A 144,179-nucleotide genomic window follows, 5' to 3' on the forward strand; every position below is an offset into this window, starting at 1 on the left:
TATGTATTTTAAATTTGAAGTTCCAAGGTACATGTGCAGGATGTGCAGGTTTATTACATAGGTAAATGTGTGTCATGGTGATTTGCTGCACCTGTCAACCCATCACATAGGTATTAAGCCCAGCATGCGTTAGCTATTTGTCCTGATGCTCTCCCGTCCACCCCTGCCACACTACTGACAGGCCCCGGTGTGTGTTGCTTCCCTTCCTGTGTCCCTGTGTTCTAACTGTTCAGCTCCCATTTATAAGTGAGAACATGTGATGCTTGGTTTTCTGTTCCTGCATTAGTTTGCTGAGGATAATGGCTTCCAGCTCCATCCATGTCCCTGCAAAGGATATGATCTCATTCCTTTTTATGGCTGCATAGTATTCCATGGTATATATGTACCACATTTTAAAAAAATCCAGTTAGTTATTGATGGGCTTTTAAGTTGATTCCATGTCTTTGCTATCATGAATAGTGCTGCAATGAACATACAAGTGCATGTATCTTTATAATAGAATGATTTATATTCCTTTGGGTATATACCCAGTAATGGGATTGCTGGGTCAAATGATATTTCTGGTTCTGAATCTCTGAGGAATCGCCACACTGTCTACCACAGTTGAACTAATTGACATTCCCACCAATGCTGTAAAAGCGTTCCTATTTCTCTGCAACCTTGCCAGCATCTGTTGTTTCTTGAGTTTTTAATAATCGCCATTCTGGCTGGCATAAGATGGTATCTCATTGTGGTTTTGATTTGCATTTCTCTAATGATCAGTGATATTGAGCTTTTTTTCATATGTTTCTTGGCCACATAAATGTCTTCTTTTGAGAAGTGTCTATTCATGTCGTTTGCCCACTTTTTAATGGTGTTTCCTTTTTTTTTGTAAATTTGTTTAAGTTCCTTGTAGATTCTGGGTATTAGACCTTTGTCAGATGAATAGATTACAAAAATTTCCTCCCATTCTGTAGGTTTACTCTGATGATAATTTCTTCTGCTGTGCAGAAGCTCTTTAATTTAATTAGATCCCATTTGTCAATTTTTGCTTTCATTGCAATTGCTTCTGACATTTTTGTTGTTAAATCTTTGCCTATGCCTATTTCCTGAATGGCACTGACTAGATTTTCTTCTAGGGTTTTTATAGTTTTGGGTTTTATATTTAAGTCTTTAATCCATCTTGAGTTATTTTTTGTATAATGTATAAGGAAGGGGTCCACGTTCAGTTTTCTGCATACAGTTAGCCAGTTCTCCCAGAACCATTTATTGAATAGAAAATCCTTTCCCCATTGCTTGTTTTTGTCAGGTTTGTCAAAGATCAGATGATTGTAGATGTGTGGCCTTATTTCTGAGTTTTGTATTCTGTTCCATTGGTCTATGTGTCTGTTTTTGTACCAGTACCATGCTTTTTTGGTTACTATAGCCTGGTAGTACAGTGAAGTGAGGTGAAATGATGTCTCCAGCTTTGTTCTTTTTGCTTAGGATTGTCTTGGCTATATGAGCTCTTTTTTCATTCCATATTAATTTAAATTTTTTTTTTCTAATTCTGTGAAGAATGTCAATGGTACTTTAATGGAAGTAGCATTGAATCTATAAATTTGGGCAGTATGGTCGTTTTCATGATATTGATTCTTCTTATCCATGAGCATGGAATGTTTTTCCATTTGTTTGTGTCCTCTCTTATTTCCTTGAGCAATGGTTTGTAGTTCTCCTTGAAGAGGTCCTTCACTTCCCTTGTTAGATGTATTCCTAGGTATTTTATTCTCTTTGCAGCAATTGTGAATAAAAATTCATCAATAATTTGGCCCTTTACTTATCTGTTGTTGGTGTATAGGAATGCTTGTGATTTTTGAACATTGATTTTATATCTTGAGACCTTGCTGAAGTTGTTTATCAGCTTAAGAAGCTTTTGGGCTGAGATGATGGGGTTTTCTAGATATAGGTCATGTCATCTGCAAACAGAGACAAATAGTCAAATAGACTTTCTCCCTTCCTATTTGAAGACCCTTTATTTTTTTCTCTTGCCTGATTGCCCTGGCCAGAACTTCCAATATTATGTTGAATAGGAGTGGTGAGACAGAACATTCGTATCTTGTGCTGGTTTTCAAGGGGAACGCTTCCAGCTTTTGCTCATTCAGTATTACATTGGCTCTGGTTTTGTCAAAAATAGCTTTTATTATTTTGAGGTATGTTCCTTCAACACCTAATTTATTGAGAGTTTTTAAAATGAAGCGATGTTGAATTTTATCGAAGGACCTTTCCGCATCTATTGAAATAATCATGTGGATTTTGTGTTTAGTTATGTTTATGTGATAAATTACATTTGTTTGTTTGCATTTGTTGAACCAGCCTCGCATCCCAGGAACGAAGCCAACTTGATCATGGTGGAGAAGCTTTTTTTATGTGCTAATGGATTTGATTTGCCAGTATTTTACTGAAGATTTTTGCACTGATGTTCATCAGTGATACTGGCCTGAAGTTTTCTTTTTTTGTTGTACCTCTGCCAGGTTTCGATATCAGGATGATGCTGGCCTCATAAAATGAGTTACGGTGGAATCTCTCCTTTTCAATTGTTTGGAATAGTTTCAGAGGAAATGGTACCAGCTCCTCTTTATACTTCTGATAGAATTCAGTTGTAAATCCTTCTGGTCCTATGCTTTTTCTTTTTGGTAGGCTATTTATTATTGCCTCAATTTCAGAACTCATTGGTTTTTTCAGGGATTCAATTTCTTTCTATTTCAGTCTTGGGAGGGTGTTTGTGTCCAGGAATTTATCCACTTCTTCTGTATTTTCTAGTTTATGTGCATAGAGGTGTTTATAGTATTCTCTGATGGTTGTTTGTATTTCTGTGGGGTCAATGGTGATATCCTTTTTTATCTTTTTTTATTGTGTCAATTTGATTCTTCTCTGTTTTCTTCTTTATTAGTCTAGCTAGCAGTCTATTTTATTAATTTTTTCATAAAACAGATTCCTGGATTTGTTTATTCTTTTTTGAAGGGTTTTTCGTGTCTCTATCTCCTTTGGTTCTTCTCTGAGCTTAGTTATTTCTTGTCTTCCTCTAGCTTTGGGGTTTGTTAGCTCTTGATTCTCTAGTTGTGATGTTAGGATGTTGATCTGAGATCTTTCTGGCTTTTTGACCTGAGCATTTGGTGCTATAAATTTTCATCTTAACACTGCTTTAGCTATGTCCCAGAGATTCTGGTACATTGTCTCTTTGTTCTCATTAGTTTCAAAGGACTTATTGATTTCTGCCTTAATTTCATTATTTACCCAGGAGTCATTCAGGAGCAGATTGTTCAATTTCCATGTAGTTGTGTGGTTTAGGTGAGTTTCTTAATCTTGAGTTCTAATTTTATTGTGCTATGGTCAGAGAGACTGTTATGATTTTAGTTCTGTTTTTTGAAATTTTACCCTTAAGTTCTAGGGTACATGTGCATAACGTGCAGGTTATACCATTACTGGGTATATACCCAAAGGATGATTTTAGTTCTTTTGCATTTGCTGAGGAATGTTTTACTTCCAATTATGTGATCAATTTTAGAGTAAGTGCCATGTGGTGCTGAGAAAAATATATATTCCGTCACTTTTGGGTAGAGAGTTCTGTAGATATATATCAGGTCTACTTGATCCAGAGCTGAGCTCAAGTCCTAAATATATTTGTTAATTTTTTGTCTTAATGATCTGTCTAATATTGACAGTGGGGTGTTAAAGTCTCCCACCATTATTGTGTGTGAGTCTGAGTCTCACTGTGTGTCTTTAAGAACTTGTTTTATGAATCTGAGTGTGCCTGTATTGGTGTATATATATTTAGGATAGTAAGCTCTTCTTGTTGAATTGAACCCTTTACCATTATGTAATGCCCTCCTTTGTCTTTTTTGATCTTTGTTGATTTAAAGTCTGTTTTGTCAGAAACTAAGACCATGACTCCTGCTTTTTTCTGCTTCCCATTTGCTTGGCAAATTTCCCTCTATCTCTTTATTTTGAGCCTATGTGGATGGGTCTCTTGAATACAGCACACTGATGAGTCTTGACTCTTTATCCAGCTCGCCGTTCTTTGTCTTTTAATTGGGGGATTTAGCCCACTTATATTTAAGGTTAATATTTTTATGTGTAAATTTGATCCTGTCATCATAATGCTAGCTGGTTATTTTGCAGACTTGTTAATGTAGTTGCTTCATAGTGTCATTGGTCTGTATACTTCAGTGTGTTTTGTCGTGGTTGGTAATGGTTTTTCCTTTCCGTATTTAGTGCTTCCTTTAGGAGCTCTTGCAAGGCAGCCCTGGTTATGACGAATTCCCTCAGCATTTATTTGTCTGAAAAGGATTTTATTTCTCCTTCCCTTATGAAGCTTAGTTTGGCCAGATATGAAATTCTGGATTGGAAATTCTTTTCTTCAAGAATGTTGAATATTGGCCCTGAATCTCTTCCGGCTTGTAGGGTTTCTGCTGAGAGGTCTGCTGTTAGTCTGATAGGCTTCCTTTTGTAGGTGTCCTGCCTTTCTCTCTGGCTGCCCTTAACACTTTTTCCTTCATTTCAACCTTGGAGAATCTGATAATGTGTCTTGGGGTTGATCTTCTCATGGAGTATTTTACTGGGGTTCTCTGGAATTCCTGAATTTGAATGTTAGCCTGTCTTGCTAGGTTGGGGAAGTTCTGGATAATATCCTGAAGTATGTTTTTAAATTTAGTTCCATTCTCCCTGTCATTTTCAGATACCCTGATCAGTCATAGGTTTGGTCTTTTTACATAATCTCACAGTTCTTGGAGGTTTTGTTTGTTCCTTTTCATTTTCTTCTAGTCTTGTCTGCCTGTTTTATTTCAGCAAGATAGTCAAGCTCTGAGATTCTTTCCTCTGTTTGGTCTATTTGGCTAATCAATACTTGTGGTTGCATTGTGAGTTCTTGTGTTGTGTTTTTCAGCTCCATCAGGTCATTTATGTTCCTCTCTAAACTGGTTATTCTGGTTAACAGCTCCTGTAATATTTTATCATGGTTCTTAGCTTCTTTGCATTGGGTTAAAACATACTCCTTTAGCTCAGTGAAGTTCATTATTACCCACCTTCTGAAGCCTACTTCTGTCAGTTCATGCATCTCAGCCTCAGCCCAGTTCTGTGCCTTTGTTGGAGAGGAGTTGTGATCAATTGGAGAAGAAGAGGCACTCTGGCTTTTTGAGTTTTTAGCATTTTTGTGTTGATTTTTTCTCATCTTCATGAGCTTATCTACTTTCGATCTTTGAGGCTGCTGACCTTTGGATGGGGTTTTTGTGGGGTCTTTTTTGTTTATGTTGTTGTTGCTTTCTGCTTATTTGTTTTTATTTTAACAGGTAGGCCCCTCTCCCATAGGGTTTCTGTGGTTTGCTGAGGGTCTACTCCAGACCCTATTCATCTGGGTCCCTCTTGCACCGGGAGGTGTCACCAGTGGAGGCTGCAGAATAGCAAAGATGACTGCTTGTTCCTTCCTCTGGGAGCTCTGTCTCAGAGGGGCACTGACCTGATGCTGGTGGAAATGCTCCTGTATAAAGTGTCTGGCAGCGCATGTTAGGTGGTCCCACCCAGTCATAAGGCACTGGATCCAGGATCTGGCTGCCCCATGGTGGATTGGCTGCCCACTCTGGCTGCCCCATGGTGGATCAGGTGTGCTGCACTGCACTGGGGAGAAATCCCCCTCATCTGGACAAATCCCCCTCATCTGGACTGCCTGGCTGCTTCAGAGCCAGCAGGCAGGAAAGACTAAGTCCACTGAGCCACAGAGACCACCACCGCCACGTGGGCAAATTTTAACATGTCTTTTCGGGTTGGGAGTAAAATTGCTGGTTTGTATTTTAACTTTATTGTTAAAAATGGATTTATTATCTTACAGTTCTGGAAGTAAAAAGTTCAAAAATCAATCTCACTGGGCTAACGTTAAGGTGGTGGCAGAACTGGTTTCTAAACACGGATTTATTATCTTACAGTTCTGGAAGTAAAAAGTTCAAAAATCAGTCTCACTGGGCTAACATTAAGGTGGTGGCAGAACTGGTTTCTAAACATGGATTTATTATCTTACAGTTCTGGAAGTAAAAAGTTCAAAAATCAATCTCACTGGGCTAACGTTAAGGTGGTGGCAGAACAGGTTTCTTCTGGAGGCTCTCAGGAGAGAATCTATTTCTCTGTCTAGAAGATGAAACTGAAAATCTTCTAGAGTCTACTTATATTCCTTGGTTTGTGTCCACTTCTTTGCATAATTCCCATCTTTGGCTTCTATCATTATTACATCTCCTATTACTCACTTTGACCCTCCTATCTTTCTCTTCTAAGGACCCTGTGGTTACAGTGGGCCTAGCTAGGTAATCTAGGAAAATCTTCCCATCCCCAAATCCTCAACTACATCTACAAAGTTATTCTGCAGATTAGATATGAACATCTTTTGAGGGTCATTATTCAGTCTATCACAACAATATTAAGTCTTCCAATTCATAAACTTAGGTTGCTTTTGTATGTATTTGAATCTTTAATTTCTCTCAGCAATATTTTTTAGTTTACAGATACAAATTACGCACATATTTGTTAAGTTTATTCATAATTATTTTACTCTTTTTGAAGCTAATATAAATGGAAATTATTTATTAATTTAATTTTCAGATTGTTGCTAGGGTATGGAAATGCAATTGGGTTTTAAATATTGATTCTATATCCTGAAACCTTGCTAAACTAACATTACTTCTAGCAGGTTTTTTTTTTGTGTGTGTGTGTGCAGATTTATTAGAATTTAGGATTTTCTAATTACAGACGGACTCACATCATTTGTAGATAAAAACAGTACTATTTTGTCCTTTGCAGTCTGGGTACTGTTGTTATATTTTCCCTCATTTCACTAGCTAGAACCTCCAGTATAACATTAAGCAGTTTACATATTCAATGCTATTCCTATCAAACTACTAATGACATTCTTCTGAGAATTAGAAAAAAACCTATTTTAAAATTCATGCAGAACCAAAAAAGAGCCTGAATAGCCAAGGCAATCCTAAGCCAAAGGAACAAATCTTGAGACATCATGTTACCTCACTTCAAACTATACTACAAGGCTATAGCAATCAAAACAGCATGGTACTGGTACAAAAACAGATACATAGACCAATGGAACAGAATGGAGAGCCCAGAAATAATGCCACACACCCACAGCCATCTGATCTTTGACAAAGTAGACAAAAGTAAGCAGTGGGGAAAGGACTACATATTCAGTAAATGGTGCTGGAATAATTGGATAGCCATATGAAGGATATTGGAACTGGACCACTTTCTTACACCATACACAAAAATTAATTCAAGAAAGATTAAAGACCTAAATATAAAACTTAAAGCTCTAAAACCTCTGGAAGAAACCTAGGAAATACCATTCTAGACATAGGAATGGGCAAGATTTCATGACAAAGATGCCAAAAGCAATTGCAACAAAAACAAAATTAGCAAATGGGACCTAATTAAAGAAATTCTTCACAGCAAAATAAACTATCAACTGGATAACAGACAACCTACAGAATGGGGGAAAATATCTGCAAAGTATGTATCTGACAAAGAAGATTCATTTAAGGAAATTAAATGAATTTATAAGCAAAAATCAAACAGCTCCATTAAAGAGTAGGCAAAAGACATTAACAGATATTTTTCAAAGAAGACATACATGTGGCCAGGAAACCTATGAAAAATGGTCAACAGGAATAATGTTTAGCAAAGTGCAAATCAAAAGCACAATGACAGACCATCTCACTAGTAAAAATTGGTATTATTAAAAAGTCAAAAAATAACAGATGCTGGCAAGGTTGTGGAGAAAAAGGAATGCTTATGCACTGCTGGTGAGAATTAAAATTAGCTCAACAATTGTGGACATCAGTGTGGCAATTCCTTAAAGAAATTAAAACAGAATTTCCGTTTGACCCAGAAATTTCATTATTGGATATATACACAAAGGAATATAAATCATTCTATCATAAAGACACATATATACATGTTCATTGAATCACTAGTCATAATAGTAAAGACATGAAATCAACCTAGATGCCCACCAATGGTAGACTGAATAAAGAAAATGTGGTACATATATGCCATGGAATACTATGCAGCCATATAAAAGAATGAGATCATATTCTTTGCAGAAACATGGATGGAACTGGAGGCCATTATCCTAAGCAAAATAACACAGGAACAGAAAAACAAATACTGAATGTTCTCACTTATAAGTAGGACCTAACAATGAGAACACATGGACACAAAGAGGGGAACAATAGACATTGGGGATTACTTGAGGGTGGATGACGGGAAAAGGGAGAAGATTAAAAAAACTACCTATTGAGCACTATGCTTATTACCTGGGGGACAAAATAATCTGTACATCAAACCCCCAAGACATGCAGTTTACCTATGCAACAAACGTGCACATGTACCCCTGAACCTAAAATTAATGTTAAAATAAAAGATGAGGGGTAGAGCAAGATGATAAAATAGAAGGCTCTGCCAATTTCCCTTGCCCCCTGCAAGGACACCAAATAAACGATTATCTACACGCAAAACAAATCACCTTATAAGAACCAAAAATCAGGTGAGCACTCACAATACCTGGTTTTAACTTCATATTACTGAAAGAGACACCAAAAAGGTACAAAAAACAGTCTGGAATCAAGGACATCACCCATTTCTCATCCCCTCGCAGTGGCAGCATGGTGAGGAGGGCGTTTCTGTGCTCTGGGGAGTGTGAGAGTCAGCAACTGTGAGACATTAAACTTAGTACTGCCCTTGTTACAGCAGGAAGCAAAACCAGACCAAACTCAGCTGATGCCCACACGTGGACGGTGCATTTAAACCAGCCCTACCCAGAAAGGAATTGCCCATCCCAGCGTCAGAACTTAAGTTCCTACAAGCTTTGACACCATGGGCTACTAAAGTGCTCTGGGTTATCAAATAAACTTAAAACATAGTCTAGGCCACAAGGACTGCAACTCCTAGGCAGTCCTATCTGAACTGAGCCCAGAGACAATGGACTGGGGCAGCATGTGACCTACTGAGACACCAGCCAGGGTGGCTACGGGAGTACTGACATCATCCCTCCCCTAACCCTATGTTGCACAGCTCATGGCTCAAAAAGAGACCCTTTCCTTCTGCTTGAGGAGAGGAGATGAAAGAGTGGGGAGATAAGGCACCAGTCACAGTCATGAGACCTCCTTTCCAGGCCCTATCTCCCAGACATTTCTAGACACACCGTAGGCCACAAGGGAACCTGCTGCCTTGAAGGCAAGAACCCAGTCCTGGCAGGATTAATCACCTACTAACTGAAGAGCTCTTGGCCTCTGACTAACCAGCAGTGATACTCAAGTACTTTGTTGAGGGCCTTGGTAAGACACTGAGACTTGTTGGGTTCAGGTGAGACTCAGCACATTACCAGCTGTGGTGGCTATGGGTCAAGACTCTTTCTGCTTGAGAAAAGTGGAGGGGAAAGTAAATAAAACTTTATCTTGTACCTTAGGTACCAGCTCAGCGACAGGGCGATAGAGCACCAAGTAGCCATTAGAGTCCTTGATTCTAGGACTTGGCTCTTGCATGGAATTTTTGGACCTGTCCTGGGCCAGAGGGGAGCACACTCCCATGATGGGTGAGTCCCAAGCTAGGCAGCATTCATGACAAGCTAACTGAAGAGCCCCTGGGCCTTAAGAGAACATTGGCAGTTGTCTGGCAATATTCACCATGGGCCTGAGGTGGCAGTGACCTGAAGGTGAGACTTCTCTGCCTTTGGAAAGGGGAGAGAAGAGTGGGAAGAACTGTGTCTTATGGTTTGAGTGCCATCTCAGATGCAGTATGATAGAATACCAGGTGGAGTTCTAAGGTTTTTGACTCTAGCCCAGATGGCACCTCTGGACCCACCCAGGGCCTAGAGGATCTTGATGCCCTGAAGGGAAGGAGATAGGCCTGGCTGGCTTTGCCACCTCCTGATTATAGAGCCCCGGGGCTTTTGGCATACATAAGTGGTAGCCAGGGAGTGATTACAGCAGGGCTTGGGTAAGACCCAGTGCTGTGTTGGCTTTATGTGTGATCCAGTACACTCCTAAGGATGGTGGCCACAGGGGGTGCTTGTGTCACTCTACCCTCAGCTCCAGGTGGCTCAGAGCAGAAAAGGAGATTCCATTTGTTTGGGAATAAGTAAGAGAAGAAAACAAAAGTCTCTGCCTGGTAATCCAAAGAATATTTCCAGATGTTGTCTAAGACCATCAAGACAGTACCTCTACAAGGCTGCAAGAACCACAGCACTACTGGGCTTGGGGTCCACCCTAAATCAGATGCAGCTTACATCACAATGTCCAAGTCCTTTCAAATATCTAGAAAGCCTTCCCATGAAGGATAGGCACAAACAAACCTAGACTGTAAAGACTACAGTAAATGCCTAACACTTCAATCCCTAGACACAGATGAACATCTACAAAGTATCAAGATGATCCAGGAAAACATGACCTCATTAGATGAACTAAATAATGCACCATAGATCAATCCTGGAGAAACAGAGATATGTCACCTTTCAGACAGATAACTAAAAATAGCTGTCTTGAGGAAAGTCAGAGAAATTCAAGAAAATACAGAGAAGGGATTCAGAATTCTATCAGATACACTTAACAAAGAAATAGAAATAATTAAAAGGAATCAAACAGAAATTCTGGAGTTGAAAAATGCAATTGGCATACTGAAGAATGCATCAAAGTCTTTTAATAGCAGACTTAAGCAGAAGAAAGAACTAGTGAACTTGTTGAAGACAGGCTATTTCAAAATACAGAGTCAGAGGGAGCAAAAGAAAAAAAAGAACAAAAGCCAATGAAGCATGCCTACAGGATCTAGAGAATAGCTTCAAAAGGGTAAATTGAAGAGTTAAGGGTAAATTGAAGAGACAAGGATAGAAAATTTGTTGAAAGGGATAATAACAGAACTTCTCAAACCCAGAGAAAGATGTGAGTATCCAAGTACAGGAAGGCAATAGAACACCAACCAGATTTATCCCAAAGAAGACCATCTCAAGGCATTTAATAATCAAACTCCCAAAGGTCAAGGGTAAAGGATTCTAAAAACAACAAATGAAAATAAACAAATAACAAACAATGGAGTTCTAATATGTCTGGCAGCAGAGTATTCAGTGGAAACCTTACAGACTAGGAGACAGTGGTATGACATATTTAAAATACTCAAAGAAAAGAACTTTTACCCTAGAATAGTGTATCTGGTGAAACTACCCTTCAAAAATGGAGAAATAAAGACTTTCCCAGGCAAACAAAAGCTGAGGGATTTCATCATCACCAGACGTGTCCTACAAGAATGCTAAAGACAGTACTTCAATAAGAAAGAAAAGGATGTTAATGAGCAATAAGAAATCATCAGAAGGTACAAATCTCAACGGTAATAGTTAAGTACATAGAAAAACACAAAATGTTATAACACTGTAACTGTGGTGTATAAACTACTTTTAAGTAGAAAGATGAAATGATGAACCAATAATAATAATAAAAAAAAAAACCTGTCAAGACATAGTACAATCAGAAGGTATAAATAGTAACAATAAAAAATTAAAACATGGAAGTGATGAAGCTATGGGGTACAGTATTCCTTAGTTTTCTTTTTCTTGTTTGTTTGTGCAGTGTTAAGTTGTTATCAGCTTAAAATAATAGGCTATCAGATAGTATTTGCAAGCCTCATGGTAACCTCAAACCAAAAAATATGCAATGGGTACCCAACACGGTGAAACCCCGTCTCTACTAAAAATACAAAAAAAAAACTAGCCGGGCGAGGTGGCGGGCGCCTGTAGTCCCAGCTACTCCGGAGGCTGAGGCAGGAGAATGGCGTAAACCCGGGAGGCGGAGCTTGCAGTGAGCTGAGATCCGGCCACTGCACTCCAGCCCGGGCTACAGAGCAAGACTCCGTCTCAAAAAAAAAAAAAAAAAAAAAAAAAAAAATAAAAAGCAAGAAATTAAATCATATCTTCAGAGAAAATTACCTTCATTAAAAGGAATATAAGAAGGAAATAAAGAAAGAAGGAAGAGAAGGCCACAAAAGCAACCAGAAAATAAATAACAAAATGACAGAAGTAAGTCTTTCCTACAAGAAACACACTTCACCTATAAAGACACATACTGACTGAAAATAAGGGGATGGAAAATGATATTCCATGTCATATGGAAGCCAAAAAAGAGCAGGAGTTGCTGTCCTTATACAAAATAGATTTCAAGACAAAAACTATAAGAGAGACAAGGTCACTATAGAACGATAAAGGAGTCAATTCAGCAAGAATATTTAACAATTTAAAATATATATGCACCCAACACTGGAGCACTCAGATACATAAAGCAAATATTATCACAGCTAAAGAAAGAGATAGACCCCAATATGATAATAACTGAAGACCTCAACACCCCACTTTCAGCATTGACAGATCTTCAGACAGAAAATCAGCAAAGAAACATTAGACTTAACTGTACTGTAGACCAAATGGCTCTAATAGATATTTACAGAACATTTCATCCAAGAACTGCAGGATACACATTCTTTTCCTCAGCACATGGATCGTTCTCAGAGAGAGACCATATGTTAGGTCACAAATCAAGTCTCAAAACACTCATAAAATTGAAATAATATCAAGCATCCTCTGACCATAATGGAATAAAACTAGAAATCAATAACAAGAGGAATTTTGGAAGCTATACAAATACATGGAAATTAAATATTCTTCTGAATGACCAGTGGGTAAATTAAAAAATTAAGAAGGAAATTGAATTTTTAAAAACAAATGCTAACAGAAAAACAACTTACCAAAATCTATGCAATATAGCAAAAGTGGAACTATAAGGGAAGTTTATAGCTATAAGTGCCTACATCAAAAAAGAAAAACTTCAAATAAACAATCTGATGGTGTATCTTAAAGAACTAGAAAAAGAAATCCCAAATTAGTAGGATAAAAGAAATAATAAAGCTCAGAGCAGAAATAAGTAGAAATGAAGAAAATATAAAAGATCACTGAAACAAAAGTTGTTTTTTTTTGAAAAGTTAAACAAAATTGACAGACCTTTAGCCAGACTAACAAAAAAAGAAGAAAAAAAAAAAAGAGAGAAGATTCAAACAAATAAAACCAGAGATGAAAAAGACATTAAAACTGATACTACAGAAATTCAAAGGATCATTAGTGGCTACTATGAGCAACTATATGCCAATAAATTGGAAAATCTAGAAAAAATGGACAAATCCCTGGACACGGGACAACTTACCAAGATCGAACCATGAAGAAATCCAAAACAATAACAAGCAATGAGATTGAAGCCATGATAAAAAGTCTTCCAATAAAGAAAAGCCTGACTCAATGGCTTTACTGCTGAATTCTACCAATATTTAAAGAACTAATACCAACCCTATTCAAACTATTCCAAAAAATAGAGGAGGCAGAGGGAATATTTCAAACTCATTCTACAAGACCAGTATGATACCCAAAAAAGACAAAGAACTAGCAAAAAACAAAACAAAACAAAACAAGACAAAAAAAAACAAAAAAGCAAAAAAAAAAAACAAACAAACAAACAAAAAAAAAAACTACAGGTCAATATGCCTGATGAATATTGATGCAAACACCCTCAACAGAATATTAGAAAAACAAATTCAACAATACATTAGCAAGGTCATTTATCATGACCAAATAGAATTTATCCCTTCAAAGCAAGGATAGTTCAATGTATGCAAATCAATTAATGTGATAGGTGATATCAACAGAATGAAGGAGAAAAACCATATGTTAATTTCATTTGATAAAAAGGCATTTGGTTAAATTCAACATCCCTTCATGATAAAATCCCTCAAAAAAAATGGGTATAGAAGGAATATACTTCAGCATAATAAAAGCTACATATGACAGACCAACAGCTAGTATCATACTGAGTGGGGATAAACTGAAAGCCTTTCCTCTAAGATCTAGAACATGACAAGGATGCCCACTTTCATCATTGTTATTCATCATAGTACTGGAAATCCTAGCTGGAGTGATCAGATAAGAGAAAGATATAAAGGATATCCAAATTGGAAAGAAAAATGTCAAATTATCCTTGTTTGCAGATGTGATCTTATATTCGGAATAACCTAAAGACTCCACCACAAAATATCTAGAATTGATAAACAAATTTAATAAAGTTGCAGGATACAAAATCAACATATAAAGGTCAGTAGCCTGTCTATATGCCAACTGAACAAAGTGAAAAAGAAAATTTAAAAAGTAGTCCCATTTACAATAGCCACAAATAAAATTAAATACCTAGGAATCAACTTAACCAAATAAATGAAAAATCTCTATGATGAAAAACTATAAGTCACTGAGGAAAAAAATTGAAGAGGACACCAAAAAATGGAAAGGTATTCTATGTTGATGCATTGAAACAATCACTATTGTTAAAATGTCCATACTATCCAAAGTAATCTACAGATACAATGCAATTCCTGTAAAAATACCAACAACATTCTTCACAGAAATAGAAAAAGCAACCCTAAAAATCAATTCCAAATTTATATGGAACCACAAAAGACCCAGAATTGCCAAAGCTGTCCTAAGCAAAAAGGAAAACACTGTAGGAATCCCAGTACTTGACTTCAAATTATACTACAGTGATGTAGTAATCAAAACAGCATGGTACTAGCATAAAAACAGACACATAATGGAACAGAATAGAGAACCCAGAAACAAATCCACACACCTACAGTGAACTCCTTTTCCACAAAGGTGCCAAGAACATACCCTGGGGAAAAGATAGTCTCTTCAATAAATGGTGCTGAGAAAACTTGATATCCATATACAGAAGAATAAAACAAGTCCCCTATATCTTGCCATATACAAAAATCAAATAAAAATGGTTTAGACTTAAATCTGAGACCACAAATTGTGAAACTAGTACAGGGAAACATTGGGGAAATTCTCCAGGACTTCAGTCTGGGCAAATATTTTTTGAGCAATACCCCACAAGCACAGGCAACCAAAGGAAAAATGAACACATGAGATCATAGCAAGTTAAAAAGCTCTGCAAAGAAAAGGAAACAATAAACGAATTGAAGAGACAACCCACAGAATGGAGAAAATATTTGCAAACTATCCATCTGACAAGGGAATAACAACCAGAATATGTCAGGAGTGCAAACAACTCTACTGGGGAGAAAAATCTAATAATCCAATTTAAAAATGGGCAAAAGATTTGAATGAACCTTTCTCAAAAGAATACATACACATGGCAAACAGACATATGAAAAGGTGCTCAACATCATTAAACATCAGAGAAATGAAAATCAAAACTACAATGAGATGTCATGTCACTCAAGTTAAAATGGCTTGTATCCAAAAGACAGGAAATAACAAATCCTGGCAAGGATGTGGAGAAAAGAGAACCCTCATACACTGTTGGTGTGAATGTAAATTAGTACAGCCACTATGGAGAACAGTTTGAAAATTCCTCAAAAAACTAAAAATAGAATTAGCACAAAATCCAGCAACACCACTGCTGAGTATATACCCCAAAGAAAGGAAATCAATACATTGAAGCTATATTTGCACTCCCATGTTTGTTGTAGCACTGTTAACAATAGGAAAGATCTGGAAAAAACCTAAGTGTCCATCAACAGATGACTGGATAAAGAGAATGTGGCATTTGTACACAATGGAGTATTATTCAGCCATAAAATATAACGAGATTCAGTCATTTGCAACAACATGGATGGAACTGGAGACCATTATGTTAGGTGAAATAAGCCAGGCACAAAAAGACAAACATCACCTGTTTTCACTTATTATTTGTAGTATCTAAAAATCAAAACAATTGAACCCATGGATATAGAGAGTAGAAGGCTGATTATTAGAGGTTGGGAAGGGTACTGGGGGGTCGGATGGGAGGTGGGAATGGTTAGTGGGTAAAAAAATGAATAAATGAATAAGTCCTAGTATTTGATAACACAACAGGGTGACTGTGGTCAATAATAATTTAATTGTACATTTAAAAAATAACTAAGAGTATAATTGGATTGTTTGTAACACAAAGGAAAAATTATTGAGGGGATCTATAATACCCCATCTTTCATTATGTGACTATTATGCATTGCATGCCTGTATCAAAAAAACTCATGTACCCCATAAATATATACACCTGCTGTATACCCATAAAAATTAAAAATTAGAAAAAAAGAAGTGGCAAGAGCTGATATTCCATCATTTTTTCTTTAAGTAGCTTATAGAATTCATCAGTGAAACAATCTGAGCCTGGGATTTACTTTGTGGGAACATTTCAAAATTTGAATTCAATTTACTTAGTTGTTAGAGGATTATTCAGAATTCTCATTGCTTTTTGAATCAATTTCAGTAATTTGTGTCTTTCTAGGAATTTGTTCCTCTTATTTAAGTTGTCTAATTTGTTAGCATACAATTGTCATAATATTCCTTTTTAATTTTGTTTCTCTTTCTAAGATTGCTAGTGCTGTCTCCTCTTTCATTCACGATTTTGGTAATTTGGTCCTTCCTCTTATCTTGGTTAGTCTACCCTAGTGTTTGTCAATGTTATTAATCATCAAAACAACTTTTAGGCCGGGCACAGTGGCTCACTCCTGTAATCCCAGCACTTTGGGAGGACAAGGCAGGCAGATCACTAGGTCAAGAGATCCAGACCATCCTGGCCAACATGGTGAAACCCCATGTCTACTAAAAATACACAAATTAGCTGGGCGTGGTGGTGCACACCTGTAGTCCCAGCTACTCGGGAGGCTGAGGCAGGAGAATCACTTGAACCTGGGAGGCGGAGGTTGCGGTGAGCCAAGATTGCCCCACTGCACTCCCGCCTGGGCAACAGAGCGAGATTGTCTCAAAAAAACAAAAAACAAAACAAAAACAAAAAAACTTCTGGTTTTGTTTTAAAATTGTGTTTTGTGTTTTGATTTTTCTACTTCATTTATTTTTATTCTATTATTTATCCTTTACTTTTGCTTGTTTTGGGTTTATTGTGCGCCTTATTTTACATTTTTAGGTTGAAACTTAAGTTATTGATTTGAGTACTTTCTTCTTTCAGATATAGGAGCTTAAAACAGTAACTTCTCTCTAATAGTTGCATTCACTAATTATATATTATAATAAGCATTATGCAACCCATAAATTTTGAAAAAAATTGTTTTCATTAAGTTCAATGTATTTTTAATTTTTTTTTCTTGTGATTTATTCTTTGATCTGTTAGAGGCTTATTGTTTGTTTTTCAAAGATTCTATTGTGAATCTAATTTAATTTCATCAAGATTTGTGAACATACTTTTTATGATTTTGATATTTGTAAATGTATTGAGACTTGTTTTGCGGCCCAGCATATGGTTTTATATGGTTCATGCTGGAAAATTATCTATGTATGCTTGGAAAGAATTTGCCTTCTGCAGTCACAGGATGGAATATTCTATAAATGTTAGTTAGGTCAATTTGATTAATGTTGTTGTGCAAGTCTTTTATGTCCTTGTTAATTTTCTGTCTAGCTGTTCTTTCCGTTTTTTAGAGTGGGATATTATTTTTGTCTATTTCTCTTTTCAGTTCTGCTCATTTTTTTAGTTAATATATTTTGAGCCTTTGTTTTTAGTTGTGTATATATTTATAATTGCTACATCTTCCTAGTCATATTCACCCTGGTTTCATTATGAAATGACCCTGTTTGTCTCTAGTAATTTTTCTCGTTCTGAAGTCTATATTTTCTTATACTAATTTAGCAACTCTAGCTCTCTTTTGGTTACTCATTGTATGGTATATCATTTTCCATTATTTTACTTTTAACCTATTTGCTTTTTTGAATGAAATATGTGTCACTTTCATTCAAAACTGAGTCTTTAAAAAAAATCTAGGCTGATAACTCTCTGCTTTTTGAGTGGGTATTTAGTTCATGCACAATTAATGTAGTTATTTATGTGGGATTTTTTGTTGTTGTTGAGGCATGGTCTCACTCTGTCACCCACACTGGGGTGCAGTGGCAGGAGCACAGCTTCCTGCAGCCTTGACCACCTGGGCTCAAGTGATCCTCTGGCCTCAGCCTCCTGAGTAGCTGGGACCAAAGGCATGTGCCACTATTCCTGGCTAATTTGTTATTATTAGCGGAGACGAGGTCTCCCTATGGTACCTAGGCTGATCTCAAACTCCTAGGCTCAAGCGATTCTCCTGCCTTGGACTCCCAAGGTGCTGGGATTACAGGCTGGAGCTACTGCACCCAGTCTATTTATGGGATTTATGCCTGCTATTTGGCCTTCTCTTGTTTCATATATTTTAGCCTCCACTATTTTTGACAATAATTCACCTCTTACTCATATTTTTGTTCTCTTGTACTTGAGTATTCATTTTTCTGTTGCTCCTTTCAAGATTTTTTCTTTGTCCTTCAGTAGTCTGACTATGACTACAATAGTTTTTTGTCCTTCTGTTCTCCTTTCACTAACTTTTACAGATTCCATAAATGTTTTTGGTGTAACATTTTAATTCTTTTGTTGATTTTTAAAAATTATAATTTCAAAGTTAATTTTTTAGTGGTTTCTGTACATATTACAATGTGTATCTTAATTTATCATAATCTATTTCAGAATGATACTGAGTCCTGATAATTAAAAAAGCTGTGTCCTTTTCCTCCCTCTTCCTTTGTGCTATCTTTGTCATATGTGTGACAACTCTATATGTCATAAATCCAACAATAGTATAATTATTATAAAGTTATATCTTCTTAAAAAGTTAAAAGAAAAATATCTTTATGGAGCTTTTGTATTTTCCCACAAATTTATCATATTTAGTGTCTTTCATTTCTTTGTGTACATTCAAGCTACTGTCTCGTGTCACTTCCTTTCAATCTGAAGGACTTCCTTTAGTATTTATGGAAAGTAAGTCTCCTAGCAAGGAATTTGCTTAGTCTTTCTTCATCTAGGGATTTCTACACTTCATCCATACTTTTGAAGGAGAGAATTTTAAAAAATGAAATATTATCACATAATATAACACTCTCTCTGGTAAAATTTACAGTTCAGTCTTTTTTTAGTTTACTCACATTGTTCTGCAGCCATCACTCTATCTAGTTTTAGAACATTTCACCATCTCACAAAAGAAACCCTGTACGCATTAGTAGTTATTCCTCAATTTTCCCTCCCCTTAGTTTCTGGAAGCTACCAGTCCACTTTCTTTATGGATTTTCCTGTTCTAGACATTTCGTACAAATGGAATCATAGCCTTCTGTGACTAGTTTCTTTTATTTAGCATAATGTTTTCAACGCTCATCCATGTTATAGCATGTAACCACAGTGTTCCATTCTTTTTATGGCTGAATAATATTCCATTGTACACATATAACACATCTTGTTTATTGATTCATCAGTTGATGAACATTTGGGTTATTTCTACTTTTTAGCTATTATGAATAATGCTGCTATGAACATTTATGTACAAGTTTTTGTAGGGATATATGTTTTCATTTCTCTTAGGTATATACTTAGGAGTAGTATTACTGAGTCATATGGTAATCCTGTGTTTAATCTTTTAGGGAACTAGCACACTGTTTTCCACAGTGGCTGTACCATTTTACTATCCCACCAGCAGTGTATGTGGATTCCAGTTTCTAAACATTCTCACTAGTACTTGTTATTTTCCATTTTGTGACTATAGCCATCCTATTAGGTGTGAAGTTGTGTCTTCTAGTTTTCATTTATATTTACATCATGGATGATAATGCTGAGCATATTTTCCTGCATTTGTTGGCCATTTGTATATCTACTTTGGAGAAATGTCTATTCAGATCCTTTGCCTGTTTTTAAATTGGGTTATTTTTCTTTTTATTGTTGAGTTGCAAGAGTTATTTATGTATTTTGGTTACAAGTCCCTTATCAGCTTATATGATTTCCAAATATTTTTTCCCATTCTCTGGGATGTCTTTTGACTTTCTTGATAATGTTCTTTGATGTACAAAACTTTTAATTTTAGTTTCAATTTTTTTCTGTTGTTTGTGCTTTTGCTCTCATATCTAAGAAACTATTGCCTAATCCAAGGTCAGAAAGACACCTGTGTTTTTTCAAAGAGTTTTATAGTTTGGCTTTTGAATGATAGTTTTGCTGAATATAAAATTTTTGGTTGGGAGTTCTTTCCTTTCCATTCTTTGAATATGTAATTCCACTGCCTTCTGACCTCCATTATTTCTGACAATAAGTTATCCATTATTCATATTATTGTTAACTGAACATAATTCATTTTTTCTTGCTGCTTGCAAGATTTTTTTGTCTTTCAGCAATTTGACTATAAATTGTTTAGACATGAATTCCTTTTATGTTGATGCTACTTTGGGTTTGTTTAGATTTATCCAGTTTGAAGGACAGAAAGATTGGTGTTGTTCCACTAGTAGTTTTTTCTTTCTGTTCTTCAAATGGGATACATTCTATTGGTATACCTTTAAATTCACTGTATCTTTCTGCTGCTATCACAAATCTGCACTTGAACCCCTCTGGTGAATTTGCCATTTCAGTTAATGATGTGTTTTTCAATTTCATAATATCCATTTTATTCATATTTGTATATGTGTGTGTATGTGTGTAGATACTATATATTGCATGAAACAATATATAAGATTAGTTGTTAATTGAAAAAAGTTAGGTTAAAACTATGTATAGAAGATACTTTGTGTAAAAATGAGGTATTTTTATTATTATTTATCTATTTATCTATACTTGTGTTTTCATAGAATGTTTTTGGAATAACAATAGTTTTTCTGGAAGGGGCAAGAGAATTTGGGATATTATCTGGAGAAAAGATACATTTTATTGTAAGCTCATTTTTACTGATTATTTTTTTAAATACGCAAAATTTTCTTATTTGGTGGCAAAAACTGCTTACAGTTAAAGAACATATTTAACAAACTTACAATTTGTAAGTTTTTTTTTTTTTTTATGGTCTTCTTTGGTTTGCTCCTAGTACATAGTCCTGTGGTTGTTATATATCAGGATTCTCTTGGTGTATGGACCAATTAATTTTATTGACTAGATGGGGCCCAAAGCTGGCATTTGACCAGGTGCACTGGGAGTCAGGTCCAATTGTGGAACCTGGTGGCAAGGATGGTATGGTCTAAAAGGATGCTAGAGAGCTCCAATATGTAGTAACAGGAAGGCAGGCAGTAACTACGGGAAATATAGGAACATGCATTGTTTAGAGATTCAGGCAGTTACTCAGCTTTGGAAACTTTTGAGATCTCATTCCATAGACTGCAATCCAGGGAGGAGACTCAAGGCCTTGGAAGGAGATGGAGTTCTCAGTATTCTGGTGATTATGCCTAATTCCTCACTTCAAATCATTCAGAAGGATAAAGGAGGAGTTCTCACTCTCACTGGTCAGGTGCCAGCACACAGACAGACATTTCTAGTGACTGAGGTTGTTGTACCAGAAGATCATATGTATGCATGTGGTACCTTCTTTTCTATTTCCTGCTGTCTGTCTCAGGTCATTTTCCTCAGCTCTCCTCTCATTTTCTATTCTTCACTGTACTCACCTTCTCTATAGGGCTCTGAGAGGAGGTTGCTGATGTGTTTTCATTTGTGATAACTCCCTGCCAAGGCCTTGATCCTGAACTCTGTGCTGTAATTCAGTTTTATACAGATGTAGACATTTGAGCAGTAGGGCCTCGTACAAATAGTATAATATTTACCTGTTTCTTATAGCTAATAATCCTTGTTGTATATGGCAGCTCTATTGGAAACTTCAAGTGGAAGGGATAATTGACAGAGCAGGATTTTGGCAGTCCTGGGTCTTCTTGTAAAAATATTCCCTTATACCGTAGCAATTTCATAGCAAGTGCTAACAGGGATCAGAGAAGAATCAAGTTTTCAGAGCCCCGGTAATAAAGTCAGTCCTGTAGTGCTGGAGATTAGCTCCTTAAATCCCTCATGTCTAAATTCAAGATTGTTAAGAGATCTGAACTGGTCAGAGATGGTGGTTAATGGTTAGGTGGGAAGAAGAAGAATAATTAAAGGCATTATAGAAATAAGCATAATCATTAAAAATCAAGTTGTTTGTCCCTCTGTGTTTGAACTCAGAAAGTCTGAAGAAGCAGTATGGCTTTAGTGGGAAAGGATTGGATTATGAAATCAGGTTTGAATTTTCTGCCATGCATTAAATAGTTGAATCTAAGTACTTTGTCCTTCCTTCCTTCCTTCCTTCCTTCCTTCCTTCCTTCCTTCCTTCCTTCCTTCCTTCCTTCCTTCCTTCCTCCCTCCCTCCCTTCTCCCTCTTTCTTTCTCCTTTCTCTTTCTCCTTCTCTCTTTCTTTCCCTTCTTTCTCTCTCTCTCTTTCTTTTTCTTTCTTTCTTTTGCTCTCTCTCCCTTCCCTTCCCTTTCCTTTCCTTTCCTTTTCCTTTTCCTTTTCCTTTCCCTTTCCCTTTCCCTTTTCTTTTCCTTTCCTTTCCTTTTTCTTTCCTTCTTTCTCTAGAGACAGGGTCTCATATTCAGAAGAGAAGCTTCACCTCCTAAAAGGAGGGATTAGATTCTACTATGTATGAATTTTAGAGACAAAATTCAGTTTTATTATGAGAATTTTGAGCCTACCCATAGTAATGGTGGGGAAGGGGGATAAAGTATATTACACAGCACTGAAGCTGCAAAACGGTCTGACTGAACTCCATGTACTTGCCGAATGCCCCAAATCACCAAATCACCACCTCTCAATATCCATAAAATCCCAGTTTCTAAAAACAACACTTATTGGCTGCTTTAACGATAATTTGTGCAACTTGTTTCTCTAGATCAGCAATTTTTAAAATTTCTGAAGCCATAAATCCCTTTAAACAATGGCTGAAAGCTACAGATTCCAATTTAAGGTAAAAATTCTGTAAACTCGTACATATGATATTTTTCTTTTTCTTTTTTTCTTTTTTTTTTGAGACGGAGTCTGGCTCTGTCACCCAGGCTGGAGTGCAGTGGCATGATTTTGGCTCACTGCAATCTCTGCCTCCCGTGTTTAAGCAATTCTCCTGCCTCAGCCTTCCGAGTAACTGGGATTACAGGTATCAGCCACTACACCCAGCCAATTTTTGTATTTTTAGTAGAGCCGGGGTTTCACCATGTTGGCCAGGCATATTTTTCAATCAATACAATTCATTGCTCTGGAAATTTATTTCCTCCACAAATATGGAATAGAGAAGTGTTGCCCAGAAAAGCTAATATTTCCCATTCTTATTTTTCATCTAAATGTAATTGAATACTTGCGAGAAAAGTCCAAAAATTCAAACAAAATTAAAAGTAGAATTTGATTCTGAAGGTTTATGGCAAGATAAGGAGGTTGTTGTTGTCCTGTACAGGAAGTTGGAATTTGTGTAATGATCTTGAATATGGAAATATGCATGACTTTGGCCTAAATACTTTTCAAATTTTCATGTCAATGTCTGAAAATGTTTAGAAAGGTCTGTGGCATCCACATCTCTCTTTGACAGACAAGGACAGGCTTATTTCTAGACACTTGAGTTCCCTCAATATTTTTCAGGTTGAATTTACACTGCATCATTTCATTTGTCCTGATCTCCAAGGTCAGCTTTGTCTGTGTATGAGTTATTGATGATATCTTAGCAATGGAAAGAGGTCTTCTTTATCTGTGTTTCCAAATTTTAAGCAAATAATTTGAGCAGAGGTATTCTTCTTCAGTGTTTCTCTTTAAATTTCTGCCTATAATGAAACCTCTAAGGCTTTATTTATTCTCCTCAATTTACAGCACTTCTAGCTTCAGAGAGTTAGTGTAGTTAATTTTGTTTTCTATGTCTAACTTTATCTTCCAGAATTGCAAAAAAAAAAAAAAAAAAAAAAAAAAAGCTCAGGCAAAAGTTTTTGCCTTATTTGTTTTTAACTAGCATTCATATGGTGACTTGATGCCTTCAATGGAAAGTTTACTCTTGCCTATGGGCAAAAGTATTACTGAGAAAACCAAATCATAAATGGATACCTCTGTGTCAGATTATACTGAACAAGCTTTCCTTTTCTCTCTCAAAGAACTGAAATTTCCTCCTGATGCTTCAATCAACTCTTTCAAGACTTGTCTTCAAAAAACACCAGTGTACTTCTGCTTAGTAGATAACATTTTAATTTTGCTCTCATTTCTTCATAAAATCATTTGAAAATGAGGTGGATGAAGCCCTGACTCTGATGAAATTGAGGTCTTCCTTCTAAGCAGATAATGACAAAACTTCTTGCAAGTTGGTTGGCAGAGTCTCTAACTGAAAAGCATACCGATGAGGACAGCAATGAGTCATTATGACTTACGGAGCCTCTTTGTTCATCAAAGCATCAAACCAGATGTGTTACCAAGTCCTGCAAGGGCTCCATCTGTGAACAGACTATCAAGATTATCCTCATGGGGAGGTTTTCTTGGCAAAGAAACTTGTCACCATCTTGAAGACAGTGAGGGCCTTTGAAATTTCAAAATAGGGCTCAAGAAAGAGGAATTCTTTTATGAAGTGCAGGCCTGCACCCAGCAGCTGAAAATCAGTTGTGAACTACAGTGAGAAATGTAGTGGTTGCATCCAGTTGCATATTGAAAGGAATGATGAATAGCTGCCAATTCCTCTATGAATGTGCTTAAAATATGAGAAGAATCTGGAGCTAGATCATGTCACTTGAATAACACACTGCTTCAGATTCCTTTCTCTGTTTCAAGTCACACATTCACTTAATCATTTCCAAGGCACATGGATTAACCAAGGCTTCTCCAGTTGTGCATGGTAATGTGATAAGCAACCTTATCCAATACTTCAAAACAAAGTTTAATGTTTGGGAAAAATGCAAGATTTAGTAGAATACCAAAACTTTCTCCAAAAAATCCTCTATCTAATATATTTGTAGCATGTCAAGTCTTCCTTCAGTATTGTTAAGGCCAAGAAATTTGATTATTAAAGCCAAATCAAAGAGCATATTAATATTATGCTTCTTGAATATTTTCCAATTTAAACCAGACAGCACAGAAACATAAAAAGATTTCCATAATTGTGAATGTGGTTCAGTGGCCGCAAGGGCATGCTCAATAGGAAATAATAAGACATCATTATATTAATTAAAATCCTGAGGATATACAACAGTATCCTATGCCATCTCACATTTACTTAGAATGAGATAATATCTCAACATATGGATTGACATTAAAATGTATGTTTGTTGAAGGGGTGTGTATGTGTGTGTGTGTGTGTGTGTGTATGCATGTGTGCCAATTGTGGTAATTCATAGAATTCTTGGAAGCCATACATAAGGGGCTACGTGAAGACCCTCTGGCTGAATTCTTTACAATCTTCTTCTGGATTAAGTCAGATCAGCAGCAAATTGTGTTCTTCACCCATTTTAAATTGGCTTTCCATAGAACTGCTTTTACTGAATGGTGATGGCTCCAATTTATAGTGAGGATCATGATAAGAAATAGTTTTATAAAGCTTGTTGCTATGTTAACTAATAGATATTATGAAAGATGTTTTTATTACATTACACAGCTTTCTCTGTGTCTCTCTCTCATAGCCATGGGAAAAGTTTATTTTTGTCTTATGGGACACCTTGAAACACAAAGTGAGTCATGTTTCCTTCCACAAGGTTTGCTAGAAGATTTAGAACCATATTTGTGGTTCACCAAAAATATTGAGTCAATATTTTTGAAATCTTGATCTAAGTAAGTTCAAGCGGCTATTTTAAAGCTGCCAGCTGTTTTCTGTTTCATTTTTGAGGAGGATTATTTTCTTCATTAGGAGAAATATTTTCATTTATCTTTTGCAAAGGTAAAGCCAAAAATTTTATTTCAAAATGGAAAACTTTGGACAATATGGAAGCTGGATTTCTCTGTATATTAATATGAAACTTTGCCTTTCTTTAGGGGACTCATGTCTGCGCAGATTATTATACTATTGTCTGGAAGACGGGCCTGAGACTGAGGGTGAGGGAAAAGTGATGTTCTTCCCTTTTTGTTGGGCCACGGTGAGGACCGGGTTTCTTGACTTTCAAAAGGGAGTGAAATCAGAGGAAGAAAAATTCTTCTGTGGGAAGCAAGCTGGAGCCTGCCATTAGACTGAGTTTGAGGAAAAGGAGAGACAGCTGGGAAGAGAGACTATGGAGATCCACAGTTTGTATATGAAAATGGTCAGTGCCTTTAGAATCTGTAGGCTAAATAGCCTAAAATAACCTAAATAGCCTACAGATTCTAGAGGCACTGACCATTTTCATATACAATTTAAAATTTTCCTTTTCTATGTGGCAACTTCTTCATGATAGTTCCCTTAATTTTAGTAAAGTCGTATACATTCCAGAAACCGACCTCAAATGTGGAATTCCCTAATGTTTGGAGTGAAGGAGTATGGGAATGTAGCAGCAGTCAGGACAAAGCTGGATCTGAGATGGCTAGAAGTGACTTGCCCAAAGTGAGATAGCAAGCTGAGGAGGGAAGTAGCCCCCAAGATAGAACTGTGGCAGATGGAAGCTTTCTGCAGAGCTCCAGAAACACTCAGAGACAGGAACCTGGAGGAAGACTGGATTGCTTATGGTCACCTGGAATGGATACCTGGACTCTTGCTTTGGATATTAAAGAGAACAGTGAAACACAAGGGCTGAAGTAACTGGGACTTCTAGGTTACAAGAGTGTACAATTTTGTGGTGTACACTTAATTTACATCTTCAATCCTGGTTCCATCTTATTTTCTCCTCCTTATTTTTTCATTACTCATTCGTATAAATGTATGTATGTGCTTATTTAATTTTTTAAAGTTGTGAACCTATGAGGCTTGGGGGTAACACCAGAAAGGGAAGATATTTTTGGCTAGAACTCATGGCCACAAAGGCAACAGACCTGTTACCACCCTGTGCAGAGGCATTTTGGGTTCGACAGATCCAGAGTGCTCCAGTTGAGGGACAACAACACCTATTACTCTTACTTTTTTTTTGGAATGAGAGCAAAAATGCCCTTATCGGCAAGAAGACTTCTTATTGCCAAGCTGCCAGAACTTAGGTGGCTGCTGTTTGCAGCAATCCTGGGAAAACAGCTCCATAACACCTGTAGACTTTGAGGCTAATAGGAAATTGAAGCCCTTGCTGCTAGGGGAAGGATTGGATGCCGGTTCCCTAGTAGGAGTAGGAGTGGGACCAGTTACATTGGGCCAGTTACATTGCATGAGCACTTGGAGTTTTAAAAAAATAATTCATTTATTACTCCGTAACATCTTTGGAAATTAAGAAAGCAGAATAGAAATAATTAAAAACAAAATAAGAAATAGCATAATGATCATGACAATCTCTTATATGGTTTAGATTTGTGTCTCCACCCAAATTTCATGTAGAATTGTAATCCCCACTTTTGGAGGTGGGGCCTGGTGGGAGGTGATTGGATGATGGGGGCAGATTTCCCCCTTTGGTGCTGATAGCGTTCTTACTAGATCTGGTTGGTTAAAAGTGTGTGGCACTTCCTCCTATCTCTCCCTTTCTCCTGCTCTGGCCTTGTAAGACGTGCTTGTTTCCCCTTTGCCTTCTGCCATGATTGTAAGTTTCCTGAGGCCTCCCCAGCCATGCTTCCGGTACAGCCTGTGGAACTGGAAGTCAATTAAATCTCTTTTCTTTATAAATTACCCAGTCTCAGGTATTTCTCTATAGCAGTGCAAGAAGAAACTAATGTAATCTCCTTCCCCTTCTTCCCCAGGAAACCCCAAATTATGCCACACATAGAATATTGTCTTCAAAATAATTCCATAATTCAAAACCTATTGGACTTCTCTTTGGAAACCACCTTCAAAACCATTTACCACCACAGGAAAAAAACTCCATCATTACCTTATGGCAATTAGACATTCTGTCTTAGTCCTCTAATATTTATTTCTCCTTGTCTTTTTTCCTGTGGAATGCATCCCCTCCCACCTCTGTCCCTTCCTCATCTTTTACACAAGCAGTAGTAATATCCCCAGAGAGGCCATGCTGGGGCTGCTACTGGCATAGAGCTAGAGATGCTGAAACACAGGGCTGCGAGGCCAGACAGGCTGGGAGTCAAGGAAGCAATTTGCAGCAACCCCGATAGGAGACGGACGATGGTAAGTTAATTTGTATGCAGTCTGCAAAGAGCTATTTTATAGCTGAGTGCTGTACAGGTGAATCATGGTAGGTTGGAATTGCTGTGGCAAGTCAAATTGCTTTGAGTTTAGGAAAGCCTATAGAGAGTATCATATAAATGCCTGGTGTAGTCATTATTACCCATTTATTTTAAAGGAAATAGCAAGTTATTTTGGCCCCAATAGAACCTTGTTATAAAGACTTGAATGTTAAGATGTTCTTGGTTTTACATATCTGAATAGTAATTTTTTTCACTTACCTCTTAGTAGTAATAGTAGTATCAGAAAATGTTCTCCCCAAGCCAAAAATGCAACAACTGAGAAACGTGGAAGAAAAAGCCAGTAGGGGGCACACTGATTAGAACTAAATGCTCTTGAGTCAACTCTATTACTGTTCCCTCCTCCCCCTAAGGAGTAAGAGTTATTTCAAATATGAATTCAAAAGTCAGCATCTGGAATTTTTATATTCTTGTTTGCTTAGAGGATATAAGTATTTGCAAAGTAGAATGAGTGAATTTTATAATAAAATTAGCAAGTAAATAATAATGTCTTTTATAATTACCTTGATCTCCTCATTTTTAAACATAAAAACGTCCTTTCTATAGTCCCTCTTAAACCTGGTTCTTAACATTTTCCTTGACTATCAAAATAAGATATTCTGAAAGGTAGAATAAAACATGAAGAAGTAAAAAATAACATAATAAAATGACCTATAAGAGGAGTGCCTAGAGTAAAAATCTACTTATGTTTTGACTTATTTTTTCCACTATTTTCCTGTGTATTTCCCTATGACTATTTAAAAGTGTAAGGCAGTATTATAATGCAATTACTTTTTTAAAAGAGAGTTTATGGCAATGTTGTGATGGCATGAGAGGTAGCATGATATGTTTTCTTCTTAGCCTGGACACAGCATTCCAATGCTTCCAAGAGTAAACTTACATTAACACATGGAGAACCAGGGAAGTAACTCAGGATTGGTTGGCATGCAACTTTTCATCATATAGCTTCCAAAATTATTATCTGGTTGGGCTGGTATACATCACAACACATGGAGCATCCTTACTGGATGAAGGGATTTAATCTTTCTTATGTCCACTTTTACATAATTACCATTGGCTTGGACTCTGACCCTTGGGCCAATATGTCATGGCCATGGAAGTGGGGCTGCTTTTTCTTAGCACATAGTACAGTCTCAACATATGTGGAATTTAGGTTATAAAGTCAATGTGAAAATCCAGGTGAGAGAATTTGATGTGACTTAGGATAGTAGCTACAGAAAAGGTGAAAAAAGCAGTTGGATTCTTGCTATACTTAGAAGCCAAACTAACGTTATTTGCTAATGGAAAGAGTGTGGGAAATGAAAGAAAGAGAGAAGTCAGGGATGGCTTGAGCAACTGACATAGACAGGGGCCATTTACTGAAGGAGGCTATAGGAGGAAGAGATTGGGGGATTGGATATGTTAAGTTTGAAATTCATCTTAATGACCAAACCAAAGATGTTCAATGTACAAATCTTGATTTTAAAGGAGTCGCAGGATATAGAGGTATAATTTGGGGGTCATCAAGGAGGTGTGTTGTGTAGTGCTTAAAAGCAGCTACTCTGGAGCCAGATTGCTTAGGTTCAGTCTTGGCTCTTTTTTCTACTAGCTGTGACCCTGGGCAAATGATTTAACTTCTCTATGCCTCCCTTTTCCTTCTAAGTTGAGGATCATAATAGAAACAATCTCAGTGCTGTTGTGAAGGATGATATAGTATATGCCATACACTTAGAATTAGGCTCAAAGTAGGCATATCAACCATTTGTCCTGTTATTATCACATAAGTATAGTTGATATTTAAAACCATTGTACCCAATGAGATCACTTGAGTCTAGCAGGAGACAGGGTTCAAAGACTGAGACCCGAGATCCTCCAATATTTAGATTGTAGGAGGAGGGGAAGAGACTAGAGGAGACTTAAGAGTGAATAGGATAAGAAGAGAGAGGAAATAGTGTCCCCAGAAGCCAACTGAAAATATCTAGAAGAAAGCAGAGATAAAAGTATCATATGCTGTTGACAATTAAATAAGACGAAACCTGAGAACCATCTACTGACTTAGGCTACATGGAGATTTTAAGGGACCTTTACAAGAGCTATTCTGATGAAAAAGTATGCATGAAAAAGACATAATACGTAAAGGATAGTGTTATAGACTTGTATCTTTATACACTAGGCTTATGATTATTTTGGCAAGGAACCTCCACTATGACAGCTCCTTAGAGATTGAGATTGTCTGAGGGCACAGCGAATTCACAACCCTTATCTCATGTTAACTTAGGGGTACACACTTATTTAGTGGAATGTTAGGCAACATTGCCAGCACTCTTTTAGTAGTTATTTTTCTCATTTTATTTTTTGCTGCAGACATAGAGTTAAATTTGCACATGTCAAATCATGTAATACCACTGTCTTAGTACAGGCTAAGTCAACATTAGATATAAACAACTGCTAACGGTGGTTTCCTCAAAACGGAACTTGGGAAGTGGTTGGCAATTTTGGTTTCACGGACTCAGTAGTACATTTATCCTGTCCCCTACTTTCTTCATACGGTATTACATCGTGAGCATTTCTGCCTGTTAATTTTTTTCACAAATGTCATTTTTAATAACTTTAATAATTCAACCTAAGACTGTTCCATAATTCATTTAACTATTCTTTTGCACATTGATGGTGTTTATAATTTTTAATTTTTTCAAACACCACCATATTAATCTGTCATACATTTATCTTTGCCATTCTCTCTATTTCCTTGGGGTAGGGGATAGTTCTTAAAAATGGGATTAAAGCATGAATATTTTAAAGGTTGCTGTTAAATAGCTTTCTAGAAGTATTATACCAATACAAGATATGCCAACAGAGATAAAGTGCCCACCTCACCACACCGTGGCCAATACTGAACATACACTGTTAAGTTGTGACAGTTTTTCTCCATGAATAAAGACATCATACTGGTGTTTTAATTTTCAGTCCAAAAGTTAGCATCTTTATTTGCGTATTTAGCATCGTATTTTTTTCCTTCTGAGATTTTTATGTTCCAGTTCTTTGCCCTTTTTTGGTTTTTATTACTAGGGTTATATGTCATCTTGATATATGTGGATCTCTTCCTTGTGACTGATAGCTCATAAAACTACTTTTCCCTCCCACTCCCCCGCCCACTTTCCTTAGTTCCCTGAAAAGCAATGGGCAAAAGAAATGGCATGGAAATCACAGTCCTGACTTTAGGAAAATCCTCAGTGCTGCCCACTGTCAGCTTTAACTTTCTGGGGATTTGGTCCCTGTGAAAGCTTCCTGAGGATCTACAGGGACAGAGTATAGGAAGTGGTTAAAAAAAAAATAGAAAATAGATTTCCACCACCCAGTCATTTACTGGGCAAACACTTGCTAAAGATATATAAAATTCACCCCACAGGTTAGAGAATTTAGCTCAATGATTCAAATAAAAGCAAGCAGCAAGCAACATTGAAAAATGTCATCTTTTAATATCTCCTAAACTGAGCTGTGCCCTGCTGGGTGAAAAGGCTACTCTACCAAGCAACTGATGCAGGATGCCTTTTAGAGCTCTCAGTGCCTAGCAATATGCAGGAAGACTGATGAAAATAATTGCACTGTAAGAGACTCTGGCTAAACAATTTTTTTAGCAGAAATCCCAAATACGGCATAATTTTATTAACGATAGCCTTCATGCTGTGCGTTAGATCTCTATTTATTACAAATATTTGATTAAACATTTGTGACTTAGAATATCAAATGATTAAAAATTACCTAATACAAGAGTTACAGCAATCAGGATTTTGTCTCTGCCTTAAGAACTACTAGAACATTAATTAGGAATATCATGTTTGCACCAGGCAAATGTCTCTGTTTCTTAAAGATATTTTGCCAATCTAAACCGTTTTATCTATCCCAATGCTGATTCATTGAAAAGATGATAAACTTCTAGTATCATAAGTGGTATGTCTAGACTGAAATTACATACAGGTGCAATAAATGCTTTCCTAAATTGTGTACAAATCAGAGTCTTACAAATTTAATAGAGATAAGAAATTTGTATTGTAAGTAATTAAAATAAAAACTAGAGTGTAGCATTTTGTAGGGCACATAATTATTTCATAAGTAAAGAATCTATACTTAATTTATCTGCAAACCATGTGGACTTGTTCAAGTCATTTGCCATTTTGGGGACTCAGTTTCCTCACCTGTAAAATGATGTTTCTCTACATTGTTGTGTGTTTTGTTTGTTTGTTTGGTTTTTGGAGATGGAGTCTCGCTTTGTTGCCCAGGCTGGAGTGCAGTGGCACCATCTCGGCTCACTGCAAGCTCCGCCTTCCAGGTTCACGCCATTCTCCTGCCTCAGCCTCCCAAGTAGCTAGGACTACAGGCGCCCGCCACCACGCCCGGCTAATTTTTTGTATTTTTAGTAGAGACGGGGTTTCACTGTGTTAGCCAGGATGGTCTCGATCTCCTGATCTCGTGATCAGCCCGCCTCAGCCTCCCAACTCTACACTGTTTTAGATGTATCTCTAAGGCTCCTCCGACTCTATCACTGTTCTAATATGTATCATATATAGACAGAAATTGGCCTTATTAAAGACCTAGCCTGTAAAAGGTGCTACTTATTCTGAGAAAAGTCATCTCAGGTCTCTGTCTTTGACCCTTATCGCCTGCTAGACTAAAGTGATCTCATTGAGTACAACGGCTTTAAATATCAACTATACTCATGTGATAATAATAGGATGAATGGTTGATATGCCTACTTTTTGTGCCTCATTCTAAGTATATGACATATACTAATTATCCCTCACAACAGGGTCAATGCACCCAGTCTAGAAATTCATCTATAATGATCTTTTTACTTAGGATTTTATAACAATGTGTATTAGTTTAGAATAGCTAAACCAAAACTCTACAATTAATCTTTAAGAAATTCAGTGTTTATGAGCTCTATTCCTAAAGAATTTTGTTTCCTCCACCACATCCTACAAAATGCTTGCTAATTAATACTGCTGCTTGATGATTATTAGATGACAGCATCTCATTCTGTATACACCATCCTGGTTCTATATCTGGGTTTTATATCTGGGTTTTGGTTTTTAATCTTCTAAACACTGTTGTATAGTTGAAAAAGGAAACTATGAGTAAGTTCTCATACTTTCCACATTTTTAAATTTGAAAGGTTTTCATTGTGAAATCTGTATTAGCCAGACACTTGGATGGAAGTGAATAAAGTGCAACTCATATGCTTATGTATATATGTACATATATATTCCTAATATATATTCCTACATAATATGGTCCTGGATTACAATGGTTCTATTTATGATTTTTTCAAATTTATAATGATGCAAAAGTGATATGCATTTAGCAAAAACCATGTTTTGAGTGTCTATATAACCATTGTTTTCACTTTCAGTATAGTATTCAATAAATTACATGAGATATTCAACACTTTAGTATAAAATAGGCTTTGTGTTAGATGATTTTGCCCAACTGTAGGCTAATGTAAGTACCCTGAGCATGTTTATGGTAGGTTAGGCTAAGCTATGATGTTCAGTAGATTAGGTGTATTAAATACATTTTTGACTTAGGATTTTTTCAACATACGATGGATTTATTGGGATATAACCACATGGCGAGTTGAGGAGCATCTGTATTCTTACAGAGTGGACAAGGTTGAATGGGACTGGCCATACAGGAGGACTGGAATTCTTTCAGAATGCTGTCTCTCAAATCTCATTCCCCCTGCATGTCAGCTTTATCCTTGTGAGTGTCCCCATGTGGCAGGGTATGTGGCCATCAGTGTCTCTGGGGACATATCCATATAGTTCTTGGCAAGAAAAGAAAAAAGTTCCTCAAGCAGGACTCTCATTGGACCGGTTTAACTGTCATGCCCTTCTTGACCCATCACTGTGGCCAGATGCATGCTAACGTGCTTAGGTGGGGAGGCACTTCCATCATAGTAAGGAAGAACAGTTCTTCAAAGGAAGGGGAGCTATGCTATTACTGGAAGAAGGTAGGCAAGGGTCTGGGTAGACAGAAACACTAGATGTTCACATGGAATCATGGTTGTTTCAGGCGAACAATGATGCTTTAATGTATAGAGAACTTATAACTTATAAAACATGTTCACACACAATGTCTGTTGGTCCTCACAGAAACTCTATGAAAGTTCATTCTTATCTTCTCCCCATTTTACAGATGAGGAAACAAGCTCAGAGTTGTGCAGCTTGCATGTGGTGTAGTGGTAACTATGCACTTAATTATGATTAAGGATTTTGTTTAAGACTTATTTGAGGTTCGGGGTACATGTACAAGTTTGTTATATAGGTAAACTGTGTGTCATGGAGGTTTGGTGTACAGATAATTTCATTACCCAGGTAGCACAGTACCCAATAGGTATTATTTCTACTCCTCTCCTTCCTCCCATCCTGTACTCTCAAGTAGGCCCCAGTGTGTGTTATTCCCCTGTATCTACCTATGTGTTCTCATTGTTTCGGTTCCATTTATAAGTGAGAACATGTGGTACTTGGTTTTCTGCTCCTGTGTCAGTTTGCTAAGGATGATGTCCTCCAATTCCATCCATGTTGCTGTAAAGGACACGATCTCTTTCTTCATGGCTGCATACTATTCTATGGTGTATTTGTACCACATTCTCTTTAGCCAGTCTACCACTGACGGGCATTTAGGTTGATTCCATGTCTTTACTATTGTGAATAGTGCTGTGAGGAACATATGCGTGCATGTGTCATTATGGTAAAATGATTTATATTCTTTTTGGTATAGATGAGATAATACAATTGCTAGGTTGAATGGTAATTCTAAGTTCTTTGAGAAGTCACCACAGTGCTTTTCACAATGGCTGAACTAATTTACACTCCCACCAACAGTGTATAAGCATTCTTTTTTTTGCCACAACCTTACCAGCATCTGTTGTTTCTTCACTTTTTAGTAATCACTATTCTAACTGGCATGAGATAGTATCTCATTGTGGTTTTGATTTGCATTTCTTTAATGATCAGCGATGTTGAGCTTTTTTTCGTATGTTTGTTTGCCGCACAAATGTCTTCTTTTGAGAAGTGGAACAGACACTTTTCAAAAGAAGACATACCCACAGCCAATAAGCCTATAAAAAATGCTCAATCATTAGAGAAATGCAAATCAAAATCACAGTGAGATACCATCTCACACTAGTCAGAATGGCTATGATTTAAAAGAAATAGGAATGCTTTTCACCGTTGGTGGGAATGTAAATTAGTTCATTGTGGAAGACAGTGTGGTGATTCCTCAAAGATTTAGAACCAGAAATACCATTTGACGCAGCGATCCCATTACTGGGTATATACCCAAGGGAGTATAAATCATTCTACTATAAAGATGCATGCACATGTATGTTCATTGCAGCACTATTCACAATAGCAAAGACAAAGAATCAACCCAAATGCCAATCAATGATAGACCAGATAAATAAAATGTGGTACATATATACCATGCCTATGCAGCCATAAAAAGGAATGAGACCATGTCCTTTGCAGGGACATAGATAGAGCTGGCAGCCACTGTCCTTAGCAAGCAAACTCAGGAACAGAAAACAAAACACCACATGTTCTCACTTATAAGTGGGAGCTGAACGACGAGAACATATGGACACAGGGAGGGGAACAACACACACTAGGGCCTGTAAGTGGGCAGGGGAAGGGAGAGCATCAGGAAAAATAGCTAATACATACTGGGCCTAATACCTAGGTGATGGGTTGATAGGTGCAGCAAATCACCATGGCACATGTTTATCTATGTAACAAACCTGCACACTGCAACTGTACCCCAGAACTTAAAATTTAAAAAAACTGTCTGTTCATGTCCTTTCTCCACTTTTTAATGGGGTTGCTTTTTGCTTGTAAATTTGCTTAATTTCTTTGTATATTCTGGATATTAGACCTTTGTTGGATGCATAGTTTGCAGATATTTTCTCCCATTCTGTAGGTGATCTGTTCACTCTGTTGATAGTGTCTTTTGCTGTACAGATGAATAGACAATTCTCAAAAGAAGATATGCAAGTGGCCAACAAACATGAAAAAATGCTCAACGTTACTAGTGGTCATGGAAATGCAAGTCAAAACAACAATGCAACACCACCTTAATCCTGCAAGAATGGCCGTAATAAAAAAATAAAAAAATAATAGATGTTGGCATGGATGCGGTGAAAAGGGAACACTTCTAACACTGCTGGTGGAACGTAAACTAGTGCAACCACTATAGAACACAGTGTGGAGATTCCTTAAAGAACTAAAAGTAGAACTACCATGGGATCTAGCAATCCCATTACTGGGTATCTACCCAGAAGAAAATAAGTCTTTATACAAAAAAGATACTTAAATGTGGAACCAGCCCAAATGTGCATCAACAAATGTGTGGATAAAGAAATAATATATATATAGATGGAATACTATTCAGCCATAAAAGGGAATGAATTAATGACTTTCACAACAACCTGGATGGAACTGGAGACTATTAAGTAAAGTGACTCAGGAATGGAAAACCAAACATCATATGTTCTCACTCATAAGTGGGAGCTAAGCTATGAGGATGTGAATGGACTTTGGGGAGTCAGTGGAAAGGGTGGGAGTGGGGTGAGGGACAAAAGCCTACAAATTGGGCTCAGTGTATACTGCTCAGTGATGGGTGCACCAAAGTCTCACAAATAACCACTAAAGAACTTACTCATATAACCAAATAGCACCTGTTCCCCCAAAACCTATGGAAACAATCGTTTTTTAAAAAGTATTCCTTCCAACCTTTTAGTGGGCTGTTCACCTAGTCACCCTGTAAACAAACAACATGCCTCCATTATGTTTTAATTTTTCTAGAAAATGTTTATATAACAGAATGATGTTTCTTTTAAGTCCATTCCTGAGTAGGTGCAAATGACTTGAAAGATCTTCTCGATGGCCGAATAGGAACAGCTCCAGTCTCCAACTCCCAGCGCGAGCGACACAGAAGACCGGTGATTTCTGCATTTTCAACTGAGGTACTGGGTTCATCTCACTGGGGAGTGCCAGACGATCGGCGCTGGTCAGCAGCTGCAGCCCGACCAGCGAGAGCTGAAGCAGGGCGAGGCATTGCCTCACCTGGGAAGCGCAAGGGGGAAGGGAATCCCTTTCCCTAGCCAGGGGAACTGAGACACACAACACCTGGAAAATCGGGAAACTCCCACCCCAATACTGCGCTTTAAGCAAACAGGCACACCAGGAGATCATACCCCACACCTGGCCGGGAGGGTCCCACACCCACGGAGCCTCCCTCATTGTTAGCACAGCAGTCTGTGATCTACCGGCAAGGCAGCAGCAAGGCTGGGGGAGGGGCGCCTGCCATTGCTGAGGCTTAAGTAGGTAAACAAAGCTGCTGGGAAGCTCGAACTGGGTGGAGCTCACAGCAGCTCAAGGAAACCTGCCTGTCTCTGTAGACTCCACCTCTGGGGACGGGGCACAGTAAACAATAACAAACGCAGCAGAAAGCTCTGCAGACGCAAACAACTCTGTCTGACAGCTTTGAAGAGAGCAGTGGATCTCCCAACACGGAGGTTGAGATCTGAGAAGGGACAGACTCCCTGCTCAAGTGGGTCCCTGACTCCTGAGTAGCCTAACTGGGAGACATCCCCCACTAGGGGCAGTCTGACACCCCACACCTCACAGGGTGGATTACACCCCTGAGAGGAAGCTTCCAAAGCAAGAATCAGACAAGTACACTCGCTGTTCAGAAATATTCTATCTTCTGCAGCCTCTGCTGCTGATACCCAGGCAAACAGGGTCTGGAGTGGACCTCAAGCAATCTCCAACAGACCTACAGCTGAGGGTCCTGACTGTTAGAAGGAAAACTATCAAACAGGAAGGACACCTACACCAAAACCCCATCAGTACATCACCATCATCAAAGACCAGAGGCAGATAAAACCACAAAGATGGGGAAAAAGCAGGGCAGAAAAGCTGGAAATTCAAAAAATAAGAGCGCATCTCCCCCGGCAAAGGAGCGCAGCTCATCGCCAGCAACGGATCAAAGCTGGACGGAGAATGACTTCGACGAGATGAGAGAAGAAGGCTTCAGTCCATCAAACTTCTCAGAGCTAAAGGAGGAATTACGTACCCAGCGCAAAGAAACTAAAAATCTTGAAAAAAAAGTGGAAGAATTGATGGCTAGAGTAATTAATGCAGAGAAGGTCATAAACGAAATGAAAGAGATGAAAACCATGACACGAGAAATACGTGACAAATTCACAAGCTTCAGTAACCGACTCAATCAACTGGAAGAAAGAATGTCAGCGATTGAGGGTCAAATGAATGAAATGAAGCGAGAAGAGAAACCAAAAGAAAAAAGAAGAAAAAGAAATGAGCAAAGCCTGCAAGAAGTATGGGATTATGTAAAAAGACCAAATCTACGTCTGATTGGGGTGCCTGAAAGTGACGGGGAAAATGGAACCAAGTTGGAAAACACTCTTCAGGATATCATCCAGGAGAACTTCCCCAACCTAGTAGGGCAGGCCAACATTCAAATCCAGGAAATACAGAGAACGCCACAAAGATACTCCTCGAGAAGAGCAACTCCAAGACACATAATTGCCAGATTCACCAAAGTTGAAATGAAGGAAAAAATCTTAAGGGCAGCCAGAGAGAAATGTCGGGTTACCCACAAAGGGAAGCCCATCAGACTAACAGCAGATCTCTCGGCAGAAACTCTTCAAGCCAGAAGAGAGTGGGGGCCAATATTCAACATTCTTAAAGAAAAGAATTTTAAACCCAGAATTTTATATCCAGCCAAACTAAGTTTCATAAGTGAAGGAGAAATAAAATCCTTTACAGATAAGCAAAGGCTTAGAGATTTTGTCACCACTAGGCCTGCCTTACAAGAGACCCTGAAGGAAGCACTAAACATGGAAAGGAACAACCGGTACCAACCATTGCAAAAACATGCCAAAATGTAAAGACCATCAAGGCTAGGAAGAAACTGCATCAACTAATGAGCAAAATAACCAGTTAATATCATAATGGCAGGATCAAGTTCACACATAACAATCTTAACCTTAAATGTAAATGGACTAAATGCTCCAATTAAAAGACACAGACTGGCAAACTGGATAAAGAGTCAAGACCCATCAGTCTGCTGTATTCAGGAGACCCATCTCACACGCAGAGACATACATAGGCTCAAAATAAAGGGATGGAGGAAGATTTACCAAGCAAATGGAGAACACAAAAAAGCGGGGGTTGCAATACTAGTCTCTGATAAAACAGACTTGAAACCATCAAAGATCAAAAGAGACAAAGAAGGCCATTACATAATGGTAAAGGGATCAATTCAACAGGAAGAGCTAACTATCCTAAATATATATGCACCCAATACAGGAGCACCCAGATTCATAAAGCAAGTCCTTAGAGACTTACAAAGAGACTTAGACTCCCATACAATAATAATGGGAGACTTCAACACTCCACTGTCAACATTAGACAGATCAACGAGACAGAAAGTTAACAAGGATATCCAGGAATTGAACTCATCTCTGCAGCAAGCAGACCTAATAGACATCTATAGAACTCTCCACCCCAAATCAACAGAATATACATTCTTCTCAGCACCACATCGTACTTACTCCAAAATTGACCACGTAATTGGAAGTAAAGCACTCCTCAGCAAATGTACAAGAACAGAAATTATAACAAACTGTCTCTCAGACCACAGTGCAATCAAACTAGAACTCAGGACTAAGAAACTCAATCAAAACCGCTCAACTACATGGAAACTGAACAACCTGCTCCTGAATGACTACTGGGTACATAACGAAATGAAGGCAGAAATAAAGATGTTCTTTGAAACCAATGAGAACAAAGATACAACATACCAGAATCTCTGGGACACATTTAAAGCAGTGTGTAGAGGGAAATTTATAGCACTAAATGCCCACAAGAGAAAGCAGGAAAGATCTAAAATTGACACTCTAACATCGCAATTAAAAGAACTAGAGAAGCAAGAGCAAACACATTCAAAAGCTAGCAGAAGGCAAGAAATAACCAAGATCAGAGCAGAACTGAAGGAGATAGAGACACAAAAAACCCTCCAAAAAATCAATGAATCCAGGAGTTGGTTTTTTGAAAAGATCAACAAAATTGACAGACCACTGGCAAGACTAATAAAGAAGAAAAGAGAGAAGAATCAAATCGATGCAATTAAAAATGATAAAGGGGATATCACCACCGACCCCACAGAAATACAAACTACCATCAGAGAATACTATAAACACCTCTACACAAATAAACTGGAAAATCTAGAAGAAATGGATAATTTCCTGGACACTTACACTCTTCCAAGACTAAACCAGGAAGAAGCTGAATCCCTGAATAGACCAATAGCAGGCTCTGAAATTGAGGCAATAATTAATAGCCTACCAACCAAAAAAAGTCCAGGACCAGATGGATTCACAGCTGAATTCTACCAGAGGTACAAGGAGGAGCTGGTACCATTCCTTCTGAAACTATTCCAATCAATAGAAAAAGAGGGAATCCTCCCTAACTCATTTTATGAGGCCAACATCATCCTGATACCAAAGCCTGGCAGAGACACAACAAAAAAAGAGAATTTTAGACCAATATCCCTGATGAACATCGATGCAAAAATCCTCAATAAAATACTGGCAAACCGGATTCAGCAACACATCAAAAAGCTTATCCAACATGATCAAGTGGGCTTCATCCCTGGGATGCAAGGCTGGTTCAACATTCGCAAATCAATAAACATAATCCAGCATATAAACAGAACCAAAGACAAGAACCACATGATTATCTCAATAGATGCAGAAAAGGCTTTTTGACAAAATTCAACAGCCCTTCATGCTAAAAACGCTCAATAAATTTGGTATTGATGGAACATACCTCAAAATAATAAGAGCTATTTATGACAAACCCACAGCCAATATCATACTGAATGGGCAAAAACTGGAAAAATTCCCTTTGAAAACTGGCACAAGACAGGGATGCCCTCTCTCACCACTCCTATTCAACATAGTGTTGGAAGTTCTGGCTAGGGCAATCAGGCAAGAGAAAGAAATCAAGGGGATTCAGTTAGGAAAAGAAGAAGTCAAATTGTCCCTGTTTGCAGATGACATGATTGTATATTTAGAAAACCTCATTGTCTCAGCCCAAAATCTCCTTAAGCTGATAAGCAACTTCAGCAAAGTCTCAGGATACAAAATTAATGTGCAAAAATCACAAGCATTCTTATACACCAGTAACAGACAAACAGAGAGCCAAATCAGGAATGAACTTCCATTCACAATTGCTTCAAAGAGAATAAAATACCTAGGAATCCAACTTACAAGGGATGTAAAGGACCTCTTCAAGGAGAACTACAAACCACTGCTCAGTGAAATCAAAGAGGACACAAACAAATGGAAGAACATACCATGCTCATGGATAGGAAGAATCAATATCGTGAAAATGGCCATACTGCCCAAGGTAATTTATAGATTCAATGCCATCCCCATCAAGCTACCAATGAGCTTCTTCACAGAATTGGAAAAAACTGCTTTAAAGTTCATATGGAACCAAAAAAGAGCCCGCATCTCCAAGACAATCCTAAGTCAAAAGAACAAAGCTGGAGGCATCACGCTACCTGACTTCAAACTATACTACAAGGCTACAGTAACCAAAACAGCATGGTACTGGTACCAAAACAGAGATATAGACCAATGGAACAGAACAGAGTCCTCAGAAATAATACCACACATCTACAGCCATCTGATCTTTGACAAACCTGAGAGAAACAAGAAATGGGGAAAGGATTCCCTATTTAATAAATGGTGCTGGGAAAATTGGCTAGCCATAAGTAGAAAGCTGAAACTGGATCCTTTCCTTACTCCTTATACGAAAATTAATTCAAGATGGATTAGAGACTTAAATGTTAGACCTAATATCATAAAAACCCTAGAGGAAAACCTAGGTAGTACCATTCAGGACATAGGCATGGGCAAAGACTTCATGTCTAAAACACCAAAAGCAACGGCAGCAAAAGCCAAAATTGACAAATGGGATCTCATTAAACTAAAGAGCTTCTGCACAGCAAAAGAAACTACCATCAGAGTGAACAGGCAACCTACAGAATGGGAGAACATTTTTGCAATCTACTCATCTGACAAAGGGCTCATATCCAGAACCTACAAAGAACTCAAACAAATTTACAAGAAAAAAACAAACAACCCCATCAAAAAGTGGGCAAAGGATATGAACAGACATTTCTCAAAAGAAGACATTCATACAGCCAACAGACACATGAAAAAATGCTCATCATCACTGGCCATCAGAGAAATGCAAATCAAAACCACAATGAGATACCATCTCACACCAGTTAGAATGGCGATCATTCAAAAGTCAGGAAACAACAGGTGTTGGAGAGGATGTGGAGAAATAGGAACACTTTTACACTGTTGGTGGAATTGTAAACTAGTTCAACCATTATGGAAAACAGTATGGCAATTCCTCAAGGATCTAGAACTAGATGTACCATATGACCCAGCCATCCCATTACTGGGTATATACCCAAAGGGTTATAAATTATGCTGCTATAAAGACACATGCACACGTATGTTTATTGCAGCACTATTCACAATAGCAAAGACTTGGAATCAACCCAAATGTCCATCAGTGACAGATTGGATTAAGAAAATGTGGCACATATACACCATGGAATACTATGCAGCCATAAAAAAGGATGAGTTTGTGTCCTTTGTAGGGACATGGATGCAGCTGGAAACCATCATTCTTAGCAAACTATCACAAGAACAGAAAACCAAACACCGCATGTTCTCACTCATAGGTGGGAACTGAACAATGAGATCACTTGGACTCGGGAAGGGGAACATCACACACCGGGGCCTATCATGGGGAGGGGGGAGGGGGGAGGGATTGCATTGGGAGTTATACCTGATGTAAATGACGAGTTGATGGGTGCAGCACACCAACATGGCACAAGTATACATATGTGGCAAACCTGCACGTTGTGCACATGTACCCTACAACTTAAAGTATAATAATAATAAATAAATTTAAAAAAATAAAGTAAAAAAAAAAAAGAAAGATCTTCTCATAACTTTCCTTTCATTCCATTTTCCAAAATTTGCCATTATTTCTTCTGCCTTTCTCTAATTTTCTGACCTTCTTGTTCATTGATAAAACCTAAAGTGACTGAGGAGTATGCACCAATCAACCCAATTTTTTCTTCTCTTTTATTTATAATAAAACCCCCAACCTCATGTGTAATGTGACTTCCCTATTTAGAGTGATTAAATCTTGGTGGCATGTTATTATCTGTGGGATTTTAACTTTTGATTCTGCAGCATTTCATTAAATATGCCATTTATTTGTAGGCCTAAGAGGTATTCTGGAAGAGTAAAAATGCAAAGGACCCAATTCCGAGAAATGATGGTACTGATCTTGGTTTTACCACTTTCTAATGTATGATCCTAGGGGTGTCAGGGAAGCTGACCCAGTCCGGGTGATACAGTACAGAATCTGCTGCCTCTGTGTCTAGTTGTGGCCTGAAGTTGCTCTAGGTCAACTGAGAAGGCGTTTGGGAAGAAATGCCAAATGCTCCTTCACGTGAAGGGCAGAGTGGGACGGGAAAACAAGGACAACTGGAACCCATGAGGACAATCTGGAATCCACAAGCACAAATTGGAACCTGGTCTGTGTCTCCCTGAATCTAACCTTGTGACACAGGTATCCTGACAAAGAACCTGGTAGCCTTCTCATGGAGAATCTGGTGGAGCCACACACACCCCTGGCTCAGGAGTCAGAGAAGCTACAGGAGGAGAGCCATGGCCCCAGACCATCACTGTGAGCCAGCACAGCAGAGACACTGAATAAGCGGGTGCCTGGCACCCTGCATCAACCTTCAGAGCACCTTGGCTGCTGCTTCTCTTCCACCACCCAATCACTGCACAAAGTTCTCCTGGGAATATCCCCAACCTGGATTTTCACTGGGAAGGAAATTCTGGGACTCGTAGCTTCAGCTTAGCTAAACAAACATGGAAGCCAGTACATTGGATGTGTCTATAATCCACCTGAACTCCATTTCCTTGTCTGTAGTGCAAGTTTATTATAGGCAGAAAAAAGTCCTTAGTATTTGGTTGGTGTTCCATAAATTGTAATTATTATTATTATTAGATAGATGCAGCATACTCAGATTGACTTTCTTGATACTCATCACTTGAAAGGAAATACAAATTTAATCCTTAGTAGTCCCAAAACAGTCTGTAGGCCTCCATTCATGCTTAGTAATCACCAAAGCTTCCTCCTGAGAACACTTCTTCCCCTATTGTCTTTTCAGGGGTTAGGAATGGGGTCCCCATTACTGCTGCCAAACCATTTTTCCTTTTTCCTCCTTCAACCCAGGATTCTTAAATTATCCCATTAACATTTTATCCCTTCTTGTTTCTATCTCTACCAACTTGCCATTCACATTGAATCATGAATTGATGGCCCTGGCATCTGTCTTACTGTCAGTTTTACCATGGTGGCTGTCAAAATCCTGGATGACTTCCACACCTACATCAATGATTCATTCTACACCTTTAGTTTTTTCCTTTGCTCCATGTGGACCATTTATGCTCAGGGTTGTACTGTAGATGTTACTTCATCAATACCAGTTTTGAAATATCTATTTAAAGCATTGTTCTTTCTACCAACTATCTCTTATCTTCCTTTCTCAGTTATTCTGGTATGCCACCAGGCCTCATCGAATTGCATTTCTAATTCTTTGATCCACTACTTCTCTCTCTGCGCACAGTTCATATCTTCACTTACCTTCTTACTTACTTAGTTTAGAGTTTATGGACCACCAATATAACTTCTCCATTACAAACCCCATTAAGTTGTACACCACTGTCTTTCTCTATCATAATCGCCTTAAAAAATCCCAACCCAGTTTAAACCTAACTGTTTACTCAATGCTGGCACCCAAGCCAAATGCTGGAGAAAGAGTCAACAAGAGGGAAGCCACAGTCTTCTCATAACCTAATTTCAGAAGTGATATTGTATAACTTATGCCATATTCTATTAAAAACAAGACAATAGATGTAGTAAATGATGAAGGGAAGGAAATCGCACAAGGGCATGAATACTAGGAAGCCAGGACCATTGAAGGCTACTTAAGAGGATGCCTACCATATTCAAGTTGCCAGTGACCCAAATCTCACCAATGTCAATGGGCAATTTTCTGCCCTCATCCTACTTGACTTCTCAGTGTCATTTGATACAATTAATTACTTCCTTCTTAAAATACAAGGTCTCTGGTTTTCTGTGTCAGCATATTTATTGGTTTGGTTTTTCTCACTGATGACTACTTGTCCTTTACTGACCTCTAAATATTGGAATGTCTGAAGGCTGTCTCCTTGGTCCTCTTGATACCTACATTCTTGGGTGATCTTACTCCATCTCATACTTTTTTTTTAAAAAAAGTAATTTACTGTTTTGATACAGGGGTCTCACTATGTTGCCACACTGGTCTTGAACTCCTGAGCTCAAGCAATCCTCCCACCTCAGCCTCCCAAATAGCTGTGACTACAGGCATGCACCATCCCATAGCTTTTAATAGATCTGTATTCTGACAAATCTCACATCTGTGGCTCCTCCAGTACCTTTCTCATTAGCTACAGAATCATACATCCAATTGCTCACTTGACATTTTTTTTCCACTTGGATGCCCGATAAGCATCTCAAACTTTGCTTGTCTGAAAAAAGGACAATGGATTTCTCCCAAGCCTACCTTCTTCTTTGATCATCTCCTACCCTAATATCCCCCACTCCTAAAGTAAAACACCATTGATTTTTCGTCTTTGCACATACAATGCAACCAGTCTATCTGCAAGTCCTTTATTCTCTCCTTCCAAAATATGTGCTGAATCTTACCTGGCTGGCCCATCTCCATAACTGCAGCTCTCACCTGGACTACTGAAGCGGCCTCCTGTGTCTTCTTTTCTTCAGTCTTGTCCTCTTCACACCAGCCTCTGCAGAGGGAGCCACAGAAAATGTTTTAAAGCATAGGTTAGAGCACATCACTGTCCTGGTTAAAACCCTTCAAAGACTTCCTATTGTAATGAGAATTAAATCTAGAATCTTCCTTCACTCTCTAATATAAAACAGATGTATTAGTCTGTTTTGTGTTGCCATACAAGAAACTCTGAGAGTGGGTAATTTATAAAGAAAGAGGTTTATGTGGCTTACAGTTCTGCATGGCACCAGCATCTGCTTCTGTTTAGGGTTTTAGGAAGCTTCCACTCATGGTAGAAGGTGAAGGGGGAGCAAGCATGTCACATTGTGAAAGAGGGAGGAAGAGGGGGCAGAGATGCAATGCTCTTTTAAATTACCAGCTCTCTGGGCTTGGCATAGTGACTCATACCTGTAATCCCAGTGACTTGAGAGGCTGAGGTGGGAAGATCGCTTGATACCAAGAGTCCAAGGCTACAGTGAGCTATGATCACACCACTGCACTCCATCTTGGGTGACAGAGCGAGATCCTGTCTTAAAAACAATAAAAGTTAAAAATAAACAACCAGCTCTTGGGAGAGCTGAACTAAGAGAGCAAGAACTCACTCATTACCATAGGATGGCGCTAAGCCATTCATGAGGGATCAGCCCTCAAGACCCAAACATCTCCCATTAGGCCTCACCTCCCATATTGGGGATCAAATTTTAATACGAGATTTGGAGGGGCAAATATTCAAACTATGTAACCAGATAATAAATAAGCTGCCTCTTTCAAACTGATTTCTACATCTTCAACTCAGCTCACCTCTCCAGATTCAATTCCCTCCCTTTTCCCCTTCATTTGTCACTCTATGCCTACATGTACACTAACTTGTTCTACTTCAGGGTCTTTGCACTTGCTTTTTCTTCTGTTTAGAATGTTTTTCCATATAATCTTTGCAGAGCTGCCTCTTTCTCATAGTTCATGTTCTACTAAACAATCTGCTTTCTCAGTTATCTTCCCTGACCACCCCATGTAAAGTAGTGTCTGTCCTCTGCTCTCATCCCAAGGCAGTTCCTATCACAATCCTATTTTGTTATTTTTTATAATATTTATCAGTACACAAAATTACTTTATTTCAGTGTTTTGTGTCTGTTTTGTCCCTCTCTCCCACCAGAAAATGAGCTTCTAGAGTTTTGGTGTTTGTCTCTCTTGTTCTTCACAATATTCTTAGTGCTTAGAGCAAAGCTTGATGCATTATGAGTGCTCTATAAATGTTTGCTGACTGACTGCCTGATTCAACCAACAAATGTAATTTAATATCCATTGTCCACACATCCTCAAAACAGACCCTTAACTTTTATTGTTAAGAGTGACCTAAGGACTAAGGAAATCCACCTAAGTGATTACCAAGGGGCTAATATCCAGTTCGTTTCTAAAGTTCATAATTATCCACTTAAGTAACTGGATCGACTGGTTTTTTTTTTCATGGCTTTTTTTTTTTTTTTTTTTGGTTTATTTTTGTATTTATGCGTGAAGAAACTGAAGCTTGGAGAACAAGAGTGAATTTTGGCCCTAGGTCACATAGCTGGTAAACGGCACATCAGGGATTGGAACCCAGTCTGGCTGTCAGTAAAACTAAACCAACCCAGGTGCTTCTCCAAGGGCTGAAAATCTGCCTCATTTGTCCAACAGGCTGCTCAAGTCCCCTTAAATCATGAGAGGGACAAGTAACCAGGCAAAACAAGGGGGAGATTTTGTTTCCTCTAGAGGGGAAGAAAAATATGTAGCCCCTATCTAGAGAAAAATCCTCTCCATGGTTCCCCAAACACATTTCACCAAAGAGAAATTCCTCTTTAATAATGTTCCCATTTTCATCACACACTGGGGCCTGTCGTGGGGTGGGGGGAGGGGGGAGGGGTAGCATTAGGAGGAATACCTAACGTAAATGACGAGTTAATGGGTGCAGCACACCAACATAGCACATGTATACGTGTGTAACAAACCTGCATGTTGTGCACATGTACTGTAGAACTTAAAGTATAATAAAAAATAAAAAATAATGTTCCCATTTTGCTCCCATTTTGGTCCAGCATCTAAGAAAGTCTCTATGAATGGTATTTTGAGTGGCGGGCAGAGAAGCCAGTAGGGCAGGGAGTGTTATCTTAGGGTGGGACAACTTGAAAGATATGCAATTGCTTTTATTATCATATTAGCTTCCCTGCCCATCATCAGAGTCAATTCTGCTGGCCTCGCTCTATAGCAAGGAGCCTCTCCCTCCCCCATCAATCTATACATTTCTCTCCCAAGGCTGCACCATGTCTGGAAAAGAGCCATGTTCCATATAGTTCCTGGGAAAGCTAGGCCTCAAATACCACATATCTTGTATCAGATCAATACCTCCCTGGTTGGTGCAACTATTGGGGAATAGGAGTTTTTATTCTATTAAAGTTTTGGAGACACTCGTGGAACAGGAATTTTGAATAGGCAGAAAACATTATTATAATAGTAGCTGCTGTTAATACTACTGGATATCTGGCATTATTCCAGGTGAATTAAATGTGTTTATTCTTGTAATTTAGTCCTTTCAACAATTATAAAAATAGATGTTATTGTCCTCATTTTTAGGAAACTGAGTCTCAGAAGGTTTAAGGTCATATTTGCTGAAGGTCTCATTGTTGGTATTAGTTAGAATTAGCTTTGACTGCAAGTGACAGCAACCCAAGATTGGCTAAAACAAAATGTGAGTTGTATTTTCCTCTCTCATGCAACACAGGGTTGGGATCAGGCTTCCCAATTGTCAAACTCTGCATATCATTTTTCTCTGCCATCCTCCACACAGGGGTTCCATCTGATGGTCCAAGATGGCTGCAGTGGATCACCACCTACTCGCTAGTAGGAGGAAACAAAGGGAGAAGAGAGTTTCCACTTCTCTTAAGGACACTTCTTGGAAGTGACAAACACTATTTCTACTTGCAACCGTTGATCCGAACTATATCTCAAAGACTTGCCCAGCTGCAAGAGAGACTGGGAAACGTAGTCTCTTCTGGGTGGCTACATGTCCACCTAAATTCAAGATTTATGTTTTTGAGGAAGAAGGGGAAAAGAGATGTTAAAAGACAATTAGCAGTCTGGCACAAAAAGGATGTGGACTCAGGTCTATGTGGTCCAGAGAGTAGAACCTTTCCATCATCTCACACTGCTTCTCGAGCACCTTGGCAGCCAAGGAGAGGAGGCAGAGTGCCAGAGATAGTTTTACTGTGTGTCCTGAGGTGGCCTGAAGGCCTCTGAAACTCAGCCTCTGAGACACATAATATAGGCTATCTTTGATATTTCCTTGATTTTTTGCTCCCCCAGCATTTTGAATACTTTTATATATTTGTCCATATGTTATCATTGTTTATTTTCAGTTTTCCTGAATCAAACATTGGCTAATTGGTAATGTTTATTGCATGAATGACTGAATTGATGAAAGAGCCAATTTTGTTTCTTTATCTCTAGCATAATGTCTAGCATTTTACAGGTATTCGACAAATATATGTTTATTGAATGGATGGCTGGAGAGCCAACAGCTTTCCTGATTCATTTTTTTTTCCCTCATTTTGAGTAAGCACAGCCTGCTTTCTCAGCATATCCTTTTCTCTTCTGGTATGGGAGAAGAGAGAAAGCAGAAAAGAAAATAGAAAAAGAAAAAATGGGACAAGGTATATTTATTATACAAGTTCTCTCATCCCTCACTTTCTTCTCTCCATTTATTTTTGATACCACAACCATGAATTTTTCTATCCAAATGGACTTCCATAATACTCTTTGGGGAATGGCCTAAGGATGCTACCTTCAAGCAGCCTGATGACCAATGAACTTAGAAATATTTGGAGAAGTTGCAACTAATTTTATTTGGTCAAAGTTTACATGATTTCTCTTTGTGACATTTTCTTCCCTGACAACCTAAATGAAATTGTATATTTCAAAGCTCTCAAGATAAAATAAAAGTTTGAAAATCCCTTGCAAGTTAGTACTGGTAAATGCATAGTTATTTTAACTCCATAAAGAAGTAAACATCATCACATTCCTCATGAAAAACTCCAGCAAGAGCCACTGGCGTGGTTTGAATATAAACAACCAGCACTAAATGACTTCATCAAGCTACAATCCCTGTGCTCAGCAATTTAGAGGAAATCAGCAGCTTAACCAAGGTTTATTTTTTTTTCTTTTGCTGAGCCATTGGGGGCCAAAAATAAAACACTATTACATCAAACTGCAGACAAATAAAAATCTGAATACATTTGCTGTCTTCTCAGGGCCTTTCTGAACCTAATGAACACAGCAGAGCCCAAAGTTGTCAAGATGTTTCTTGCCGTTAGGCACTGGGGGAGATTGTCCATTAAGTCCTGATGGCATTGTCAGTTCTGAGGGTAAAGTAGGAGAAAGTTCAGAAGTATGTAAATATTTTCTAATAGATGAAAGTGATACCTAACACATTCCCCTGCCCTTTTCAAGTGAAGGCAAGATGAATTGTTTGCATTAATTAGCATGTTGAAAAACTTCTGGATTGCCAAGTGTGTTCCTGTGGGTGGTGGCAAACATGTAAATATGATGTACAGCAATCTGTTGAAAAGAGCCAATGTTTTTGACTTTGTGAGTACATATGAAATGTGAAACAGCTTAGTCAGATATGTGGCATTGGTCTTTCCGGTTAAAAAGATGAACATTTGTCTAACAACACTGGTATACAGTGCTTGAGCTTTGAAATGCCAATTTGCTCAGGACACTAGGCATTGTTAAAAGAACACTCTATGGGAGACAGGTTAAATCATTATCATCTCCAGCATAGATAACACTTATTGAACACTAAACAAATTATTTCATTTAATTTTCACAGCAACCCTTGGAGGAAAGTACAACTGGTGTCATCACCATCTAACAGATAAGAAAAATGGAGCATTGGAGTGGTTAGGTAATTTGGCCCCAAACCACAAAGGTACTAAATAGTAAAGTCAGGATTTGAACCAGGTCAGTCTGATGTTCAGAGCCAATATCCTTCACAGCATTATAGTGAAGACTTTGTCCATCTTCTTAACTGAATGCCATTACAGGAGTTACTTAGCTTTGCTCTGCCTCTATTTCTTTGTCTATAAAAGGGGAAAAATTAATTTTATATCATTGGTTTGTGAGGATTAAATTATATACTGAATATAAAACATTCAGTAAAATGTCTTGTTATGCATGTCATGCTATGATTATTCTTTTAAAGTGTCTAATTCAAGAGTTGGGAAAAATCTAATTACCATCCACTTTTCTCATTTGGCAAGTAGGAGTTGGACTGAGTAAATGAAATTTATTGCCAACAGAGCTCACATTCATGGACCTACACTGATAGAACTTGGAGGAGTCCATATTAAGCCTTCTTCATAGTAATTGATGAGGATATTGGGGTCCAAAGAGCCAAGTCATCACTGGGGCTTTAGACCTGGGAACCTGGCCTTGGTAGAACTCTTCAAAGTTGCTGATGTGCCTTTCCACGTGAGTACAATGAACTCTTATCTACCCTTCTGCTTTCATTTCATTGCTTGAATGTGTCCTTTGTAAACAGTGACCCCACATTGTTATCAATCAAGTACATGTTAGTTCAACATGTTTTTTTCATATTTATAAATGTGAAAAATAAAATTTTTATCTTCCCAGAACTTAAAAATCCCTTGCCTATGAAAGTTTACTTTTCTTTTTGACATGTATTAAAAGAAGCACAGACTCCTTTAAAAGCCAATTTGAGGAAGCAAACCCAGAGCAATCACAATTATAGATGTATATGTAAATATATTTAAATATTATTTAAAACAATGTATTTTATAAATATATGTATTTTTACCTTGAAAGTCCATATAAAACAACAGTTCCAAGTTAGGATGGGCAACAAACATGTGTGCTCATTATATTTGGTTTTTTAAAGTTTATTATCAAATAGAAAGGTTCTGATATTTGAGTCTATTATGTCCACAACACTTTAAAACATTCTCATTTTATCATCAGTAACCCCATGACGTAGGTATTATGATCCTCATTTTAAAATGAGGTAACTGAAGATGTTTGGTATTTACTGAACATCCTACAGCTACAAGGGGCAAAACTGAGACTAAAATCCAAGTCTTTAATGATACCCAAAGCTCAAGATTTTTCCATTATTCTAGGCTGCTTTGAATGGGATTATGCACTACAGTTTATTTTTACCACACATATTATTTCCCATTCCACTTTTCATTTTGCTGATTGTATCAGTCACAGTCCAGTCAGGGAAAGAGAATTACACATTTTGGAAATCATGACTATAGCAGAGGAATTGGATTTTACAATTGTGATTTTAAAATGTGGAAGAGTTGAGAAGAAAAGGCCTTGCTGGAGGAGGGAATCAGATGGTCATAGAATAGTCTCTAGCCACTTTCCCTGAAGCACTAGTGCCTGGAGTGAGTCAGTGCTTGTGAGGGAATCTGAGAAGTCTAGCATGTCTAGCTGCCCCCTGGGATTGCAAAGGAGAAGCTCGTGGAAGGGTCTGTGGATGCTGGCACCTTGTGGAAGCTGCTGCCCCCACAGCTCTGCAGCCAGGTATGTGTATCATGCTTAATAGGACAAAGGCCAAACTCAACAGCTGGACAAAGAAGCCTCCTCATGATCTCTTTTCTGTTGATTTTGCCCACTTCATCCTATACCACTACCTTACCACATTTTTCTTCAGCAGAACAAACTGTACTCATCTTGTAAGTTTTGTGTGAGAATCCAATGAGATAAAGAATAGGCCTGGTGTGGTGGCTCACGCCTGTAATCCCAGCAATTTGGGAGGCCGAGGCGGGTGGATCATGAGGTCAGGAGATCGAGACCATCCTGGTTAACATTGTGAAAACCCCTCTCTACTGAAAATACAAAAAATTAGCTGGGCATGGTGGCGGGTGCCTGTAGTCCCAGCTACTCAGGAGGCTGAGGCAGGAGAATGGCGTGAACCTGGGAGGCGGAGCTTGCAGTGATCTGAGATTGTGCCACTGCACTCCAGCCTGGGCGACAGAGCAAGACTCCGTCAAAAAAAAAAAAAAAACAAAAAAAAAAAAAAACAAAAAGAATAGGACAGTGTCTAGGACAATGATGGGCACAAAACAGATGACCAATTATCACTCAGCTTCTAAGTTGTAAACAAGAGACCTACTTCAGCTGGTTGAAGCATATAAGTTTATTCCAGGTTATTAGGTGGCTCAGAGGAGGCCAAATCAGCTTGGTGAGCATATGAACAGAAACAATATCTGAACTATACTATGTGTCTGTCTTAGCAGCAAGCCTGCTGCAGCTACCACTAGGCACAGACACCACAACAGGCACTGCTAATGCTGGTCCCCGGCTCCAGAGTTGCCACCACTGTTATTCCCAGAAACCAGAGTTCTCTGTATCAGTCTCACATGAAAATAAAGTTCACGCTATTGTGTTCTCACTCTGCTGTCTTCTAAATCAAAATCTCACATGGACGTGTCTGACTGGTAAAGCCTAAGTCACACAACTATGCTCTTGCTGCAAGGGAGACTGGGAAAGTAAGAGAGAAAGGGGAAATTGTCCCCTTGGAAACTTGTCAAAGACTGATTTTCTGCAGGCTGCCTTCTAGAAAATGTCCTTTGCAACTTGATGGAAACTGGCTATAGCACAGGCTTAAGGCACTCAATTCTGGCCAACATGAGTCTTGGATCCCAGGAGAAGGGCTGGTACTTTCTGAGTCTTGAATGCAGATTGAAGTGTTGGAGCTCAAACCAATAGCTTGATACAACTACAATAGCAGGCCTTGGTCCTCACCTTCTTCCTTATACCCAGGGTTACCCTCACATCATGAAAGCTTAGGGCAGTGTTAATAGAGATGTTTATAAGATATGACAATGTCACAAAGAGAGTCAATGTTCTACCATGTTGTATTAGTTCATTCTCATGCTGCTAATAAAGAAATATCCAAGACTGGGTAATTTATAAAGAAAGAGGTTTAATTGACTCACAGTTCAGCATAACTGGGGAGGCCTTAGAAAACTTACAATCATGGCAGAAGAGAAAGTAAACATGTCCTTCTTCACATGATGGCAGCAAGGAGAATAAGCAAAGGGGGGGAAAGCCCCTTATAAAACCATCAGAACTCACTCACTATCACAAGAACAGCATTAAGGTAACTGCCCCCATGATTCCATTACCTCCCACCAGGTCCCTCCCACAACACATGGGGATTATGGAAACTATTAATCATCTTAATACAATTCAAGATGAGATTTGTATGGGGACACAGCCAAACCATATCACGTTATATGACTATTGTACTCTGAACCTTCACTACCTGAGGGGAGGGGCCATTGCTAATCACATAGTTCATAAGTACCATGGCCCAAGGTTGGGATCCCTCTCTAGGAGTCTGCTGTCTGGCCCTGGTAAGCCTCTGTGCTCTGCCCTAGAATGCAATGGATTACAGGGGCCTGCACAGCTGCTACTGCTTCTATCTTTGTGAGCTCCACACATTTATTCATTTAGCCAGTTCCAGTGTGTGTGATAAATGGCATTTTCCCTTTTTACCCAAGAAAAAGTAACTGGCTTCCACATTTGGGATGTGAGTCTTTCAATGTGGAAAATTACCCAAATATAGGAAAGATAGTAAAAAACACTGGGTAATCTCAAAGCCTGACAGATATCTACTACTCCAAATAAATGTTAATTTATAATTAATTTCCCCTTCCTCTTCCCTACTCACCTATTCTTGACGGACTCCATTATCTTGGGGAGTTGATTTTGGCATCAGGCAGGCCTGGGCAGGCCTGAGTCCCAGTTCTTCTTCTACTAAAAGCATCAGGCCTTGGGAAATTAACATTGTCTCTTATGAGTCTCAGTTGTGAAATAAGGCATACTAGTAAGACTTATTTTAAAGGATAATTGTTATAATTAAATGAAGTAAAGCATGCGAATAACTTACTACTGTCAAGCACATAAGAAACACCTAAGAAATGCAAGCAGTTCTTATAGGAAGACTTCAAGGAAAGTAGTTCTATTGTGATCTTTATTGTTTAGGGCTTGGTCTGGTGATAGTCTACTCTATTCTCTTACTAACACTCACCCTAAAACCCACTTCCACTGACAATTTTGGGAAATATGCTCTTCATCAATAGAAGAGTGAGGAGGAGAGAAAGGACGAGAAAAACACATGAGGCGCACAGAAGTACATGCCTATATATCACAGGTAGACAACAAACTCAATTTAAATCACAAAAGTGCAAAGCAGCATAGTGCAGAGCAAAAGTTGGCCTTGCGGTCACAATCCAATGCTGAATTTCAGGATTCTTTTTTCCTAGCTGTGGGACTTTGGCACTGGCACTTGAGATCCACTAATTTATTCATTCAGCCAGTCATGCAGGCAACAAACATTATTGATCAACTGTCATATGCCAGATGTGACCTGGTGTGAATGATACAGAGGATTCTGTAAGGGAGACAGGCATGGTGGCAAATACTCATAATTCACTGTGAAAGATGTGATAATAGAGATGTTTACAAGATATAATGATGGCACAAAGGGAGTTTAAGACTTCCTGGGTGTAGGGGAGGACTCGGGATGCTGTACACAGTAGGCTGCATTGCAACTGGGTTTCAAAGACTATTAACTAAAAAAATCATGAGATCTATAAATCTGGAGAAGAGACTTTATTTCTTACAAGGGTTACACCCTGTAAATATGGTTCTCCTGCAGGCTGGGAAGTATAGCCTTTGGCAAAGACCAGAAGACAGACACTTCAAGGGAGGTCAAAGGAGGGGGAGTTGGGGCAGGAGCTTTATGATGAAATGGATTTGGCTAATTATACATGTTCAACAGGTTATAAGAGGAACTATAAATACTCACGAAAGTGGTCCTAAAGCATATGCATTCACTATACACACATGTAACATATGACCCATGTTCATTTTGTTGGTAGAGACTTAATATTGTAGTATCTACAATTAGGCCCTAGATGTCAAGGCAGAAGCTGAGACATGAAAGCAATCAAGTGTGCAGACTCTATAAAACTGGCCAGAACTAGTCTGTGGTTGGTGCTGTTCTTACCAGGAGAAAGTTACTGAGATAAGTCTCTTATTTAGCCAAAGCTGTAGTTATGGCTTGTGGAGCAGGTAGGGTGGGAGCGGGGACTGAGGTGGTGTTGGTCAGTTAGTCAGTAGTCAATGGTCACAGTGAATTGAATGTGACTTTGAACAATTGAAAGCAAATTGTTTGAATATTGCTTTCCTTAAGGCCCCGTGCTTGTTAGTCTGCCACAGAACAAGAAAAACCTTGTGGAAGTTAGAGCATAGTTCATTCTCCAAAGGTAGGGTGCAGGACTTAAGTAACCCTTGCCTGGAACAGCTTTAGGCCCTGTTTATAGTTTGGTATTTTATTGTCACAAAGAGTCTGTTCCAGCTACTTTAACATTAATGCTGGTTGGTTGTGTCTAAACTGCAAAAGGGAAGGGGTATAATGAGACATGTCTAACTTCCTATCCTGTCATGGCTGGGAACTCAGTTTTTAAGGTTTCTCTGGGCTCCCTCTGGCCAAGATGATATGATGGTGTCCATTCAGTCAGTTGGGAGGCTTGGGATTTCACTTTTAGTTTACAAGACTGAGAAGAATTTTCAAGGCAGGCAAATGGAAAAAGGACATTTTAGATAAGGAGAAAAGCCTTATGCCTACACCTTACAACAGATTAATCCCGCCCTGACAGAAATCAAAGGGCCTAGATAATCAGTAATCAGATATTCTTTTAATGGGTAAAGCTTTTAACAACAGAAAACTCCTTATCCTCCTCCTCATCATGATCATCATAAACATCAATAACCAAAGCACCAGTAAGCAGTTAAGTTTAGGTTCACAGGATTAGCCCAGGCAGAGTGAGTATTCTTTGTATTTAACAAAGGCTCATTCTGGAAGAGGATATTGAGTCATTTGCCTAAGTCTCTGGAATTTTCACACTTCCAGTATCACATATCAATGAACATTATTCTGGAGACCTCCAGAAAGAGCCATATTTTCAGAGTGAGAAGGCAGGAATAAGAGGTAATCACTATGTTACAATTACATCAGAAAGGAAGAAATTGGCTACATGAACTAACATTTCTGAGATATAGTGTGAGTATGGTTACAGATATAACATATTTGACAGAGTAAACCAATGCAGTTTTATTTCCTCCCTAAATCACGTTCCCTTGCAGTCTTTCAACTTCATGGCTAAGCTGTGAGGCTCATTACTCTAGGGAAAGTGAGGACAGATCCTACCTAGGAAAAAGAGTCACTGAGTATCAAAGTCTATAATAAGTCTTAAAAATCAGGCTTTTTTTTTTTTTTTAATAGGTAGGTTTTTAAATTTGTTTAACTTCCATTATGAGATCGAGTGCCAGACCTAGTGAGACTCAATTATTCTGAGACAGAGTCTTAGTTAGCTCGTAACAAAATGCCACAGACTGGGTGGTTTTAGCAACAAACATTTATTTCTCCAAGTTGAACAGGCTGGAAGTCTGAGATCAGGATGACGGCCTGGTTGGGTTGTTGGTGAAGGCCCTCCTCCTAGTTCACAGACAGCTGCCTTCTCGTTACATCCTCATATGGCAGAGAGAAACGAGAGAGAAATGAGAGAGAGAGAGAGAGAGAGATCGAGAGAGAGAGATGGAGCTCTGGTCTCTTTTCCTCTTCTTATAAGGACACCAATCCCATCATGGGTGCTTCACCTTCATCTAGATCTAATTATCTCCCGAAGACTTACCTCCAAATACCACCACATTGGGGATTAAGGCTTTAGAATATTAATTCTTGGAGACACAAACATGCAGTCCATAATAGGGAGGCATAACTCAGATTACAGCAGAAAGGAAACAAAAGCCCATCCCTTCTCACTCAGGTAGGCTGCAGCGAGAAGACAGGCAGAGGTAGAGCTAGCAGGAAGCACTTTATGATCCTCAGTTTTCCCTTCGTAAAGTTTCCCTCTGATATGAAATCTCAGAAATATCCAGAGAGCCATGAGAAAATGATGGGCTTTAGAGATGGATGAAGTCATCATTAAGTCTGAAGGAGTTCTACATGAGACCTCTTTAAGATGGTCCAGTATATGGCAAAAAAGTAGTGGAAGGGAACTTGAGAGGTGAGTAGGAGGCTTCACTCTATGCTCCTATGCCTTGCATAGCATTCAGGTAACCCAGGTGTTCTCCCATGTCCTTGTGAGTAGGTGCACAGAATGCCGGACCTGTATAGAATCAAAGAGGCTCCCATGCACAAAGATTTTGCAACTAAGGGAAGGTGGTTGAGACCATGGATGTCAGTAGTAAGGGCCAGTATATCACCTCAGCAGGTCTAATGGGACAAGTCTTACCTCAGTGGTCAGCAGTATAGAGGCTAAGCAGCTTGGACATGTAGCAAAGACCTGCAAGGACCTGGATCCTCACTCCTTAAAGTATGTGCAAGGACCAGCAGCATCAGCATCACTGGATCTTGTTAGATATGAAGAATCTTGGGCACCATCCTGGAACTACTGAATCAGAATCTGCACTCTGACTAGATGAACATTTAATTCATTTCACATTTAAGTTTCAGAAGTAGTGATCTAGAAGACATTGTATAGATCCAAGGCCTCTGCCTCTCTCCTCTAACCCATCATGAGATTATACACCAAAATCACCCTCTGTAGCCATGTGCTCTCTTAGAGAGAAGCAAAAGACAGGGGAGAAAATGTGAAGACCAAGAATTATACAGAGACTGAGATTTCTAAAGACATCTGAATTCTTGAATTGGACCAAGTTTACTAGATTGGACCAAAACTGGTCCCTCAAGATTAATCAGAGGTGGAAAAATGAAACTACATTTTCTTCGCCCATTTGAAAGTAGTAGGGTTAGATTATAAGGCCTGCCATAAAATGATCATTGCATTTGGGGGGAAAATAGACACTATTTTCCTGATTTTTGATGTTTTCATTACTCATGATTCTTCTCAGTCAGGTAAAAATGAATGCTGCATACATTGTATGATTTCTCATTTGCTGTTTCATATTCCTCACCTATTTTTATAGTCTTTTGGGCATTTACATTTTTTGACTCATTTCTTACTGAATGGATTCACAGGTCTATTTGCACAGTAGGAGATGCAGCTTAAAGCTGAGCTTTTTTGCTTTGTTCTGCCCTGGGATTTAGGCAAGTCTGGCCATATCTATGCAGCTGGTAGAGGAGGCTGGCAGGACTCTATTTACTTAAAGGAATAAAGACCCATTTAGTAAAGAATTAATCTTAGAGGAAGAGAGTGGAGGTAAAGGAAAAAGGAAAAGGATCACTAGGTCTCAAAGTATTATATATAGCAAGTCTTGAAAATTAGATTTTTTGTTGTTGTAAAGGAGTTTCTAAGATTCTTTTACTCCCAATTAATAGATAAAGTACCAGGACTCTTGGGACTTATTGATGCTTAGAGAGGTATCATTCAAGATCTGACAGGGAGGAAACAAAAAGCCCAGCCCTTCTGGTTCAGTTGGTTCATGGACAACGAAAAAGAGTGGGGTCTCACTCAGACTGTCTCTTACTTCATCAAGGAACTGAGGGTCCATTGGGCATAACCTCCTTCAGCTCCCCAGTATTGTCCCTGTAAATAGCTATATTAATATTCATCCACAGCAACTTTTCTCTTGTCTCAGAGGATACAGTGTTGCACGTTTTGTCACATATTTCCCTTGACTCCATCCCTTCCCACATCTTTTTTTTTGGCGGGGGGGATGGAATTTCACTCTTGTTGCCCAGGCTGGAGTGCAATGGTGCGATCTGGGCTCAATGCAACCTCTGCCTCCTGGGTTCAAGCATTTCTCCTGCTTCAGCCTCCCGAGTAGCTGGGGTTAGATTACAGGCATGCGCTACCACACCCGGGTAATTTTGTATTTTTAGTAGAGACAGGGTTTTTCCATGTTGGGCAGGCTGGTTATGAACTCCCTACCTCGGCCTCCCAAAGTGCTGGGATTGCAGGTGTGAGCCACTGAGCCCGGCCCCCTTCCCACCTCTTTAGGGACCTCCTGTCGTCAGAGAGAAAAGTCTCTTCCTCTGTCCTCTTAGGTTTAGTCCCTGAGGATCTGCAGATTAAACTAACGAAACACAGATTAACAGGAGGAAAGAACATAATTTGTATTAACACTTATGTGCACAAGAGGTCACAGAAAAGAAGTGAAACTCAAGAAGTGGTTAGACTTTGGAGTTATACAATTTTAAGATGGGAAAAAGGTTTTGGGGTTTAAGGGACTATAAATTATGGGGAAATGACTAGAAATATATAGGGGAACTAATGAAACACAAGGGATATTTTAGAAAGGTCTGTTTATTCATACTCATCTCTATGTTGACTTTCTGTCTCTGGTGATAAGAGTCACTCTTTTCTTGGTGGCAGGGAGGGCATCTTCACAAAGGTAAATTTATGCCCTCATTTTAAGTACATGATAGAAAGGCAGAAAACCCTTCTTGCATCTGTTGATATTCAATCGCCTTCAGCTAAAAAAAATCCTTATGCCAGAGTGGTGTATATTGGGGTGGCCTGTTCTAATACCCCTCACTATATAGAGCACAACCTCCCTTTGTTATGGCTTTATTCCTCCCACACTTGCTTCTTTCTCTCTTCCTGCAAACATATTCAAATTTTTCTCATCTCAATGATCCTTCCACTTGCCCTTCCATATTCACTCAAAATAATATTCATTGAGTGCTTACCAAGGGCAAGCATTGTTCTAGATGCTGAGGGTATTGTGAGCGAACAATCCAGATGTAATCTCTGTCTTCCTGAAATGTATAGTCTAGCGTCACCATCCTCTCTAGCTACCATCCAATCTTATTTCCTCCTCATCTGAACCTCAGAGTAATCCATGCTGCCTGATCTTCCTCCTGTGATCTCTTCTTCAATTAGTGCCATCTTGTCATTGAAGCCAAAAACCTAGCAGCGTATCCTACTTTCATCCTGCTCCTTACCCTTCCTATCACCAAATCCTGCTGATATGATCTAAGATTTTTCAAAATGATTCCCCTTCTCTCTGTCTTCACTGCCATGTTTCTAGACTGGACTTAATCATCTTTTGTTCCTCAGTGGTTATTATAACTGGCCTTCCTGCCTCTAGTTTTAGCTTCATTAAATCCACCTTCCAGACAGAGGCTATAGAGGTCACCCCTATGCTTATAACCCTCAAAAATATTCTCAATTTCCTATAGGATAAAGTGCAAGTTCCTCAGTGGGGCCTCATGTTTTTGTAACTGCCTTCATCTCCAGCCTCACTAACTCCCTGCACTCTCTCTACTTGCAGGTCTCCACATAGAGTATGCTTTGTATGTGTAGATACTTAACCTTGTAACTGCCTGGAACAACCTTTCTTAGGCCTTCTTGCCCACTGACACCTCACTATATCTACCCTCAGATGTTCCCAGATTTATTCTTCAAAGCGCTGCTTTTAGAAAAGCCTTCCCAGAGAGTCCTTCTTCCTGGAGGGAAGAATTGTTGTTCTTCTTCTATGTGTCCATAGTAGCTTTTATGTTATTTTATAGCTCTCTGTTCTATCTTTCTCACCAGGCAGTGAGGTCCTTTAAAAAGGTGATTGGCAGATGGTTGGTGCTGAACTGTTGTGGAAACAGGTATCAGATAAGCCTTGATCTGTGTCTTTATCTTCTTGCATGATTGAGTGAGATTTCCTGAGCTACTGACATGGCATCTAGTCTCAACTGTGGTTTTATCTAAAGTGTCATTGAATATCCAGCTTCTCTTTCTAGCAATGAGACATTAATGGCTCTATCTTAGCTTTCCACTCACTGCCCCATTAAGCCTGTCCTATGGTAGGAACTCCACTTGACCTGTGGCTGTGGGAGAAATATCTGTGATGCACCATCACTATCACTTGCCTAGATCACTCCCAGCACTCCCAGCACACTTGGTTCTCTTTCCATTTAGACTAAAATCAGACATTTAAGGGTGAACTTGGGGGTTAAGCAAACATATGTGGATACATCTGAGAAACAGACCATCAGCATTACATACCATTGAGCCTTTTAGTGTCTGAGACCTAAGGTTTTATTTGTTTACTCACCCAATCATTTTATATAAATGTATATTTACATTTTAAGCATTCTTTTAAAGTCACTGCATAGCTTCACTACGACCAGATAATGAAGATTCTTGACTATGGAATGTCATGGAAGTATTCAAACCCCCGGGGTGGGGACTGAGGCCAGCAGATAGACGTTAGGCAAACTCTTCTGCTAAGACATGTTTCCCCTGCACAAACACAGGTACAAATGTCAGAGCTGGAAAGGAGACCTTAGGGATCATCCTGGTGAGCTATCATTTTAGAGATGCAGACACTGAGCCTATTAAAATTTTAAGTCAGTGCCTTCAGATGTTTTCCCATGGATAGTGATGGGTAGCATTTGAATGTCCTGGAAAAATGGTTACAAATACTGTATGAATTCCCTATTCCTATCCCATTGGCAGGGATTTAACTCAGGTGTAGGCTGGAAATCATCGGTTTCAGTAATTTGTCAAGTTATTGGGTCACAGTCAGCATTAGAACATGGGTTCTCTGCTCTCTACAGTACAACAGATGGCCTTCCTCAATCTATTTAACAATAAACAATTCTATCTTTTTTCTACAGAATGCACGTGGGACCCTCACTCGGTCACACACTTCTTGCTATTCCTCCCAGATTTGTCCTATTCACAAATTGGATAAATAAATCATCTTAGTTTTCACATCACTTATAAAATGTTCACAAAGACAAAACAACACTGGAGCCTTTCAGCTCACATTAGAACCTCCAGTGGTGGATACTATTCCATCAACCTGCATCCCTTTGGGATTCTTCATTTGCCTAATTGACAATTTTTCCTTTTGAACCCAATCCAACCCTTATTTCTCTATTTTGTCCCAAAATGACGTTATGAAAAATGTCAAATGCGTGGCTGACATACAGAAACATTATATCCAACTTTTCCCTCAAACTTACAGGCTTGTGAAACTATCAACAAATCATTTGTAAAAACTAAAATGAACCTGATCTCTATTTCTTATTATTCTCTCCTTCTTTAAAGCCTGTGACCCAGGTCTCCTGGTTTTCTTTATATCTTTCTGATAATTACCTCTCTAATGCACTGGCTATTTCTCTATTTTTCTTAGCCCAGTTTCTATCACTTCTACATACTCACATCATTTTACATACTCTTCCCAGGTTGTCTCATCTAAATTGAAGAATTCAACCACCATCTATTTGCTAATGACTCCAAGATCTATGACCAGTCTTTCCAAAATATAGGCCCCATATTCTCATCTACACCTGAATGTTTGGCTGCAGTCTTATACCAGTGATACCAGTCATTTTTTGTTTGCCAACATTCCCTTCTTAGAGACGTGCCCACATACCATAAAGAGTAGTCACATAAATCACTCTGTGACTTCATCCCTCAGGCCATAACTGACTTGGCCAGAGTGGATATCTCATCCAAGCTGGTCCAGTCAGATTCCATTGTGTGGGAATCAATCACCTCCATCATTAAGGTGATACAGGGCTTGGAATTGTGTCCTGAGGATAAGTAAGCAGAGAAAGCCAGTATACAAGGAGAATCCAGAGATTAGGCTAGACATGCAAAGGGAAACAAAGCAAAGGATATCATGATTTCAGAAAGATAGAGATGGAGTAGGTGGCTGCCTGAGAATTTTCCAGTGCCAGCAAGCCTATGCTTTATTGCTTTCATTGTATTTCATGAGATTAACCATTCCTTTTTCAAATACAATTTGAAAATCTACTTTATGCCAGGAGCTTTGCTAGGTATAAGAGAAATTTTGTTGAACAAGGAAAACATGGTCTATGACCCCACAAATCTACATTTGAATGCCCTCTCACAGTAAATTCTTGTTTCCTTGCATTTATTTGAGTGCATTTGTTTCTTGCATTCCATCAATCTATACTCAATTCTCTTTTTTCCCTTAAAAAAAAATTTTTTTTTTCTGGGTAAGCACTTAATTCTTAATATATCCCAAACCAACCTAGTCTTCCTCACTATGCCAGCTCCTTCTCCAAAAAGCCTACAATCTTGATCAGCGGTAGTATGCCCAATCTTGATTAACTGGATAGTATGCCCAGTTTTCAAAACCCAGTTTCAGAAACCTCACAGTTGCCCTTTGTTCCTCCTCTGCTTCACTACACATCTAGTCCATTACCAAATACTTTGGGTTCTACCTCAAAATGCCCTTCCTTTAAGAGCTTACTTTTTGTCCTTACTTTTATCTTGCCCTGGGTTAGATTCTTTTCACCTCCCAGTTGGGTGTTTCAACCACCTCCTGTCAGATCTACCTGCCGAATATCTCCCTCACAGCTCATCCTCCATGATGTCATCAGACCTCTTCCTAGGATCCATACTGGATCTTGACACATGCCTCCTAAACATGTCCACTGGCTTTCCATTATCACAAAAATAAAACCCAGACACCTTACACAAAAGATGCTACATGATCTGGTCCAAATTCCTCTCAGTTGCTCTCTCCCACAACTTGTATTCCAGTGATTTCCAGTCACTAATTAAACATACAGCATTTTCTGAGTTTGCACATTTTTAATAATATACATTTCCTTCTGTCTAAAAAGGCTATCCTCAGGTCTTGGCCTGGCAAAGTCATCTTTTAAGACCAGCTCAAATATCATCTATTCTGAGCCAGGCAGAGGACATGTTCTCTTAAGGCATTCTGTTCATCCCTCTGGCATAATCTAGCAGAGAGTGACAAGAGATTACAATAAGAATCCCTTATGACCTGGCCTTGTTGTTAACAAAGTTATCTCGTTTGAACCATATAACGACAGATGAGGCAGGAAGGCATCCCATTTCATAGATGAGAAAATGGGCTTAAGACAACAAATATCCTCCCCAGGGTCATGTGGACAGGATGGGATCCAGATTGTGTAGCCAGAATCTGGCCACATAAAAGATCTGAGCTGAGGTGCTTCAGGAGTTCTGCACACATTTGATTTGTATTTTATTTTAAAACATACATTTTAATAATTAAAAAAATTGATATAAAATTCACCATTTTAGCCATTTTAAAGTATGCAATCTAATAGTTTTCAGTATATTCACAATGTCATACAACTGTTACCATTAAGTAACTCCAGAATATTCCCATCACTCCCAAAAGAAGCCCTATACCTCACAATCCCACCCTCCACCTGTCCTTGGTAATGACTTTTGTCACTATGAATTTACCTATTTTGGATATTTCACATAAATGAAGTTATACAATATGTGACCTTTTTTGTCTGGCTTCTTTCCTTAGCATAATGTTTTCAAGGCTCATCTATGGTGTAGCATGTTATCAGTGCTTCATTCTTTTTTATTGCATAATAATATTTCATTGCATGGATATACTACATTTTGTTTGTCCATTCAACAATTGATAGACATTTGGGTTGTTTGCACTTTTTGGCTCTTGTGAATAATGTTACTATGAATATTCCTGTACATGCTTTTGTGTGAACATATATTTTCAATTCTCTTGGGCATATACTTAGGTATAGAACTGTAGGGTCATAGGGCAAATCTTTAACTTTTGAGGGATTGCCAAACTTTTTCCAGAGCACTGCACCATTTTATAATATATTCCCACCAGCAATGTATTAAAGGTTCCAATTTATCCATACCCTTACCAACAGTTGTTATTTTTTTGGTTTATTATTATTATTATTATGATAGTGGTACTAGTAGGTATGAAGTAGCATCTCATTGTGGTTTCTTATTTGCCTTTTTCTAATTCCTAATGAGCATCTGTTCACATGCATATTGGCCATTTGCATATCTTCTTTGGAGAGCTATCTATTCACATTCTTTGTCCATCTTTTAATTGGGTTATTTACCTTATTCTTGAGTTTTGTGAAGTTCTTTACATATTCTGGATATATCTGATATATTATTTGCATAGATTTTCTTATATTCTCTGGGTCATCTTTTCTCTTTTTTGATAGTTTCCGTTTACACATAAAAGATTTTAATTTTGATTAAGTCCATTTATTTATTTATTTATTGCTGCTTGTGCTTTTAATGTCATATTTTAAAAACTGTTGCTTAACCAAAGGTCAAAAAGTTATATCACAGCTATATTTTCTTCTAAGAGTTTTACAGGTTTAGCACTTATATTTTGGTAAGCCTTAGATCCATTAGGGATAATTTCTATAAATGGTGTGAGGTAGAGGCCCAAATCACTCTTTGCATGTGAATATTCAGGTAACCTGGGGTCATACATTGAAAAGACAATTCTTTCCTCATTTTAGTAGTCTTGGAATCCTTGCAAAATATTTATTGGCCATACATGTATGGTTTATTTCTGGACACTCAACTCTATTCCATTGGTATTTGTCTATACTTATGCTAGTACAGTACCATGCTGTTTTGATTACTACAGCTGTGTAGGAAGTTTTGAAACTGAGAAGTGCAAGTCTTCCAACTTTGTTCTTATTTACTTCAATAATTTTTTTTTTTTTTTTGAGACGGAGTCTCGCTCTGTTGCCCAGGCTGGAGTGCAGTGACCAGATCTCAGCTCACTGCAAGCTCCGCCTCCCGGGTTCACGCCATTCTTCTGCCTCAGCCTCCCAAGTAGCTGGGACTACAGGCGCCCGCCACCTCGCCCGGCTAGTTTTTTGTACTTTTTAGTAGAGATGGGGTTTCACCGTGTTAGCCAGGATGGTCTCGATCTCCTGACCTCGTGATCTACCCGTCTCGGCCTCCCAAAGTGCTGGGATTACATACTTCAATAATTTAAAAGAATGTGTACATCTTCTTCTAAAAAATTTTTTTTAAAGTACTATGTGCTTATTTTACACAGCTTAAAAATTTACCTAAGAATTTAAAATAGAAATGAAGAGAGAAGCTTCACCAGACATTGTCAACTCACTGTTAACATCTGAAGCATTTCCTTACACTTTTACAAATGTGTCTGTATGTACATCTAAGTAAATAAATAATACACATTTTCATATTTATGGAAACTGAAATGCATAGTTTTATATCTCGCTTTTTTCCACATAGCATTATATCAGGAGCAATTTTTCCATATTATTAAATATTCTTGGAAAATGTCATTTTTACAGCTGCATTCTATTATATGGATGTATTATAGTCACTTCTCTAGAGCTGGACATGTAGGCTATTTCTAGTGTTTTCCTGGCATAAATGATAATGTAATAAACTTGCCTATATGTCTTTTTGTGCATGTTTAATATACTTCTTAGGATAGATGTTATAAATAGACTCATTGGATCAAAGACTATTTTAAGAATCTTGATTTTTATGGTTAAATTCTGTACCATTCCTAATGAGTTATATGAATTCCAAGTTCTTTTTTCTTTTTTTTATTTTAGACGGAGTCTTGCGTTGTCACTCAGGCTGGAGTGCAGTGGCGCCATCTCAGCTCACTGCAAGCTCCATCTCCCGGGCTCACACCATTCTCCTGCCTCAGCCTCCCGAGTAGCTGGGACTACAGACGCCCGCCACCATGCCCGGCTAATTTTTGTATTTTGTTTAGTAGAGACGGGGTTTTACCGTGTCAGCCAAGATGGTCTCGACCTGCTGACCTCGTGATCCACCCGCCGCGGCCTCCCAAAGTGCTGGGATTACAGGTGTGAGCCAGCGCGCCTGGCCAATGAATTCCAAGTTCTTTCTGTATGGGTGCAAATAACTTACCTGTTTTATGTGTAGCAAATTTTCTTCTAATTTTTTGTACCTACATTTAATTTTGGTAATTAAATATTTTGACTTATGGAAGCTCCAGATTTTCCTTGAAATTAAATCTAAGTTTTTATTCTTATTTTAATTTTGTATTTTCTTTATCTGCTTTTAGGTTGGAATGTCCTTATTCACCAAGGGACCACAGACATTTGTCTCCCTCTACTTTCAGGTTTTATTTTGTTTTGATCTTACTTAGCCATCTAAAATTTAATGTTATTTCTTTAGGAAATATCCAATTTGATTCTTTCCTAAATTTTTAGCCATAAATTTTGTTTGTTATGGTCTTAAAATGTATATTTGGTAGAACTGATCTTGAGTTTTCTTTCTTTGTGTGTGTGTGTCTGGCATTTAGTGTGCACTTTTGCCTCCAGATGAATTTTATCAGCACATTGTCAAATTTTTGAAAAATCTCATTGAGATTTGGATTGAAATGACATTCGACCTCTACATTAATATGACATCTTTACAGTATTCATTTACCCATCCAGGAACATCATCAATCTCTCTATTTTTATGAACCACAGCCAGGTCTTATGATTTTCTTCATAGGGATCATGCACATAAGCTTATCCCTCAGGTTTTCTCTGTGTCTTGTTAAAATCATGAATAGAAACCTTTTGTTGTTTTAGTTGCTTTTCTACTTAAAATGTATTCTAACAGATATATAACAAACATTTCAATTTGTATTTTTGTCTCATATCTATACCTTGATAGTTTTTCAGTAGATGCTTTGGAGTTTTAAGATTATGTGATATTATTTGCTTATAGTGATTACGTTGTCTCTTCATTTCCAGTAACTACATATGTCGCTTTTCTTTTTCAAATATTAGTAGAATATTTAGAACTTTAACAACAGTATTAAATAGCAGTGTGGACAAAGGGAATCCTTATTTTGTTTCTTTGGTAATGGCAATGCCTGTAGCGCTTGTTTTGCTGTTAAGAGAATATCTGTTGGCTTAAGATAAATATTCTTCCTTGTATTAAGGAAGCATCCGTCTATTCCTGGTTTGCTAAATTATTTTTTTAAATAAAAAATTTGAGTTGAACTTTATTACAATCTTGTCATTATCCTTTGAAATAATCATATTTTTCTTCTTCTAACAACTGACATTACGTGTGTGTGTGTGTATACATACACATATATGTATTTCCTAATATAAACCATTTTTACATTCCTGGGAACTATTTTATTTGGTTGTAGTATAGCATTTATTTAAGTTACTGCTGAATCTTATTTGCCAGTATTTAGCACTTCTCATAATTATATTATGAAAGACTGGCCTGGCATTTTTGTTGTTGTTTCATGCTATTTGTGTCATCTTTTAATACTGTGGTTATTCTGTCTTTATCAAAAAAAAAAAAAAAGAGAAAAGTATTCTATTGTCTTCTATGCTTTGAGACAGTGTGTGGGTTTTTGATTCATTCTGTGCAGGTTCCCCCTCTTACTCCCTGGCTCACATCTTCCACTCTCCTTTCCACATCTCTGATTTCCACCACTTCTCCCCCATGTCACAGTGTTGGAGTGTGGAAGCTCTAAAGGTGAGATGCAGGCTGTGGTTGTCTGTCTGCTGCCCATGAAGAGTCTTGTGTGTGTTTCCCCAGACTCCAGGTGTGTACGCCATAAAAGGGTCCCAGTGAGAGTCATCTTAAAGGTGTTCACCAAGAGAATCATATGAATCCAAGACCCACCCACAGTTAGTCCAAGAAAAGCCCAAAGCCTGGGAGGAGGACAGTCCACGTGACCAGCCAGATGCTGCCTTGCCTGCCTCAGAGGAACTGCCCTTACCATGTATAACAGGAAGAACTTCTAGGAAACCACCAAACTGCTACAAAAAAGGGGGCCAACCACTGTGCAACCACTACATAGAAGGTACTGCTGCCAGATTACAATGTTCTGGGCAAGAAAGATAATTTGGGTCATAAGGTTTCTTCCTCTCTTCCCCAGGATCTGAAGAGAGGAGGGGAGAAAATTTAAATTAAATGAAGGTTGGAATTTTGATATCACGCTGAATGGGGTTTTAATTATTTAACAATTTCAGGAGAACTTTTATTACCAGAAAGTACCTAGAAAGCTATGGAACCTATCCGAGCTCGCTTCAGGGAAATGATTTCTGTGGTGGGAAAGAACAGTGCTGGCTGTGGCTTGCTCTCGGGGGGTTCAGCTTAGTAAGCAAACAGGCCCAAAGAGACGCACTTAGAGAACAATCACTGAGAGTGATTTCATGCCTTCTTTCACACAGTTATTTTTAGAATACTCAACTTTATTGTGCTTTGGGAGGTGATGGCAATGTACCAGTTAAGCTCAATCTTGGACATTGTGATGTGCTTTTATTGCTACAGTCTCTAATTGAAATAAAATGGAAGAACAAGGAAAGCGTTTAAAGAGAGCAAGAAAAATAGCTCACATGGGCTTTTGGCAAAAGAGAAAATATCTAGATACCAACATATACTTAGGACAAATGAAAAATACAATTACACATCAAAATGTACAGTTTGTGGAAAAAAATTTTTTTTTCCCCCAAAAGAGTCTGTATTAGTTCATTCTCACACTGCTATGAAGAAACACCTGAGACTGGCTAATTTATAAAGAAAAGAGATTTAATTGACTCACAGTTCTGCAGGGCTGGGGAGGCCTCAGGAAACTTAGAATCATGGCAGAAGGGGAAGCAAGTATGTCCTTCTTCACATGATGGCAGCAGGGAGAAGTGTGGGGCAAAGGGGGACAGAAAGCCCCTTATAAAACCATCAGATCTCATGAAAACTCACTAGAACAACATGCAGGTAACCACCCCCATGATTTAATTACCTCTCACCAGGTCCCTCCCATGACATGTTGGGATTATGGGAACTACAATTCAAGATGAGATTTGGGTGGGGACACAGTCAAACTATATCAGAGCCCAATGTATTCAATATATTGAAAAATTATAATGGAATGGAATGTGGCACGTTTTACTTTGATCTGAGTATTTTCAATATCCTATTTATTTGACTTATTAGCTTTTAGGTCAGAATCTCAAAATAATTTGGGGTCCTTGATATAGTCATGCAACATTTGATATATTTGCTCTTTTTGAAGTTTCTGTTAAGAAAATTTATGAAATTGATTCGTTTAAGTGCAGGGGCATAGAAATAAATGATCTCCTCCATTACCCAGAATTGTTTAAAATCATTCGGTAGACTCTCAATATTTCTTGTAGATTGACTTTATTTGTTTGTTTTTGGTCAATGCAGTATGGCAGAATGAAATGGAGTTAGTTTTAGGACAATTTTCATAGTTGCCAATGATTAATTCAGCAGTCGTGATTTTTCAAACTATTAAATACAAAGTCCATGTCTTAAGCTGAGTCTCCCAGATGCAGACCCTGAGACAAGGATTTGAGTTCAAGCAGTTTATTTAGGAGGAGATCCCAGGAAGTATTGCCGTGGAAGTGAGGAAGTGAAACAGGGAAGGGAAGCAAGCCAGCATTGGGTATGTTGAGGGCCAACCTACTGCTGTGGGCTACCTGCTGGGAGCCTCTGGGTGCCTGAAAGGAGCCCACCTACAGTGATCTGGTATTTATCTGCCATCTCCTTGGGCATTGGCTGAGAGCTGCTAGGGCAGGGTTGGGGTTAACTCTCCACGCTCCCCACCAGCCTGTGTGCGACACATATCTATAACTACACAGTCCTGGGCAGTAAGGGACGACAGAGCAGCGAGTTCTAGGAATGACCGACCTATACAACCTACACGACGTGTATTGATCGGAAGCTGGATCTGAGAGGCAGAAGACTGAGTGTAAAATCATACAGTCTAAAGCCAGCCTAGGTTCAAACCAGATCTGCTCCTGTTTGTTTGTGACCCTGAGCAAGTTATTTAATCTTTCGGCGCTCAGTTCCCTCATCTATAAAATAAAGATAATCATAGTACCTACCCTTATAGGGTTGTTGTGAGGATTGAGTCGATATAAGCAACAAGTTTAGAATAATGTTGACGCATGCCATGTACTATTTATTCATAATTATTATGGCAGGCGGGTGTTCCAATGTAAATCATCAACCTACCACCAACAGTTCACCTGTAGTAAACGGTTACCATTTACCTGTCTTCTCCTCATCTTTATTTGATAACATTTCATTTAATGACTTTTATATAGTTTTATCGTCTTCACTAAGAATTTAGAACTTACATGGCTGGGCGTGGTGGCTCAAGCCTGAAATCCCAGCACTTTGGGAGGTTAAGGCAGGTGAATCACAAGGTCAGGAGATCAAGACAATCCTGGCTAACACGGTGAAACCCCATCTCTACTAAAAATACAATAAATTAGCTGGGCATGGTGGCGGGTGCCTGAGTCCCTACTTGGGAGGCTGAGGCAGGAGAATGGCGTGAACCCAGGAGGCGGAGCTTGCAGTGAGCCGGGATCACACCACTGCACTCCAGCCTGGGCGATACAGCGAGACTCCATCTCAAAAAAAAAAAAAAAAAAAAAGAATTTAGAACTTACCATGCCATGTACAATATGCAATATTGAATAATCTCACCTCGATCAAAAAATAAAGCTCATTTTCCATGCATACAGAGAAAAATATATTCATCATCATTTTGGGGGAGCATTTAAATCCCTCCCCTGAACATATTTCAGTAAAGTTTAGCTAAGAGAGTCTTATATTTTCCTAGAGAGAACGCAACATCTAACCATGCATTTCCTCAGAGAACTCTACGGTACAAGGTCTCTTTTCACCTCTTTACACAGAAAAGTGACTCCAAGCCCTGCTGGCCATTCACAATACAAAAAGCATATCTATTACTTATATGAAAGTTGAATTTAATGTGATAGGAGAAAATCACTTTTCAAAGTGGCCAAGAGAGGGGAAAAGGGTTAAGAAGTCTCTATTGATGTAAGACAAATTAAAAGCAGAAATATAAGAAATGACACTCCTTCCCAAGAAACCTATGAGTGGGTTTTTATGCTCTGAAAATGTACCTTGATTCATCTACTTCTGTTCATACATGTTTGCATGTATGTCCTTCTCCAAGCAGCTAGAGAAACTAAAGTTTGATGCATCAGCCTGTTCCCATTGTTTCATGAGCAACCATCCAGTCTAAAAGACTAGCCTAAAGATTCTAAAAGTGGAAAATGTATTCTTTCATTCAAAAATTCCACAAGCCATCTCCCTAATCATGAAATAGCTTCAGGGAATTCTTTTTTTTCTGATAGTCTGTCCCTAAGTATTTGAGTCCATGATTTTCAGGGGAGCCAAGAGATCTCATACCAAAATGCAGGAACTTCCTATGATGTTTTTAAAAAGCAGCCATTTAGTGTTCTTCTCTGATTTGGAGACAGGCAATAAAATCTTTTTATGCACCTTATTTATTTTCCTAGACATTTAAATTTTTTATGCCCAGCATGCTCAATAATTTAAGCAGAGTTGAAAATGGCCAGGTTTTACCTTCCATGGGATTATCCTTGGGGACTGAGGGTTTAAAAGAATGACAGCTATGAAAAATCCCAGGCCACCTCCCAGATGTGCACATTGAACTATCTCTACTGAAAGTAGTAACCTCTGTCTGCTTCACAGGAGGCATTGGCGAGCATCCTAGCAGTCACTGTAAATCACAGCCCATCACACAGCTAACTCTAGAGCAATGGGGCCACCTAGACTCCAAATATGGAAGTGCTGAAAGGAAAAAATCCCTCCTGGGATTCATTCCTAGAGGCTCCTTGAGATCTGGATATTGAGAGGGTAAAAGAGAAGTTTGTACATGTCTGAGTCTCAGGTGATCAGAGACAACTTGAATGCATGAGGATTTTTCTCCATAAAACATATTAGATATTAACTTTTAAATATTTATAAAGACATGAAATATCTTAAATATTAAAAATTATATTTTATGAGTGTTGGCCTAAAGATGAATATATTCCTGTTATATATTGCATATTAAGTATTATATATTTACATTTATAACATTTAATTTAACCTACCAGTTTTTAAAAAATTGTTAAAAGAAATAAAGACATTTTTCTGGGACCTTAAAAGTATTGTGGGCCCTCCACACTGTGCCTAGTGGATAAATTGGCACGGCTGGCACACACTAGGGAGGTCAGGGTTTATAAGGCCTAGAAGCCTTCCATCCTTTAGACTCTTAGAATGTATGGAAAGATGTCCAAGGACACCCAAAGAGTTACCATACTTTCCTGTATTTTATGAATTTCTTTCATATTTTAATGTTTCCTTTAATGTACCACATAATAGATGACACGTTTAACATTGAGGTGGTGGGACTCTGTTCCCTTAAAGTCTTCATTGAATTGATAATACTTTTCAAATATACAGCAACTTAGAATGGAGGAGGCATGTTGTCCTAGCCATGATGAGGAAAAGCAGCCATCCCTGTGCCCTGGGATCTTTCCTGACCTGGCTCGTTCCCCTCCCTACCTACCCAGCCACACATCAAGAAGCAGTCCTTTGTCATTTATTAGCCCACCTTGGAAGCCACATTGCAGCAGTTCTGCTGTCCTCTTGGTTGAAGCAGTCAGAAGCCCACCCCATTCATGGAGGAATGACAAGGTCACATTGTAGAAGAACATGTGAAATGGGGATATGGTTGTTGTCACCTTTGGAGAATGCAATCTGCCAAACATCCCCCCAACAAAGACAAATACATAGAGAGTCGGATCATTTCTTTCTTTTTACTTTTTTTCTTTTTTGAGACAGAGTTTGTTCTTGTTGCCCAGGCTGGAGTGCAATGGCGCAATCTCGGGTCACTGCAACCTCTGCCTCCCGGGTTCAAGTGATTCTCCTGCCTCAGACTCCCGAGTAGCTGGGATTACAGGCATGCGCCACCATGCCTGGCTAATTTTTGTATTTTTAATAGAGACGGGGTTTCACCAGGCTGGTCTCGAACTCCTGACCTCGGGTGATCCACCCACCTCGGCTCTCAAAGTGCTGGGATTACAGAGTTGGATCATTTCTAAATGGAAGTGGGTAGCAAGGGTGATGAACAAACAGAAATTACACTGTATTCACTCCGTTGTGCCACCGTCATGCCTGAGAGGGAGCAGAGCAGCTGGCTGTGCAATCCCTTTAAGGAACATGGATATATATACCCAGTTGGTTCAGGCAATGGGTGTTACTATCAAACTATTTGCAGAGGAGTAAGGAAATCAAAATGAGAGTGGCCAGGATGTCCTTCTCAGTCAGCTGAGCTGTGACAGCTTGTTTAGGATGGTTGTGCAATTTAAGATGTGTCATCCCCAGCCTCAGATATCAGTGTTTCTCTTTGCTAGAACTCTACCATTATGGCTGCTTTTGGGGGAGTCCACCACCCCATTTCTCCTGCAGTTTCTAGTTACCTTATTCCCTGCTTCTCCCGTTTCTTGGTTTATACCCCTTGTGGCTTCTAGAATGTCATCTTGGTCAGGTTTCCATCACTGATCTAGTCAGCTGTGTCCATCAGTGGGATCAGTGCTTCCAGACATCTTCCCAACACAAGCCACTGATGGTGTGGCTCCTCCTTGAGAGCCAATAAGGACCCCCATGAGGGTGTGGCTCCTCCTCAAGAGCCAATAAGGACCCCATGAGGGTGTGGCTCCTCCTCGAGAGCCAATAAGGACCCCATGAGGGTGTGGCTCCTCCTCCTCAAGAGCCAATAAGGACCCCATGAGGGTGTGACTCCTCCTTAAGAGCAAATAAGGATCCCATGTCTTGTGGCTCAAAACAAATACCTTTCATTGCCTGCAGATGTTAATTTCCTATGGTTGGGCCCAGGGTGAATAAAGGAAGATAAAAGGAGACTGAATCTCTGAGGGTAAAACACAGGACAAAGTGAAATAACTTCTTCACCAAAGCACCACCAAACTGCCTAGCATCTTCCTGCTCTCCTATCTCTGTGAGAGTCTATTGCTTGCCCCATAATTACAATCCTTCAGCTCATTTGGCTCTTAATCATGCCTTTGAATACAGCACAGACAGAACGAATCCCGCTTTTCTGACTTCTAGGCTCAGTACTCTTGAAGGGCAGGCTTCAAGTAGAGTCAATTCTTAGGGGTCTTTGGCCCCAGAGCAGTCAATGCATCAAAGTGGAATTTTCTGTAGCACCTTTGGACCCTTGGCGTCCAGTACCGAAGTAGAATACAGTTTGCCTTACGTAAGGGAGCACACATTGTCACTCCCAGAATAACTAGTGACCCCACAGACCTGCACAGATGTGCCGTAGAACAAACAAACATCAGACCTTCCCTGTAAGGACAGGCCTAGGCTGCACCTTCATCTATATCCAGTTAAAGATATATACATTTACAGTGATCCAGAAAAGAATGCAGAGGAACCTGGAGAAAGCACCCTGCTGCTTAGATCTACAATTTTTGTTCATCTCATATACACAGACACAGAGAAAAAGGAATGTTGACAGGCTGTATTTACTTGATCTTTTTGTCACCTCTTAGAATCTAATACATGTGAAAATTTTGGCATAGACAAGCACAATTACTCCTGGTAGACATATATATTTCTGAAGCGGTAACTCCTTGTGTACATATGTGTTTTATTCTTTATACATTAGTTCTTGCTGCCAAAAAGCTCTGCATTTTATAATTCAATCAGTGAACACCTGTACCAAGATTTGATCCCTGGGAACTTCAAATATTTCGTATTTGAGAATGGGGAAAGAAAATCTGCAGAGAAAAAAAAAAAAATTGGCCAGAACCTACGTTATGTATTTTTCACAGGAAAGCTAATTATTAGAGGAGGATAAAAACCTGAGCTTCCCTGAGTAGGGAGTGGAGTCTAGACAAGGGATCTGATGTGACAGGGTTCCTTCCCTATCCTCTTCAAAATGTAAGGAATGTTTGGCTTCTGGATTGTGCCAGAAAACAGAAGTAACAAATAGTCTTTATTCATAAAGAACTGGCTTTTCCTGACAGAGATTTTAATCGTGTGCTACACACATGAATTCTTTTTAAAGAAATTGCTAGGGGCTGGGGAATTTCCAAGCCAACCTCCATTAACCTGCAGATTGAGCAAGACACACATCTGTTCTTTAATTGCACAGTATTTCGAATAAAAACAAACAAGCCCTTCCACAGAAAAGGGTCTGCTTTCCTGGTGGTGGTTTTGGCTTCAGTTACCCTTTGTGTTGAGGATGTCTGCTCTTCAGGCCATAAGGTAGCGATCTCACCGACACCTCCCTGTGTCAAGATCCCCCTTAGTAGTCTGTGCTGCAGTCACTAAGCATAACCACTAGATGGCGGGAGAGGACTGAGTTGAAGCCCTGGCGGCGGCTCCTTTCTCCCTGCAGGGTGGGAGGAACACTGTTGTCTCTCCTCTTTCTTCCTGCCCCTTTGTTTAACTTCACCATTTTCTGTTTCCCTTTCTCTTCGCTGTAGTTACGTGACTCACCTTTCATTCAGTACCTCCCTTCAAGGAAAGCCCTGTCTCTGGTCCTTGGGCTGGGATCACACAGAGTTCTTGGGATGACCCTGGCTCTCCCGCGCCAGCCGCCCTGCTGCCAAGTGCAAGCATTCGCTCCCAGATGCTTCACACAATTCTTTGCAAATGTCATCCAATCAGTGCCCAGGTGTTCACGGCTCATCACTGGCTTACTGATCCGGTCTACATAACTTGGGGCATTGCTGTTTATGCAGGTATGAAAAAAAAAAAAAAAAAAAAAGAAAGAACGAAAGAAAGAAAAGAAAGAAGAACGGCAGCATCACAGAATGTGAATCAGAATATTAGTCTGTGGTACTGGGAGAGAAAAAAGATTCCCCAGAGAGGATGAAGACCAAACAGACTGCAGACCTGCCATCTCTCCATGCTGCACTGGGATTGGCCATTCGCTGTATGCACCCGGGAAAAAAATTCAGAGGACCATGCTGTGATAGCTGATTTTAGGAAGACATTCTAGACAGTACATGAGTTTTATTTTTACAAATGACTTAATAATCTGGGGTACCAAGCCAGGGCTGCAGAGGCTGGAAGAGCCCCTGACAGACCTTTGCCACCCCCCAGTGGTGAGCAGAGGAGGAGGAGACCCAGAGTCACGGGTGGTAGCGGAACGGGGTTTCACAGCATTTAGAGGTCTATGTTCTCCTTGAGGCAGAGGGGTAACTCCCATAGTGTTAATGGGATTTAACGAAGAGAAGGGGAGACTCCAGGGCGGCATTTCCAGTCGGGGCTTCCACACCAGCAGAAGAGGGACAGAGCTCTGCTGCTTCCAGCCGGACCTGGCAGAGAGTCATGGGAGCCTGGACTTTAGCATGTTGCCTTCATCAGCAATTCCGCCCTCCAGCCGGCATCCTGTGAGGGGTCCCCAACCTGTGGTCGCCCAGCCCCTTCTACGAACCTTGTGAAGAGAAGCTCTCTGTGCCTTGGGCTAGAAAGTTCTCTCACAGTCTATCCAGTGCTTAAGCTTGCGGGCCTAGGTTTACATCCCAGCTCTGCTGAGTTTCCAGCTAAGCCTAGTTCCCGCCTCCATAAAATGGAGATAATAATGGCACCTACTTCACTTGCGGATCTAATGAAAGTCAAGAGCTTAGCACAATATTTGACCATATAAAGTACTTCTAAGTGATGATGATGATGATGATGATGATAATTTGGGCCTAGAATTGACATCTTAGTCATATGAGGCAGAACCTAGTTCTAAGGAAACACACCTCAGTGCCTTCATAGAAACATTTCATGATGAAAACCTAAGCAGTTGTGCAATGAAAATCCCTGTCATTTACAACAGTTCCCCCACCCCCCACGTACTTAGGATAAATTAGAACCAGGATGGGCCAAGTTTCTCGTCTTGCCTCCTCTTTTCCTCAGTGGCAACAGTGTGATTTATGGCTCTGAGGGGAGAGCCAACGAAACTCAGTTGTTTCAGCTGACCATCCCCGTGAGTTTTCAGGTTGATGTAAAATCCAATGGGGTGTGAACTGAAACCCAAGATCTCCTGAAAACCCCATGCACTGAGCTCCGTAAGGGACCAAACCAAACCAAAGCTCCCTCCCTCTTGCCTGGCGCTCCTGGAGCTCACAAAAAGCCTGCCGCTTGTGAGCCTGTGTGCCTGGAAGGGTCTGCTGCACCTGGCTGGGGGCCCTGGACCATTGTTTTCCTGGCAGCAGCGAGGAGGCAGGTCCTCTGGTCACCCCTGGAGCTGGCCCCATGCCAGCGACCTCAGAAACCAGGCAGGCTTTCGTCCTGGGGTCTCCTAGGGGTTGCTTACACGCCGAGAGTGAGGCTTTGTTGGAAGACTCTCAGAGGCCTGGCCAGGTTTTCCTCTCACAGCCAAGAAGCAGGTTCTAGTGCTTTCCAAACCCTTGATACCTTCTAAACTGAAAAGCAGTTGCCCACTCAGAGTTTGGGCTAGGGTATGGAAATGCTAAAAACCTTTTCTTTTAAAAGGGAATCGTTACTGTCTCTCTGAAAAGACTGCAGGGTTTCTGGGAGATTCTGAAATGATGTATAGAGCTAGAGTCTAAAAAGGTAGAAGGAGAGCTTTCTGGGTAGGGAGTTAAAAGTATAAGCTCTGGAGGCAGGCAGACCTGGGTGCAAGTCCTAGCTCATACTCTTCATAGCTGAGTGCCCTTGAGAAAGTCACTCAATCCCTCTGAGGTTCCCTTTGTTCTTTTGCTCTCTGCTCCCTCTTCATCTTACCCTGTCTAGCCCAACGTTTTTGGTAGTTCATGTTCCAGTCAGAAGAAAAGATCAATGAGAACTGGGATTTACAATAATTACAATCATCAAAATTAACTGAGTGCAGTGCTCAGCAATTTATATCAATTTCATGTAATCCGCAGAACCCTTTCATAAGGTAGGCATTGCACGGATGCACGTTTTACCAGTGAGGAAACAGAAGTTTAGGAAAGTTGCCAAAAACTTAGAATGACCTTTCTAAAATATGTCCGGTTCTATTAGTCTTTGGTTTAAAATCTTACTATGGATTTATCTTCAGGATAAAATAAAATTCTTTAACACAGAAAAAAAGGACGCTTCCATGCTATGAGCCTTCAGATGCAGTGGTTGACCAGTATCGTCTTTCTAACTTCCTGACTTGCAAGTCTCCCCTCTGACCACACTGAGCTTTCACCCTTCCCTAGCTGACTGAGGTGTTCTTGAACCTCCAAGACTCTGCACACAATCTTTTCTTCTTCCTTCGTCTCCTTCTGGATCTGGCTAACTCTGACTATCCTTCAAGACGTGGCTCGGGTACCCCTTTGTCTGTAGAATAACCTGTATACCCCCAAAGGTGGGGATAAACGCCCTTTCTATACGATCTTGTAGCTTCTGAGTCTGCTTCTAACAAGGTTAACTCCAAATTCCTCAGCCCAAGACTGAAGGGAACTCCTTTCACTGCCTTTACCCTAGACTTTCACCTGTGCAGCTCTCTGGCAGCAGGAAGTCCAGGATGCCCATGGACCCTTAGCAAGCCATTCACAGTCCTCACTTAGGAAATTTTAGTAGAGTCTGCTGAATTTGTCTTAAATAGGCTGGTGACAATTTCTTTTTAAAATGTATACAAGCATGCACTGCATAACAACTTTTCAGTCAACAACAGATCATATATATGATGGTAATCCCAGGACCTGAAAATATCCTATTGCCTGGTGACATTATAGCTATCAAAATGTGGTAGAGCAACACATTACTCACTTGTTTGCCAGTTGTAAAAAAGAATAGCACATACAGTTACATACAGTACATAATACTTGATAATAGTAAATACTTGAAAATCATATGTTACTGGTTTGTGTATTTACTGTACTATATTTTTCACAGTTATTTTAGGGTATACTCCTATTTACTTAAAAAAGTTAATTATAAAAAGCCTCAGGCAGGTTCTTCAGGAGGTGTTCCAGAAGAAGGCATCGTTGTCATAGGAGGTGACAGCTCTGTGCATGGGTTATTTTCCCCAAAGAACTTCCAGTGGGATAAGATGTAGAGGTGGAAGACAATTATATTGATGCTCTTGACCCTGTGCAGGCTAATGTGCATGTTTGTGTCTTGGTTTCTAACAAAAAAGTCTAAAAAGCAAAAAATAGTAACAATTTTAAAGATAAAAAAGGTTGTAGAATAAGGATATAAAAATATTTTCGTATAGCTATACAATGTATTTGTGTTTTAAGCTAAGTGCTATTACAAAAAGTCAAAATTTTAAAAATAAGAGTTTATAAAGAATGTTCTAATAACAAAGGTTAATTTATTATTGAAGAAAAACTGTTTATAAATTTAGTGTAGCCTGATTTTATATACAATCTACAGTAGTATACAGTAATGTCCTAGGTCTTCACATTTACTTATCACTCACTTACCAACTCACCCAGAGCAACTTCCAGTCCTGCAAGCTTCATTCATGCCCCATACAGGTGTACTATTTAAAAAATCTTCTATAGCATATATTTACTCTAGCTTTTCCACGTTGAGATATATTTAAATACACAAATATTTATCACTGTGTTACAATTGCCTGTAGTATTGAGAATAGTAACATAGTGTACAGATTTGTAGGCTAGCAGCAAAAGGCTATGCCATATAGCCTAGGTGTGTAGGTGGCTATACCATCTAAGCTCGTGTAAGTACATGCCATGATGTTCACACAACGACAAAACCACCTAACCACGCATCTCTCAGAACATGTCCCCATCATGAAGTGACCCATGATTGTACATCATATACTGCCCCTAGAGTCTTCTCAGTGGCCATCTGGCTCAGAAGTTTTCAATCTTTCTTAGGACAAGGACTGCTTTCGCATGTGTGGGCAGCAATGGATGCTCTTGGGGAGGGGGCTGTACATACAGACATATTTACTAGAGGTATTATAACTTCAGGAAGGTTCACAGATCCCCTGCAGACCACTCAGGAACTCTGTTAGGAATCCCTGATGAAGTCCAACTTTCTCATTTGTAGCTAGGAAACAGGGTGCCAGAGACTTGATGTGATTGTCCACATTCAGATAGCTAGAGAGTGGTCAAGCTGGGATTTATGTCCAAGTGTTCTGATTCTTTTAGCCTGTGTCTATTTTAACTATTAATAATGAGGGAAACTATTAATTTTACTGCATCTCACAATTGATCAAGCATAGATTACTAATCCTTTGTACTTCCATACAGGATTGGCATTAGCAGAATTCATTGACACTAGCACTGACCAATAGTGATTAAAACCCTTCAAGAAAAGACATTAAATAATCATGATGACAATAGAATGTTACTTAAAAGAGCAGGAAGCAAAACCTCATTAAACAAAAAATAAAAACACTTAAGAATGACAATATCAATAGCTAAAATCAACACCAACAGATACAAGACCATCCTGCCAGCCAAGTAAGACAATCAAAAGGTGTGGAAGGTCAGGTTGCAGTTTTGATCAGTCAGGTATTCAAACTGGGCCCATAATTATCAAAGTGGAAATTCACGGAAAGAGTTACTATAATTGAGAAAGTAAAAAATCACGTACCTTCCACGTTCAATATTATAATTTAAAAATAGATTTTAGATTTTTTTCACAATAACCATATACAAAATAATGTATTTACACACAAAACCAACAAGAGAAAACCCACAATTCTTTCTCATTACACAAAAATCTATTTAGAATGTTAAGGATTATTATATTTTTTCTCTATGCCTTTGTTATTCTACTTAAAGTACACAAACATCATACTGACATAGATTACTTATTCACTTACCAAACAGGAGATGTAGACAGTAGAACATCTAAATTGACAGAAAAATCTACCAAGGCTTTTATATTTAAATCACAGGCAAAATGGTACATGTTACCTTCAAATTAGGGTGAGTAAGCATTTTGGTTTGCCCAGGACTGTCCCATATTTGGCATGGAAAGTCCCATGTCCAGAATACTCCTCAGTTCCAGGCCAAACAAGACAGCTGGTCACCCTGCCTCAAACAACAGTACAAACAACCAGAATAATTATGTTCTTTAAATTCTCACCTTATATACAATTTATAAATAATACCAATGAATTCATTGAATAAAGAAATAAAACACTGAGTTGGCTATTTTACATTATAGACTGAACTGGGTTTTTTTTTTTTTTTTTTTAAATTTTCTCCCATGTAGAAAGAGAATTAGTTTTGTTAATTTAAAAAATCATCCATTATATATCAGCCATCATGGTTAACAGCTGAAATTTCTCACATATTCACATACCACAATATGGTCCCATTAAACATAAGAGTATCAAAACAAACAAATACTAGAATAAATTCATTCAGTAAAACTCTAAAAAATAGTACTGAACCACAGGAGAAAAAGGAAACCATTTAAATAGTCAAAGCTGTAAGAAAAATATTTTTGTCCTGAAATGGTCATGGTTTCTTTTTCTTAGGTGAGAGGGTGTTGGGTAGAGATGAAAGCTTGGGAAGGATCATTAAAATTCCTGGTAGGTATTTTTTAACTGCCACTAATTCACTGCCGAATAATGTTATAAAAATTATGTAGCGCAATGTTGTCTTATGTGGAGCTTCTTCAATATCGTAGTGAAATTTAGCTGGTAGCAATATTATGAGCCTGGATTAATAATTTTATGGGTCTGCTAATGAAGGAGCTGTAGTTAACAAAAACAAAAACAAAAAACAAAGTGGGAAAATATCTATTAAAATGACATCTTGCATTCCTTTATGGTTTATAGACATTTTCAATGTATGTTATGATTCTTTCCATTTTATTGTATGGGTGACTTACGGTTATGAGAATTTACCCAAGTTCACTTTGCAGGTATGTGGAAGAAGAGAGCTAGAACTCAGAACTTCTGACTTCTAGTCTAGTGCTGTCTTTAGTTTTCAACTCTTGCCACTGTGTTTCAGACTTTGGAGGTCATTGAGAGCCTGCCAACTACAATAACCTCTCCTTGAAAAAATATACATGTGCACAGGTCCTTTCCTATGAGTTATAAGACCTGGGACAAGCATACAAAGGGAGAACTATACACCTTATGCTACAGGTTTTTCCTCATCTCACTGCATCCTACTCTGCCCATAATACTCTGAGATTCCCCTGTCATCACTGGTTTCACCCTTTTAAGCTCTTCAAAGGAACCTAAGGCTGGAAGGCCAAGTTCGAATATAGAATTCTTGGACTCCTTGGAATTTTACTATGGAAAGTGGTGGCCTTCTCATCCTTGGCCTTCCCGCTCTGGGGCAGGAGGTGGGGGCTGCGGGGAGGATGGACTTGGGGAAGAGGCTTGAACTCTTTAGGTAGAAAATTCCCAGGTTCTAGGAGCAGAACCATGGGCCAAAAAAGGAGGAAGCAGGCTTACAGTGGGCACTTTGCTTGGACCTCTGGAACATCATGTCCTGTAGAGAGGGGCACAGCCAGAGTAAGGCGTGCTAAGGTACCCCTCTTGCCTGATCTAAAAGCAATGGTACTTGCACACATACTCAAACAATTCTATATACAACTTCTGGGATTCACAACTGTCCTATAGCTCTTCCATAGATTGCAAGTTAAGAACTTATAATATCATTACTTAATAATAGCAGTAAATCCCATTTGTATTGCTCTTAATAAAGTATAAAATGCCTTTACACTCAAAAGCTCATAATCTCATTTATTTGATTCTTAGTTCCATCCGTTCATTCATTCATCCGTTCAATTCATTCATCTACTTGTCAAAGAATGTGCCGGGGCTGGGCTATCAACTGTATGGGTAAAAACAGATCCTTTCAAAAGGTTCCACAGTTACCATAGGACTAAGCAATACTACTCCTACATACATATTAAAAAGAAATCAAACACATGTCTGTTTAAACACTTGTACATGCATCTTCATAGCAGCATTGCTTATAATAGCCAAAAAGTAGAAACAACCCAAATGTTCATCAACTGATGAATGAATAAACAAAATGTGGATATCCATACAATGCAATATTATTCCACAATACAAAGGAATAAAGTCCCGGTGCATGCGACCATGGGAATAACCTGAAAACTTTATCCTAAGTGAAAGACGCCAGGCACAAAAGCCACATGTAGTATGATTCCATTTATGTGAGATTCCCCAAACGGGCAAATCCATAGAGGCAGAAAGTAGATTAATGGGATGCTAGGGGTACGCAGGAAAGGAATAATGGGGGCGTGACTGCTAATGAGCAGAGGACTTTCTTTTTTGGGGTGATGAAAATGTTCTGGACTTAGTTGTGATGGCTACTCAACCTCCTGAATAACTGAAAACCACTGAATAGTATACTTCAAAAGGGCGAATTTTATGGTATCTGAATTATACCTTAATTTTAAAACAGATTTTCAGAACAAACCAGAACAGATCTTGTTCTTGCTTTTATGAAGCCTACAGCCTGGCTCTCTGCGAGGTCTCTGCACTTATTAAGGCAGGTTCCAATACGAGGTGGCCGGGCCTTCAAGGAGGCCCATCATTTTATCCGTCCCCTTCCCAGCAGGCCAGTGAAGGATTTGGCAGGAAGGAAACAGGTGGCTTCACGTCTCAGCGTCGGTTTTCCAAAGCGGACTCCCTGGCCCTGGGCCGGGACACACGCCCTGCACCGGTGTGAGAGCGTATCCCGCACCCCACGCATCCCCAGGCTCCCGCGCACCCCAAGGACCCCGTGCAAATCCTGGGTCCCATTGCAGCTCCCAGCTCCCCGTGCACCCCGGGCCCGGCCCGGCCCACGCGCACTATGGTCGCCCATGGCGGGGCTCTGGAGCCACCTGCACTGCCTGCCAGGCAGCGTACACCGCAGAGGTCAAATAGGCAGCCGGCACCTCCTGCCTCATTTAAGTGGTAATTTCCTTTGGGGGTTTCATTCAAGTGCAGCCCTGGGAAAATCGCTGCGAAGAGCTTTCCGAGAGGAAATGTTGCCTACACTTCCCGGAGAGTTGTAAAGCTCGGGAACTTTCTCTTTTGCTGGACGCGAGCCTCTACGAGTAATTAACGAACCGAACGGGGCGCGGCGAGGAGGGCAAGCGTGGCGCGTCGGTTTCTGTTCTCTCCAGGGAGAGGAGGAGCAGTGAGTGGTGGAAGAGAAAGATTTTAAACGTGGAGGTTTGGAGGCAGAGGAGCTGGCAGGGATCTCGTGGCCTTGAGATATGGGCGTCTTGGCGCCTCTGGAACTTTGTTTTCCTCGTGGGAAAGGAGGAATCGGATTTCTTTCTGTGGAGGCCCATTACCACTTATTTTTCTTTTTATTTATTTATTTATTTATTTATTTATTTATTTATTTTTATTTTATTTTATTTTTTGGTGCGGTTGTTGGTTCTCCTTTTAGTCACGGGGCAGGATGGGTGGAAAATATTTCTCAATATTGTGCCTGCATTTGCATCACTTGGTTTGCTTGTGAAAAATAGATCCCCCAGCTCCCACCCTGACCTACTATATTGGAAATCGGGATGGAGGGGGTGGGGTATGTGTGTTAAGGACGGGGGGTTCTTGCATAAAAATGTATATTTTTTAACAACTTTGCTGGATGATTATTAAGCATACTAAAGTTTAAGAGCCTCTGGTGGCCACAAAGTCCTTGCTGCTGAACAGGATCTGAAAGAACTGAAACCAAAAAACAAAACAAATAAACAAACCAAACAAAAAAACCCAGCACTTAAGAGCAGCAGGGTTGAAAGGGACTGGGTAGATAATATAAACTAATGCCTCCTTTGAAAAAAATAAACAAAACAAAGCTGCCCCTTGATTCCCCATTCAGTCACCACCCTACTCATTCACCCGTCCTGGGGCGCAAGCTGAGTGGCTGCCTGATTAGCAGCCCTTGTGTGTGTCCTTAGGAGGAGGCTTCTTGTCTGTCCAGAGGGTGGCTGGTGCTGAATGGCATGGGAGGGTAAGTTCCTTGGCTGCCATTGAGGTAGCCTTTACCAGAGCTGTCAGGAATGCTCTTCTGCCAGGTCCCCTGTGTGTCTGATGTGTGTCCTAGTGTGAGGAACTCATAGGGAGGGGAGTCACGGAGTTAAAACACGGCGAGGTGTTCGCTGAGATAGACCTGTAAACCTCATCTCACTGACTGAAGTCAACCCAATCCATTACCCTGAGCCCTCGAAGCAATCTCCACATGAGAAGCAACAGAAGACAAGGAGAAGAAAAAGCTTCTCTACAGGAAATAAGGAAGATTTAATAAGTGCCTTAAAATATTTAGGAAGGACAAATTTTGAAACTTAAGGCTTTAAGTAATCACAAAGAGTTTTGAAAGAAATTCACTTGAGTATGAGGGTACATGTCTGCAACTTGTTCAAGCATCAGCTTAAGCTCAATGTTAAATTTAACCAAAAATGAGGCTGCCACCACAATAAACCTTAGAGCCCACTGTGATATCGGAGGCCTACTTAGCCTGCGTTACCATCCTTTGTATTTTCCAGGACTCCTTAACTATTTACCTTTGTATTCATCATGAAGACTTGCTGACCTTATTCTTCTTGAATTTGTGTTGTTAGTTGTCTTTGTATTATTATTATTATTGTTATTATTATTATTATTTTGAGACATGGTTTCCTTCTGTTCCCAGGCTGGAGTGGGGTGGCATGATCAGGGCTCACTGCAGCCTCAACCTCCCAGGCTCAAGCCATCTTCCTTCCTCAGCCTCCAGAGTAGCTGTGACTACAAGTGTGCACCACTATGCCTGGCTAATTTTTGTATTTTTTGTAGAAACAAGAATTCGTCATGTTGCCCAGGTTGGTCTCAAACTCCTGCGCTCAAGCAATCCACCCACCTCAGCCTCCCAAAGTGCCAGGATTACAAGCGCTCAGCCTCTTCACTTTGTAAAATAAGACAGCTTACAAGAGTACAAACAATTAAAAAGCTGCAGTGGAAGCCTCTGATTAACAGGTTTATATATTATTTAAAGTTGCAATGGTATGAACTGTAGAAGAACTAAAAGTAATAATGCAAATATAAAACATTTGGAGGTGGAGGAGGAAACTTAGATTAAATGAGCTAAATCCTCCCCTTTTCATATTAAGGTGTCTAGAGATATTATCTCAAGATGATAAACGGGGAAAAAGAGGTTAAGCCTCTTATCTAGATTTATGGAGGTAACTGCTAAAAGAACCAAAAACAAACAATTAAAAGAGGTTGAATCTGGGAAGTGGGATGGGGTGGAGGCAGAGAGCAGAGGGGTAGAGGCTGCTGCTTTTCAGACCTTAAGTTCTTCTGTCCTCACTGATATGTTCCCACACATATGTATTACTTTAGTGGATTTTTTTTTTTAAGCAAAAACCAAAAAGTCAGGAGAAAGGAAAATATGGTAGGAATATAAAATTGAGTCAAGAATTAGGCCTAAAAACACATACCGCATTGATTTACACATTTGCTGCAGCTGGGCCACACATTTGGCTCTGAACTGTGCCAGAGCAATTACAGAGGGACCCCTGGTCAGTCCATGTATAATATCCACAAGATGAAAACAGACCAACTGGGCGAATTTTGGCTGCTCCTTGCTATTAAAATATCAGAATGAAATTTCTTCCAGGGGTCTTCCTAAAGAAGACATGGAGAGATGATTAACATCCTCAACAATGTCTTTGAAATGTACAGAATAATGGTTTTCATGTTTTGTTTTTTCCCTTAGAATTCTCAACCCAGATTGCTTGTGTCACACTCAAGTGCAAGTTAGATAAATAATTCCATGAGAACTCAGCTCCCTGCTTGATCTAGGGTTAGATTTTGGAATATCTTGAAAAATATATGCAGTTTTGTACTAACAGAATTGTTACTTTTAACTTTAAAAATTTAAAATAGAATTTCTCTCAACTGAGCTATTGAAAATTATTAGCTGAAAATGAGTTTAAAACTATACTTTCTAATGAACACCTGGATTACAGCTAATCAATGTTGTCTGTTGAAATAGATCTATGTATCCTAATAATTAATACAGTTGAGAGACAGATATTTTGTTTATGATATTTGTGTCTATGCAAACATAAAGTGCTATTATGAACACAACTATATTTACAGATACACATTTCCTGTGCTTCTCTCTGGATAGCAAAGCTGTGTTCTAATGCTGTCTTCAGGATGTATATGGTGGGGACAGCCTTATAGGTGAAATGTTGTATTTCTGGTACTTCAGCAATTAGATAATATTGCACAGACACTCAAATGTAATTTTTACACTAACAATTGTGGTTTGCCTATTACAAATGCAGTATGTTTATTAAAAATGGAAATACATGAAAAGAAGAAAATAGAAGAGTATAGAAACAGTACAGAATAGAAATAACAATATTGCATTTATTAATAGCATTAACTATTAATGAGTCTTTTCTATACTGTATAGATTAAAAATGAAATAATATTTTATAGTACTCTTATAGACTGTGATTTCCTTTAATACCAGTGTCTGTATTCCCATATCATTAGACATTCTTGCAGAAAATATTTTTTAAAAGTCTGTATAATGCATCATTTTGATGTATATTTAGGTTATTTAGCCAGTTACCCACTGTTGGAGATTCATTTTTAAAAATATGATATAGAAACTCAATATTAAAGGTTGAATTGATAGGTTCTTTAATATACTATTTCTCAAAAGAAAAATCTGAGAAAACTGAAAGATATTCTAAACTGGATAGACATTTTTTACAGTCCTATTTGACTTACATGGACAATATTTTTAACTACCATTTGTCTTCCTAATACTTTGACACTTCCTTTCAGTTTGAAAGAGAAATTTCATGGTGATTAATAGGGGTATGGCTTATTAAAATGTTTAAATTAAAGAGTTGACTATGGACTCTGATATAGACTTATTCTGCTTCACATTTTTAATGTTATTAGCTAGGTAAGACACTAAAACTCACCTGGACCTGTAAGTCTCCAGGTCTCTTTTCCTATTTTAACACTTCAATGACTAGGAAATATGACCTCCCCTGTTGTTAACCCTCTAGTGATTCTTTAATTGCTCCATGGATCCTTGGTCTTTTGTAAACTGAGATGACTGAGATGTTTTATTGCTACAATTTAATAATGTATGTATTTTCTAAGTTTCCAGAAAAAAAGTTGCTAGATAGAATTTTCTCATTTTAACATTTTTCTCCACACATTTTCCTTAAAACTTTGGCATCCACTACAGCTTGTCTTTTTGAGGCTACGTACAAAACAAACAAAAAACAAACAACAAACAAACAAAGAAACAAAACAAAACCCAAAACTAAAAATATCTTACAAACAGGCAATAAACAAATGGTAATGGAATAATGGAAAATGGAAAAACTCATAAGATATCTGTTGTTTAGTCCCACTAACTTTTTTTTTCATGTCTGTGACTATTATGGCAGATCACACAGATAAATATGTAGGTAATATCTGTCTTCTTCTAGTAATCTTGTTTCTGGATTCTACTTTACATAACAGAATGGTGGATACAAGCATATCCTGGTGTTCTGGAATGAGTATAGTGCCACCTAAGTGTTTGGCCCTCTAAACCTGAGAACAAAGCAATTATGTTTTGAGAAATGTGTCCTTAGGTGATTTCATCATTGTGTGACCATCATGGAGTGTACTTACACAAACCTAGATGGTATAGCTACTTACACACCTAGGCTATATGGCATATAGCCTGTTGCTCCTAGGCCACAAACCTGTACAGCATGTTACTGTAGGAATACTGTGGGCAATTGCAACACAATGATAAGTATTTGTGATTCTAAACATATTTAAACCTAGAAAAGGGACAGTAGAAATACGACATAGAAGACTAAAGAATGGCATACCTATATAGGGCGCTTACCATGCATGGAGCTTGCAGGACTGGAAGTTGCTCTGGGTGAGTGAGTGAGTGAGTAGTGAGTGAATGTGAAGGCCTAGAACATTACTGTGCACAATGGTAGACTTTATAAATACTGTACACTTAGGCTACACTAAAATTGTGAAAAATGAAGTAATTGCACTATGACATTTCCACAGCTGTAATGTCACTAGGGGATGGGAATTTTTCAGCTTCGTTATAATCTTAGGGGCCCACTGTCCTACAAGTGGTCTGTTGTTGACCGAAATGCCAGCATGCAGAATGTGACTGTGATGCTGTAGGTAGAAATAAACTGCCAGCCTCTAGTGAATTACGGCTATGCTAAAATCATGACTTCTGCCAAATCCCTTCTCCAGAAATCCCTGGCACACTCAGATAAAATGCTTCAACTCACACGGCGTTTTGCAGTAGCACATGCTTGCCACGGTTTTCCTCCACCCAGGCTTTAACAATAGCACTTCAACTGATTGAACACTTCTCTGTACCAGCTATCTCACTTCTCACGACACCCTTGGGGGTTTGAGGGGATGCCCCCATTCCCATTGTACTCATGGGGAAGTCAAAGTGCAGAGTGAAAAAACTCATCAAAGGTTGAGAAGCTGTAAGTGCCACTTCTTGCATTGTTTTCCTTTAGGGTTTTTCTCTGGGACACTCCCAGCTCCTGTCTGAACATAGTAGTTAAGAGGCATCTGGTAGCTCTTAAATATGGGATTGTGGAACTAATAATCCAAACAGAGGAACAGAGGAGGCTTTTGCCGACTGTTCCATATAAGCCTTGCCACATGACTTTTGTGTAGAATAGTCAGGGGGTACTTTTATAAACAAGGCTAGGTGAACATTTGAAGCCTTACTGTACTTCATACATTGGCCTAGAGGTGAGCTCCCTTTCTAGCACTTATTTGCTCTGTGACCTTGGGTAAGTTGTATGTTCTCATTGAGTGTCAACTTCCTCATGTACAATTTTAGGGGTTGGACTCACGTCTCTCCAAAATTCAGCCTTTTCTGACACTGTAACCCTCACCCCTATCCCCAACCCCAAAAGGTGTGTGGAATCTGTGTTTTCCTACTGTGCTTTCCACACGTGTCTCCGTGGGCTTACTATGTCAGTGAGTCTATAGATTCAGCTCTGAGGATTGCTGACAAAGGGCCATTTGTTGCACTCACACTCAAGGTGAGAAGTTACAAAAAGGTGATTTTATATGGGATGGGCTTCTGGCCTACAATGCCTGCTCCCAAGGGTGCCCTCTCAATGCACAGTTCAAAGCACTGCTGAATGCACATGCTGATTTCACTGTGGCTTTTTGTAAAGCCAAACGCCACTGACAAAAAAATGGGAAAGCCTCTCTCATTTTTATTGTGTTCCTGGCCATTCCAAGAGTCATTTCCTTTCCTTTCAGGGAGATAAAGAGACATATATTATGTGGGCAGAAGATGCTGTGTTCTGGTCAATAACGCAGGCCACAGAGGTCAATGGCTTTAAGCCAAGCCTGGCTGAAAGCTGCCATAAATTTTCAAAGGTTGGGGGAGGAAGATTTAGAGACTGATGTACACTGGCTGAGAGGAGGAAAGACACTGGGCATAAATGGCCCTCTAAAAAAGAACAGAGTATCAGTCCCATAAAATCCTGCAACAGTCTATGTGGGGTCCCTGGAATGGGGAGAATTTTGCCCACCCAAGTTTTACTATGGAGTAGAGACAAATAAAAAAAGATCTGAAAATAAATCTCTAAGGCTAACCCATCCCTTGAGACTGAAACTTGAAGCCTTCTTCTCTGATTTTCCAATTCATCAGCATCTTTAGTGTTGATGAGCTGACTCCAAGCTTGATGGCACAGCCCTTTATGGGGTTCCATTTTGTCTGGTCTTAACTTGTTTCTCTGTCTTTCTCAAAGTCTACTTTAGTAATTGTGTTAAAAACATCACATATTCAAACTCCACCTCCACCCGCTACCAAAAAGCACCTGCTTTTGAAAGCCACCAGATTTATTTACCAGTTTTTGTAGAGGACTGGGAGTGTGTGTGTGTGTGTGTGTGTGTGTGTGTGTGTGTGTGTGTGTGTGTGAGAGAGAGAGAGAGAGAGAGAGAGAGAGTTGTAGAAACGAGGGTGGCTTCACCTCTTCTAAACACATGTGGGCTAAAATGCCCATCAATGTAGTATTTGTAATTCCACATTTACTAGAAGCACATGACAAATAACTTTAATAAAATTACTAGAGATATTGTAAATAACAAGATATTAGATTATTAGATGAATATGTCTGCCAGGCTGTTCTGTTTCCATTCCATTAAATGCATGATAAACACAAGAAAATACTAATAAGGAATCAGTACTAGGAAGTTTAATCCCACAAGGGATATTTTGTGGCCTGTGTATATGCATGTATACATATGCATATTTATGTATAGAATAAGGATTTCCCTCAAAAGATAAAATATGAAAATATAGCGATTTTAAACAATGAGTGATTACTTTAGGGGCTTAAAAAATCTTACATTATGTTTTATTTACTACTCTGAGTCTTCACTTTGGTTGGCATTTTGCAAGCCTTCACATAGCCCTGAATAATTTTCCAAGCCTTATGCATATTTTATCTCATTTTGTCAACCCTCTGAGAAACTGAAACTCACTAAGAGTAAATATCTTGTTTAGTAATTTTCAACAGCAGAGCTCTGGAAGAAATAATTCTAAACCGTGAGAATGCATTTATAAGTGGCTGTATCCATGCTAAACACGTTGGGAACATTAACTTATGATTCTCCCAATAAGTCTCAAAGATTAAAGTACTAAAGATTCAAGTACTATTATCATTGCCATTTTACAGATGAGGAAACTGAAGTTCAGAGAGGGTGAATAACTTGTCCAAGGTCACATGGAGAGTCAGTGTCTGATTCAAGACTTATGTCCAGGTGATATCGAGGTCATATTTCCTCTAGGATGAATTTGAAAGGAAACTTCATTTCAAGTAGCAATCCAGATGGTGGGTACATTTATACTAACTGCAGAAGAATATGGGAATTTCTTAGGGGAAAGAAAAAGACAGCTTAACATGGTGAAACAGTGCATTGCATTTTTAATTTAACCTAGTGAACACAATTGCCATCTCAGATGAGTATTTAGCAGTAAGAAGGTATTTATAATCAGATCTTCAAAAGTATCCTAAGGCCACCATTTATGTCTACATGGCACTGTGCCCAGGAAGATGTCATGTGCCTCACAAAGTCCCTACTTACTCTCTAGAAGAATTTAATGTAAGAGAAAGTAAAGCACATTTTGCTGCCATAATGAAGGCAGGGAAGTCGTGGATGTTTATCATGTAGCCTACAGGCGCCAATGAGCCAACAATGACTTGAAGTTGTAAACAAAATTCACTATCTCCTCCACTGGTTAAATCCAAAGAATGACCCCAAATGAACATTCTAGAGAAACCTAGAAATCTCTATCAGGGAGTGAAGTGACTAGAGCAAGAAATGGATCCTTTCAGAAACTGAAGAAATTATTGTTGATCTGCATGAGGGTCTTAGAATATTAAAAAATAAGTGCTTAAATGCAATATTAACAATTGTGGTATATTTTAAATGATGACATTTACCTGATAATGCTTTTAATGCATACCCCTAAGTGCAGTGCCCTACAAACGTGCTACTCAGAGAATAATTACAGGACATATAAAAATATTAATTTATTGTATTCCATTGGGAGAATACTCCATTAATGGGACACTCATTTAAAGTTGTATGATGAATGACTTTTTTCACTGTATTAAAAAGAACAATTAAATCTGGGCTTTCATGTACTCACCCCTAATTACTTTCTACCCTGGAATAATTTTATTCCACTATTCTACTATTCTAGCTATCTTTCATAACCTGTTCCCTGGAGGAAAGTTGGAAGAAGAAGAACTATTTATTTTCATTATATTTCTTAGGTCCCTTTTCATTAGTTCTCTTTTTACTATAATTCAAGGCATTTTTTTATTGTTTTACAGTATATATACTGCTTTTGAGCCCTGCAACTGCCCAAAATGCACTATTAGTTGCTAGCAAGAATCATACTAAAAGGAAGCTCAAGAGTACATTTGTATCTCTTCTCTAAAATAATTAGGAGAGCACTTTGCAGATAATGTTCTGCTAATCTATCTGTATTTCTCACCCAAGGCACAGAATGGTATTATTTTCAACATTCTAAGTTTTGTCAGTATCTCAAATAAGAAAGATGCTACCTTTTATTTTTAAAAAGTTAAAGCTATTTAGCCTTTTCTCTTAACTAATATTTGAAAGCTACTCCAACTTATCTCTTCATTCATCAAAAATGTGGTTAATATTCTACTCAATGTAAGACATTGAGCTAGAAGTTGGGAATAGAAAAATGATTTTTAAAAAGTCCCTGCTCTCAAGGAGCATAATTTAAGCACCACATTTTTCTACCAATTTAAACATTAGATGATTTAAAGGAGGGATGTAAGCAAAAATTAATGCAAAGACAGAAAACAAATACTGTATGTTCTCACTTATAAGCAGAACCTAAACATTGGGTAATCATGGACATAAAGACGGCAACAACAGATGCTGAGGACTACTAGGCAGGGGAGGAAGGGAAGCAATGGTTGAAAAACTAACTTTTGGGTACAATGCTCAGTGCCTAGGTCCAACTCAACTTTAAAAAGCAAAGGTAAGTGAAAAGACCTTCTTTAAGCAATCAAAGCAGCTCAAATTCTTCCAGCAAAAAGTCTTAGTACAAACAGTCTCAAAAAGGGCAAAATCAAAGTTTAAAAGCCACTTACAATGCCAGCAAATGATTCAGAAGAATTCTGAGAGAGGTAATACTAATTTATGCCCCAAACCTCAACATCATGCAATATACCCAGGCAACAGACCTGCACATATACCCCCTGAATCTAAAATAAAAGTTGTAAAAAAAAAAAAAAAAAAAAAAAAAAAAGGAAGGATGCAGGATGTGAAAATAAATGAATTTGACTTATCAAAACAAGTACAACTAAGAAATAACCATTTAATATAGGTTTGAAAGAACTTTTAGTTAATAATGGGATCCTCTTCTCACTGTCAGGAAGGTTATTTCAAGATGTAAATGCCATTTTCCACCAGTCTTACCCCTTTGCAACATCCCATATGGGACAGTGCCTTTCTGAAGCTTCAGTGTCCCTTTGTTTCTTTTAGACCATGAGACATGATGTTCATTCCAGTATAATGCACATGCAGGTGCCAAGAGGCTGGAGGTGAACTGGAACTTAGAAACCTTTCCTCACTTATATTTGTCTTCGTTAATCTGTTCAGTGTGTGTGTGTGTGTGTGTGTGTGTGTGTGTGTGTGTGACTATTTATTTGATAGTTACAGGGGAAAAAGGACCATTCTAAATTGCTGGACTTAAAAGAATCAGATTTCTATTTGAAGTAAAAGGTACCTAATTTCTGTTTGATCCACCCCATATGTATCTCATCAGTAATCTCTCTCTAATCTGGATGAACTGGTCTTCACACGTCTCTTTTGTACATACAGAGTGCTCCTGATCAGTCACATCATACACATCTCAGCTGCTTTTCTTTGAATTAAAGAATCTGGACAGCAAAATCAGAACACTAGCATGGTCAACACGGCATTGAGTTGTCATGTACGAGCATACAAGACATTAAAATCCAGACTCAGCTGGGACAATTTTATCTGTGATTTTCCTGAATCAGGGACAAGATGCCTTTGTTTTATAAGGAAAATATTAGCAGGACCAGGCTCTTCTAGCACAAAAGCAGGTGGAGGAATATACACTCCCTCCTTAGCAGGCAAGGGGAGGGGAAAAGGAAGGAGGGAGGGGAGAGAGAGAGAACATAAAAGACTGAGCAGGGAAGGGCACAGCATGCCTGTGGAAATGGACTCCTTTCGTGTAAGAACAATTACCCAGTCCCTGCAGCTGTTCACTAGACTTAATGCCCCAATGCATTTGGTATCTGTGTTTCCTTTCCCCTTTTCCATGTTCATTAATTTCTACTGTTGAAACCAGAAGTGAAAAGAGGTAATTCTCCCTTTGCTATTCAGGGTAGACCACAGCAATTACCTTTGCTTGTGGCATGCTTAGTAAATGCCAGGCACTAAGTACCCTACCTATATCATCACATGGAATCCTCACAACAATCCTTTGAATTAGGAATGATCACCCCTAATTTAGAGATGAAGAAATGGAGACTGAAGGATGTCACAGCAAGATACAGAGCCAAGATCTCTCCAAAGCCCACACTTTGAGTTCCCAATTCTCAACTAGCTGCTGATAATTAAAATGGAGGTTTCTTCTCATTACAGTGTGAATAAACTGGTTTTATCCATATATCCCTCAGGGACTTGGGCACCAAGGAAACTACATCTTTTCCAAAGGCGGCTGCCTCCTATTCCACACCAGTTGTAGCTTTTGAAGTCGCCTGGCAATTTAGGGATTGTCTGTGGTCTGGAAATCAACTCAAATAGAGTAGAGAAGATTGTCACCCAAGGTCCCAATCAGTTTCAAAAGTAAAACTGCTAGGACTTTAGATTTTCAAATGTATTGTGGTCAATGGCAAAAATTGGTTAAATTTCTGTGCTAGCTACCCCCTGCCCCTTCTTAACCCTCACTGAATGGTTCATAACTGGCCACGAGCAAAGGCGGCCATCCCTATCACTAAGTCCACCCCCCAGCCCACTCCCAAGGACCGCTGGTAAGTAAAACTGTTCAATAGTTTAAGTGGAGCCCTAATTAATGAGTCTGATTCCTGCCTGACACAGGCTCGTTTTTAACCTGGTAAACTCATTAAACCTCTGCTCTTCATTTAGCCATGGGTGACCAGAGTATCATAATTTCAACTAAGTGTGCTCAGTGATTTAATGGCCCTTGAGTTTCCCACTTTCCCATAGTGTCCCATCTGAGGAGCTCAATCAGTATCGTTAGAAGTTTATTTAGTGCAAGGAGAGATCTCTCTGATCTGTCCTGAATTCAACTGAAGGCTTTAAAGACGAATGAAAGCAAACCGCTGGCTCCACAATTTCAAACGACCCATTTTGCCTTAACCGTAAATCAGCTAAGGAGTCTGAAATGCAGACAGTTTCCAGACAGACCAGGTCATCTCCTGAGTTAATGAGACAACCCGTGCTCTAAGCACAGTGCCTGCCTTTACCAGCAGATGCCAGCACTTCCTCTTCTCAGATAAGAAAGGGCCCAGGGATTTGGTCCCCACGCCACATATTCTGAGATTTTTAAAATAAAAGCAGATTAAAAGAAAGAAAACAACACACACACGAAACACAAAGATTGTTCTCTATCTGCTTTCATTCTCAGTTTCTGCCTAGTTAATCACATCAAAGGGAATTCTCAGAAAGAGCTGTTTTCTCATTGTTACTGCTATGTTTGTGTGAATGTGTAGATGTCTAATACATAGCTTTCTTCTAAAGTAAAAAAATTTCAAAACTCAAACAGGCCAGGGCTAGTTTGGTTTCTAGGTTCTCATAAAAGCCCTGTCAATAGTAAGCTCCCAGTAAGTGTTTTATAACAGTGACAGCTTTGCAAATACTGTAACATATGTAACTTGGACTGGGTCAATACATGGCAGGGAAATCAGACTGTGAGATGGTCGAGCTGTTCATTTTGGCTGTCTTTACAATCAATCAGCCAGACCAACTGAGCCTGCAGTGATACTTCCTGATTATTGAGAAAGCTAAAACAAATGGATTGGCCGTGCTGTCTGCCAAGGCCCATTCGATAGCTACAACCTCTGTCAGGATATAGACAGGTGCCATCTTTTGAAAACCAACGTTATTAGAAACAACTCTCAGGTTTATCCAAAAGTAGGCTGCACTGTGGCTGCCAGAGGGAGGGAGGGAGGAAGGGAGGGAGGGAGGGAGGGAAGGAAGGAAGGAAGGAAGGGAGGGAGGGAGGGAGGGAGGGAGGGAGTAAGGAAGGAAGGAGGAAGGAAGGAAGGGGAAAGAAAGGAGAGAGAGAGGAAAGGAGGGAAGGGAGGGAGGGAGGGAGGAAAGGAGGGAAGGGAGGGAGGGAGGGAGGGAAGGAAGGAAGGAAAGAAAGAAAGAGAGAGAGAAGGTAGGAAGGAAAGAAGGAAGGAAGAAAGGAAGGAAGGAAGGAAAGAAAGAAGAAAAAGAAAGAAAGAAAGAAAGAAAGAGAAAGAAAGAAAGAAAGAAAAAAAGAGAAAGTCGTTTGGCTGGGTGCAGTGGCTCACACCTGTAATCCCAGCACTTTGGGAGGCTGAGGCGGGTGAATCACGAGGTCAGGAGATCGAGACCATCCTGGCTAACATGGTGAAATCCTATCTCTACTAAAAATACAAAAAATTAGCCAGGCGTGGTGGCAGGTGCCTGTAGTCCCAGCTACTCGGGAGGCTGAGGCAGGAGAATGGCATGAACCCAGGAGGCGGAGCTTGCAGTGAGCCGAGATGGCGCCACTGCACTCCAGCCTGGGTGACAGAGCGAGACTCAGTCTCCAAAAAAAAAAAAAAAAAAAAAAAAAAATTACTTCAATGTATTTCAATACATTTTGTTGGATAGATTTAGCAGAGCAACCTATTGTAGAAAGCCAAAGTTTATAGGCTTTGGTGCCAGGCCACAGCAATAATAATTTCTGTCTCACCCTAATTGCCTCTGTTTCTTCTTTGGTTATCTTTTGCTTTTGTGCTTAATTCAAAAGCCTGTAACCGAGCAATCATCTCAAACATATTTCCCAGCTGTCAAGATAAAATTCTTAAAAAGAAATCCAAGTTCCAGAAGTGGCATGCAGGACTCTTAAGCCCTTTCTTATAACCTGCACAAGTGACTGGATATATTAAGCTACCACAGTTCCTTGCCATATTCTTTACTTCCAGCCAACTCATCTGTGACTGCTGGAAGGATAAGTGTATTGTGTAAGTTGCCTAATCCAAATGTCTCTGAGTTGCTAGGTTTAGGCCAAGACGTTCCAATAAAAATGAAGGCAGGCTCCCAGTCTTTGCCTAAAGCTGATTCAAATCACGTCTACTTAGAATGAATTATCTTCACAATATTTTCTTTGGGGACTTCTCTGGTTGTAATAAAGATAACAAACAAAAGCTGCTTATCAACATTTCCAGTTAGAGAAAAAGAGAAAATTTTAAGTAAAATAAATATATGTGAGGACAGTATTTCCAACTTCATTGAATTTCTTTAAGGATATGGTAGAGATTGAAGAATAGATTGACTATTAAGAAAACAGAGCTAACAAAAGGTGGGGTCTCAGAGATTTAAAATATTTATTGTTTATTCATCCTAAACTACTAACTCTCTTTGGGGTATGCAAAAATCGACTCCCCACTTTCCATTTATTTATTTAATTTTATTTTTGAGATGGAGTCTCACTCTGTTGCCTAGGCTGGAGTACAATGGGGCCATCTCGGCTCACTGCAACCTCTGCCTCCTGAGTTCAAGTGATTCTCCTGCCTCAGCCTCCCAAGTAGCTGGTATTATAGGCACCTGCCACCATGCCTGGCTAATTTTTATATTTTTAGTAGAGACAGGGTTTCACCATGTTGGCCAGGCTGGTCTTGAACTCCCGATCTCAGGTGATCTGCCTGCCTCAGCCTTCCAAAGTGCTGGGATTACAGATATGAGTCACTGTGCTGGCCCCCACCTTCCATTTAATCAAATCTTTGGAGGAATCAAATTAAGGGGATGATAATGGTGAAATGGTTTTTCCTAGATATGAAGGAGCTCATGTGCAGGTCAGCAAAAGAAGACAGAGGGAAATGTATATGATCATACTAACAAGAAATACATAACAAAATGTTATGAAATAGTCAAAGGCTTTCAAGTCTACTGTGTTAGGGACTGGTAGTTGTCTCACCAATCTATATTCTTCCATCTTAAAAAACATCACTTAAGCAATAGAATCTCCCGAGTTTTAGCTGATTGGCTGTCCAGTGGACTCTGCATTTCCCAGCCTTCCTTGCAGCTACGTGTGATGTCATGACTAAGTTTGGCTAATGAGCAGTGTGCAGAAGGGTCATGTCCTCAAAAAGAAGCTGCTTGCTCTCCACTTTCTCTTTTCCCCTTCCCAAGGACTGAAACATAGACATGGTGGTGGTTCATTGCTGACCATGTGGATTAGAACAACACCTAGTGGAAGGTGAAGAGAAAGAAGATGCTTGGATTGTGGATCACCTTGTGGAATGAAATGACACTATCCCTCAACCCTGGACTGCCTACCAGTTTGCATGTTTCTGAAAGAGGTGGTTTCAAGGAGGGCCTTGCTAATTGAGTGTGCTGTTTAGACCAGCAGCAGCACCTGGGAGCTTATCAGAAATGCAGAACCCCAGACCCGTCCACTGAATTGTATAATCTGCATTTAAAAAGCATCTCCTGACAATTCATATACACATCGGAAGTTGACTAGCATGGGTATAGTAGTTAAAAGGATAGATTCTGGAGCCAGAGTCTGGGTTCAAATCCAAATCTGTGACTTAATTGTGTCTCTTTGGGCAAATTATTAAAAATCTGTGTGGCTCAGGTTTCTTATCTGTAAATTAAGGATATTAATAACATCTTCCTCATAGGGTTGTTGCAAGAATTATATCAGGTAATATAAGTAAACATATAAAGCTACCAGTTGGTATAAAGCTATTGAAGAGTTTGCTATTATTTTATTACAAAAAAACTTCTATCTTGTTTAAGCTATTTGGTCTCTGATAAAGCTGTCAGACTTATAGATTTATTATAAAATCTGTACAGGGCCAGCAAGGTTTTTGCATAATAGACTTTGTAACCACAGGACATCTGTAAACTAAGATTTTAATAAATCCATCCACTATTAAAATAATAGGTCTGGGTGAAGATTTGGAGAAGGGTAGAAATTGTGTCAAGTCTTATAACAACCATGTAGCTTGGTACTTTCAGGATAATCTTTACAGTAACATGTATTCATATTCAGTGAACATTTATTAAGCATATACTTATGTGTCAGGCATTTTCCTAGGTACTTGGGATGTATCAGTAAAGAAAACAGACAAAAATCTCCACCCTCACGAAGTTCATATTCTAGTGCAAGTGTGGGAAGTGGTCTGGAGATGGGGAGTAACCATCAAGTTTAGATTTCATTATCAGGTTGCGGCTCAGACTATGTTTCCTAATTACTAGCTTGGAAAATTTAAATATCATAACAAGAGGAAGTGAAAAATAGATTGAAACATCCCGGGGCCTATGAGATTGTGGTTACTATAAAATCTATCCAGGGCCAGCAAGGTTTTTGCAAAATGGAGAGACTTTGTGACCACAGGAAATCTGTATTCCAAAGCGAGTCAGAAGCACATCTGATGTCAAAGGTTCTCCCAACTGTGGAGCTGGGATGTTCTCCAATAAATTCTCTAGTTGGTCTTTCCCATTGCTGAAGAGCAGGCCTTTGATGAGTTCCTGCCAGGAAGTATCACTTCCTCATTAAGAGGTTTGGCCATAATGGGAACTTATTCATAGAACTTTGGGGAAGTGTCCAAATCTTCCACCAATTTCTTCAAGATTGTGGTGTTGTTTTTCTTGTCTCTGTGTGTGTGTGTTTGTGTTTTAACATATTCTGGATATTTTTTTTCAAACCTGTGACTTAGTTTCTCTTTTTCTTAACAGTGTCTTTTGAAGAGGAAACGTTTTTTATTTTTATGAAGTCCAACTTACCAATTGTTTCTTTTATGGCTTAGTGTTCATGTGTATATATGTTCTAAGAAATATTTGTTTAACCTAATGTCACTAAGGTTTTTTTCCCCTCTTTTACTCTAGAATATTTACAGTTTTACTTCTTATATTCAGGCCTATGGCACATTGTGTAATGTTTGAGGTAAGGGTCAAGATTTATTTTTTTTCTATATAGATAGCCAGTGTCTGGTGCAGTTTGTTAAAAGACACTATCCTTTTTCCATTGAATTGCCTTAAGACCTTTGCTAACCATCAATTGGCCGTAAAAGGGTTTATGTCTGAAGTCTATTCTGTTCCACTGATTTTTATATTTATGCTTACAACAATATCACAGAATCTTGATTACTGTGGCTTCATAAATCAAGAAATTAGGTAGTATAAATCCTCCAACCTTAGTCTTTCACAAAATTGTCATGGTTATTCTAATTCCTTTACCATTTGATATACATTTTAGAATTTTCTCATCAATTTCTTTTCTTAAAACCCCACAAGGATTTTAATTGGGGTTACAATGAATCTATGGATCAATTTAAGGAGAATAGACATTTTTAAAATACTGAGTGTTCCAATTCATGAGCATGATTTATCTCTACTTATGTAGGTATTTAATTTCCTTTGGCAATGTTTTGTAGTTTAGTGTGAAAGTCTTGCAGAGTTTTGGTAAATTTATTCTCAAGTATTTTATTTTTGATGCCCTTGTAAATGGAGTTGCTTTTAAATCTTAATTTCTAAATTATTTATTGATGGTATATAGAAACAATTGATTTTTGTATATTGATGTTGTATCCTGTATCCTTACCAAATTCACTTGTTTTCAGTAGCTTTAGATTCCTTAAGCATTTTCTGTATACATAAATATGTTGTCTGCAAATAAAACAATTTTACATTTTCTTCTCTAATATGCAAGCCTTGTATTTATTTCTCTTGCCCTATTGCACTGCTTAGGACCTATAGTTCAAGTTTTGAGAGTGAATATCCTTCAGTTTTTCTGGATCTTAGATATAAAGCATTGAGGCATTCACCACTGTGTATATTAGCTGTAGTTTTTTGTTACTGTTGTCTGTCTGATTCTATCTTGAAGGCGCCCTTAATAAGACTAGTAAATTCCTTTTCATTCCCAATTTCCTCAGATTTTTTTTTTTTTTACCATACCTGAGATATAATGTTGTCTAATGGTTTTTTTATATCTAACAAGATAATCACATATTTTTGTTTCTTTCTTGTGACATATTATCTCATGTACATTGTTGGGTTTGGTTGGCTAATATTTGCCAAGCATTTTTTTTTCTTTTTTTTGGCCAGTGTTCATGAGGTGCAATTGCCTGCAGTTTTCTTGTGTTTCTTTGTCTATATTCGGTATAAGGGTAATACTGGCTTCATAATATTAGTTGCAAAGTGTTTTCTACACCTCTATTTTCTAAAAGAATTTGTATAAGATTAGTATTAGTTCTTCCTTAAATGTCTGGTAAACTTTTACTCATGAAGTCATCTGGGCCTGGATTTTTAAAAATATATGTTTGATAAGGTTTATAATTACAAATTTATTTTTTAAAGTAGTATAAGGCTATTATCATTTTCTATTTCTTCTTATGTCAGTTTTTGAAAGTTTTATTTTTCATATACTGGATCAAATACTTAGATCATTTCATCTAAGTTGCCAATTTGTTATTCATAACATTGCCTTATTATCCATTTAATGTTCTTTAGCATCTGTATCATGTCCCCTCTTTCATTCTTAACATTGGTAATTTGTGTCTTCCCTGTTCTTTTTGATTAGTATTACTATAAGTTTATTAATTTCATTGATTTTTCCCAAAGATTATTTTTTCCGTTGTTTGTCCATTCTCTATTGTATTGATATTCCTTCTCCTGCACAGCTCTAAGTTAGTGAGAATTGATCTTAGAAGAATGTGAAAACATATGTGAAACAAAACAAATAAGGAAAAATATTAAACAACTATAGTTTTCAATGTGTTCAGCTAGGTACCATGGCAGATCTGAGAAACACACATGTTGTTCTCTGTCCTTAAGGACATTATTATCTAGTACTCTGCCTCTCAAACTTTTCTATAAAGCTATATCAAATGGCAGGAAAGATTGAATAAGTACTTTTCATGATATAAGGCAGAGAATCTCAGACGTTTTTAAGTTCATGGAAAACCTAGTGTCTCAGTTTTCTCAAGGCACCTCAAGATCAAAAGAAACCTATAAAATTCCATTTATTAAATAGATAAGTCCAAATCATTTAATTTTTATTTCCTAATAACAAGTAGCCATTAAACAACAATACAAATATTTGTATTCAATTCTTAAATAACTACAATTACTTGTTAATGAGATAGAAACTTGTTCGGCACTGAACAACTTTTAAAACTTTGGACTCACATACTGCCTATTTGTTTTACATTTATTTTCATGCAGTAGTTGCTTTATATCATGGCAACTGCTAAAAACCCAGCTTATCAAATATATGATGTTATCAAAAGAAATGTAATATAATCTAATATTGAAAATATTATCCTGAGCTAGTATTTGCACATTGTCCTATTGATATTGAATATTTCTGTTCTTTACTCAAAAAAATAAAGTATCCCATGATGCCCCATGAGTTCACCATAGTTCCCTGAGATGCCTCAGCAAAGTTTGGGAACTATGGGTCTAGGGTGAAAAGAAAGCTCTTGAGAGCCAAATTTACTTGAAAATTTAAATATGTTAAATCTTTAAGGCTCATTTAAAGTTTTTCTTCTATTAAATGATACATTTGTATTTAAACATGATTTTACACTTTATACGATTCCCTACATTTATTTTATGGATCCTTATATTCCCTGAGATATCATAGCAGAGTCCTGGGGATACCTCTACTACTACACCTTGAGAGACGAAGATATAGCTATGGAAATAAGATAATGTATGCAGATGAGAGGTTAACCAAAAACCCAAGGCAACTTAAGCACTAATGCTGGATAAGGAGGAAGTAAGGCAATGTGGCCATGTAATTTATAGTCTTAACCAAGATCTTTCTGAGACTGAAAGGGAGTGGTACCAATAGTAATTGGGAAAATAGACATAAACATAAGCTATCCCAGATAAACAGGGAGACATGTTTCCCCAGGAAAGATTGAAAATCATCAATTTTGCAAATTTAGTGGGACTATGCATGTATTAGCCAACAAAACATTTTCCACCAGAATTTTTTTTTTTTTTTTAATCTAGAGAGTCCATATAATATCCACCTCTGGTTCTAAGAATACTGAAACAGTTCTCTCAAGATTACAACCCCTTCTCTAGGGAAAATAGCATAACCAGGTCTTATTTTTCACACAATGCCTAACTCTGAGGAACCGCTTCAGTGAGGAAGCCTTCCCTACATTCTTCTGAGAGGCGCAGTGCCTCTTTACTGGAGAAGTTCTCCTCTTCTGCCCACATCTATAAGAAGAGAATCTGGAACCAGTAACAACCAACAATCCTGTGGGTTAACAATTACCACTTAAATCAGCAAACTGAGGTCTGAGGAACTTAAAATTATGTACGTAGATGGTAATGCCATCTTTTCTTTTACAGGAAAAAGAGGAGGCTGCCATTTTTTTTTAGTAGTTCATTTAACTATCATAAACATATACTCAATTCTAATTCTGGTAGAAATTATTTCATTTCTCCACATTTTTTATTTAGCCATTTTAATCAATTCTAAGATACAAATACCTTCATATTATGCTCTTTCTGAAATTAGGATGTGTCCCACAATTAATGATATATCATAATTTATTTGGATTAGGTCATTGTTTCCTGTGTGGTGGTACATAACATAATGATGTATCTTTATAATTAATGGGGTCTTAGATTTAAAGAGATAAAGTTATTATTCCATAATAGGAAGATGATACTATTCATGTTAGAGTGATGTAAATATTCAACAAAAAATTTTAGTTACAGTTAGGAAATATGGTAGAGTGAATAAAAAACTAGGATATGAGTAGAAACTCTCAGGTTATTTTTCTTTTGTTTTCCTTTTTTATTGAGATGTTAGTAAGGATTTTTGTTGCCAAAACAAGTGAGAGATACAAGCATAACAGGAGACACAAATCAATTGTCTTGATAATTTTAGACTCTAAGATTTCTCTATGGAAAGGTCAGCTACTTTTGTAGACAAGATACTATCCAAAATAAAAACAACAGGTATTTGAAGCAGCGTTCAAGACAATGACTGTACACATATGTAATATATAAAAATAAAAAGGCAGATTCCTATTTTCTTTCCTCAATAAGCTATGTGAGCATATAAAGGTATGGGTCTCCTTTTGGGGAATAATACTTTTCTATAGAAAAATTGTAAGTTCCTCCATCCTCTCCCAGAAAAGGTTTTAAGCCCTGAGATGAGCAAGGAAATCAATCAGGGTAACACTAGTTTCACATGAACCTCAAGACTACAATCCAACTGTAGTTACTATCTTCTTTTCTTAAAAAAAACTTTAGCTTCCTTTTATCTGTACCAAACCAGTACACTAAATTTTCTTCCTTACAAAGTTTTCAACCAAGTTGGAATTAAACTAATCTCACTGTAAAATACCAGCAAGAATAGGTAAGACAAGTGTTTGCTCTGTGTAATGCATAAAACAGAAGCATTTCTCCAACAGCGCTGGCCCCAGAGACACCACATTAAGAACTGGCTGCAGGACAAAGTGATCCCTTAGGTCAGCTAACAAGGCAGGGAGAGGAGAGTTCAGTTTCAGCAAAGATGAGGAGTCCCTGCTAAGTTTAGCTTTTAGTTGTAACCAGATCTCAAACAGATCCTAGGTCTCCCTAACTGACAATGCCAGAACACAGTATCTTCACAGGGTCAAGAGGGCCAAAGTTGTCTAAACTAGTCAGTGAACGTCTCTGCTAAATAATTTGTCAATGCTCACAATGATAGTGATACAGGCATCAGGAAGCCTGAGTTTTGGAAAAAGTTACACATTAGTTATAGCAAAATATTTGTGTCCCCCTGACATTCACGTGTTGAAACCTAATCACCAGTGTAATGGTATTTAGAAGTGTGGGCTTTTTGGTTGTGATTAGGTCATTGTATTAGTCTGTTTTCACACTGCCGATAAAGACATACCTGAGACTGGGAAGAAAAAGAGGTTTAATGGACTTATAGTTCCACATGGCTGGGGAGGCTTCACCATTATTATGGAAGGCAAAGAGGAGCAAGTGACATCTTACTGTATGGCAGCAGGCAAGAGACAGAGCTTGTGAAGGGAAACTCCCAGTTTTAAAACCATCAGATCTCGTCAGACTTATTCACTATCATGAGGAGAACAGCATGGGAAAGACCTGCCTCCATGATTCAATTACTTCCCACCAGTTTCCTCCCATGACACGTGGAAATTGTGGGAATTACAATTAGAGATGAGATTTGGGGGAGACACAGCCAAACCATATCAGTCATAAAGGCATAGCCCTCATGAATGGGATTATTGCTCTTATAAAATAGACCTCTCTCATATCTTTTGTCATGTGAAGACACAGCAAAAAGACAGCTGTCTATACACCAGGAAGTAGGCCCTCACCAGACACTGCATCTGTGGAGGCTTGGTCTTGGACTTCCCAGCCTCCAGAACTGTGAGAAATATATTTCTGATGTTTATAAGCCATCTAGTCTATGGTATTTCGTTATAACAGCCTGAACTAAGACAACATCATTTACCTAATAAGCAGTGATAAACGTTCTTGTCTGGAGTAAATGATATGAAATATAATACATTACTGCTGAGGTTATTTAGTCTGACTTTAAATTAAAGCAGTACAAATGACTTCTTCTGTACAATAAAGACAAACTTTGTACTCATACTTCTCAAAGCCAATTATGCCTCTAAATCTAGCCTCAGCTTAACAATTTTTTTTTTTTAAAAAAAAACCTTTCCTAGTTCAGAGCTAAGATGAAAAAGGAGTAGCGAGCAAAACACTTTCTATCCAGAATCCCTGTAATAGAAAGAGCTCTAGAATCCAGCAGGTATAAGCACATTGAAGTTTGAGATTGTGGTCTGTGGCAATCGTTTCGTCCTTCTATCTCTGGAATGTTCATCTTGGGTGGCTTGAAGGTTGCTGGATTCACAGCCATTCAGGTGGCCTGGATATAGCATGAGCATAAGTCAGTTCCACTGGAAAGGGTTACCGTACTCCTTTGTAGTCCAGGTGACAAAGCCTCCTGAAGCAGACTCCTGAGGTGGGGGTGGAAGTAGGGGGGTCTTTCTTCAAAGATCCTCCATTTTTCTGAGGAGTCTGTCTTTATCCCCACTTCTAAAACTGGACTTTGCTGGAATTTGGACCAGATAAGGTTGTAGAAGAATCAGAAGTGAAACAGTCTTGGTTTCTGCTTAGGGAAAGTGTCGGGGTGCTGCTTAGAGTGGAGAGGGACATTCAGGCGGCCTCTCTTTCTTCATTATTTCTCTCCTGTGGAGTTTTGATTTGTGGAGTGCTTCTGTCACTCAAAGGCACTTGATCTCCTTGGTGGGAGGAACTTTGTGGGGTGTGCAGCCAGTAGCCAGTGTCACTCAGTCTTGTTTGTTGCTCAAAATGCTGAATGCTCTCCTGTGTGTTTTGTAATAATTCATGATGACAATGGTAGCTCTATCCTTCACCACCAGGATCTTGTCCATACTGTCAGTGGCCATAGGGTCATGGTAGGGGAGATACACAGTCCTCTCTCATTCCACCAAGGTACTGAAGTAGCTTGTTTCCAGGGAATGCTGCTCATAGCTAGGGAAGAGGAATCAATGTGATGGGTCTTTGAGGGCATCCTCATAGCCTGGCAGTTACAGACTCATGGGGAGGGATATCTTGCCTAGAGAACCCCTAGGCTTAAGAGCAGGCTCTCCTGGTTGTCTCGAAGCCTTTGAAAGACTAGGATCCAGGTGATTTAGAGCTGAGTCCCTGCCACCACAGTGAAATGATGTGACAATTATGCTAACAGATACTAATGAGGAACACCACCCAGCTGATGCAAATTAGAAAAGCTTCCCGGGTAAAGTCTACCCGGAGGTCTGTTTCTTTGCTACCATGGGGATTCCTGCAACCCAAGCTCCACAGTATAGAGGCTTTATGGTGCAGTCAGGACCCAAACCACGGTGTGCGCGGCACTATGCTGGACTCCAGGCAGGTCTGAGCCTCGGGTGCAGACCGGTGAGCATGGGCTGCGCAAGTCTAGGATTCCAGTGTTAACTTTCCTCTTTACTAGCTAAGTGACACTGAGCAAGACACAATCTCTCTGAGGCTGTTTCTTTGTCTGAAAAATGAGGATCAAATACCTGCCCTGTCTATTTCATGGGGTTCTTGGAACATCAAACAGTCTTTGTTCTCATACATTTTATGAATCATGGAGGTATAATATAAATGTGTAAAATAAAAGGCAAGGCATGTAAAAAATACTGTGTGAGGTTTAAAGGGACACACAAATGCAAAAATTACTGTTTGTGACTTTTTAATAATAAATACAAGGTAAAATATCATTTTTGTATTCAATTAAATCCAACCATCATTTTTGAGGCCCTGCTTTAATACATGATCTTTGGGATGTAGTGTTAAATTATCCACATGCACCTTAAGTCTGAACAATTTTTGTGTGGCAAGTCCCCCATCCCCTGCCAAAAAAAGCAAAGCTATAGCAACCAGTGTTCTGGTGTTCTATGGCCTTTTTCCCCCTAAGATCCACACTTTGCTTTTTGCTAACCCATCTCTCACTGTAAATGTACAGGAAAAAATGTGAGTACCATAGATTAAGGCTAGAGATAATTGGCAGAACATGGGAGGAGAATCAGTGATAGAGAGAGAAGGTGGGAGAGAAAAAGAGGGACCTGGGAATTAGAAAGAAGAAAAGACAATATACAAGTAAAATCAATCCTCCCAATTGCGGCATGCAGAGAGAAGGAACCAAGCTATAAAAATGGAAAGTGAGGACTTCAGATTCAATCAATCGGATGCCAGATGGACATGGCTTTAAAAAATGAGGCTATTATCACTGAAGTTCATTTGACAGAGCTTATGTGTAAGAGTCAAGTGATGATCACTCTTGTCTACAATCATAAAATAAGGTGCCACGGTGATTTATCACTTTACTCTTCTAATATAACCCCACCTTTAGGAGTGTCTATAAATTTGGTTCCTACCTTTTGAAAACTCTTACTATGTCACTGTAGAGTAGCCCAGTCCTTGGCACATACTAGGCACTTGATCAGTGTTTGGTGAATAAATGAACTGAAAGAATGCAGACTGAGTTATGTTATTTTATCTTTTCAAGGTGTTGAAGGATTCAAAACTAGAAAAGAACACTCCCCCTTTTACCCTTTTATTTCCTCAAACACAAGACTCTTATTTAAGATTCCTTTCATCTATGAAGATAACTTAACAATAGCTGGTACTCATTGAATGATTACTGTTCTGGGTACTGTGTTAAGATGTTTACACGATCTCATTCAATCCTCGTAACAACAAGTGAGCACATAATTATCCCACTTTAAAAATGGAGAAAGTAAAATTCAGGGAGGCTACCCTTAGACAGGGAAAAAGTTTATACACCTAGTAAGTTGGGATAAGGATAATCAATTGCATATGATCTTCTTTAATAATTATATTTTCATAGAAAAGGCTCAAGGAAGCACACCAAGAATTACAACTACCCTTTTCTAAATTGCAAAGGCCTGCAGAAAGTGTGTCTATTGAGGATAAACTATTGGCAGTGACCTTAAAAACAGAAGGAGTGGCTAGAGCAGGAGCATTTCATTGTTTTTTGATGCCAACCAAATAAGAAATGCATTTTATATCCTAACACACACACACACTCACACATAACCACACATATGTATGTACATAACTGAAATAAAACTTTTACTGAGCAATGCTTACTGCTACTATGCGTGATGCATAATAATATTTTCTATTCTGTTCCCTTCCATTTACTTTTCTTTCCTTCCCTTCACTTCCCTTCCATTCTATTGTATTTTATTTCTTTAAATGCTGATTAGGACTGACTTATAATTGACTTCACTGTGCATTCACGGGTAATGAGCTGCAGTTTGGAAACCAATGAGGTGGAAGGCAATAAAAGTAGTAGGAGGAACATGGAATTTTGATTCAGCTGTGAGACTGGAACCTTGGGCTGCTATTATGTGGGCTAAAGCAAATAATAGTTTCTTTGAACTTTGGTTTCTGATCCATAAAATGGGGATAATAATACATACCTCAAAGGGATGCTGAGAAGAGTGAGCGATAAACATACACACCTACCCTAGCTCCTAGTGTGTCCCACAGATGTGTGGTGACAGCAGTGTACTGAGGTGGTTAGGAATGCAGAATGCTGGCCCCGTCACAAACTAGCTGTGTGATCTTAGGCAAATCACATAATCTCTAGGCTTTGGTTTACTCCTGTGTAAAAAATGAGGAAATAATAGTATTTACTTCACAGGGTTGTTGTTAGCATTAAGTGTGATAACACATGTAAAGCTCTCAACACAGTGCCTGATGTGTAGTAAGAGCTCAATAAATTATTGGCTATATCATCTATTCAACAAATCTATTATTATTGTCCAACTATTTAGAGCTACTCTGGAATGCCCTAGACTGGGTGACAATATATATTTTGGTGGGACAAATTCAGGATTAGGGGGGTGTGTGTGTGTGTGTGTGTGTGGTGTGTGTGAGAGAGAGAGAGAGAGACTGAGAGAGAAGAAAGGAGAAAGAGACAGACAGAGACAGACAAAGGGAGAGAAAGAAAGAAATCAGAATTGCTCTATTTTACTCATTGGTATCTTCAAGAGGCCAAATCAAACTTGGCTGCAGCAAAGGAAATTATTTTTAGTAAAGAAAGGTTAGATCCAAAATTGGATTCCCTCTCTTTGTTCTTCTTTGATGGTATTTCCACAAAACCCAATCTTTGGCATGGGGTTAAAAGCCTTTTTTTCAATAAGTAGACTTAACAACAACAACAAAAATGAATAAAGGAAAAACTCTACATATTAAGTAGTAGAAAGTGAGTTTCATCCTTTGGAGGTTAGCTAAAGAACTCTATCGCATGGCCCCACACTCCCTAAAGCCTTCCTTCTTACCACCTGTGCCAGGCAACCTCTAAGATGCTCCCAATATTTCCTGGTATTCATGCTCTGTGTAATACTCTCTGCCTGTCAAATGTAGATTGGACTAAGTGACTTATTTCTAACTAATGGGATAAAGTGGAAATGACAGTGTATGACTTACAGACTCTGTCATAAGAGGTAATATGGCTTCGCCTCTCTCTTCTGGAGCTTACTCTGAGGGAAGGTAGCTGCCATGTTGTGAGCAGTGCCATGAGAAGCCCATGTGATGAAAAACTAAAGCCTCCCACCAACAGTCAGGGAAGAGAGCTTGGAAACTGATCCTCCAGCCTCTTCAAAAGAATGTAGCCCCAGCCAACAGATACCCTGAACCAGAACCACCCAGATAAACCACTCCTACATTCTTAACTCTCAGAAACTATGAGAAAATATATGTAGTTTTAAGCTGCCATGTTTGGGGATAATTTGTTACACAGTAATAGATAGCTAATATATCACCCTTGAATCTTGCTTCCCACACCATCTGTGTTAGGTCAGTCAGTTAATGATTCATTTATTCTCTCATTCATTCCATGAACTTTATGGGCTGCTCATTATGTGTTGGGCAGTGTGATTCTCTTCAAATCCTAACTTTAAGGAGTTGCAGTCTAGTGGCGGATATATAGTGGGCAGACTGTTACTGTTTAAACGCTAGGTGCACGCTAAATGCCACTATGTGGTTTGGATAGAGGGCCTTCGGGACTCAGAGGAGGAACAAGGACTTCCTGCCTGGGCACATGAAAGGATACAGAGAGGAGATGGCACTTGACCTAAGCCTTGATACCAAGGTGTGATGGCTATGCCATACGTCCACTTGGTTGGGCTGAACTGCCTTCCCCAGAATTCTCTTTCTTGTATGTTTCTAGGTTGGGTGGGGCACCAGGGAGATCCCCCCCACCCCAAGGAGAAGGGAAGCAGCGGCCATTTCTTAGTATATAGGTGTGTGGGGCTGCTAACTCACTTTGTTGGTGTGAAGCAGCAGCTGGCCTGCCATTGCTCTACCTTCCCCTGTGGTCTTCGGTAGCATGTCTGACTCCCAGGTCAGGTGTGTGTTGAGCTCTGGGATAAACGGCTTCAGCTTCTGAAGGATACTCTCATCACCAAGGTGAGAAGCAACAAAAGGTGACACGGTTTCAGTCCTTTTTTTGCTTGACGTGCTAGCCTACTCCTGATTTTCTCTTCCTGTCTTCCCCATGGAGTTCAAGCTCCAGCCCCACATGTAGAGACAACAGCCTTACAGAGACTGCTTAACCAGCTCCCACGACGTGTAGATCGTGTAAGCCAGTTCCCTGTGACACACAGGTGGAAATGACGAGAAAGAGCATTGGAGGCAGGGGGAATAACTGGAATACAGGAATGGAAGGGAAAAGGTACGAGTAATACATAATCACTTGCATAACGCCAGTAGTGACCAATCAGAATAAATGATTACCCCAGCACTGACCAATCAGAATGAAGGCAGACCCCAGCACTGGCCAATCAGAACAAATGCTTGCCACAGTGCTGAAGCAGGGTCCTGGAAGGCCTAGCTGTGTCCCTTTTAGTTACTGAATTATAAGGTCTTACTGAGGAGAAGTCTGGGTAGGTCTTGTGGTGGTGAAAACTATGGGAGTGGGGATCAGAGAAGCAACCATTTGCCAACTAGTACAGAAATGTTTTAATATTTTGACAACTTGCATTATCATACTGATGCATTACAGCTAAATAGAAGCTCTGAGAAAATATGCGTGGTGTGTGTGATGCGTAACAAGTTGTTTAATGTGACTGGGACGTTAGTTGGCTTGCGGTATGACTGTAGTTTTAACCCCCCAGTGACTCAATTCAATGAAATTGATTTAACCTGTTTTGTCTTAAGTGGCCATAGTCAAAATAGCTATTAAAACTATTCCATGGCAAAATGCTATTTTATACTAATTACAGATGACCAAGTACCTATCCTTTTACTGAATGAGGGATCAGAAAGCAGGAATTTTAGCCAGTGTTCTGCTACTGTCACATTGTGACCTGTGCAAGTCATTTACCATGACCCATCCTGCAGCCAGAAGGCAATGGCCTTACTTGGGCTTTCCTCTGTGTAATTTTCTTGAGACCTGGAATGATCCTCCATTCCTTAAAACTATGAGTAAAGACACATTTCACCCAAGAAATCTGCCCTGCATCTCATTGGCTCGGCATGAAATTTTTAGTCTGCAGTAATTATTTTACATGAATTGATCTTTTATTCCCTGTTCCCTTTAGCTAGCATCACAGGTGTGCAGCTTATTCCTCCTTTTGATTGGCTTGATTTCTCAACAGATGCATGATTTACCGGATATCCCTTTTATACTCTGTAATGTCCCCTGCTACCTAGAGTTCTGCATACAGCAGGTGCTTAATAAATACTTAAATGTTCATATAGCATTTTGGTAAATGTTGCAGTTCCAAATAAAAATCAAGACATTTTGTATATTTAAAGGTTTTGGATTGTGTCTAGTGCTGTATTGTCTCTACTTCCCTCTCCCTGGCATGAATAATTAATAATAGAGTTGGATCTCCATGTGTGCATGCCCATAGTAGTATTTATGTACATATAATAATGGTGTATAACTTAACTCATTTTGCTTCAGATAAAAACCCATTCTTGTTTAACAATTAGTGGGTATGAACACAAAGATCATTTCAGCATCTCAGAGCCAATAATTTCTTAAAGATAAGCTCAAGCTACCAAAAATTAATATTTACCATTAAGAAGAAATTCAAATCTTAAACAGACAAAAATAATCCAGTCAATTCTAGACACTTAAATATTCTTCTCTTTGGAGAGTTAGGGCAGTTGGGCTTAATCTGCCACATTCTCACTAAAAAAAAATGTCACGATTGAACTCACTGTTCTTTTGGAAAAAGAGAAACACAGATTGAACATTCTATAGGGAAAAATCAACACAGTAAAAAATGTTGGACTATGGTTTTAAAATAAGCTTCTAAACCCAAACAAAAAGTGGATGTACAATTAACAGAGTAGTGGCATGCGAATGCAATTGCTAAGAGTATGAAATTTTGAATATGAACTCTTTCCTCTCAAGCAATTGAATTAGAAGAAATTACTAAGAAACAGCTGAACAGAGATGACTACGAACAAACAAAAATTTTAAGCCTTTTGATATTACTGTGAGACCGATTTTTCTTCTTAAGCCTGGAAGAATTTCTGAAAAATTCTAAGGTAGGTGATTGAACTTGTCTGCTTGACTTATTTTTTCTACTTAGCACATTACATTTATTTGAATTTGAATATGTTTACTGCACCCATGGGTAAAAATTAACATACATTTTTACCATGACCTTGTGATGTATACAAGGCAGAATGGAATAAGAATTTTTCTTCTCCAGTCTATTTCCCCGGAATAAATCATAAATTGTTCCATTGCTATTAAACCGTTTTTCAATAGTTCAGCTCTCAGCATTAGCATGAATAAATTTCTCTTCTAAATATAGAAAGCAAGTCACTGTTTTCTTCAGTTTTCATAACCTCATCCATTCCTTCAACCAGTTTGTTCACTTACATATACAAGTATGTGTACAAGTACGTGTAAGCGAAAAACTGGTTTTTAATTCTTAGCAAACTGCTCATTCCTCAACAGATGAAATGTCTCTTAATCTATGCCAGTGCTCTTTAGTCAGAATTGGCCTTTGAGTCTATCTTTTGCCTCCTATCACTTTGCTTTCATAAAGAGCATCACAGAGGCTTATTCATTAGCATTCAGAGTCAGTCTCTAACATAGGGGTAGCTCTAATGCAATTTACATTTAGTTCTTTCCATGCTTCCAGTTCCTTACATCAAGCCCTCCTGTTAGCTCTGAGGATAAGTGAGCCAATCAGAAAACGTTCTGAGCCCTTAGCAAATCTCATCATAAAATATATCCAAACACTGTAATCTGAATGCAATCTTCATTAAGAATTTCCACCACCTGCTTGCTGAAGCCACAGCACAGCTCCACTCATAATCACCATGCAGGGGGCAGCATTGGTTAATGTCATTAGACAAATGTTGCCATGTTCTTGTGCATGTTCATTAGCACCAGGTGGGAAAATACAGGCATGGAAATACAGGGTTGATTCAGGCTTGGACATTATTTATTCAGCTAACTTTCTGAGCATCCTTGAAAAACCAAAAAGGTTGGATTTGATATATTTTTTTTAAAAACACACTTCAGGGACACTGTCAGCATTCAACTTCACTAATGAAAGTAGAGGGTTACTTTCCCAGAGGTGTGGCATTGGGTAAGTCGCTTACTCTCTCAGTTTCCCCATCTATAAAACAGGGAGGATAATTTTATCTACCTTAGGGTTTGTATTCAGATTAAATGAGTTGATACAAATAAAGCACTTTGAACAGAGCCTGGTTTGTTTTCATCATTATAATCTTCATCATCATCTTTGTTATGCTAACTCTGCTTTCCATTGTTCATCTGAGCACACCAGGGAGTCCACAGGGACCCACATGGGCCACAGAGAGTAATTTGACTCTGAAACACAGCAGCTTCTGTTTTCTTTTCTTTTTTAACCTACATCCTTGGAGTACTTACTAAGGGCCAGTCACTATGCTAAACTGTTTGCAAACATTTTCTCATGCAAACCTCACAACAAATCTAACAAGATAGATACAAAACTGTATTATAATTTCCATTTTATAGATGAGGAAATTGGAATTTGAAGAAGTTAATTTGCTTATAGAAATAAGGTCCACAGAACCTAAGTAGATAGACTTATATTTCATATTAACTTTATTTTAGGTGTTATGTTACCTCAAGACTAATTATGAAACAAGTATTCAGAGCTGGAAAGCCTTTCCCATTCATGTAGTGCACATGTAGGAGTTAAGACTTAGAGAAGTTAAGGACTTCACCCAAGGTCACACAGCCAGCTGTGACTAGCTGGGATCAGAACATTTACAAATGTTGGCCCTCTAATGCTCTGCTTTTTCTCTATACATTATTTTACATCATTAATAGATTTCTTCAAATGTGAAAATATTTAAACTATGCATTCATCTCAAGGCATGAGTTTCTGCAGCAAGGAAATCATTTATATAAATGGAAAATTAATTGAAGGGAGAAAAGAAATACTTGGGATAGGTTTTTGAAATTTAAAGTTAAACACAACTGCTTAAGTAACATCTTAAAAGATGGCATTAAAGTCATACCCCAGAAGCCACAAATATGATAATAAAAGGTTTACAGTGGCTGTTTTACCAGACATTCTTCAATCCCATTTTCTTTCCAGTGTTTATAACTAGCACGGAACTGAGGGAATTAAGAACAGCTTTCTTTCAGCTTCTCTAAGACTTCTTGTGTTTTAAACCTGAATTCTTGAGGGCAGGGAGGAAAAGGGAATTCCCTAACCTCTGCGTCTGCCACCTCCTTTGCTACACACACACACACACACACACACATGCACACACAAATTCTTCCTCCCAGAATGAAGTGTACTTTTCCTTTCTCATCTCTTCTGTCTCACAACCTCTACTCCCTCCCCCAAAACCTAAACTTCAGAACTTGGCTCAGTGACATTCCCTCAAGATCAAAGTTAAATGATAATTTCCATGAAAACCAAAGTCATTTCAGTCTCACTGTCTCACTGAAAGTCTGGGTCTCATGCCAATAAAGCATAAAAAAAATTCCATACTCCCTTTCTCTTCAGTATGAAACTTCATGCTCCCTCTTCCCTTCTTCTGGTGTCTTTTCACTCCTCACACATTACTGCTTTTCTGTAGAGATGTCCATAGGAAGTTTCACCTTCTAATTTAAGATTTAGCTACCTTCAGCGTCTCTTTTTCTCTCCTGGATAGGCATGCCTATGAGGCCTGAGGCTACAGTAGCGAAAAAAGAACCAAGAAGCAAGAAGATAGAGAGAGGGAGCAGTGATGAAGAGGAGATTGTAGGAAATTCACAGAATTATTTCAAATATTCAAGATAGTAGAGCTTGTAAGTGGCTTAAAGTACTAACTCAAGGCTTTTTGACCTGAGTCAAACAAAATCCATTTGTTGAGAACATCATAATACAAAGGAATGAAGACTCATCCCAATAGGAGTTATGAGCTATCCTAGGGATTGCAACATGAAGTGCCTGTGCAAGAGTGTGAGTCACCGGGAAGGGTAGGAGAGACTACATGACCTCACAATACCACCTTCACATACTTCTGCGGCCTTGCTTCACACTTCTTCAGGAGGAATTGTCCATGTAGTTGGGAAGTAACTTCAGAAAGAGAAAATACAGGTGTGTGAGGGTTTTTTCTTTTTCTTATTTGGAAGGAAAATATCAAATTCCTAACACAGAAAATCTCCCTGAGTCTGCCTCCAGTAGGAAAGGTCATTTTGCATTCTGCAAGTTTTATGAGAAAAGCATTAAGCTGTAATAAGTAGCAATTTTAGTATTATTCCTTGCATGTTAAGTTCATTTGTTGAGAATAAAATAATACCATGGGGTAAAGACCAGTCCCCATAGAAGTTATAAACTATCCTAGGAATTATGACATGAAATGTTCATATATCTATTATAAAAAATGAATCTATTTTCTGTTGCTCCTTTTTCAGTTAGTAGAAGAAAAAAAGTATTCTACAGAGTCTGTTTAAACAAACAGAAAAACGAAATCCTAGAATATATATTCAATAACACCTTGGCTTGATAGACAGTCCTGACTTGGAAATGTGAATCAACAAGTGGTTTTTCTGATATGATTGGACAGAAATATAAGATAATGGAAGGCAGAGCTAACATTTCATAATCATACTCCTATGTCCATTGTCACCTAACTTTGTAGTGCTATCCCACTCCTACTCTGGGCTCAGCCTTATGACTTGGGTTGGCCAATGGGATACTAACAAATGTGGTGCAAACAGAAATCTGAAAAGCACTTATGGGTTTCCACTTGTTCTTGTCCTCTACCATAGCCATAAGCATATATTTGCATTATTCTTCTGCTCACACAGAACAGAGCAAAAGTCACCTCAGTCAACCCAGCTGAAACTATCCTAGGTCAGTCAACAACCTGCCAATCCCTGCACAAGACAAAAAGAAAGTCTTAGCTGATCCAAGATAGGCAAAATCTCCTAGCATGCCTCCCAGATGCATGAGTAATCAATGTTTTTTGTTGTGTCATCTGTGGTGGTCTGTTATACAGCATTATTATGGTACTAGATAACTAATACAAAACCTATAGTGATGAAATGGTTTCTGGATATCAGAACATATTGTATATTGTGTTACATGCTACATGAAAGCTATAGAAGGGATATGTGTTAAGATAGACTGGTAGGCCTATATGGCCAAGCTACTTCCAGGCAGGGGAAGGATTCTCACTTAAAAGAGGAGATTATTCCTGGTACCAATCACTTAGGGAAAAGCAGTGTCTCTCTGAGTAGAAATTGAATGTCAGAGTATGGACCATTGTCAGTTAGATGATATGGCAGGGTCTCTCCTGGGCAGGTGTATTTGTCTAGGAGGATGTTTCTCTCAGGGGCCATTCAGAATGACTTCTGCTGTGTGGGGCTGACCAGGAGCTGAGCAGTGAAGGACCCAGGAGTTCCATGAGATGACATTGATGATGATGATGATGATGATGATGATGATGATGATGATGATGATGGCTGACACCGACTGAGCAGGTTGCTTATTATGTCCCAGGTGCTATACTTAGCTCTTGATATATGTCAACTCATTTAATCTTCATAACAACCCTATAAGGCAGTCATTTTCTTTCCTCATTTTATACTTCAGGAAACTGAAGCCCAGAATATTAAGTGACCTTTATCCTTTGACTAAGGACAAAATAACAGTTAACAAATAGAGCTAGGTGGCCACAAATCTGGCACAAGAACTCTATTCTAAAGGGCTTATGGAACAAAACAACAAACAGATTGAGTAAGGACCAGGACTTTATACTTTGTAAGCTGGGTTGCTGATGGTCCTAGTACTATGTTTCTGACACTGCATGTTCAGGAATTTTTCACCACTATGAGGCCAATATCTTGGTGGCAGCAGGAAGAGAATAGAAAGAGAGAGAGAGAGAGCTACTGTGGCAATGAGAGTGAGAGAGAGAAGGAAAAAAATCTGTATGAGAAGGTAAAGTTGGGGCATGAAGTCAAATGCCGTTAGTCAGGGGGCTTTACTTTGTTCCCAGTTTTCCCAGGAGATTGTCTACGGATGCTAATTCCTTAGAGGTTCTGGGTTTAATTTTATTGAAGAGGTGGCACTTCCTTATGTTTTGTTGGTGCCAGGCAGTTTTGTAAGCTTTTCACATACATTATGCATTGAATTCTAACAACAACCTTTCAAAGAAGAAACAGACTTTTATCCTTAAAGATCAGTGCTATTCGAAGTGTGATTGCTGGATGTGTGGCAGGCTGTGAACTCTTTCTTTCCAGTCCACAACAAGAAGATACAGAAATTAAAAGTGGCTGTTTTTTAAAAATGTTCTGCTTGTTGAATCTAATAACCTAAAAAAATGAGTGCATATCTTATATGTCTACATTTTCTATTTAATTTTCCTGGTAATTCATATATTTTACAAAAGTATTTTTCCTCAAATGGATTAGAAATTTAAGAAAGACAATTTGGGAAGCAGTGTTCTATACCATGGAATTGAGGCTCAGAGAAACTTGCCAAAGTTTCAGTCATTAGGAAAAGAGCAGGACTCAAACTTAAATCTTAATCTAATGCCCATCACATCATTTATTTTTATTAAAATTAATGTCCAACTTAACTCTTCCTGCTCACACTTGCCTATTTAAATAATGATGTTAAGCTCATCTTTTGGGGAGTGGGAAGAGAATGATGGGATCTTTCTACCGGTGATCAGCCAGGCCGTCACAAAGTGTAGAAACAGGACTTTAAAAACCAAAGTGAAGCCAGGTGCAGTGGTGTGCGACTGTAGTCCCACCTACTCGGGAGCCTGAGGTGGCAGGATTGCTTGAACCCAGGCATTCGAGGCCAGCCTGGGCAACACAATGAGACTCCCATTTCTAAAAACAAACAAAAACAAAATCAAAATGATGCTACCAATGTGCTTGTGTAGCAGACACTGCCATGTGCAATGCCATGGCATTTACCCAGGACATGATTTATGCAGCATGACTTGGAAATAACAGTGAAACCTTTTCTCTTGCTCCTTCTGCAACTCCCTAAGGGAGAAAAATAGGAAATACATAAAATTCTCATTTAAGAAAAATTGTTTAACAGACCCTACATCCAGTGAAGCAGTTCATTTTGTGGTTGGAAATTCAAAGGAAATTTTTTTCTATCATCAGTTAAAAGAAAATCATGCTGTGATTACAGCAATGAGTAGTAGACAGATGTGGGCGTTGGAGCAAGACACACTTAGATTTGGGTCCTGCCTTTACCATTTTCTTGCTCTGTAACCTTGGCATCATGCTAATATTTCTGAATTTTGTCCTCATTTGTAAAATGTGAATAATCCATACCTCACAGGATTTGGGGATAATTTAATAAAGGTAACTCACATAAATTACTTTCATTAAATACAAAGTAGAAGGATAATTACACCAGATATCTCCAAACCAGATACATTTAACCCGCTTGTTTAAGATTCTTTCAAATGCTGTGGCTATACAATTTCAAAATAATTAACTAAAAGGTTTTTAAAAATTGTTTAGTTATTTAGATAGTAGGTTTTTTGAAATACAGGATAAAACAAGGTTATTTGACTCAGTTTTAAAAATTGACTAGCTGAATGTTAGCCTATTTTGTTTCCCTATAGAAAAAGTGTAATGAGTTAGGATGATACTCTGGTTTATCATACACTGAAACGTGTTTCATTAAATTTGTGATTTATTCACATTTACAGATTATTGATAATCTTATCTCAGAAGGATGTTGGAGAGTCATAAGAGAAAGTCAAATTAGATTATGTAATATATGGTTTCTGGTATATGATAAGCACTGAATAAATGTATTTCCCCTTTATTCTACTTGATTTATAGGTGTTATAATTTCTAGGTCAATGTCATGCTATAGAATTTCATTATACAAAATTACTACTATTGTGGATTCTTACATTAAGACTTAACAGAATGAAATAATTTCTACTTGGAAGGTAGAAGTACAGTGATTTAACACTGCTATGAATTTGTCCTGAAACCCTATGGTGAAATTTCTCCAAATGAACAATAATAAAATCTCTATGACAGACATTGTTTAAGGTCTGTACTCCAAGTAGTTTCTAAAGTGGCAGGGAGCCTTCGGCATTTCCTCAGTAATTGGTCCCTAAATTGTATCAACAAGTGCTTATGTACTCTTTATAGTTTTGCTTGCTTTTGTCTTTAACCATTTCAATATTTTTTCCTGAGCAAAACATAACCTATGGTTTAGAACATTAATTGATTTTCCTTGCAACATCCTAGGGGGTCTGAAGACCAAAGCCTCTTTGAAGAGCTCATTTTAGGCAACATTGGAAACGATTTCAGAACACCATATAGGATTAGTTAGAAAACCACCTGGAAACATTTGGTAACTTTAGGTCTACTATCATGCTGTCACTTAGGTTGAATCTACAGATTTTTGGATCCTTCTAGAGCATACATATTTACCAGCTCACAGAGTTATTTAAGCACTAAATGAAATTAGGTCTGTAAAAGTACTTTCCAAACTATCAACAATATGCAAAGGCTGCAAAATGGTCAGATATTATTTCATAGGATGCTTTTGCTTCCTCACAGTTCCGTCAGGGTCACAAGATGGCTGCCATGGTCAGATGTCACAAACCTATATGGCAGTGTTCTCAGCAGGAAGGACGGGGGGAAGGCTCCTTTTTATCAGGTAGGAAAGTCTTTCCCAGAAGCCCCAACCCCAGTAGGTTTCCCGTAAGTTTTTGTTGGCTAAAACTGGGTCACATGGTCATCCCTAACGGAGGGTAATGGAATAACCAAGCTCAGGCAAGTGGAAACAGGATTACCATGGTTGGTTCGGGCCAAAGGAACACAAAATGGTCTGATTTAAAGGTCTGTGATATTTAGGCTCCAGGTCTAAGAGCCTAGCTTAGCTTTTTTGGGTTCCCTTACTTCCTGGTTCCATATAAATAATTTCATTTTGATACTTCCTAGACATACTGACTAAATATTCTGATTTCCCCTCTTAAATACACCTATTTCCCCAAAGAAACTGTGACAATCTAAACAAAAAAAATCCTCCAGTGTGCCTGAACTCTGTTACATGAATTCATCCATGTTCATCCCCATACTTCTTGTCTATCTCGTGCAACATGGAATTGAAGGGAAATAATAAGATTTGGATTCAGATGGACCTGTGTCTGAGTTGTGGCTCCATTGCATCTTAGTTTGGTTAAGTTGTGGAACTTCTTTGCACCTCTATTTCCTCATCTACAAAAGGAAAACAAAAATATTCATCTTATAGGGTTTAGTACAAGGATAGAAAGTGCCAGGCATATAGCAGGCATTCAAAACAGATGATTCATTTATGTTTATCTTTATTATTATGACACATATCCATTTCTGTGATTGCTCTATCTCTAAAGCTGGTTCCAGCTTTTCACTTGACTCATTTGGGTTGGAGATTTTTTTTTTTCATGTTCTGCTTTTCTTTTGTTTTGTGGCTTATCCTGACTTTAACCCTGTATAGGTGGCCCTCCATATCTGTGGGCTTGCATCCTCAGATTCAACCAACTTCAGATTGAAAATATTTAGAAAAAAAAAAACAACTATAAACATAATACCTTTTCTTTCTTTTCTTTTCTTTTCTTTTTTTTTTTTTTTTTTTGAGACAGGATCTTGTTCTGTCACCCAAATTGGAATGCAGTGGTGTGAACTGGACCTCCTGGGCTCAAGCGATCCTCCCGAGCAGCTGGAACCCCAGGCCCGCAGCACCACACCCAGCTAATTTTTAAATTTTTAACTTTTTGTGGCAACAGAGTCTTGCCATGTTGCTCAGGCTGGTCTTGAACTTTTGGCCTCAAGCCATCTTCCTGCCTCAGCCTCCCAAAGTACTGGGATTACAGGCATGAGCCACTAAGCCCAGTGCAAATTTAAAAATATATAGATATATAGTAAAACAACTATTGTTATAGCTTTCATATTGTATTAGGTATTGATATGGTTTGTCTCTGTATCTCTACCCAAATCTCATCTCGAAATGTAATCCCCAATTGTTGGTGGAGGTGCCTGGTGGGAGGCAATTGAATCATGGGGGCAGACATCCCCCTTGCTGTTCTTATGATAGTAAATGGGTTCTCATGAGATCAGGTTGTTAGAAATTTTCTGAGTGTGGCACTTCCTGCTTCACTCTCTCTCTTCTGCTCTGCTATCATCGGACATGCTTACTTCCCCTCTGCCTTCTACCATGACTGTAAGTTTCCTGAGGCCTCCCAGTCATGTTTCCTGTTAAGCCTGCAGAACTATGAGTCAATCAAACCTCTTTTCTTCATAAATTACCTAGACTTAGGTAGTTCTTTTTAGCAGTGTGAAAACAGACTAATAATTGTAAGTAATCTAGAAACGACTTAAAGTATAGAGGATATATGTACATTATATGCAAATACTCCACCATTTTATATAAGGGATTTGAGTGTCTATAGATTTTGGTATCTGCAGCGGTCCTGGAATCAATTCCCTGTGGATATCAAGGGACAACTCTACTCTTTCAGGACATGCTCATTGGTTCCAGTACTCTGCTATTTGTCTGTTGATTTCAATACAACTCTGAATAAAAGATGTTCAGACATCTGAGCCCTAGTCTGGAAGATATAGCAACAATAAATGCTTGTGAAGGTGAAAAAATAAAACAAACATACTGAACATATTTTTAAAAGTGCAATAAAGACCAGCAAAGTCCAACTACAGTCACAACAAGGGCTGGCCATGTCAGGAAAAATATGTGCAATGTAAATTTTTTACACATAAGTTTTTGTGACATCTTTGAAAGTAGACTGGAGATTTATCTCTAAACATTTCTATATTTGTGTGTGTGTGTGTGTGTGTGAGAGAGAGAGAGAGAGAGAGAATTATAAAGTGCATTAGGCAAAATGGAAATTGGTGAATCTGGATAAAGGGTACATGTTAGGTCCTTGTACTGCTTTTGCAGCTTTGTTGTATGTTTGAAATTACATAAAAATAAAAAGTACTTAAAATGCACAGATATTTCAATGAAATACTCACAACTGAAGTGCGTATTGAATATATTAGAGTGGGTGGCTTGGGATGGTGGGAGTTGAGATAGAGATAAAAGAGAAAAAGAATGAAATGGAACCAGAATGGGGTCTTGAGATAGCTGATTGATGATGGTCATGGAGCATGAGCTAGAGAGAATGATGGCCTTTTCTCTCTGCAGCAAGTTCAGAAGGGGATGATGAAGAGACAGGTACAAGCTCCTTGTATAGAGAATAGTCTGGATACTCTTCTGAAATATCAACTTGGGCTTGACTTGCGGAATCTTTCCCTTTCCCATGTGTGTCAGGCATGTGGCTGGACTCTTGATATTTTCCTGCTTCAGGGATTTTCACAGGAAAGAAAGCAGAAACAATTTGAAGACAATTATATCTCCTGTCTTTTGTAAAAGCCTAAACAGCTGAGGAGTGTATTTGACGGTATTTAGAAAGAAGAGGGAGAGACTTCACCTAGAATAAAAAGATCAGAGAAGAAAGGAACAATCTAGAGCAGGTGGGCTCTGGACACAGATCTCTGAGCCCCAACAAATAGTCATATGTCCTAATTGGACCAGAAAAGACCATGTTCCTGGGATAATGGGTATCTTAAAGATAGTCAGGGTGGACAGATAAGTGATGGCTAGGGTTTTCTCCCTAATGTTATATGGCTGGGTAAGACCCTTGCAGAACCCTGAGGGGAGTCTTGGTAACTTACATCTCCTGCCAGGATAAAGAGATGGGTGTTCAGATTTAGATTTAATTTGATTGCAGAGAACAAGAGATTTTCTATACTCTTGAATTTGTCAACTAAAAGTCCAAACTACCTCAAACACATGGTTCTATTTACAAAATAACCATTTACAAAGCTGGTTTTACAACCATATAACTGTTTATAATACTCTGTATAACATGTTATCACCTGCATCATATGATCATTTGATGCCATCTTTAGCAAAAGGACAGAGGGGCCACTTTTATTAGTTCCTCAAGAATAGAGCCTTAGAAATGATAAATTCTTATGAACTATTGCTCAAAAATAACTCCTAGTTATCTTTAGCCTGCTCCAAATGCCCTTCCCCCAGCTACCCCCCACCACTGCCTTTTTTTTTTTTTTTTTTTTTTGGTAAAAGAATTTCCTCCAGTAGATAGAGGAAATGTGACCCTAGTATAACTTCTACAGTCTTCAGAAAGCCCAGGGTAGGGCACAGGAAATAGAACAGGTAAAGGAATTGTGTTCAAGCAACTGACCAATGTCATGATTCCTAAGAAAAATTCAAGGAAAGAAAAGGTTTTTTTTTTTTTTTCTTCAGAGGATTTAACAATTTTAGAAATATCAAGTGACTCCCAACTTTCTTTACACACAAAAAAACCAAAGAAGGCAGATATCCATATCTAATTCTTAGAGGTAAGGCAGTGAATAGAAATTAATTCTATAAATTGGCAGAATTGAGGTGATTGAAGAGAAAACTTATATTCATGCTAAATGAGCAGCTGGGTGGGAGAAGGAGAAAGGAACAGAGCTAGAAAGGGTAGATGGTGGCAGAAAGGGGAAGATAAAGCGCTCTACTGAATGAAAAAGACATGTTTCTCTGCATGTTTAGGAAAAATGCCTACATCCTGGCAGAGGAAGACTTAAAGAAAAATCTGGTTTATGAAGTGTCAACAAAGGTTCAGACATGCTCGATGTGCTTGTGATGGCATGTGTGTGCTCTTTCTTAAGTGGTAAATTAGATCTTTGTCTACAGGTAGGTGTGTGAAGAGCAGAGGAATAAAATAATGAGCCCAGTGTACTGCAAGTAATGGAAGCTTCTCTTTCTGGCAGCTTTTCAGAATTTTGAGCTTGAACCTGACATGACAGCCTGTCCTGGCTTACCTGGGATTGCCTAGAATAGTGCTTCTTAAACTTTCATGTGCATATTCATCACCTGGAGTGGTTAAAAATGCAGGTTCTGGTTCAGTGTGTCTGAGGTGGTGCCTAAGTGTCTTCATTTCCACTAATTTCTAGGTGATGCCAATGCCTCTCCTCCTCAGATCACATTTTGAATAGCAAGGGACTGGAACACATCGTCACAGGTATACATACATATTAGAGATGCACAGTATGTACATACACACATGGATTTGGGTATACTTATGGGTGCAAAAAGTCATTTGTTCATTTGTTTAGACAAATTTTGAGTGTATTGTTTTAGGGTAGGTACTGTACACATATAGACATACACACTTTTTAGGACTGATCTTTGCAAATGGATTTTAAAAGCACAAAAGATTTCTTTGCTTCCCCAAGGCATTCCATCATTCTCTAGTACTGATTTCTATAAATGGCCTTGCTCTCCTACTCTTAGTTACTAGCTGACTTTAGGATGGGCAGCTGCTTTCTGACATTACTTATGTACAGGAGATGATCCCAATATCCTAAGGTATTCCCTTTCATTGCCTGAAATTCTTAAAATTGCTGTAAGACATAGAGGTGAAAACATGGGTATTGGAATCAGGAGGTCTGGGCTTAAATCTTGACTTTGTCACTCAGACACAACTTTAACCTCCTTGAGCTCCAGTTTCTGCATTTGCAATATAGTGATAATAAAGTTTCCCTCATAGGAATGGCTACTCAACTAATTCAACAAATATCTGTTGTAGGTTGATTGCCTGCAAAGGACATAGAAATAGAGTTGATTCAATTTCTCAACTGAAGGAATTCACTGACTAGCAGCGAAAACAAGACAGTGACGCTTGTAAAGGAAATAGCACAAAGAAACGGCTAACTTACTTTTTGGTGGGACTAAAGGCTTCTTGGAGGAAGTGAGAGCTAAGTTGGGCTTTGAAGGATAGGAAGAGTTACATGGTGGAAAAGGAGAGAATAAAGCGATGCTTTTCAAATTTAATCTGCATCTAAATCACTGAAATTGCAAATTCTGACTCAGCACCTGAGGTGGGGCATGTGATTCTGCATTTCTAACAAGCTCCAGTTAATGCTGATAGTGTTGGTCTCTGGACCTACACTTGAAGAAGCAAGGAGGGCATTTTAGGTTAAAGAAATACCAGCACAAAGGTGACAGTGAAAAGCAACATGGTGGGTTTGAAGAACAGCAGCAACTCAAGACGGTTGCACCATCAATTGCAGGGAAGGAAGTGACGCTGGAAAGTTGGTAGGGTTAGAGCAAGTAAGAATTACATGAAAAGACAAAAGTAAGTCTTTCTGGCACATAGTGAACACTCAGAAATGGCTTATTTCCACCACCCATTTTACTCAAAAACTCACCAATTAGAAAGGAATAGAGAGAATGCTTAATATGAGACAGTAAGATATTTGATTTCTTACTTTCATTTGAGGCCTGAGTCTACTTAATTCATGAAATTAAGTAGATGAAAAGACATCTAGATGGCCATCTTACCTGCCTCAGAGAAAGAAGGTGATTCCCAGGCTCAAACAGGGGTAAGCAGAAACCACTTCACACAGCCAAATATCCCATCAGGACAAAATTGTTGAGAGTTAAATGGGATAACATGTGCATTCCTAGCATGTTGTAAGTGCGTAACTAGTTTCTCCTACTTTGAGAGAAGGAAGCCTCTGTACGACTTCAATCCATGGGACAGATGACTTATATTCCCATCCCAAAATACTACTCCTAATCACTTCATATTATCAAAGTTTTATTAAGACTTTTATCTCCCCAAGAGGGTAACACTTGTTACTCTCATCTCCCCTTTATAATGAATGCATCTTGAAGCAATAAAAAGACCCTGATGGAGTATGGAGATAGGAAAAACCAATAAGGAAGATGTAAAACTTATGAATAAAGAATTTCTTATTTCTTCAGATTGTTTCAAAATGCTAAGATACCTTTAAAAGCTTTAGAAAAATATGATGAGTGTTCCCCAAACAACTTCATATATATGCAGCTCACTGGCCCTGATTACATTAATTCATCATTCATTCTTTCAAAGAACATTTCATTGAGCACTTAGTATGTGTCACGCATTGTTCTAGTCACTGAAATACTCAGTAGAACAAAATAGAATCTCTGACTCCAAGGTTCTACTAATAATATTACAGGAACTCTCTATAGCATTTAATTTATTCTGTAAAAGAAACAAAGAGACATAAGCAAACACAGCAAAGCATAACAATGGTCAATTCTGTATGTTGGCATGTGGAATATTTGCTCTAGCATTTTTGGTAATTTTTTTTTTTATTTTTGGCATCTCTCAAAACAGTAATTGTATTTTTAAAAATCCCCTGTATCAGTCAACTATTTATATAATAAAGTTGTGTAAAAAACAATTCCCACATGCAATCATAGGTAGTTGATCTAGGCTTGGCTTTAAGGGATGATTCTGTTTCAAGCTGTGTCACTGGCTACATTTGGCTTCTCACTAAATTGGGCTTGGGTCTGCTCTATATGTGTTTGTTCTGGTGCCCAGGCTGAAAGGATAGCAGTTACCCAGGGGAAGTTCTTTACAAGGCAGTATGGCAATCCAACTGAACAGAACATTTTAAGTCTCTGCTTGCACGGTGTCTGTTAATATCCTTTTGCCTACGACAAGTCACTTATGTGATCAAGCCCAATGTCATGGGGAAGGAAAGTATACTCTACCTACCCACTATGAGGTTAACCAGTGAGATGGTCAAGCTCAACATCAGTGGAGGAGGGAGAACAGAAGGAGTAAGTGTGTCTTTAAAATGTCTATTTTACGCTCTCCAAACCAGTGGAAAAACCTGAGCTAAATATCTGAGAAGAATGCAATGAGTGAATAATGCAGAGGTGTTTTACTCTAGCTACGGGGAGGAGAAGCATCTGGGAAGACTTCATGGAGGAGGTGATACTTGAAGAAATGTTTTCCAGATATACAAGATGGGCAATGGGTTTCAGGTAAAAGAAACAGAGTGTACAATGACACAAAGGCCCAAAAGAGCTTGACTTGTATTGGAAACCAAAAGCAATTCCTTATGAATGGAAGTGTGAGTGTGTGCAGGGTGTGCATGTTTGTTGAGGGAGGAGAAATGAGGAGGTTGGTGGATTTCTAAAACAGAGCAGAATAATCCAGAAAGGCAAACACAGTCAGTCCACAGAGGGTCTTGAACCTCATAAATAGGAGTTTAAATTTTATCCTGCAAAGACTTGGGGACAATTAAAAGGTTTATGGCAGCAATGTGACTTGAGATGATTGATATTTTTGGAAGAGTACTATGGCTATAAAAGGAAGAATAGACTGGAGGGCGATGAGTCAGGAAAGAAGAAAAGTAGTTAAGATGTGATTAGACTGGCTTCACTGGTGAATTCTCCCAGACATTTAAAGAAGAACTAATACCAATCATTCTCAAATGTGTCTGAAAAATAGAAGAAGAGGAAACACGCCCTAACTTATTCTATGAGGCCATATTACCCTAGTACCAAAAGCCAGACAAAGACAATAAAAGAAGAAACCAATATCCTTTATGATTATAGAAGTGAAAATCCTGAACAAAATACAGACAGAAGAAATCTAAGAACATATAAAAGGCTTATATACTATGACAAAGTGAAATTTATTCCAGTAATGCAAGAATCATTCAACATAAGAAAATCAATCAATTTAATGCACCACATTAATAGAATAAGAGAATAAAACTTCATGATGGGGAAAAAGGATTTGACAACATCCAACATTCTTTCATGAAAAAACACTCAGAAAACTAGGAATAGAAGAGAACTTCTTCAACATGATAAAGGACACTTACAAATAGCCACTGTTAGCATCATGCTCAACAGTGAAATATCAAAAGCTTTCCCCCTAAGATTAGGAACAAGACAAGGATGCCCACGTTTACCATTGCTATTCAACATTGTACTGGAAGTTCTAGCCAGACAATTATGAAGAAAAATGAAATAAAAGACATCCAAACTGGAATGAAAGAAATAAAACTATCTCTATTCACAGATGACATGTTCCTATTTATAGAAAATCCCAAAGGATTCACATACGGATGAACAAAACCCCAATCCTACTAGAGCTAATGAATGACTTCAGTTAAGTTGCAGGATAAATAACAACTAAAAAAACAAAAATCAGTTGTGGCTGGGGACGGTGGCTCACACCCGTAATCCCAGCACTTTGGGAGGCTGAGGTTGGCGGATCATGAGGTCAAGAGATCGAGACCATTCTGGCCCACATGGTGAAACCTCATCTCTACTAAAAATAAAAAAAATTACCCGGGCATGGTGGCATGCACCTGTAGTCCCAGCTACTCAGGAGGCTGAGGCAGGAGAATCGCTTGAACCTGGGAGACGGAGGTTGCAGTGAGCCAAGATCACAACACTGTACTCCAGCCTGGCGACAGACTGAGACTCCATCTCGGGAAAAAAAAAAAAAAAAAGAAAAGAAAAAAATGTTTTATTTTTTCATTCATTGGAAATGATCTGAAAAAGAAATTAAGAAAATAATTGCATTTATAATTGCATGCAATTGAATATAAACACCTAGAAATAAATCTGAATATAAAAATGAATATAACACTAGAATTTTAAATCTAACTGAGGAGGTAAAAGACTTGTACACTGAAAACAACAAAACATTGCTGACATAAAGAACAACATAAATGGAAAGACATTCCATGTTCATGAATTGGAAGATAATACAGATAGTCCCCAACTTACAATGGTTAGACTTACTGTTTTTTGACCTTATGATGGTGTGAAAGTTATATGCATTCAGCACACTCCTCAACTTACAATGGGGTTATGTCCAGAGAAATCTATATGTTGAAAATATCATAAGTCAAAAATGTACTTCTGACTTGCAACATTTTCAGGTTATGATGGGTTTATCAGAATGTAACCCTGTTGTAAGTCACAGAGTATCTGTATTGCTACGATGGAATACTATCCAAAGCAATCTACATATTCAATACAATGTCTATCAAAATTCCAATGGCATTTTTTTTTTCAGAAACAGAAAAGTTGATTCTCAAATTCATGTAGAATTGCAAGGCGCTCTAAATAGCTAGAATAATATTGAAAAACAAGAACATTGGAGGACTCACACTTCCTGATTTCAAAGCTACAGTGATTAAAACAGCATGGTACTGGCATAAAATGAACACATAGACCAGTGAAATAGAATTGGAAAGTCCAAAAATAAACCCAGGCCAGGGATGGTGGCTCACACCTGCAATCCTAGCACTTTGGGAGGCCTAGGCGTGTGGATCACCTGAGATCAGGAGTTCAAGATCAGCCTGGCCAACATGGTGAAACCCCATCTCTACTAAAAATACAAAAATTAACCAGGTGTGGTGGTACATGCCTGTAATCCCAGCTGCTCAGTAGGCTGAGGCAGGAGAATCACTGGAACCCGGGAGGCGGAGGTTACAGTGAGCTGAGATTATGCCACTACATGCCAGCCTGGGCAATGGAGGCTCTGTCTCAATAAATAAATAAATAAATAAACCCAAATATTTATAGCCAATTGATTTTTGATAAGGGTGCCAAGATCATTCAATAGCAAAAGAATAGTCTTTTTAACAAATGGTCCTGGGACAACTGGATAGCTACATGCAAAATAATAAGTTGGACCCCTACCTCACACTCTCTGAAATATTTAAGGGGTGAGATGAGAGGAGTACATGGGAACTTGTACTTTCTGTGAAATTTTTCTGTAAAACTAAAACTGCTCTGAAAAATAAGTATAATTTAAAAATAAGATATCAATGCACACCATTAGAATAGTTCAAATTTTAAAAAGGCTGACAATAACAAATGTTGACGGTTTGGAGCATCGAAAAATCTTGTACATAAAAAAAAAACCTGATGGAAAGTGAAAATATGTGCTCACTTTGGAAAACAGTTTGGCAGTTTTTTTAAAAAAGTTAAACATATATTTACCATATGATTCAGCAATTCCACCCCTGGGAATTTGTACAAGAGAAATAAAAACATATGTCCACAAAAAGTCTTTTTATGAAATGTACATAGCAACTTCTTTCACAAAAGCCAAACATTAGAAACAAAAGCCCATCAACAAGGGATTGGATAAATAAATTATTGTATAAACTTACAATGGAAATACTATTCGGAAATAAAAAGAAATGAATTACTGATACACACAACTTATATGAATCTCAAAAGTATTATAAATGAAACAACCAGACACAAACACTATATACTACATTATTTCATTTATATGAAATTCTAGAAAAAACAAAGCTATATTGACTTAAAGCAAATTATTCTTGCCAGGGACCAGGGTCAGAGAGGTTGTTGACTATTATAAAAGGCAAGGGAATGTTTAATGAGTAGTGAAAATGTTCTAAATTATGGTTGTGGTGGTGGCTACATGACTGTTATGCATTTGTCAAAATTTGTCAAATCTTACACAAAATTTGGTAAATGTTATTATATATAAAGTATACTTTAATAAAGATGATTTACAAAAGCATTGATAAAAAGTAAAAAATGAACCAATGAGTTAAACACAAGAGCTAAAACTATAAAACTCTTGGGAAAATAGTGGTAAATCTTCATAGCCTTGGATTTGGCAACAGATTCTTGAATTTAACACCAAAAGCATGAGCAACAAAAGAAAAAATGTAACACATTGGATTTCATCAAAATTAAAAACTATTTTTTTTTTACATCAAATGATATGATTAAGAAAGTGAAAAGACAACCTATAGGATGGGAGAAAATATTTGTAAATCATATATCTGATAAGGGTCTAGTATCCAGAATATATAAAGAACCATTATAATTCAACAAGAACAACAACAACAACAAAACTCAATTTAATAATAGGCAAAGGACTTAAATAGAAATTTCTTCCCAAAAGATATACAAATGACCAATAAGCACATGAAAAGATGCTCAACATCATTAAGGAAATACAAGTAAAACTACAAAGGTATACCACTTCACACCCACTAGGTTAGCTATAATCAAAAACTAGAAAATAAGTGTAGGTGAAAATGTGGAGAAATTGGAACCCTTGTACATTGCTAGTGGGAATAATGTACAAACCAATAATATATTGTTTGGTTGCTGTACAAAACTGGCCATTCCTCAAAAAGTTAAGTATAGGATGACCATAGGACCTAGCAATCCCATCTCTAGGTATGTAATCCCAAAAGAACTGCAAGCAAGTACTCAGCAAATACATGTACACTCATGTTAATAACAGCATTATTCACAATAGCCAAAAGATGGAAAAAACCCAAATGTCCATCAGCAGATAAATGGATAAACAAATTGTAGTATATACATCCAATGTGATAGTATACAGCCACAAAAAGGAATGAGGTACTGATGTATGTTACAATATGAAGAAGCCTAGAAAACACTACATAAAAGAAGAAAGACATGAAAGATTGCATATTGGATGATTCCATTTATTCAAATTATCTTGTAAATCTATAGAGACAGAAAGCAGATTGGTAGTTGCCGGAGGCTGGGAGAGGGGAAAACAGGAACAACTTAACGGGTATAGATTTACTTTTGGGGTGATAATAATGTGTTGGAATTAGATAGAGGTGGTGGTTGCACAATATTGTGATTGTACAAAATGCCATTGAAATGTTCAGTTTAAAATGGTTAATATTATGTCAATTTCAACTCAGTTAAGAAATAAAAAGGATATTGTTGGTGATGATGAAAAATAATGAGCTTGAACTCAAGCAGAGGCCATGACAAAGGAGGAAAAGAAGCAGAACAGGAGAATGGTAATGGACAGTGGAGAGTGGAAGGAGGCAGTAAAGGGTGATACTGAAACTCCTCATGTGGAAGAGCTGATGCTCTGTTGCTATAGATGGGAATGTGGAAGGAAGATGGGGTTTGGAGTGTGGGGGACAATGAGTTTAGTTGGGTCATGAGTGTTGGAGGTACCTGTGGAGGTGTGCAGGTAGAGAGGTCTCACTGTCAGGTGGACCTCTTTGCCACTGGAATATAATGGGAGAGAAGAGCTATAGGATACCTTGGCAGACAGACGTTATTAGTAAAATTCCCTTCTGAATAAAAATATTGATAAAACAAGAAATCACTAAATTCCTACCTTCCTATTACTGTGACACAAGTCCTTTCAGTAAATTAATTTTTGCCATTTTAATTGATTAGTGAGGATTCAGGATTATATAATATTAAGGCTTAATCTACGAACATATAGCAAATCTATTCCAGAGCCAAAATATATCCAATGCTCACACTTCCATCATTCCTGCTTAAACGCCCCACTTACCAGGTTCCCCTTCACCACTGACAGCAGCATTTGGCTGCTTGGTCTCCTGAGGAAACGTATATATTTTCTGAAGTCTCTCCAATTCCAGGTAATTAGCTGAAGCAGGTATATTGGTATCTTAAAGACAGAACAAAGTCATTGCTCTGAGCAAACTGTTAGCCTGATAATCCTTCTGCATCACACATCAGTATTCTCTGTTTCTTCTGGCCACTGTTATTGCTCTGTTTTCATCCAGTTACCACCCTTCCATAAAGAAAACTGAAGCCACCAATCCTTACATAGAGGAAACACTTCCTTCGCTGTAGGAGCACTGAACCAGCGACACCCATCTCTAAATTGTTACCACTCCTCATCTTGTGTTCTTGCCCTATAAGCTTAAAGCTTGGAATTTATTAGAAATATCAATTGCATTGAAAACAAAAACACTTTTGTAAAGGTATGCTAAAGGCATTCAAGAATTGAGGAAGAAATTATGAGTGCTGTGGAAATAGTTCCTTATTCACATCTGGAAAACATTTGCTAGGGGCACAAGGAGGGATGGATGAACTGCAGGTATGCATAGGAATTTAAGGTTTTTTCCTCTTTTCTTAAACTGCCTTCTCTCCTACCACCCCTTTGACTCCTCCTTAGTCTTCCCAGACAAGCTACCTTGCAAATCTGTCCTTGCAAAGTTCTCCCATTCCAATTTAATTCTCTCTCCTCTTTTGTAGATGATTTTGAGCCACACAGCCCCAGATGGTCAGTCTGGGAACAGACACAGGCTTTTTCAAAGACACAATATTGATTCCCTCTAGACCCACAATGACCTCTTTCTTCTAGCTCTTCTTACTCCAGTTCACAAGGCTTTTAATCCCCACTGAACACAGCACTTCAATATGGGTCAGAGGATGGGCCACAACTCAAAATCAACTGTTCCAATCCAGGAAGTTTCGACTGGCACAATCAGCGTTCCATTAAGCAGGGTCTGGTGCCATTGTTTTTTACAAGGCTCTCACCAGCTGGCCTTGCTATGCTTGGCTAAGAATTAGACAAGGGAGGGAGGATCTGGCCTGAATAGGAAGAGAGACAAGGGCTGGCTTTTAAAGGTGACACCCTAAGGACAAGCTTGAAGGGACAGGGAATAGGCAATGTCTCTCACAGAGGTGGTTCTGCTTTTGTAGAAGTACTAAGGCAGGCAGGAGAGAAACAAGTTGACACACACATATCGAGCTCTGAAACAAAACCAAGATCAGAAGAACACTGAATCCACTCATTCCAAATCACACACTCCTCTTTGACTCCAGATCTAAGGAAAACCTCCTAGGAGGACATAAAATATAAACATTTTGGTTAAAACTTTAATTTTCACTATAGGCTTGTGCCCCATAAAGACGCTCACAGCCATTAGATTTTCCTTTGGGAAGCTAACTTTCTTAAGTGTGTGAAGTGTCATTTATCCAGCAGCAGAGAAATAAAAGATGTCCTACTTAAAAATTCTGTGGCTTGCTAGCATACCAACGTTGTAAAAATGTAAACAATGCTACATGAAAAGTTTTATAAAAATATATTTTATCATAGATGCTAATAATAAATATTATGTATAATATTATTCCATGTGTATTTAAGTATAGTTCATTAACCATAATAACTTTATATAAGGAGATAATATTATAAATGGTTTTGATCATGAGCTCCAGAATTATTAGAACTCTGTCACTCACTAGATACCTTGGAAGAGTCTCTTAGTCTCTGTAAGCTTCATTTTTCTCATTTGCAAAATGGGAGGGAGGTGATAATACTACAATAAGAATGAGCCAAACACTGTTAACATAAAATATACTTAACATAATGCTGATACATCATAAGTACTTAATAAAAAGCATGAGTGCACTATTATTAGTAATTTTTGATGATCATCATAAACAATGTCAGTTATTACACCTGGTCCAGTCAGTCCTTTTAGATAAGAGTTCGTTGAAGTGGATGTGAATTCCATAGTGTTCTTAGGCTATGCTCTACGCTAAGTGATCTGTCACTATTCCTGGTCCTCCCTGTTTCTTAGCCTTTGCTTCTAAGCATGGTATCTTATAGTTCTTCCCTTGCTGCTTTTAATCTGATTCCTCTGCCAGCTAAGAAGAACCTTCCCTCTCTCCCTTCTCTCACTCACAAAGGAACCTAGACAACCACACAGGTCAAGTCAGTAGATTTACATTTCCACCTAATTCCAAATAAGCATACTAACCCTTTAAGATGTTCTTGTACAGAAAAGTGCATGGGCTTTACAATGATAAGTTCTTTCAACCTGCATAATGGTCTCTTGGAGTGAGGACATTTCCACTATAGAAGCAGATAATAGCACTATGCAGAGAGGGAATGGACAGCACAAAATCATAGAGACAGGTAAGTGCCTAGAACGTCAGAGAAAAGTTAGAATTTGCTGTGGCTAAAACATAGGTGGCTGGGAAAAGGCTGTGAAATGGATACTGGTGAGCTAGGACTCAGTTCTTCAGAGTAATGTGTAAGACTAAAAGAATGACTAAAATTATAAACATTTTCAATATTTTAGATATTAAGTGTTATACCTGCATTATCTCATTTAATCATCACCATAATCCTGCAAAACCTGTAACGTAATTATGCCCATTTTATAGATAAGGAAACTGGGGCTTAGGAGGATTAAATCAATGTCTTAGGGCCTGTACAAAACTATAGCAGTCTCCCCCTTATCCATGGTTTTGCTTTCCATGGTTTAGGTTACCCATGGTCACCTATGGTCAGAAAACACCAAGTGAGGCCGGGTGTGGTGGCTCACACCTGTAATCCCTGCACTTTGGGAGGCCGAGGCGGGCGGATCACGAGGTCAGGAGATCAAGACCATCCTGGCCAACATGGTGAAACCCCGTCTCTACTAAATACAAAAAAATTAGCCGGGCATAGTGGCAGGTGCCTGTAGTCCCAGCTACTCGGGAGGCTGAGGTAGGGGAATTGCTTGAACCTGGGAGGCAGAAGTTGCAGTGAGAAGAGATCACACCACTGCACTCCAGCCTGGTGACAGAGCAAGACTCCACCCAAAAGAAAAGGAAAAAAGAAAAAGAAAATATCAAATGAAAAATTCCGTAAGTAAACAATTCATAAATCTTAAATTGCATGTCATTCTGAGTAGCATAATGAAATCTTATGCTGGCCCTCTCCATCCTGCCCAGGACATGAGTCGTCCCTTTGTCCAGTGGATCCACCTGCCTATTAGTCACCTAGTAGCTGTCTTGGTTATCAAAAAAAAAAAAAAAAAAAAAAAAAACCAACCAACCAAACAAAAAAACAGTATCAATAGGGTTCAGTGCTATATTAGGGTTCTCCAGAGGGACAGGACTAATAGGATATATATACATATATATACACACACACACATACATACACACACATATATATACACATACACACATACATACATGAAAAACAGTTTATTAAGGAGTATTGACTCTCAGAATCACAAGGTGAAGTCCCACAACAGGCCATCTGCAAGCTGAGGAGCAAGGAAGCCAGTGTGAGACCCAAAACCTCAAAAGTAAGGAAGCCAACAGTGCAGCCTTCAGTCTGCGGCTGAAGGCGCAAGAGCCCCTAGCAAGCCACTGGTGTAAGTCCAAGAGTCCGAAAGCTGAATAACTTGGAGTCTGATGTTCCAGGGCAGGAAGCACCCAGCATGGGAGAAAGACAAAGGCCGGAAGACTCAGTCAGTCTAGTCCTTCCGTGTTCCTCTGCCTGCTTTTATCCTAGTTGCTGATTAGATGGTGCCCAACCAGATTGAAAGTGGGTCTCCCTCTCCCAGTCCATTGACTCAAATGTTAATCTCCTTTGGCAACACCCTCACAGACACACCCAGGAACAATAGTTTGCATCCTTCAGTCCAATCAAGTTGACAATATTAACCATCACAAGTACTATCGATGGTTTCAGGCATTCTCTGGGGGCTTTGAAACGTATCTACCACACATAAAGCAGGATTACTGTACTTGGTTCCAAATGCTATGCTTATAACTACCATCCTATACTGTCCTGAGAATTAGTCTGTGGTAATAATTTTCAAATCATTGTATTGGCAATGGGGAGACAGGAGAGGTTTTAAGTGAAAAAGCAATATGATAAGATTTATTTTTAGGAAAATAAGTCAGTGGTTGATTATAGAGGAGAGAAACTGAAAGCAGGGAGAGCAGTCTAGACATTCAAAATAGACATGAGCAAGACTTAAACTGAGTCTTGACAGCAGAGATGGAGAGGAGGGCAGAGACCCTAGAGACATTTCCCTGGTAGAAGCAACAGGACTTGGGGACCGGATGGATGAGGGAAAAGGAGAAGTAAAGTAAGTCACCCAAGTTTTTAGACTGCTGAATGAGTGAATGGTGTGCTTCAACCATCTATGTTGGGGCAGCATGTCTTATTCTGTCCTATAGGAAACAGAAATATTAATGTTATCACTTAAAAAGGGGCACATTATCGTACATGATTGGATTAAACAGCATTGTTTAATACAGGACTTGTCAACATCTTTAAAAGCTATTATGTATTGAGAATCTCCAAGAGAACAACTCTGTGTGTACTAGGGGGATATCCAATAGCCTGGTCATATAGGTCTGGGGTTCAAGAGGAATACCTAGAGGTAGAGGTTTGGGGCTTATTTTCTTCAGCAGCAGATCTTTGATGACAGCATTTCTGTATTTTCCACCATGTCTGCTTACTTGGTATGTGTTGCTTATTGAAAATATTTTTAAAATTCTAAAACTGATGGCTATGCATCATGAGTTGAAAATGCAATGTAGATGAGAACTAAAATATATCTACCTCTGGGTGAAACCAAATCATTTTATATATATAAACTTTACCATTCCATTCAAATAGGCTAGTCTTTGGAACCATTGAAATAAAATGTTCATTAACTGATTAAAAATATCAGAGATAAGATTTGATTAATTATTTTATATGCCTCTACAAGAATCTGGGGAATCTTGGACTTCACTGGAGCATAGGTTCAGATTAAATTCATCTCAGTTGACTGCATGCTTACTCATCTTAGGAAAAAATCACCCATGCTGTTGTTTGTAGCATCACATCAGTCCTCTGCACATTGGCAGGAATATGCTCCCAGCTGCACAAGTATGTGGTTTCTCTGATCATACAGTAAATGTACTTGTGACCTTAAATAACCCACAAGGGTGTGAATGTCAGAGCTGGGAATCCCTTCCTGGGAACCACAGGGCAATTTGTTGACCTATCATTTTTCATCAGTGTGGGGTAGATTAACTCTCGCTATCAAAGTCCTACCAAAACATCTAGTGCCACCATGGCTAAGTTAGTGGTAGCCCACAAACTAATGTCAGTCTCATTTTTTCATTCTTGTTCTACTCAAACCTTAACCCATACAGAGAAGTGTTCTGCATGCTTTATAGATATTAACCTTCAACCCCATAAGGTAGCATCATAATTGACCGTACTTAGTAAATGAGGGTGATGAGGTACAGAAAGATGAATGCAGCTGCCCAAGATCACATAGCCTCACACAGCAGAATGATTCTTTCCATCCACAGGGTATCTGGAAATGGATCATATTATAATACTTCCAGCAGAATTTCCCAAGCTTCATCCACATACTGCATATCCACATGCTACCTTTAATAGTATTTATTTACTGTATTTAAAAATCAATACACTTTAAAAACTTTAGCTTTTGTCCAAAGAATAGGATATATAAACTCACATAATTGATGTGGCAGTTAAGTCTGTCCTCTAAACCACAAGAAAGTGATTTCTTGGCTATTTTAAATTTTTTCTTTCCTAAAATTTATTTTATAACCATCTATGGATGTTCACTTTTCCTCTGAGCAGCTTACACCATAAACTAGAAAGTTATTCATTCCAAACGTTAAATATGTGCAGTCATTCAACACGGTTAACATTTATGGAGTATCTGCTACTATGTTCAGGGAAGCGTGCCACATTAATTCTTCATTCCACATCTCCTCCTCCATGAAGCTAAACCTGATAAGCAGAGCCCACACAGAGTTCTCCCCATCTTGGTCTGAGAGTGTGCAGGAGATAACTGAGCATTTCGTGGTCCTGTTCTCTTCCCTAACTATGTCTTCTCTCCCAGGAAAATGTTAGTCCCTTGAGAATATTACCATTTTATCTCCCATTACCACTAGTAACAGAGCCTTGAACTTCATGCTAGTGGTTGAAAACACAATCATTAATGCCCATGGTGAAAATAGTCAGATCTAAAAACAGGAAGAGAAGGAGAAACAACACCCAGTTATTGAGACCCCACTATTGCTGGGCGTCCTTCCATCATTATCTTACTCATTTGTAATTAATCTTCACAGCAGCCCTGTGTACCAGGAAACTGAGGTAAAGATAGACCAAGTAGATTGCAGAAGTTCACATAGCTGGCAGGTGGCAGAGCTAGGATTAGAATGGTGATCTGCCTGGCTCCAGGTGAGCTGCTATTTCCACTGCAACAGGCTGCTGCACCTGCTTCTAGCGGAAAAGAACACATTAAAGGGAGTGACCACAATCTCCTTCATCAGGGAAAGATACTGCAATGTCTCATTATCTCAGCAGTCCTCTGCTGCCAATTGCTAAATTTTAAGGCAATAACAAACTGTGACCATTGGCAAAAAATTATGGAAAGACAGCCTTAGCATGAATAACCAGGGTAATTACCCATGCACACAATAAATTCTGTGGGCAAGAGCCTTGACCAAGCTCTCACCCTACATTCTGAGTCATACAAATTCCCGAGTAGAACATGGCCAATTGGTTTATGTCCCAGGGTGTTGGGCACCTGTGGGTCTAGCAGCTGCAAGGTTTTTCATGTTGGTTCATCACAGTAGTTTAACAAGTCATGCCCAAGAGGAATTGAGGACCAGGCCCTTGATTCTATTGAAGCCTCACTTACCACTCTCATATTGAGAGGCAGGAGTTGGCATGCTATGAGGGATATGAGGGAATGTCCAAGATAGCAAGCAGAGTGCCTTCCCAAGGACCTCTGCATACATGAGGATGGGACATGGGCTGCCATCTACTTCCCTGAAGATAGTGTGGCTTCATGCACCGGGCCTCAACAACTCTCTACAGCACCCTGAGCTCCTTCCTTTAGTCTGCCCCAGAACTAGCTTATGTTGTTGAAGTCTTTGCATAATCTGCAGAGACATACTTCACTGAGAAGTCCCTTCCAATATACCAGTATACAGAGTGAGGGGATGGGATTTGAGAAGTCTGTTTTCCAGAGAACGGAGATATCACTAATTAAAAATGACTAAAACAACACCCTTTACCTTAAAATATCATGGACATTGAATTTCAGTAGGAGGAAATGCCATGGTGATTTAATTTGTTGGATGGTCAGGGGATTTAACCCCTGTGGTAGTTAATATCTCAGGCCTTTTTTTTTTTTCTCCATAGAAGGATAATTATTTCCCTTAAGTAGGACTATTAGAGGGATTGAGGATTGAAAACTGGTACATAAACATGCAACAAATATTGGCTCCTTTCTTCCTCTTTCTTCTTTCATGCATATCTTTTAGACTTAAAAATCTATCTCAATTTAAAAATTAAAATATTAATCAATTCAACATTAAACTTTTCCCTCATGACTTCTGTTTCAGAAATATGTTCATCTTTCAGTCTCTTTTTTAACAGACATGCCACAGAGGTAAAGAGAGTGTGGAGGTTATGCGTGGGTGCCTCAGAATGTCCTGGCTCTGGGTAAGGAAAGAAAAACAGAAAGAGCTGAATTTTATTCCCAGAGTACACTCATCCTATAAGCCACAGGACTCAGGCTGCGATGCGGCCATGTGAGAATTCCTGGGGACCAGGATCTTTTTCATAAGGACACTAGATATTTTGAGCCAACTCCCTCCTACTAGCAAGGAGAGGTTAAGAATGATCATAACTAATGTTCATTTAGGTACCAGACATTCTTTGAAGCATTTAACACATTTAAACTCCTTGATCTTCTTTACAGAATTATTATTCTGCTATAATCTTTATTGTAGATGTGAGGAATTTGAGGCACAGAGCAGTTAGCTAGTTAGTTCAAGATCATCCAGTTGACAAGTGAGGGAGCCCATATGCAAATCTAGGCAGTATACCCCAGCATCTAGCCCTCAATCACTCACCATTTCCTGATATTCAACAGATGGGGCAGGTACCATGTGCTTAGTCAAGGCAGCCTGGCCTAGGCCCCTCTTCTCTTTAGAGATGAACAAGCACACACACTGCTGAGCTAACTTCTTAGAGGCTATCTGGGGAGAAAGGTAGACTGGATTCTTTGGGTGAAGTAAAGGGAAGGTTGGAAGAGAACCACTACTTTCAATCTTTTTAAGAGGATGCATGCTTCAAGACAGGTGTTTCAGAGACACAGAGCTAGACGAGTAAAATTAGCAAAGATGCTTGTAACTGTGCATGAACCATGCAAGTAGCATGGGGTGTTGGAGAGG

The sequence above is a fragment of the Chlorocebus sabaeus genome, chromosome 12, assembly GCF_047675955.1.
Source record: "Chlorocebus sabaeus isolate Y175 chromosome 12, mChlSab1.0.hap1, whole genome shotgun sequence".
In the NCBI taxonomy this organism is placed as follows: Eukaryota; Metazoa; Chordata; class Mammalia; order Primates; family Cercopithecidae; genus Chlorocebus; species Chlorocebus sabaeus.